General features: G+C 36.7%; 8 protein-coding genes across 11 annotated transcripts in view; 3 read left to right on the top strand and 5 right to left on the bottom strand.

The window, feature by feature from the left end:
• The first annotated feature begins 6 nt into the window (after positions 1 to 6).
• On the top strand, positions 7 to 2,180 carry LOC113118432 (fanconi-associated nuclease 1-like). Its single transcript, XM_026287590.1, has 5 exons — positions 7 to 96; positions 525 to 628; positions 737 to 931; positions 1,412 to 1,540; positions 1,705 to 2,180. Exons 1-5 carry the CDS (start codon positions 33 to 35, stop codon positions 1,840 to 1,842), a joined length of 630 nt encoding a protein of 209 aa, XP_026143375.1. The 5' UTR covers positions 7 to 32; the 3' UTR covers positions 1,843 to 2,180.
• A 1,164-nt stretch (positions 2,181 to 3,344) lies between these two features.
• On the top strand, positions 3,345 to 10,142 carry LOC113118431 (membrane-bound transcription factor site-1 protease-like). The gene is made up of 3 exons (XM_026287589.1): positions 3,345 to 3,503; positions 5,769 to 6,282; positions 9,860 to 10,142. The coding sequence occupies exons 2-3, from the start codon at positions 6,063 to 6,065 to the stop codon at positions 10,123 to 10,125; spliced, it is 486 nt and encodes a 161-aa protein (XP_026143374.1). The 5' UTR covers positions 3,345 to 3,503; positions 5,769 to 6,062; the 3' UTR covers positions 10,126 to 10,142.
• A 27,976-nt stretch (positions 10,143 to 38,118) lies between these two features.
• LOC113118430 (N-terminal EF-hand calcium-binding protein 2-like) lies at positions 38,119 to 59,395 on the top strand. Of its 3 annotated transcripts, none has more exons than XM_026287586.1 (8): positions 38,119 to 38,347; positions 38,700 to 38,824; positions 43,792 to 43,868; positions 48,409 to 48,465; positions 52,611 to 52,723; positions 54,799 to 54,876; positions 56,580 to 56,671; positions 57,885 to 59,395. In XM_026287586.1, exons 2-8 carry the CDS (start codon positions 38,800 to 38,802, stop codon positions 57,911 to 57,913), a joined length of 471 nt encoding a protein of 156 aa, XP_026143371.1. In that variant the 5' UTR covers positions 38,119 to 38,347; positions 38,700 to 38,799; the 3' UTR covers positions 57,914 to 59,395. The 3 variants fall into 3 exon arrangements, with proteins under 3 accessions (XP_026143371.1, XP_026143372.1, XP_026143370.1); XM_026287585.1 differs by having other exon boundaries at positions 38,129 to 38,347; positions 43,789 to 43,868; positions 57,885 to 59,394; XM_026287587.1 differs by lacking the exon at positions 48,409 to 48,465 and having other exon boundaries at positions 38,123 to 38,347; positions 43,789 to 43,868.
• Positions 59,396 to 60,114: 719 nt separating this feature from the next.
• slc38a8a (solute carrier family 38 member 8a) lies at positions 60,115 to 65,177 on the bottom strand. Its single transcript, XM_026288201.1, has 10 exons — positions 64,712 to 65,177; positions 64,237 to 64,435; positions 63,956 to 64,112; positions 63,181 to 63,285; positions 62,893 to 62,950; positions 62,315 to 62,429; positions 61,213 to 61,360; positions 60,930 to 61,129; positions 60,598 to 60,649; positions 60,115 to 60,492 (listed from the first exon to the last, which is right to left on the bottom strand). The coding sequence occupies exons 1-10, from the start codon at positions 65,000 to 65,002 to the stop codon at positions 60,390 to 60,392; spliced, it is 1,428 nt and encodes a 475-aa protein (XP_026143986.1). The 5' UTR covers positions 65,003 to 65,177; the 3' UTR covers positions 60,115 to 60,389.
• A 1,354-nt stretch (positions 65,178 to 66,531) lies between these two features.
• On the bottom strand, positions 66,532 to 86,069 carry mbtps1 (membrane-bound transcription factor peptidase, site 1). The gene is made up of 23 exons (XM_026287584.1): positions 85,913 to 86,069; positions 83,153 to 83,666; positions 81,930 to 82,187; positions 79,877 to 80,086; positions 79,671 to 79,781; positions 79,412 to 79,521; positions 76,365 to 76,481; positions 76,106 to 76,173; positions 75,921 to 76,023; positions 75,025 to 75,176; positions 73,945 to 74,106; positions 73,549 to 73,693; positions 73,239 to 73,427; positions 72,839 to 73,011; positions 71,609 to 71,724; positions 71,334 to 71,490; positions 70,694 to 70,818; positions 68,736 to 68,813; positions 68,473 to 68,613; positions 68,216 to 68,347; positions 67,626 to 67,752; positions 67,350 to 67,480; positions 66,532 to 67,227 (listed from the first exon to the last, which is right to left on the bottom strand). Exons 2-23 carry the CDS (start codon positions 83,370 to 83,372, stop codon positions 67,016 to 67,018), a joined length of 3,237 nt encoding a protein of 1,078 aa, XP_026143369.1. The 5' UTR covers positions 83,373 to 83,666; positions 85,913 to 86,069; the 3' UTR covers positions 66,532 to 67,015.
• A 2,347-nt stretch (positions 86,070 to 88,416) lies between these two features.
• On the bottom strand, positions 88,417 to 95,548 carry fan1 (FANCD2 and FANCI associated nuclease 1). Its single transcript, XM_026287583.1, has 14 exons — positions 95,485 to 95,548; positions 93,916 to 95,177; positions 93,177 to 93,317; positions 92,866 to 93,064; positions 91,986 to 92,219; positions 91,333 to 91,464; positions 91,140 to 91,248; positions 90,923 to 91,042; positions 90,663 to 90,827; positions 90,414 to 90,582; positions 89,721 to 89,824; positions 89,438 to 89,632; positions 89,092 to 89,220; positions 88,417 to 88,927 (listed from the first exon to the last, which is right to left on the bottom strand). The coding sequence occupies exons 2-14, from the start codon at positions 95,084 to 95,086 to the stop codon at positions 88,790 to 88,792; spliced, it is 3,006 nt and encodes a 1,001-aa protein (XP_026143368.1). The 5' UTR covers positions 95,087 to 95,177; positions 95,485 to 95,548; the 3' UTR covers positions 88,417 to 88,789.
• Positions 95,549 to 96,725: 1,177 nt separating this feature from the next.
• On the bottom strand, positions 96,726 to 112,816 carry pskh1 (protein serine kinase H1). Its single transcript, XM_026287582.1, has 3 exons — positions 112,405 to 112,816; positions 110,469 to 111,613; positions 96,726 to 99,235 (listed from the first exon to the last, which is right to left on the bottom strand). The coding sequence occupies exons 2-3, from the start codon at positions 111,417 to 111,419 to the stop codon at positions 98,918 to 98,920; spliced, it is 1,269 nt and encodes a 422-aa protein (XP_026143367.1). The 5' UTR covers positions 111,420 to 111,613; positions 112,405 to 112,816; the 3' UTR covers positions 96,726 to 98,917.
• Positions 112,817 to 121,942: 9,126 nt separating this feature from the next.
• Positions 121,943 to 128,670, bottom strand: part of LOC113118426 (neuritin-like protein) — a 25,230-nt gene continuing 18,502 nt past the window's right edge. For both annotated transcript variants that reach the window (XM_026287580.1, XM_026287581.1), the window contains exons 2-3: positions 127,765 to 127,915; positions 121,943 to 124,567 (exon numbers count right to left, since the gene is read on the bottom strand). In XM_026287580.1, the coding sequence (XP_026143365.1) occupies positions 124,288 to 124,567; positions 127,765 to 127,915 (431 nt within the window). In that variant the 3' untranslated portion in view covers positions 121,943 to 124,287. The remainder of the gene's footprint in view (positions 124,568 to 127,764; positions 127,916 to 128,670) is intronic.

The raw sequence follows: 128,670 nt of genomic DNA, 5'->3' as shown, positions 1-128,670 counted from the left end.
AGGATGAAGGCTCCACAGAGGGACGAGGGACTATGGTCATGTGTTCTGTTGAGGAACTGGCTCTGGAGCACTACAGAACGCTTGGTTTTGATCAAGGTCTGGCATCACATTGTTTGTGCATCATTATATGAATTAATAATTTTTGAGGAAATTGAGGAATCGCTCACTCATAATGAATCAAACCTCATAATGACAGAGTTTTTCCATGGAATACCAAAGAGATCATAAGAGATGTATAGATGTCTGAATCGTTCAAACTGGTTTGTGAACCAGATCAAGTGATTCATAAAAAAAAAGATTAGAACAATTCATTCACAAATCTGACATTTGAGTCATGTGCAGATTCTAAGTGAAAACTATTTAAATCTGTGCAGATTCTCAGCGAAAATCCATAAAATATATAGTCTTAAAATCATTTTCTACATTTCTTCATAACGTCTAACATTGTACCATCATACACAAGCACATTCATTCTGTTGTGCCTTTTGTGCTTTAAATGTATGTTTCTGAAATCCTCTTTTAAGGTATTCACGGAGAAGGCTCTACATTTTCTAGCCTTTTTGGACTCCTCATGTGGGACATCATCTTTATCGATGGGGTTCCTGATGTCTTCCGAAACCCCTACCAGGTACACAATAATTAAAGAATAAATACTGTGCACTTCACACATTTAGGTAATTGTCAAGGCATACCACCCCAACAGATCAGTGATCACTGACTGCATGCCCTTTCCCAGACTTGTCCTTTGGACTTGCACACTGATTGTTTCTATGGTAACCGGCGGGAAGCCATCGAGGCGCGTGCTGAGATGTTACGCGAGGCATCTGCCGAGACGCTGCAGGAGCTGCTCGCTGATGTGTGGAACGCACAGGAGGGGCGAGTGTGTGCGCTGATAAACTGGGAGCGTTTCTCCTCGCTTCAACAGGCACAGGTAACTTCTGAGACTATATACGGCAAGTCTGGTCAGGGGGTGGCCATCTTTGTAATTGCTTTCCGGCAGCTCTGGTCTGTTTGCAAAGATTACTTTACAGTAACAATTAAAGTCATTTCAAATCAGCAATCAAATCTGACAACTATGGTATCATAAATGTTGTTTCCTCAGCTCAACTTAGGCAAAAAAAATATTTTCAAGCTGGTCCAACTAAAGTGCATTTGTATTTTAGAGTAAAAAAACAATCAGTGCCTCTATTAAAAGGCAACTGGCTCCTTTCTTAGTGCTGCCACATTGCATACCTTTTCTACAAGTGGACCAGTTCCTCCTCAAAGTTTCTATAACATCATTAATTTAAAAACTCATTGATGATTTTGTTTCTCCCTAGTACAAGCAGTCTTTTTAATTGTTTAAACTGTGTATGCCAAATTATGTTCACAACCATACTGTAATTGCTTAATTTTCTTTGTCTGGTTTTAGAGTCTAGTTGCATGTCTGGGTGGCCACTTCCTGAGCGGTGTGGTCCTCAGAATGGCAAAGGACTACAGGCATTGCAGAGGAGGTCTTCCAGATCTGGTAGTCTGGAGCACATACAACAAGAAGGTCAAGGTGAGTCAGAGACGCAGCTTGCTGGTTAGGAAGGTATTCAGCTTCCGACTATGTGACTTATTTTACTGCTTTAATTAGATTATAATGTTAAGAAACATTGGAAATACTGGATCTATAAACAAGGGGCCTTTAAATTGTTGCTCATTTGAGTTGTGTTCTTCTAGTTGGTGGAAGTTAAGGGTCCTAATGACCGTCTGTCCCAGAAGCAACAGATCTGGCTGGATGAGCTGCATAAGCTTGGGGCCGATGTAGAAGTTTGTCATGTCACTGCCACTGGAGCACGAGGGGCTCGACGGGAATGAGGCTGGTGTCACACTGAGAGTGAAGACTTAAACTCACCGAACAGGCAGAGTTAGTACTGTTTGAAAGACAATGGATTGATTTAAAGATGGTATTAACACCTCACCATGGCACTAATCTGGTGATTTAAAGAAGAGCATTAATATGCCCTCTAATTGAGTTTAAAATGATTTATTCTCCCAATCGGTGTCATAAAACTGTTAAATTACCTCATGTTGTTTTTTTTATTATTTTTTGTATTCTTGTGCTCATTGTAAAGTGACTATTTTAACAGCTGATTAAAAAAACATTTCTGAAGTAAATACTTTGAAGACATTAAATAAAAACATCAATACTTAAATGTTTTTGTCTGTTTAAATAATAATAAAATGCTTATGTATTTAGGGAAAACAAAAGCACATAATCTTGCAGCTCACAAAAGGGGATTCCATTAAGTCTATTATGTCTACAATGTATATTATTGTAGATAATAAAAAACTCTTAGAAACTCTGGTTGACCACATTCCAAGACTGAAATACCTTTTCATTGCAAGACACGCATATCTATCATGTTTGACACCCATAAGAAAACTAATAAATCATGCTTTCCAGTTTAATCTTTACACCTTCTGAAGTTTGCACATCATGGTACTGTGAAGTATCTTAAATATATAAGTGCAGATAAAGGGACATTATCAAATTTCCTTAATGTCCAGAGCAGGACAGAGAATCTTAGTTACAACACTTGATCTGTTCCTTAAAGCTCATTCTCAACAAGAATGATAACTATAAAGATACCTGTAACAATAATTCTATGTCCACACTTGAATCCGGGTTAATTCTGATTGACTTAATGCTATTATCCTTCATCAGCTAAAAATAAAAAATCTGAAAGTGATTCCAATGATCTTGTGTTACCATTATATTTGTGGTGTGAATGGTTGTTTAGGCTGTCACTGAAGAAGACTTGTTAATTTCTTTCATCTGGTAATAAAATGTTACAAAACAAATGTTAAATGCAGTGTGTATTGCATTGTTATACACATTGCCTGACTGGATGACCAAGTAGTGTAACTTTAGTCTGGCCAAGCTGGGAAAACAATTATTGACTTAACAGCTGGATCTGATGAACACCAGTTTAAACCAGTGAAATCATTCTAAGGACTGGTTGAACTACTTATGGCTCGCCCAAACTGTATTCTGCTTGTCATGCAATCTGACCTGCATGACAGTGCCAGTAACAGTAAAATAAAACTGCTTTTATTAGCCTGCATATATAGCAATGAATGAGTTCTTCATCTCACGCTGACGTTTATGATTACTGATATTTTACCAGTAAACTTCTTTATTGAAAGTAAAATCACTGCTTGCACCTTTGACATGCATGCTTCTGAAGCACCGTATTACATTTATCGCAGTAACCAATCAAATGGAAGCATAAACGTATTCACGCTTTCTATTGGCTGAACGCTTATCCATCCCGAGTCGAGACGTGACGCAGCGCTTGATAATTGGCTACTGGTTGTTGTGTTTAATATCTGTTTCTCACGTTACAGTCTTACGGCTTACGCCATTAGCTTGTGCATAGTTCTAATATGTACTAAAGCCAAGATACGAAATATTTCAGACGACATATTACGGAATTTAATTAATTTCTGCACCATTGTTACACATTCCACCGAATGTAAGTATAATATGGGGTTGTTGGCTATGTGGAACTCATATGCTCGTGATTTACTCAGCTAGCTGTTAGCTTGTAGCAGGAAGGTGGCGAGACCACGTTTGCCTGTTTTAACGACAAAAACATAATCCTTGAAGTTTTTAACGTGAGGGGATTGTAAATTACGAGCTATTCCTGCAAACTGCTTTGCGCAACGTAAATTGATTGTTTTGTTGATGGTGTAGCTAGCAAGATTGCTAGAGTTATTGTCATCAGCTGTTTCGCAGTGCATTGTTAAAAGTAAGATATTAAATAATTTCAGATCTGTCAATCAGACAAAGTGTGGTGATTGGCACCCCACCAAAACAGTCTAAATCAAATCTAAATATTGACTCCTTAAACCCGTTTCTTAATCTTTACTTCTAACTTGAACACTGCATCCAGTACACAGTGTTGTCAGTGTCGATGTAAAGGCTTTGTTCCGACTGATGTTCAAAAGCTGATTTTTATAAAAGAACGTCATGAGAAGATCTTTAGTTACTATTTAGTTATGACATTGTTTCTGTATTTTGTTAAATGACTAGTGTTTTTGGCTAAGAAAACAAGGGCTTTCACAGGCATGCTGCTGATATTAATCAACCCTCTGTCTGGATTAAGTGACTACTGTTCCTTAGCGCGATTAAAAAATAATAATACAATAAAAACTTAAATTTTAAAGATCTGTAGCTAGCTTTGGATCTTTTTAAAAAGGGATGATTCACCCAAAATAAAAATAAAAAATGTCATTTACTTACCAAAAGTAGATGTTTGACAGAAAAACATCGTTGTTCTGCCTAAAACTACAGAAGTTAATAAGTCAAACAGTAATTTGTTTGATTACTTAAGCTTGTTAAACTAACATCCTAGATTGTGTTTTTCTACAAACAGAATCAAGGTAAACACTGGTTTTGTGAATATCAGATTCACATCCTTAAAGGCCACCTTTAAAGCTGTGATGAAACGAATGTAGCGACCGGAGGGTGAGATGTGGCCATTACACTCAAAAATGGAAGCAGATCTCTGTTTAAACAAATGAAACGATTGGAGTTGAAGTGGTGCATACATCATCAGATAGAATTCTGTCAGTACAAGCGGTCTCTCACAGGAGATTGCACCAGTAGAAAACTACAACAACTCAATAAATTTACAATAGACAAAAATTAAGTCTTGCCCTACGTTTTAGTTTTTCTTGTTCAAGAAGCCATTTAATTCTGATAAAGACTATCACACTTCTGTTTCATGGCAACTTTTTTTTTCTTCTCATGTTGACACAAGTTCATCTTTACAGTTATTTTACAGCCTGTGACTAGCAAGGGAAGGTCTGGTCTGTAGTAAAGAACCATTATGGTGTTCGGATTGGAGGCTAAGGTTTTACTCTAGAATATAAAACTGAGTTGCATAATCACTCAGTCCATGTGAGTTAAGCCCACTTCTTACGGGACAGGCGTTCATAGCCTGGAGTTAATGGGAAATTAAGACTCTGGATGGGGGACCATGTTTTTAAGCAAATGTTTCTCACGTTATCCTGAGGCTAACAATTTGTGTTGGGTTTTGAGCATCATTCAAAATGTCTTTAATGATGGCAGCACTTGACCTGAATGAACTCCATAAGTTTGTTTAAAACTTGATGATCATGTTCTCCAGCATAGTTTGAGATGAGCCAAAGAGCGTCTAGAGCTTCAGTGAAGATGATCTGAACGTGTGAACAAAGTCACATGGTCAGCCAGGTTTTTTTTTATGAATTCAAAAAATTCTCGTCCCACTTGATTTTCAAAATAAATAGTCCTTGTCCTTTTTGTATGTTTACACTGTTCAGAATTTTGGGATCGGTAAAGTCTTTTTAATGTTTTTGAAAGTCTATTAAGCTCACCAACATCAAATTTATTTGATTGACCTTACAGTAAAACCAATTATTATTAAAAAAAAGTTATTACCATTTAACATAACTGTTTTCTCTTTTGAATTTTCATTTTCAGTAGTCAGAAGTATTCAGTGTCACAATCTAATATGTTGATTTGCTGCACATTTCTTATTAGTATCAATGTCGAAAATATTTGTTCTGCTTAATATTTTAGCAGATCTGTGAGGAATTCATGATTCTTTGAGTAGAAATTGTAAAAGAACATGATGTCTTTACTGTTACTTTTGATCAGTTTGAATACATCCTTGCTGAGTAAAAGTGTCATTTGACTTTTTTTTTTCAGCAATTAGCTAAGTATAACTATTGTGTTGTCTCTTCTCTGTCTGCAGAAAACATAAAAAACCCCTTCGTCATTGTGAGGAAGCCCATCACCAGACGAACACCCTTCCTGATCTCCAGTAGACTGTTTTACTCTTTTTGAGAAGATGACCCCCCTCCTCCTCCTTAGGCTGTCACACTGATCACCTCCACTGGACCACAGACACACAATGGAGAGAAAACGAAGAAAGAAATGAAAACTCAAGCCATGTGTTATTCAGGCTTCTCTGCATTCTGGACTTAAATTATTTATAAACTGCAAATATACATTCACATTTGTTACCTTCGAGGACACGTATCTTTAGATGGGCAATGACCAGAAACGGTCGGCAGGGACCATGATCATACGGCTGTGCTTGCTTGTGGCCTTTTTAGGTGGTCGATTGCCTCATGTGGGCACAGAGGAAGACAGTGGGCCATTCTCAACACCCTTTCCTTCTCCTCTAAATGCTGATGCACTCTTGAACCCAAACTGCTCGCAGCTCACGCTAAAACTGGACTTTTCTACAAAAGTGGTAAAGCATGGTAAGTAATGTCATTTTTGTACGTTAATAACGTTGTCTTATTATGTTTGTAACAAAAGTAGGATTAGTTCAGCTTATAGTTAGCCAGTTTGTCTAAGGTTTGTTTTAGAGCCTAAACGATATTTATTTTGTTTTGGGGGGGGTGGGCTGATACCGATATTAGGGAGTAAAAAAAGGCAGATACCGGTATATCGGTCAACATTCTTTGTGTATATTATAGCACAATACCAGTCAAAGGTTGGACACATTCCCATTCGTGTGTCCAAACATTTAACTGGTACTACATATAGAGAATACAGTATATACATAAACAGAATATATATACATAAACACATTTTTTGCAATGATCACTAAAAAGTGACCATTTAAGTTCTTTTTTTGAGGGTAAAAGAAAAATGTATACACTGTAATTATGGAACAAAGTGACCTTTGTACTAGAACTGAACCCTTTGCGGATTTACACAAACTGAGAATGTCAAAAAGTGTTACTTTGTGCCTGGCTCTCTCCCCTACCATTGTAAATAAATGCAATCTAAATTCACGTCTGGTGGACCTTAATGGCCTTTGAATTTTAACGCGTACATTCCCTTGGAACTGGAATCATTGCAGAATCTCATGTGAAGTCCATTTCGCAGGGCACCTACGGTCGAATGAGACAATGCTTAAATGCTGCCTGAACAAGAAACCTCCTTTCTGAAGTGAAAGTGTTGACTGGTGTCACTATCTCAGGCCCACCAAATTCGGGGGATCGCGTCAGCTCGAGGAGCCCTCCCGAATGCCACCCTCAGTGCGTTGGTAGCCCTTTGGGATCATATGAGCTAAAATTCATATCTCAATATTTTACACTGTCCAGGCAATATTGATATTATATAACAAAATATAATAATTACAGGCACATTTTTTTAAACCTTATATAACTGGAAAAAGTGAGGGATTAGACATGGATCTGAAAATTAATTTTTTTATTGTGCCATTTTTTTTATTTTATTTTTTTATTATTGAAAACGTGCAACATGAGGTAGGCCTGTATGAATTAAATTAAGTAATGTATATTTGAGTTGGCTGTGGTTCCAAAACGTTTTCTGCCTGGCTCCCCTTTTGTAGGGAAAAATATATTTTGTTATATAATATCGATATTGCCTGGACAGTGTAAAATATTGAGATATGAATTTTAGCTCATATGATCCCAAAGGGCTACCAACGCACTGAATATTGTAGAAACATAATTTTCTGTAAAGTTGCTTTGTAACCATTCGTATTGTAAAAAGCGCTATACAAATAAACTAAACTTGAATTGAAGAACCCTTATCTCCCTCCCTTTCTCTCTTACGCTCACCAAGGCTACATTTATTTATAAAAAATACAGCTAACACTGTAATATAGTGAAATTGTTATTTAACCCAATATAACTCTGATTCTTCAACATTTTACCATTTAAAATGTTTGTGCTTCTTGGTACACACTGATGATGGCTTAGGCCGAAACGCGTCTGTGTAAGACATGGTATGAATAAATTTATAAAAGGATTTCTTCATTTTTACTCCTCAGGCTGCGTGGTAAGCAGGACAGTTATGCAGTGTAGTCTTTATCACCCAGCAGAGGTTTCTTTTGCTAAATAATCTGCTGACTGTACACGATCCCTCAGTTTGGGAACCACTGGAGTAGGCAATTTGTGCTCTATTAGTTGGGTCTGTTACGATGCTACAGTTGAGTAAAATCCCAGTAAAGCGCGTCTCATTCAAAAGGGGGCATCTAGACGTACAATCGATATGTGTTTGAGGGTTACTCGAGTTGAAGGTATCCCCGAATTTGGTGCAGATTTGCCACACCATTACGGAGATATGGCCGTTAAAATTTCAGTGGTTTTCCATAGGTACATATTTAAAGTGTTTCATTCAAGTCAACAGTAGCAATGGAGTGTGCTCTGCTGGATAAACGAAGTAATTGCACAATTTCAAGCATTTTATCTCCATTATATGTTCTGTAAAAAAATTTTTTATATCGGTAGCAGGCTCACAGCGGCAAACCGATATATCGGTCGTTCTCTAGTTTGTTTAAGGGTTTTGACTACCAGGAGAACACAGAATTCCTCGTTGACTTTTAAATTTAGTGATGTAATTTACTTTTTAGTGTTGATGCTAACTTTTTATTGCACTGAAAATCAGCTATCAACCCATTTATGGAGTGTAATGATTTAAAGCCGCTGTTGCCCTTCCCATTGTAATTTAGGGCAGGATAAAGCTTGAGCTCTTCAGGTCAAACAGCACAGCATTGGTGTAATGTATTCCACTGCTGCAGCTCTCTGTCCATTCGTTGGTTGGTTTGTGCCCTATCCTCTCTGTTTGCTGGCGGCTGGCCCAGACAGTCGGCAGCACATTCCTAAGACTTCATCTGAGTCTGGCGTTGTTTTCACAAGGCGCACATTTTAGTAGTTTGGGTGTGGTGTGGATGTTAGTATACAAGACCAGAACATAACGCATTATTTATAGCGGCCTGATTGTTGCTCTATGAATGCCTTTGTGCCACCATCTTATGTTTTAGGCCTAATTCATTCCCACTTCCCTCCGCTATGAATTGCGGGATTGACAAGGAGATTTTATGTGGCAATAGTTTTAATTGTTCAGTATGAAGTTTCTTGTAAATTCAGTTTTGAGCAAAGCGCATTGTCTGCTAATTTGACTGCATTTATTTAAATCTTCATTCTGGTTTTCCTTCAAGACATATTTTATGTTGAACATAATCATAGAAAATATATATATATTTTTTATAGTTTTGTTCTCTCTATAGCCACACAAAACACTTTATTGTTCCAAGAGAACCAGTTCAGTTGTCTGGGTTGTCCCCCCCCCCCCCCCCCCCCCTTTTGTTCATGGTTTGAGGATGATTGCATGCATCCTATTCATGTTGACATTTTCCTACTTGAATTAGATCCTACCAAATGATAGATAAATGTGCTTAAAAGATTGGACTTGCAGCTTTAAATGTCGACAACAATAGATGTAGGAAGTGTTTTTGATATGACTTCTTGATTGAGAATTACGGTCATTAATTTTTTTTTTTAAATATACATGGATGAATTGTTCACATGCGTTTTAGAAAATAGGTTTAGATAAATTTTCTTTTCATGGTGAATTTAATTGTCTTTTTTATTATGTGCATTTGTTTCTCTCTGCTGTCCCCAAAGTCACTAAACGATTAATGCATGTTGCATTAATCTCCCATGTGCTGTTGGCTTTTTTATAAGTTGTGTTAAGCACTCTGGAGGACGGCCATATTTCAAGGCATTCTGATAGTCTCTCTGTTCAGGTTTGTTGAGCAAAGAAAGAATGGGTGTTCCTCTATACCCACCCTGTCCTAAAGTTTCACTCAGCAGACGTTACTTCTGTTAAAGGCTCTATTGTTGTTGTTAATGCAAGATTAAATCCATTTGAATGACGTCTTGACGTCTTGTTCTGTCTCTGTTTGGGTCCAATGCCCTAGTGAATGCTAAACCTTGAAGTTGCATTCCTCAGTAAATCCAAGTGCAGTTGTGTTGTGAGATTAAGCAATTTCTTCTGGTCTTACGTTATCTTTTCTAGAGTACATTGTTGCATTTAATGGATACTTCACAGCCAAAGCACGCAGTGATTTCATCAGCAGTGCCCTGCGGGATGTGGATGCAGTGAACTGGCGCATCGTACGACGGGACAATCCTGCCAGCGATTACCCCAGTGACTTTGAGGTGGTGGAGATCCGTCAGGATGCCCACAGCAGCCTGCTCACCCTTCAGGACCACCCCTACATCAAACGAGTGACGCCCCAGCGCATGGTCCTCCGCAGCCTCAAACTGACTGACTGTGAGTAGTACTCCACTGTTATAACAGATCATGAGCATAATTGTGTTATTCTGTACTATAATTTACTGAAATGTACTAAAGCATAGTATTCTTAGTACATAAATCTCATTGAACTCTGCAGTGCTGTGCACGTGTCACACAGGTTGCTTGTGATTTATTCCTCCACTGCTCTCTTTGGGGTGACTGCAGGGAGGAAGGGGGTGAACCGAATAGGAAGTGTTTATTTACTGCATGGGGTGAAGGAAATGGCTTTCAGAAGTGTTTGAGGTGGAAATGTTCTGTCTTTGAGTTCCCCACCATTAGAATAAAAAAAATGCAAATCTGCTGTCGGTGTTAAGACTCCGGGAGAGTGATCAGTGTTTTCTAACACCGCTCCTGTATAATAATAGAATGACTTCCTCTCTATTTACATCTTCCTTTACCAGCACCCTAATTGGGGAGATTTACAGCTGATTACAGAACCGGCTTTACTGACAAGATGTGCATTAAATGAAATCATGTAGCTCTATTAAACAAGCAACACAGCTTTTGTATAATGCTTATCTGATGTTTACTGCTGTACTGCTATTCTTTTTGTAGTGTAAACTGCCATTCGAAAGTTTGGGGTCAGATTTATATTTCAAAATTGATCGTGACCAAAAAGACTTTTATATCAGTTTCAAATATATTTCTATTCATCAAAGAATCCTGAAAATGTGTTGAATAAAAACCAAATCGGTCTATCTGAATGATTTCTGAAGGATCATGTCACATGGAAGACTGGTGTAATTTGCTTGCTTACAGCAATGATCTACAACTACAGCAATAACCAACAACAGCAGCAATTCAGCAGCGTAGCAGATCTATTCCGCCAAGACCAAATACATTAACATTATCACATCCATCACCATGCTAAAATCTTCAGAGAGTTGTCATGATCAAAAAATTCAGTTTTTCCATCAGAAAGTTGTCAGATTGATTGAGTCAATGAGTCTTGTTTTCAATTCTGTTTGATTCTCCAGTTGGTTCTTTTGATTCACTAAAAAGGAGCCATATCTATTGAATATGTCCATTCTTGAATTTGACATCAATGGGTGTGGTCATTGAAGAGAACCCAATAAAGTTTCCTTATTATTATTATTAGGGCTCAAGCCCGAAGGGGCGAAGAGCCCTATTGTTCTTCTAAGGATTATTAGGGCTCAAGCCCGAAGGGGCGAAGAGCCCTATTGTTCCCCTAAGGATTATTAGGGCTCAAGCCTGGAGGGCGAGAGCCCTATTGTTTTCCTTAGGATTATTTGTTATTATTATTATTATTATTATTATTTATTATTATTATTTTTCTTCAAGGTTTCGGGGGCTTTTGGGGCCCTTAACATGCTTAAAAAGTCTTGAAAATTGGCACACACATTGGAACCTGCGGCCATTAGGGCCGGGCAGAGACTGATACACGGGCGTGGCACAGGGGCTCTACAGCGCCCCCTGGAATATGGAGGGCCATATATCATACATACTTGCACATAGACATACGAAACTCGGTACACATATAGAACTCATCAATACAAACAACTTTCGTATTGCATATCATAGGCTCCGCCCAACAGGAAGTTGGCTATTTGGGGTTTATTATTCATATTTGTCGTCAAAGTTGTGGGGGCTTTTGGGGTCCTTAACATACTCAAAAACTCTTGAAAATTTGCGCACACTTTGGAATCTGTGGCCTGAAGGAGCCTGCAGAGGCTGAGACCTGGGCGTGGCACAGGGGCTCTACGGCGCCCCCTGGATCACAGTTATAAATGTTGATGTATAGCTCACACATACTTGCACGTATTAATATGAAACTCAGTACACATATAGATCTCATCGTGCTGAACAACTTTCGTATTGCATATCATAGGCTCCGCCCAACAGGAAGTCAGCTATTTAGAGTTATGTAAAAAGCGCATGCTCTGGAATTTGAAATACTTGTCATAGGTTTTTTACTCGATTGCCGCCAAACTCGGTCAACATGATCTCAAGACATTGGGGATGAAAAATTGCCAGGGGATTTTTGATATCTCAAACGGTTTGCTCGTGGCGAGGCTTTGAAATTATGGCGAGAAATGAGAAACAGGAAGTGTCTAATACCATCCACATATATTTCCTAATTTTAATCAAACTTCATCAGATTATTCATTGTATGATGTCGATCGCATATATGTGACTATTAGGAGTCAAAGTTATAGCGCCACCAAGTGGCAGCAGGAAGTGTGTCATTTTCAAAATGCTTTGAATTCAGCATCTTATTTTTACTCGATTTGCTTCAGACTTCATCAGAATAATGTTAAAACACAGCCGATATAAATCTGTTGGGGGGATATTGATATCTAAAAATATTGTTGCCGTGGCAACATGTCAAACTGGAATACTTCTCAGGTGATTTTGAGGCATATAACATGCTTAGAATTTCATCAAACTCAGAACACATATCAGTATTAGTGACAGCTAGACACTGGCAAAATTTCATAAGAGGGCGTGGAAGAGGCACTCTATAGCGCCACCTTTTGTCAAAAGTGGGGGGGTAAGTTTTAGCTACAGACACCAAACTCAGTACAAAAATTGTTCTTATCAAGACGGACAACTTTCTAATTCACAGTCATCAGCTACGACCAACAGGAAGTCGGCTATTTTGATTTGAATGTGGATTGTTTTTTACATTTCGCTGTGAATTAATGCATACTGCTCAGAGGAGAGTAACACTATAAACACCAAACTTGGTGTACATGTTGAAAAAACATTGAGGAACTTAAATTGTGAATGGGTTTTGGATAGCTTGGATGGTTTTGTCGTGGGGATTTTTTAAAATGACAATAAAGATGGAATTATTAATTTTCCTGCATTTTTAAATTCCAAACACTTCAAAACATTTTTTCATAAAGAAAAAAAGTTATTCTGAGTAAATATGCATAGTTTCATGACTTTACAACACTGTATGGATAACAGAAAATTAAAAAACTGTCAGACATCTCATCTCACTCTGTCCATCTGTTTGAGTGTGTGTGCTTAGACTTCCATTGTCTGAGAGAAATAGCGCCCCTACAGGTGCAGTTACCGGAATTAAAAAGGGAGGAGACTGTCTTTTGGTTTCGATTTTAAATCGGTTAAAATACAAATAAATACTTGGATTTAATTCACACTGACAAGCTAAACCAACATATATGATTATTATAAGGTCAGGGCTCATTAATAATTGATGTGTGGTCAGTGATACGTGAGAAACACGAGAGATGAATCACCGCTCTGAGCAGGAGCGTGTGGAATGATGAGCTCAGAAAAAAACGAGTTTATTCTTGTTTTATAGCTATTAAAAATAAAGTATTGCAGCGATATCACACAATTCACCAATTAGAGCACACCAAGAGCTAAATTAAGATGTTTTTGAACTGTTTGTGTGAAAATGAAATATTCGCGGCTGCCTATATGAAATCACTGCCTCCGATCAGCGCGCACAGTGTCACAAGTTCAAAACAAACGAATTTATTCTTGTTTAAGAGCTTTTCAAAATAAATTATTGCCATAAATGCACACAATACATCCATTATAACACTACACGAGCTAAATGCAGGTGTTTGTGACCCGTTTAAGTGCGCAAGACTATTTGAAAGCGCGACTGGCAGAATAACATATATCTCTCGAGCTGCAGGATTCTGCCTTTCGTCGTAAGAACGAACACATCACGGACAAGATTATTTCAAAATACATAATAGCTTGGCTAATATAAACGAAAACAGCCACGTGAACATAAACTGTTGAGAAATAAATCTGAAGTGGATCTACTGGATTTTAATATTAAGTGACCGCATATACCAGCTGCTTCTGTCTTCAATTTTAATCTATATAAAAAATTAAACTCATTCATCTTGGCTGCTTTTTTAATGTGTGTACGTATTTATTTATTATTTTGCTCTAACAAGACTTAATCTATATTTAATTAAATCAATTACATTTGATTTTACATTTGATTTGTCCATTTCTGCATCTAAACGCCTAAAAACCTAAAACATGCTCTATTATACTATTGTTAGCAATTTCTTTATCGTCCAATTTATCTGGTGTACACACTTTATTTTCATAATAAACTCGTTTGTTAGATTATACACAGTTATAGTGGTCTATAATAAATATTGACAGGTTTTATTCAAGCTGTTTAGAATGATTGCCATAGGCTAATTTTTAAAAATGTAAATCCCAAAAAAAAAAAAAAAAAAAATGTAAATAAATAAAAAACATTGGAAAAGAATAACTTGTACTTTTTTATACATTTTGTATAGTTTCATAGTTTATGCATTATAGTTATAAAAACAAACAAATTTAGCCACTCACATAGAAATCTTAGGCCTTATCCTTTTCTGACAGTTTTAGGGATTTTTAAAAATCCTAAAAAAACCTTATTTGTGCTGCAAATAATAATTTCTAACTAATTTGATACTGACCTCTGACATCCTGTGACATGATATTTATTTGAATTTACATAATCTCATGGATGTAACAGTAAATCTGTTCAGCTCACAGATCAAGACTAAGCTGTAATGTAAGCAGAACTTTCACAAATGCTTTTAGGTCAATAAAATCATTACAAAACACTTACAAATCATTTAAGGGATTTGATAACACTGTAAAATAATGTCTAATTTGTTAACATTAGCAAATGCATTGATAACACTTTATAATAACTGCACTCATTAGTAAATAGTCAGTTCATGCTTCATAAAGCCTTGTCCCAATATTAATAGTCAGTAGTAAGCAGTTTATAAATACAGCTATAAATAGCTCATTTATTAAAAAGGAGAGTAAAGGGTCAGTTATCTTCCTATGAAAAATAAAAAAATAAAAATAAACAAACAACAACACTGATTGATACAGAACTCAGAAATGTTATTGTGGATTTATGATAAACTCAGCCTGTAAATGAATTCATTCTCCTCCAAGAAGACACAAGTAGTTCACACCAAACTTTTTTAACATGAAGCCATATACTGAAGATGTTAAATTGCGAATGGGTTTAGGATACCTTAAATGGTGTGGCCATAGAGATTTATTAAAGTAACATAAAAAAATACCATAGTTATTTTACTATATCTTTAAAATTTTTAATTCCAACTCTTCATAATTTTTTATATACCTAGAAGTCATCATTTGAAGGAAGCACAGTAAGTTTCATAGCTTTATCATTTTCAAGAGCCAGCATAAAATTAAAACTATCATAACATATAAATCAAGCTGGCAATTCTTAGTACCAATAATGGCCACCAGATGGAGCTATAGGATCACTTTTAAATAATTATTGTAGAAACAAGTATGATTTAAATCATTTATAGAAATCTTTCAAAGAAAAATAATATGAATTTTATGTATTTTACTGATAAAATGACCCTCACTTAATTAGAACAACATGCTGAAGTATTGTGAACTGTATATTAAGAATAATTCTTTATAGGCTTTATGGACAGATAAGTTTTGAGTGACTCTTGAAGGATCAGCACCACATCCTCTTTTACCACTGTTTAAAGAATGTATCTTACAGTACAGGTGCGGATGAATTTTGAATAGCTTGAATGGTTTTGTCGTGGTGATTTTTTGAAATAACAGTAAAAAAGTAACCAGTAAATGTCTTTTATTTTTTTAAGTGCAGCTTCTAAACACTTCAAAAAAATGTACACATAGAAGACAAGTCATTCTGAGGAAATATGCATAGTTTCATGACTATACAACACTATATGGATGATAGAAAATTAAAAAACTATCATACATCTGATGTCACTCTGTCCCTCTGTCACTGTGGGTAATGTGTGTGTGTGTGTGTGTGTGTGTGTGTGTGTGTGTGTGTGTGTGTGTGTGTTAAGTGAATTAGGTGTGAAACTATCAGGGAGCATTTAGTCTCCAGCGCCAACATTTTACAGAACTGCCACTTTCCTGGAGTCTCAGAATTACTCGGTGTCAGGTTCTGAGAGATCTAAGATTCCAAAAAATGATTTGATTAGAATACCATGAAGTATTGTGAAATACTATATATTAAGACTTTATATATAGGCTTTATGAACAGATTAGAGTGACTCATGAAGGACCAGCACCACCTCCTCTTGTCCGATGGTTTGAGGAATATATCTTCCAGAATCCGGGATTAAGATTTAGGAGCTCATTTTTATTCCACCTCCTTTCCTGAAAGTCTGTCTTGCAGAATTGACTAAAAATTAATCTTCACATTAATTCCTAATTATTTTGCAATTATTTTTGTCAGTTCTTCTTGACCTGTTTTTTTTTTTCTTCTTCTTTTCTGACCTCATGACCCAGTCAGCATTTTTGTACAATGGTCAAGTCTTAACTTATCCATTTCTGTATTGCATTTGTGTTTGATATTTCTCATGGGTATTTCATAATTTTCGACTTTGAGTTAAAACAGTTTGAGTTAAAACTCTTTTTTAGCGCATTTCATCTGTAAAAGAAAACAGCCTAATAATTCTGCACATGAATATAAGGAGTTTTTCTCTTACAGCTTTCCTGGACTATTGTATAGCACTCATAAATGATTAAATAAAAAATAATGGTAGTTATTAAGATTGATATGGTTTGGAATTGGTAAAATGTGCTTGGAAAAAAATCACAATAAAACAATGTTTTAATGTTTAAGTTTGGAATATTAACTGACATAAATTAATGCTATATAAATATTGTTCATGTTAACATAATGTTTATAAATGAAATCTTATTGTAAAGTGTTACTAAATATATATATATATATGTTTGGGGAATATATATATATATTGTTCTGTGAATGTGATTTTAAAGTCTAGATGATTCGGATTAACCCTTTAACCGCCATATCCTTTAAAACGTCACTGCCAGAGGGATATTGTGAATGCATGTGCCCGCTGGGCACAGTTTACCTGATGCCACCGAGGTGGCGATGGCATTGGTGGCTTGAGCCCGCCATCGCTGCTTGCAGCTATATTTATTATTATTATTATTCTTCTTCTCCAAAATGAATCGCATTTTTGAGGGCCTAAACATGCTCGAAAAGTCATGAAACTTTGCACACACCTCAGAACTGGCGAAAATTTACGTCTGATATGGGTTTCAGAAGTGGGTGTGGCAAAATGGCTCAACAGCGCCACCTATACACGTTCAACGGTGTGCGCCTCGAGCTACGTTTCATGTACATGTATGAAAATCGGTATACACATGTAACTCTCCAATACCTACAAAAAAGTCTCTTGGAGCAAAATCCGAAACCCAACAGGAAGTCGGTTATTACTAATATTATGAGCAAATTTTGTGTCATTTTAGTCATTTCCATGCGTTGTATTTTAACGAACTCCTCCTAGAGATTCATTCAGATCAACACCAAATTTGGTATGCCTAATCTGAAGGCCATTGCGATGTTAAATTGCGAAGCTTTTGAGTTTTCGTTAATGGGCGTGTCCGTGGTGGCCTGGCGAATTTCGATGATTCGCCATGAAAGAGGAAGTTGCTATAACTCAGACATACAATGACCAATCTGCCCCAAACTTCACATGTTTGATGAGACTCCTGACCTGAACAGATTGACATGCCCATATTCAGTTATAGTCATAGCGCCACCTATTGGCAACAGGAAGTGACATATTTTACACTGCGATGAACTACTCCTAGAAATTTTATGACATAAATGTATTTTTTGTGGTCAGTCTAATCTAAAGGCCTGTGCGATGTTAAGTTGTGAAGATCTTGAGTTTTCGTTAAAAGGCGTGTCCATGGCGCTGTCACGAAGTTCGATGTCTCGCCATGGGAATAAAAGATGTTATAACTCAGGCATAAAATGTCCGATCTTCCCCAAACTTCACATGTGTGATAAGAGTCCTGGCCTGAACACATCTGAAGGCCAAAATTCCATCAGGTGTGGCAAAATGGCTCGATAGCGCCACCTATACACTTTCAACAGAGTGCGCCTCGAGCTATGTTTCACGTACATGTACAAAAATCGGTATACACATGTAACACACCAATACCTACAAAAAAGTCTCTTGGTACGAAATCCGAATCTCAACAGGAAGTCGGTTATTTAGAATTTTCTCTGCAAAACTGGCGTTGTTTTTGCCATTTTCAGGGGTTGTACTTTAACGAACTCCTCCTAGAGATTTATTCAGATCAACACCAAACCTGGTCAGTGTAATCTTAAGCCCTTTGCGATGTTAAATTGCGAAGATCTTTAGATTTCGTTAAAGGGCGTGTCCATGGTGGCCTGACAAATTTCGATGTTTCGCCATGAAAAAGGAAGTTGCTGTAACTCAGACATACAATGTCCAATCTGCCCCAAACTTCACATGTTAGATAAAACTTCTGCCCTTAACAGATCTACATGCCCACATTCAGTTATAGTCATAGCGCCACCTATTGGCAACAGGAAGTGACATGTTTTACGCTGCGACAAACTACTCCTATTATTTTTTTGAGATTAACATATATTTTGTGGTCAGTCTAATCTAAATGCCTGTGCAATGTTAACTTTTGGAGATCTTGAGTTTTTGTTAAAGGGCGTTTCCATGGCGCCATGACAAAATTTGATGTCTTGCCACAGCAAGAGAAGTTGTTGTAACTCAAGTATAAAATGTTCAGTCTTCCCCAAACTTCACATGTTTGATAAGAGTCCTGGCCTGAACACATCTGAAGGCCAATATTCCATTATAATGATAGCGCCACCTGCTGGCAACGGTAAGATTGGCACATATATGGGATATACTTTGATATATTCCACTTATATTTAGGACATTAAATGCATATTTCTCAACGTTCACCTTTTTACTAAAGCCACACGATGGCGGTGAGCCCGGGTGCGAGGGCCCGTTCATCGCTGCTTGCAGCTTTAATTAGGGCTCAAGCCCAAAGGGCGAGAGGCCTATTGTTTTCCTTAGGATTATTTTTTATTATTATTATTATTATTATTATTATTATTATTATTATTTTTTTCCAACGTCTCGGGGGCTTTTGGGGCCCTTAACGTGCTTAAAAAGTCTTGAAAATTGGCACACAGATTGGAACCTGCGGCCATTAGGGCCGGGCAGAGACTGATACACGGGCGTGGCACAGGGGCTCTACAGCGCCCCCTGGAATATGGAGGGCCATATATCATACATTCTTGCTCGTAGACGTATGAAACTCGGTACACATATAAATCTCATCAATCCAAACAACTTTTGTACTGCATGTCATAGGCTCCGCCCAACAGGAAGTTGGCTATTTAGGGTTTAGTATTCAAATTTTTCGTCAAAGTTGTGGGGGCTTTTGGGGTCCTTAACATACTCAAAAACTCTTGAAAATTTGCGCACACTTTGGAATCTGTGGCCTTTAGGAGCCTGCAGAGGCTGGGACCCGGGCGTGGCACAGGGGCTCTACGGCGCCCCCTGGAACACAGTCAAAAATTTTGATGTATAGCTCACACATACTTGCACATATTCATATGAAACTCAGTACACATATAGATCTCATCGTGCCGAACAACTTTCGTATTGCATGTCATAGGCTCCACCCAACAGGAAGTCAGCTATTTAGAGTTATGTAAAAAGCGCATGCTCTGGAATTTGAAATACTTGTCATAGGATTTTTTCTCGATTGCCGCCAAACTCGGTCAACATGATCTCAAGACACTGGGGATGAAAAATTGCCAGGGGATTTTTGATATCTCGAAAGGTTTGCTCGTGGCGAGGCGTTGAAATTATGGCGAGAAATTAGAAACAGGAAGTGTCTAATACCATCCACATACATTTCCTGATTTTAATCAAACTTCATCAGATTATTCGTTGTATGATGTCGATCGCATATATGTGACTATTAGGAGTCAAAGTTATAGCGCCACCAACTGGCAGAAGGAAGTGTGTCATTTTCAAAATGATTTGAATTCAGCATCTTATTATTACTCGATTTGCTTCAAACTTCATCAGAATAATGTTAAAACACAGCTGATATAAATCTGCAAGGGGGATATTGATATCTAAAAAATTGTTGCCGTGGCAACATGTCAAACTGGAATACTTCTCAGGTGATTTTGAGGCAAATAACATACTTAGAATTTCACAAAACTCTGAACACACATCAGTATTTCTGATAGGAACTTAAATTTTGAATGGATTTTGGATAGCTTGAATGGTTTTGCCGTGGTGATTTTTTTAAATGACCTTACAAAGGGAATCATTATTGTATTTTTAAATTGCAGCTTCCAAACACGTCAAATAATTTTTTCATACAGATGAAAAAGTCATTCTGAGGAAATATGCATAGTTTCACGACTTTACAACACTGTATGGATAACAGAAAATTAAAAAAACTGTCAGACATCTCATCTCACTCTGTCCCTCTGTTTGAGTGTGTGTGCTTAGACTTCCATTGTCTGAGAGAAATAGCGCCCCTACAGGTTCAATTCCCGGACTTTTACTTTCACTTTTAAATCGGTTAAAAATACAAAATACTTAGATTTAATTCACACTGACAAGCTAAACCAACATATCTGATTATTACCGGTTCAGGGCTCATGGATAAATTATTTCTGGCCAGAGATACGTGAGAAATAGGAGAGATGAATCACTGCTGTGATCACGAGCGTCTGGAGTAAAGAGCTCAGAGAAAACGAATTTATTCCTGTTTTAAAGCTTTTAAAAATAAATTATTACAGCGATATCACACAATCAACCAATTAGAACACACCAAGAGCTAAATTAAGATGTTTTTGAACTGTTTGTGTGAAAATGAAATATTTGTGGCTGCCTATCTGAAATCACCGCCTCCGATCAGCGCGTACAGTGTCCAGCTCAAAACAAACGAATTTATTCTTGTTTAAGAGCTTTTTTAAATAAAATATTACCACAAATGCACACAATAAACCCATTGTAACACAACAAGAGCTAAATGCAGGTGTTTGTGACCTGTTTAAGTGTGCAAGACTATTTGAAAGCGCGACTGGCAGAATAACATATCTCTCGAGCTGCAGGATTCTGGCTTTCGTCGTACGAACGAACACATAACGGACAAGATTATTTCAAAATACATAATAGCTTGGCGACTATAAACGAAAACAGCCACGTGAACATAAACTGGATCTACTGGATTTGAATATTAAAGTGACCACATTTACCACTTGTTTCTGTCTTCAATTTTAATCTATATAAAAAAGGAAACTCATTCGACTTGGCTGCTTTTTTAATGTAGCGTATTTATTTATTTATCTTTTTATACATTTTGTATAATTTCATAGTTTGTGTATTACAATTATAAAAACAAAAATAAAATTAGCCACTCACATAGAAATAGCTTAGGCCTTAACCTTTTTCTGACAGTTTTAGGGATTTTTAAAAATCCTAAAAAAACCTTATTTGTGCTGCAAATAATAATTTCAAACTCATTTGATACTGACCTATGACATCCTGTGACATTATATTTATTTTAATTTACATAATCTCATGGATGTAACAGTAAATCTGTTCAGCTCACAGATCAATACTAAGCTGTAATGCAAGCAGAACTTTCACAAATGCTTATGAGTCATTTAAGGATTTGATAACACTGTAAAATAATGTCTAATTTGTTAACATTAGCAAATTCATTGATAACACTTTATAATAACTGCACTCATTATTAAATAGTCAGTTCATGCTTTATAAAGCCTTGTCCCAATATCAATAGTCAGTAGTAAGCAGTTTATAAATACAGCTATAAATAGCTTGTCCTTGGTTTATAAGCACATTTATTAAAAATGAGAGTAAGTTATCTTCCTATGAAAAATAAAAGATAAAAATAAACAAACAACAACACAGATTGATACAGAACTCAGAAATTTTATTGTGGATTTATGATAAAGCCTGCAAATGAATTCATACTCCTCCTCATACTACTCCATACTCCTTTTTCAACATTATGCCTATATACTGAGATGTTAAATTGTGAATGGGTTTAGGATAGCTTAAATGGTGTTGCCATAGAGATTTATTAAAGTAACATAAAAAAAATACAATAGTTATTTTACTATATCTTTACAATTTTTCATTCTAAATCTTCATAATTTTTTATATAAGTAGAAGTCCTCATTTGAAGGAAGCACAGTAAGTTTCATAGCTTTATCACTTTCAAGAGCCAGCATAAAATTAAAACTATCATAACATATAAATCAAGCTTGCAATTCTTAGTACCAATAATGGCCACCAGATGAAGCTATAGGATCACTTTTAAATAATTATTGTAGAAACAAGTATGATTTAAATCATTTATAGAAATCTTTCAAAGAAAAATAATATGAATTTTATGTATTTTACTGATAAAATGACCCTCACTTTATTAGAATAACAAGCCGAAGTATTGTGAACTGTATATTAAGAATAATTCTTCATAGGCTTTATGGACAGATACGTTTTGAGTGACTCTTGAAGGATCAGCACCACATCCTCTTTTACCACTGTTTAAAGAATGTATCTTACAGAACAGGTGCGGATGAATTTTGAATAGCTTGAATGGTTTTGTCGTGGTGATTTTTTTAAATAACAGTAAAAAAGTAACCAGTAAATGTCTTTTATTTTTTTAAGTACAGCTTCTAAACACTTCAAAAAAATGTACACATAGAATTTTTTACAGAACTGCCACTTTCCTGGAGTCTCAGAATTACAATGTGTCAGGTTCTGAGAAATCAAAGATTCCAAAAAATGATTTAATTAGAATACCATGAAGTATTGTGAAATACTATATATTAAGACTTTATATATAGGCTTTATGAACCGATTAGAGTGACTCGTGAAGGACCAGCACCACCTCCTCTTGTCTGATGGTTTGAGGAATATATCTTCCAGAATCCGGGATTAAGATTTAGGAGCTCATTTTTATTCCACCTCCTTTCCTGAAAGTCTGTCTTGCAGAACTGACTAAAAATTAATCTTCACATTAATTCCTAATTATTTTGCAATTATTTTTGTCAGTTTTTCTTGACCTGTTTTTTTTTTTTCTTCTTCTTTTCTGACCTCATGACCCAGTCAGCATTTTTGTACAATGGTCAAGTCTTAACTTATCCATTTCTGTATTGCATTTGTGTTTGATATTTCTCATGGGTATTTCATAATTTTCGACTTTGAGTTAAAACAGTTTGAGTTAAAACTCTTTTTTAGTGCATTTCATCTGTAAAAGAAAACATGCCTAATAATTCTGCACACATGAATATAAGGAGTTTTTCTCTTCCAGCTTTCCTGGACTATTGTATAGCACTCATAAATGATTAAATAAAAAATAATGGTAGTTATTAAGATTGATATGGTTTGGGATTGGTAAAATGTGCTTGGAAAAAAATCACAATAAAACAATGTTTTAATGTTTAAGTTTGGAATATTAACTGACATGAATGAATGCTATATAAATATTGTTCATGTTAACATAATGTTTATAAATGAAATCTTATCGTAAAGTGTTACTAAAGTTATATATATATATATATTGTTCTGTGAATGTGATTTTAAAGTCTAGATGATTCGGATTAACCCTTTAACCGCCATATCCTTTAAAACCTCACTGCCAGAGGGATATTGTGAATGCATGTGCCCGCTGGACACAGTTTACCTGATGCCACCGGGGTGGCGATGGCATTGGTGGCTTGAGCCCGCCATCGCTGCTTGCAGCTATATTTATTATTATTATTCTTCTTCTCCAAAATGAATCGCATTTTTGAGGGCCTAAACATGCTCGAAAAGTCATGAAACTTTGCACACACGTCAGAACTGGCGAAAATTTACGTCTGATATGGGTTTCAGAAGTGGGTGTGGCAAAATGGCTCAACAGCGCCACCTATACACGTTCAACGGTGTGCGCCTCGAGCTACGTTTCATGTACATGTATGAAAATCGGTATACACATGTAACTCTCCAATACCTACAAAAAAGTCTCTTGGAGCAAAATCCGAAACCCAACAGGAAGTCGGTTATTACTAATATTATGAGCAAATTTTGTGTCATTTTTGTCATTTCCATGCGTTGTATTTTAACGAACTCCTCCTAGAGATTCATTCAGATCAACACCAAATTTGGTATGCCTAATCTGAAGGCCTTTGCGATGTTAAATTGCGAAGCTTTTGAGTTTTCGTTAATGGGCGTGTCCTTGGCGGCCTGGCGAATTTCGATGATTCGCCATGAAACAGGAAGTTGCTATAACTCAGACATACAATGACCAATCTGCCCCAAACTTCACATGTTTGATGAGACTCCTGGCCTGAACAGATTGACATGCCCATATTCAGTTATAGTCATAGCGCCACCTATTGGCAACAGGAAGTGACATATTTTACACTGCGATGAACTACTCCTAGAAATTTTATGACATCAATGTCTTTTTTGTGGTCAGTCTAATCTAAAGGCCTGTGCGATGTTAAGTTGTGAAGATCTTGAGTTTTCGTTAAAAGGCGTGTCCATGGCGCCGTCACGAAGTTCGATGTCTCGCCATGGGAATAAAAGATGTTATAACTCAGGCATAAAATGTCCGATCTTCCCCAAACTTCACATGTGTGATAAGAGTCCTGGCCTGAACACATCTGAAGGCCAAAATTCCATAAGGTGTGGCAAAATGGCTCGATAGCGCCACCTATACACTTTCAACAGAGTGCGCCTCGAGCTATGTTTCACGTACATGTACAAAAATCGGTATACACATGTAACACACCAATACCTACAAAAAAGTCTCTTGGTACGAAATCCGAATCCCAACAGGAAGTCGGTTATTTAGAATTTTCTCTGCAATATTGGCGTTATTTTTGCCATTTTCAGGGGTTGTACTTTAACGAACTCCTCCTAGAGATTTATTCAGATCAACACCAAACCTGGTCAGTGTAATCTTAAGCCCTTTGCGATGTTAAATTGCGAAGATCTTTAAATTTCGTTAAAGGGCGTGTCCATGGCGGCCTGACAAATTTCGATGTTTCGCCATGTAAAAGGAAGTTGCTGTAACTCAGACATACAATGTCCAATCTGCCCCAAACTTCACATGTTAGATAAAACTTCTGCCCTTAACAGATCTACATGCCCGCATTCAGTTATAGTCATAGCGCCACCTATTGGCAACAGGAAGTGACATGTTTTACGCTGCGACAAACTACTCCTATAATTTTTTTGAGATTAACATATATTTTGTGGTCAGTCTAATCTAAAGTCCTGTGCAATGTTAACTTTTGGAGATCTTGAGTTTTTGTTAAAGGGCGTTTCCATGGCGCCATAACAAAATTTGATGTCTTGCCACAGCAAGAGTTGTTGTAACTCAGGCATAAAATGTTCAATCTTCCCCAAACTTCACATGTTTGATAAGAGTCCTGGCCTGAACACATCTGAAGGCCAAAATTCCATTATAATGATAGCGCCACCTGCTGGCAACGGTAAGATTGGCACATATATGGGATATACTTTGATATATTCCACTTATATTTAGGACATTAAATGCATATTTCTCAACGTTCACCTTTTTACTAAAGCCACACGATGGCGGTGAGCCCGGGTGCGAGGGCCCGTTCATCGCTGCTTGCAGCTTTAATTTAAATTGTGATTTAACTACAGAGAGCGATCAAAGAACGCTCGCTTTTTTTCCGGAGCTGTTACACATCGCGAGTATATCTGCACACTTGCCCAAACTGCCGTTACAATGAATGACGCTGTTATGCTGCACAACGGAGCTCCTACTGCATTCATGTGTTTGCTGTTAGTTGTGGTGAAAGCATTTTGTGAAATAACGTGTTGCAATAATGACGAGATCACTGCATCCACGCGATAAACAGACTCTGTCTACTCAATGCTCATCACTGCAGCCTTTCATGTGATGGGGAAAAGATAATTATATAATCAACACTTCCACGATTCGTTAATCTCGACAGCTGTAATAGTAATATATATATATACAGCCAATCACAACAGTTGTGGTTTACTCGGAGTCTCACAGCAGACACGCCCCTTCAAACAGAGCATTCAAGCCAGAGGGCTAATGTCAGGATATAAAAATGCTTTTTATTTCTAAATTTTAAATGTAAAATCATACTAACAATATAAATACACCTAAGGAAACATTAAAAAGCATTTAAAGAAAAGGAAATAATGGGACCTTTAAGACACATGAAACAAACTACAGATATATCTGTGGCCTAATTAAAGTTTTGTAACCTATGCCATTGTGATAATTCTGTGTTGTCCTCAGTTTCGTGTGTAAATAAATTTGACTTGATGTAGTAAAAAAAAAAAAAGACAAACCAAATGTTGTCTTTGTCATATTTAGGATCACTGAAATCAGAAATAATGTGAAGGCTATGGCCCTGTCCCAAATGGCACCCTAAACCCTTGCGATATTCCTCTCAGTTGATCACTTTCGTGACGTAATGTCGCTTTGACTGTTGGGCAGAAGTCTGCTGCGGTGCTCACCCAGTATGGGCTTGGCAGAAGTGCATATATAAGGCACGTAGCGACCACTAACCATGTGCTCGCGAGCACCCTTCTGAAAGCTAAAATGATGAATGGGACACTCTTAACTGGCACGCACGCAGCAGCCATTGTAAGTCCATAAGACCATAAGTGTGTTCTATTTGGGACAGAGCCTATGATGACAGAAATGGACATGAGAGTTATAGTTATCAAGGAATTTGTGTTCCTTATAGATAATGAATATTTTTAGTTGAATGCATGAATTAAACAAGTAATACAACGTTTATTCACACGCACTCTCAATAATGCATTCAAATATACGTCATCTTACAGTGCTATCTGTATCTGATTTTGAATGAGCCGACCTATAGGAAAGATAAATCAAAAGGGAGGTCTCTTTAACATCTCAAATATTTCTCCTAGACAGAAATGAGGTTACTTTAAGATCGAATGGAGATTTTTGTTTGAGTCTCCTGCTTCTCAAACTTGTCTCCTGAGACAAAAACTCTAAGAATCCCACAATGGTCTTATTTAAGGCTTTAAAAGAGATCTCAACAACATTACACACTATGCTCAGATTTTTCTTCTTAGCTAAAGACTCTGGATCTTTCACATTTGACTCTTTTAAAACTTCAGAAGAGATCACAACATAAATCACTCAATGGGCTCAGACTCTGGATCTCTCACATTGGTCTTCTCAAAAGTTTAGATTAGAGATCTCAAGAACATCACACACTGCTTAGATTTTTCTCTTTAGCTAAATAATCTAGGGGTCTCATATTTGTCTCCTTTAATGCTTTAAATTAGAAATCCAAAACTTTACAAAATGTGCACTGAAATGGACTAAATAATTTCCTGAAGAAAATGAGCCGTACAAGACAAAATTCTATACTAAACAAAGCAAAAAAAATAAAATAAAAAAAGGTATTGGTCTTACTAAACATCTTGCACTTGTAAGTCATTTCTAGTTTTTGGAAAATGTGGTGTATTCAATGCTGGACACTGAAGATAAATGTAAACATTTAAACGAGTAACCCGTGATATTCTGAAATGTTTAATGCTATTTAAATGATAGTTTTAGTATTTAGGATCCTAAAATAAAACTGAAGTCATCTTAAGACAAAGCTAATATCTCATAATCATAGCCTTGTGGGCAATGCATTGCTGTGAAGCACAACTGCACCTCAGACAACATGGGGTTAAAATCCCAGCTAAAGGTACTTTCTTGCTCCTTTTCAATCTGTCCAATTATTTCCTGTCTCTACTCCTACTGTCCTGACCATTAAAGGTGAAAAACCCCATTGCAATAAAAAAAGCAACAGCAACCTCTGAGCAATAAAACATTTTTATAATGGAGTCTAGCAAGAGATTACAGCAAGACACATGTTTCTCTTCTATTGTCATTTTTGATTCCTTTCTTTGAGAACTTTCCCATGCTTCACTTGTGTCTTTCAGCAGTTTTATTACTCCCCTACCTGCATTTTTATCCTGTTTCACTTTTAATTATGCCTTAATGGCTTTATACTGGCCATAATGGTCATTATATAAAGTGTTTCAACATTACAACCTTTTAACTCTCAGCAATATATAATAAGATAAACATATGAAAGATGTTGTATTATTTGTCTGCCAGATATTACTTGAAAACCAAGATGAATATTGTGGCTTAAAAAGCGAATTATCATGACTATTGCACTGAAATGCGTTTTAAAGCCATATCAGTTTACTTCTGATGTACAGATTTCGAAGTGCATTCTGTACATCTGAAGCACGGTCGCTAGTTATTTAGTATTAAACGAAATTCTCATTTATGTCTTATTGTGCTTAAACTGTCAAATACACACAAGGTGTCATTCAGGAAGGATTTTTATTATATATATATATATATATAATTTTATATTTTTTGTACATTCAGACATTACCATCTAAATTAAATGGGATGTCTATGTACATACATTTTGCTTTATAGTCTAAACTTGGGTATAGTAATAAATATATGAGACTGCAAAAGTGTGAAAGATAGAGCATCACGGACATTAAACTAGAAATGCTTTCAGAAACATATATCTGCAGTATACAGATGGTTTACTCAGATTTCTGGGTACTATGGTGCATTACACTGTGCTTGGAGGTAATTTAATTCGGTGCTCATTGGAATGTTGTTGCTGATGATTCAGTTTGTGTGCAGGGTTTCAGTCTCATACACTTGCTGTGTACATTTGTCATATAAAGGATAGGCTGTTTACTGGCCTGTTAGAGGATTTAAATACAGTATTGGGGACAGGATAAAAAAAATACACAAACAATGAGCAGGTTCATTCGTTCCTGCCTTGCTTATCTCCATAGTGTGAATGAATATTTATGAGGTGGAGAGTCTGGAATTCAGATTCTGCATGTTGCCATAATGTTATCCTTGAGCAGGCTGTGTGCTAATGAGCCTGGCTCAATGTCCCAAGCTGCCTTATGTTATGGAATTGCTTTTCAAATACTCCTTTCCTTTCTGGCTTGGCATAACTTGAAGTATGCTGTTGTGCAACATAAGAGTGGCTTTAAAATTCATTTATCGGCAGTCATTTTAAATCAACATCCTATGGATGAATGACAGTTTTTGCAGGAACAAAGTGGTCATAATAGAAAGAAAATGAGAGGAGAGCGGTGGGATACACCACTGAATCAGAATGTCACTGCTGAATTGAATTTTTGTAGAACAGTTGACAGGAAGCTTTTCATATTCTAATCATTGTTTTACTGAAGTATCACGGGAAATACAGTACTTGATTCACTGAACCTCCCATACAGAATTACATGTTTTAGAACCTCTGCTGAATTGGCCACATACCACGGGAAGTTTATTTGGAATTTTACTTGGAATGGCAGGAATAAGTATTTATTGTAATGTAATTCAAAGAGAAGCATAGGTTAATTTATTAAATAAGATTTTTTAAAAAATATTTTTATGAAATATTATAATAAGAAAAGAGTGCATCAGCATTTCAGAAGTGTGAAGGGTGTGACACAGAAGACTGATAAATAAATAATTAAATAAAAATCATAAATAGAATTCTAAAATATATTAAAATATGAAAGTTATTTTAAATTGTGAAGATATTTCAAAATATTAATGTTTTTACTATATTTTTGATCAAATGTTTAAAATATATATATTTTTTTTATGGTTGTGTACTATACTAGTGATAACTGTTTTTATAATCAATTCTATTTCCATTCATTTAATAAGTTTAATGAACATTAAACAAATGACTCACTAACACTTAGATTTTATATTTTTAGCTCTTAGATTTTAACCCCGACAGTTGTGCCTCTATTCACACAGTGATGCCTCTCAGGACAGCACAGGAGAATAACCCAATTTTATAATAACTGAGTCAACGAATTTAGGAAATTAAAAATCAGACACTTGGTTTCCAGCTTAGTGTGTTCTCAATTTAGTTTTTCAGTTCCATCCAAGAAGTTTCATTTAGGTGCACTGCTGATTTAAACAGTAAGCAGATTGCTGCCGCCCTTCCAATATGTTCCACTATTTCCATCTCGTACCCTTTCCTGTATCGGAGGTGTGAAGTGGTAATTTCACAGGCATGTGAAGCTCCAGGCATTTTTCTAGAACTCCCGTCTGTTATTCATTACAGTCCTGAGACTCATCTCTCCACTGCTAGTGTGTGAATCGCAGCCTGTGCCCATGCGCTCTAGCACAGCGGTGGTTCCTGCGCCTGCCCTGCGAGAGCTAAGTGCTGCCACAGCGATTGTCCTCACTTGTTCATTAAACTTCTGAGGCTCCTTCTATAAATCTCTCTGCCACTGCATTTGAAGATGAAGTGCAGTCCACAGTCCTAGTTGTTTGTCTCTTGACTGCATTTTATGACTGGAGAATCGTGAACTCTATTGCCTGAATCTTAAACCACTTACATTAAGTGTCATCGCTGGTGAAATTCACTGCCTATGTGAAAAACGATGCTCAGGAGTGGCCCTTCCTCTTCCTGTTTATTGTACTGTGAAGTAAAATTAATAAAGTTCAAGAAAATAAAACTTCCGTCAAGACTTTCTCTCTTCCATAGAACACAAATGGAGAAATAGGACCAGTTGCATAAACCACTTAGACTAGTCTTACATTTTTATTTTATTTTTTCTTTAAGACTGGTCATAACTTTTTTTCTAAGTCAGTTCTAAAAAGATTTTGATTATCTCTTGGCTATCTAGTAGTTGGTAGTTCTAACATAGCGACTGTGTTTATGTGACTGGTTTATATTTAAGATTATACTGGAGTTTTTAAGCTTCAAAAAGGTTGCAAAAAAAGTGTCCAAATGTTTGGAACAGGTTTGGACTGTTTCTTCTTCTGCTATTTCTCTCCGGATTCAGACCACATGACTTTTTTTGTTAGTTTTTTACAGGAGAAGCAATATTATGGACAGAGGTTTTAATGATGGATTTGTTTATTACAAACATGTTATTTTTCACTTGGCATTAATTGGTTGATTGGATCACTGTAGAGGATCCATTGATGAGCAAGTGATGTAATGCTAAATTTCTAAAATTTGTTGAAGAAACATGACTTTAGAAGACTTGCAAAATAAAGACATATGGACTACTTTTATGGTGCATTTAGGGTGCTTTTCGTTGTAATTGCATGGGAAAGAGGAACTAGCATCTCCAAAATCCCTCTTTTTGTGTTCTGCAGGAGAAAGAAAGTGATACAAGTTTGCAGCAACATGAGTATATTAATGATAGATAGGGTGGACCATTCTTTCACTGACAGTTACCTGCGTCATTTTATCTCATGAATTGTGTGGATTAAGAAGAGATGGCTGAATAAGACTCTGATGATGGTTTGTGTACTTTGAACACAGTATTACTTGCCTCATCACCATTATGGCTTATAGAGCTGGGCACAATTGAAACACAGCTGGAGCGCTAGATTTCCCGACTGCTGTCTCAATCAGTGTGGTTACAAAACGCTCCCACCGTGGCATAGATCAGTGGACCTGTGTTTCCTCTGTGTCCAAAGCAAAGGCTGTCACTGTTACACCGAGTCCTGTCTTTGTGATGATAATTCTCCAGCATCAAGCCGCTTGATTAAAATTGTCTGGAAAACTCAGCAAGAGGCGATTATAATTAGAAGCCCTGTGCATGTTTGCTGGTGGTGGCTGCAGCTTGAGAATAACATTGTTCTCAGATGCCTCCCACTGCCCGTGGGGTGTGAATAAAGATTTGCACTTTCAAGTTTTCAAGTCACTGGTTGTTATTCTCTGAGGTAAACTAGAATTAACTTATTTATACAAGTTCTCCTATAAGCCTGCCATGAAGCCTATCCTCTAGAGATGCCCTCAGGAATCGAAATGTCAAACCGATAAAGGTCAAGCCCACAGAGGATTTGATTGACATGTAGTAAGAATCCCAATCTAATAAGGTTTGTGAATAAAGATCTGCAATATGGTGCTTTCTCTTAAGTAAATTATTTCATATGGGTATTGGACAATGTAGATTATTGTTGTGTGATTTTGCTGTTTGTGCTTACTGCCAGGGTGGCCAAATCAACTGAATTTGCTTTGCATAGGCTTAAAAAAGAGACCATGTGTGTCTTGCATTTAAAAGGTGAAACTGACATTTTTTTCTTATAGGAATACTATGAAGAACAATCTTGAAACATACGTCCAACCTTCCAGTCAGATTGTACTGCAGAGTGGTCAAAGAAACATAAAATAGCTGACTGTGTGACTATATGTCTGTTAAAGGGATACATTCTCTGCCTTTCTCAGCTGTAGTGTCACACTTTGTCTGTTCTAAAAGGATAAAATCCCAACCCTAAGTCTGTCAAAGGACGGTGGGTTAAACTGTTCTCTCTAGGGGAGATGAAAGCGAAAATGCAGTGTGGTGACTGGAACAGATGGAAGCTTGTGATGCCCAAAGTTAGATAAACCTTCAGCATTAACACGGAAAGATGCTTGAGACACCTGCAGCAAACAGCAGAAATCAAAGTCTAAGTCTTTATCTTGTAACACTGAACAACCCATTTCCCACACACTCTCAGACAATAATGGAGGCACAGCTCAATCATCCTTCTTCTACAATAGGAAGTCTGTGTTCTCATCTCTTCATTTTCTACCAGACTGGGATTTAATCCTGGTTTTGTGAAGTCTCAGCAACTGTGATTTGGGCCTGTGAATGGATGTGTCCCAGGCTGAATCACTGCATTATGCCATGACTTCTGTTTTCAGGCGTGGTTAATGCGATTGTGATTGAATCTCTTCTCAATTCTCGGAAGCTTTGTCTAACTAGGTTGAGCCGCAGGTTTAGAGTGTAGGTGCGAGAAAACCTTTGCCTGGCGCTGTTGTGCTCTGTAATTTTTGGGAGGGTTGTTTACCCTTTCGGCTTATTCTGGAGAACTGTTTAACCCTCTTTCATTTGGCACTTGGAGAACAAGAAGCAGATGATTAGGATTTCATCTCAAAGTATTTGTGAATTAAACTGTATATATTTCATATATATATTAAATAGTTTATATTTAATATGTATTAAAAATTGTTTTGTTTTGCAAGGAATGGCAAAATAACTTGAGTAACTCCCCAATGTCTCAATATTAAAATAGGAAATAACTTTTATAACATATCTAAAATATGATTTAACCTAGCATTGAATGGTAAAGTCCAGTTTTAAAAAATAAAATAAAAAAAAGTGTGGTAGCACTCAAATGAAAACAAGAGTGATAAATCACAATTTAATAAATTGGATAATGTTATGGAGATTAACAGATGCTTGTATGTTGTAAAATTATCTGGCACAGTATCTGTGTATCTTTATCAGCCAGCCTTGTCAACAAACACAAGGGTGTGACTTTTTTTTTATTTTTTGTAAGTATGTTAGTATAACTGTAAGCTTTTATCTATTTTAAGACAAAAACACACTAGAGATTCTCTGTTCAGACATGAGCCAATTAATCGTATCCTAGCAACAGCAGTCAATATGTTTCTTAGCAACAACATTTTGTTATATGCAAAATTGCGTTTAAAGAGGCTGGGACAAATCAGTCAAATTACTTGTCCCACTATAATATGCCATTTTATTCTGGGTTCCTTTGCCGACGGCTGTTAAAATGACCAGCACTGGTTATTAAGCTTGCTATGAGGGTTTCTTTATACCCATTTATTTTTTTTTTATGAAATATTGCGTAAGTGGCAGTTCTATCCACTTGTTTATATTTGCCACGCTTATTATATTTAATGCTTGGTCCACAAAGCACAAAAAAAGGTTAGGTGTCAGCGCATTCATTTTATTATTATTCTTTTTTTTTGACCAAAGATGCCATATATTCTCTGTGAAAAATCTCTATTTATTAGATTATTCCTCACAAGCATCTTCTCAGACCTGATGGTATTTTCATCCTGTATGTGTCATTGTTTATTTTGTGGAAAACTGTCTTTGTGCATCTCATGTAATGATCTTCTCGACTATTTAGGTCTCAGCTTGAGCACAGGTGTCTCGGGATGCTTTTGTCCAGTATGTCACTCATTGTTATTCAGTAATTCTCCTTATCAGTCACACTTTCAGAAGTGCCTAGAGCATATTTTACAGAAGGGTGACCATTTATACATGTGTGGTTGGGTATATGTGTCGTTGGAACCATAATAGAGAAGAATGAATATTTCATGAAACCATATCCTTATGCACTCATGCAGTCTGGGCACCAAATCATTAGATTCGCTCCAAGCAAGGTTTTGACCTGAGAATTCAAACATGTCTATACCTCATTAAAGGCCTGTCACAGTTACATAGTTTTGATTTGTTTAGATGTCTTCAGGTTTTTTTGTTTTACGGCTTGATTTAATTTGTAAAGTCATCATTGCTGTTATTTGGCCGCATTCTGCAGAATTGGAAAGTTATTTGTTTTGCCAGTTATGTTGAGAAGTCCTGTTTATTTTGGCATGGACAGTAAACCCTGTCTCCATTCTTGCTCATGTGTGTTAAGGCCCTCATTGGCACTAAAGCACAGTGCAGAGCTGCTTACCAGGCATACTGTTAGCATAAATCATTCAGAGTCTTCCCAGCCGCCATCGACACCACCTGGAGACTTCTTGTTCCGGGAGGTGGGAATGACAAAAAAATCTTTATTTGTCAGTACAGTTTTTATGCAACTTTTTAATGCAATATCACACAAAATAAGATTAGGAAACAGTGTTAAAGGGTATCAAGGTTATTAGGTAACTTTAATTAAACTGAATCTAAAATAAACGATTAAAAAATGTTTGTTACTTGGAAAAAAAAGTTTAAAACATTACTTATTTGAATTAAGTTTAACGATGTAAACTGCCTATAACTATATAGATACTGCATAGACACTTCACATCATTTTTAGTATTTAAAATGACAAAAACACGAAAAAAGATTTAAACTAAAATTAAAATGGAAAATATAAAATAAAAACGGATTTAAAATATAAAAAACTGTAATATATCAATAATACTAAATTAATTTAATATTTATTATTTATTATAATTAGGGCTATATAAATATTATAATTTTTATTTATATTTTAATATATTATAATTTTCATGTTATTTTTGATGTTATTGTTGATAAGCAGTATATAGCTATATTAAATACTACTTTAAAAAAATCAAAACACAAAAAAATTAATTGAAGTGTAGGCTACAGTATGAAAAATGTATAGTAATTTAGAGATTTGTGTAAGATTACATTTAACAGTAATACATTTTTAGTGATTTTAAAGATTAATTTTAAGGGAGTATTAGATGAATATATAATAAATAATCTGTTATAGAGTTGATACCGATAATAGTCTATCGTAAATCCCTAACCTGACAATTCTGTCACCATTTACTTGCTCTTTACTTGTCATTTCAAACCTGTATGTTTCCAATAAAGATAACTTTAACATAGTTGTTGTTGTAGTTGCTTCTTTCTTTTACTTAGAAACCAAACAAATGTATAATCATAGTTAAATAACTGTGTCACATTTGGCGTTTACACTATTTATCCACTGTGATCTCAGTAAACCTTAAAGGGACAATAAGTAACTTTTTAGGTATTTTATTATCTAAAATCAATATTTTTATTCATAAATATGCCCTCAATGGTGTACAAATACCTATGCCAATGTTTAAACTAATCCTCGTAAATGAAGAATTTATTATCTTTATATACATGGGACGGGTAGGTCGACGGAGGCTTCCATGTAGTTCCGCCATCTTGCAAAACTATAATAGCAGAGAGGGACAAAAAGTACTAAGCCAACGCGTTTCCACAACGCGTTTTCGGTCAGAGCCAGAAACGCAGGTGCAGAGCAGTGAGAGGCGCTTGAAACTGCACCGGCAAGTTTAAAAGTCTGGATTGCATTCTTATTATGGACCATACATATGTTTCTATCACAGGAGAAGAAAACATCGTCGCCAAAACAGTCAAAAATAGAACGTAAAAGGAAACGTGACCGTAGATTACAGAAAACAAGAGTTAATGTCGGGGAAGCTTTTTCTAGGTGGAAAGAGCTAATGCTGGATAAAGATTTCAAAAGAGACGCTGAAGTGGCCAGTTTTCTTCTCGACAGGTAAGTCAGTGTTACAGTCTATATTATAATATTTTTTTTATATCTAACAATGCATATAATTCAGAAAATATAACGAATAAATTAGACATAACTACTAATTACAATATTTCATGTTTTCCACAGTCAGTAATTCATACTGTAACATTCGTTTGTTAGTTGTCATGTTGCAGTTTGTTTGAAATAACACACCTGTTCACCTGAAGGAAAACTCGACGAAGTGCTATTAGAAGACATCCTGTCAAAGCTTTTTGGTACATATCGCCTACCGTAGATGCAACGCGCATTTGAAAAAGCGAGGCGCTGGAGAGCAAAATTAGTTTGAATGCAAAATACAATTTCACCACTAGATGGGAGTAATTCCTACTCAGTGTCCCTTTAACATGAAACACGAATGACTCATCAGGAAAGAATTAACATTTAAAGCAATTTTGATGTTATTAGATCGTTTTAAGTCTTAACAAGCTACACAAATCTTGTTTCTCTTCTTTTGAATGACTCTGAATCATATATGCTCTGAAGGATTTTAAGAACATTAAAGAACAAAGAGCCAGCCAGTTCATTTCCATATTGACCAGTACCATCTACCAAGAACAGCGCAAATGATCGCCTTAAGACATGCTTTATTGGGGGGCGTCAAAAAAATGTTGAGTGCAAATGTTAGTAAATTGCATTGCGTGATGCATTTTAATATTCTCCTCTCATAAATTTTGAGTTTGAAAAGAAAGAAAGAAAACTGTCCAGGCCTTTTCAGCGCTAATTCTTCACGGCGCGTCTTTAGTAAGTCCTGTACTATTTTAACACCAAATATGATATTTTAAGAACTATATTTTGTTCATTTAATGATGGTCGTGTGGTCCAAAACAACAAACCTTCCTCTGTGGAGCAGAAAAGAGCAGAAGTTGAACAGATTTGGAACAACATGAGGTTGAGTAAATTCTGAAATATAATTTCTGGGTTAGCTATCCATTTAAGGCCTATCAAACCTGCAAGCTTTTCATTTCCAGTGCTTAAATTTAACTACTAGGCTACACAACTCCACACTTCACCCCTCTCATTCACTCACTTAATTTGTTTTCTTGGAATGACAGAGCACTGCTGGAATGACTGCCAGTTCTTCCAGTCTCTTTTATTACTCCTTCTGTTGTGATCTTTTACACATAGTCATCCTGTCTGCATGGCAATGCGGCATAATTTATAAGATACCTTACAGAGGCCAGGACTGCAGTCCAATTTTACTCCCTTGCCAATGCTGCCTTTCCATTTGGATATTCAATTGTGATCAGTAGTGAAGGCCAGAGTTGGTAAAAATGCTGACCATGACGAACTTCCTGCAAATCAGTGCATAATATCAGTGCCAATGGACAATGACTGAGCAAGCGAAAGATTAGCGGTTTACTCCTTTTTTTTTTTTACAATGCCCAGGATTTGAGTCTTGGCTGCTACTCAAAAGAGTTGCTTTATTGTGGATTTTTTTGCCATTCTGACAATATCTAGATAGGATGGCAATTGGGAATATAATAGAAAATCACAAAAAAAAAAAAAAATCAGACATTTATGGTTGAGAGATTGTAAACCTCTAAACTGAGACTCCACTGTGGCTGCTGGGAGAGTTTGACAGATTCTATGTGTTTATATGTACAATAATTATGCTTAAAGTTCAGCACTAAAGCGGCTTCAGGGCCATAGTCTTTAACACCTTCACAGTGTATTTCTTTCAATACAACACCCTTGTGTGACATTATGCCTCTACGGTGTAAAACCTACCTTGAGTGTTTCAGGAAGTGGTCAAAATGTCACCAGATCAATGGGAGTTGGCTCCTCTAATGTCCAATACCATTACCAGCTTTCAGAACTTAACTCGCCTTGAGCTTTTGGCTACACGAACTGCATCTTGTTTTTCTTGTTTCATTGAGCTCATTCCAGACATGTTCATCCCCCGGCTCCCTCAGGAGATTTGCACCTCTGGATGTTGTACTTAAAGCTGGGGCAAAGTTCACTTGAGTTTCTCAAACAGAACTTCATCAAATATACATGCTTAAGATCCTCAGAAAAGTGCTGATGTGCTCTTATCTGCCTTATCTCCTTCAATCTCCTCTTCTTTTCTCGCTCACTACAGGTATATGAACGTGGAACTAATGTTGAGCAGTTTGTGACCCGCTTCCTGTTGAAGGAATCAGCCAATCAGATCCAGTCTCTGCTAAACTCTGTAGAGAGTGCTGTGGATGCCATTGATGAGCAGCATTCATCAGTGGGGTGAGTAATAGAGCTTGTCCCATTCATCAACATATATGTCCATTAGGATGTGAATGTATTTATAAGTTAAGTAGATTTTCAATTTAGCAAATGCTTTATGATTACATTACGGTAATTGCAGGATTCAAATGGCTTGTGGACAATAATAATAAGATAGCAGGTTTGGGATCTCACCTGGTTATGGGATTAAAAATGGATGAAAATGTTGCTGCCATCATACATTTAAAAATGATTTGTTTAAGTTACATAAAAAAAGACTATTTATAATGAAATTAAATACTGTTTAGTTGATTTGAGTTAAACATTTTAATCATCTGTATTCCTTGTCCTTGTTCTCCCTGTTATGACCTAGATCCTACCCCAGTAAGACCAGCCCACGCGTCCCAGATAGGCGCTATGAGGTCCCGGTGCCAGATTATCCTCCCAACAACAGAGTCAGTTCAAAGGACAGCATGAGGAACATCAACACAGGTGCAGGTGAGAGGATCACACTAGTATTAAAAAAAAACTGTCATAATTTATTTAAAATACATTTATTTAAAACTAAGTATACTTCAAATCCATTAACATGTTTAGTGACATATCACTTAAGATTTGCTGATATAAAATTATAATTCAACTTTATTTGGAGTGTTTCTTTATTTAATAACTGTCTTAATCAATACTGTTCCTCAAAAGCCAGATGTATCATATTTTAACATTACTTTTCTCAAAAATATGTATTGAAAATTAAGTAAATCTAAGTTGCTTCAGTCTAGTAAGTGTTCACTTTGAAATATAACCTTATATAACCTTAATATAACAATATAAAGGTTTTTCTTACATTTACGTTAGAAATCCAGCACCGGTTTCTAATCAACAACACATCACAATCTAATGGCTGACTTTTACATACTGAATACACTTATGTCTCCAAGCATCAGCATAAATTCAGCACACATTTGTGTATGGGAACAGAACCAGCTGATGATGAGACTTTTTGAACAAGGTTGTGATGAAACGGTTGGTTACCTCATACGCCTGAGAGATATTTTCCAAGAAACCCCTAATTTGTTTTCAATGTTCAAACGAACAGCATTTATTTGGAATAGAAATCTTTAGTAACTTCTCTTTACTGTCACTTTTGATCCTTCTTGCTGAATAAAAGTGCTAATTTCTTTTAAAAAAACAAAGCATGATACTGAACCCAAACTTTTAAACAGTAGCGCACCTAAATATTGGGCAAAATAATATTTGTATATATATTATCCTGTTCACATGTTACACAAAGTATGTCCATCAATACTTTTTCAAATTAAATATTGTTATTATTTATTTATTTGATAATATCTTTCATCATGTCCACCATCTTTGTTGTACTGTTTTTGGAACGAGCATGTCACATTCTGGGATTGCCTTCTTTTCTTTGCTATATCATGTGAATTTGGCTAAAAAAAAAAGTATCTTAAGAGACAGCAAAATTAAACTGCTTACCCTAGTAAAATTTAAAATACATTTATTTCATACTAAGTATAGTTCAAATCTATTGACATATTTACTGACATAATGCTCGAGACTTACTGATATGAAAATTATAATTAAACTTTACTGGGAGTAATACAGTACTTGTGCACAATACACATTTCTTAATATTTAGCCTAAAATGTGTTCGTCACTAATGATGAGGATTGTATGATCTTTGATTAATATTTGTCTTTACTTGCAATAGTTCCACTTTAGTGCAATCAAATATCCTTAGGTACCGTATATCTGGTCTTCTGCACAATAAAAGTGCACCAAGGACAAAATTAGTCAAATTTTGCAGACTTTAACTATACCAGTTTAGTATACCAAAAGTCCATTTGCAGGGTATTTTTATTAAGTAAATAAATATTTAAATGTATTTGTAGTATTTGCTAGTAGGGTACATTTTGTAACTTACCTACAATACCTTACAATGCCTAAAAATACTGCCAGAGTATCAATTAGTGATTCTCAAATGAATGGAGACATGGTGGAAATCTCCACTGAGACTACAAGTGTGGATGGCTGTTCCTCAGTCAGGGTCTGTGAGAGGAAAAGACTGACTTTAGTAATATTACCTCCATTAGAACAATTGGCACATAGATTAGAGGCGCCACACTTTCAATACAATTTTCCTGCAGTGTTTTAGAGCAGGTTTACTTGAGGACTTATTTAATGGTCTATTTGGTGCATTGCTTTATTGCTTCTATTCATCATGGGGTTTGTTTTTCCAAACCTTAAATAAATCAATTTGGTAAGGATCTCTTTTGTGGTGCACAATTGCTGGTCAACTGTATCATGACACAAAACATCCGCATTTACAATTCTGTGTGCCATCTAATAGCCAAAGGCAAAGTTAAAGTCTGTCAAAGATGTGGTTTCACAGGCTTTCCCATGGGCTTTCTGTATCAACAAACTCCACATTTCCATTACTGATGAGATTTGGGCATAAGCTCCAGTGAGTTGGTTATGAAACCGCTCTGAAGAGACACTAAAACAACACAACGCCATTCATGTGCTAAGTCAGCACATACCACACGCTCTGGACAGTCTAGTATGCATGATGCAACTGAAGAAATGTGTGAGTTTTTAATGAGGAGAGGGTGGGAAAAAGGTCTTCCTCAAAGCATTCCCAAGTTTTAGTTTGAAAAAGGAGTCAGAGCACGCCTGGAGATATGATAGCAAATTAATTCTAGTGTTTTTCTTTTTTCTGTGTCACAGAGAAAGGCAATATACGATTCTTCTTGAAATGCCCATCTCAGTTTCCTCTTCCTCTCAATGCTAATAGAATAGTCATGCAGTCAATTTCTCCAAATCAGCCAAGCAATACAGACATTTCTGTTGCTGTGGATTTATCATTCGAACCGATCCAGAGCTTATTTGGAGTCTGATCTTAGTGTGTCTGCATTTCAGTAGGTGTGTTAAATGCCATTTGACAAAAAACTGTAAAGGAAAGCTTATATTGACGTGCAAACTCCTTATTGATGGTAATTAATATAGATCTCAGTTTTCCTCTCATTCACTTTTATTGTAAAGTCGGCCTGTCCAATATGCCAATATTGTTCAAGTGCTGAATCAAAGAGGTCTGTTTTATGGGTGACGTTCAAACACTGGCACTAGTTTTAAATTTCCCCTTGACACTGATAAAGCTGACTCGGCTCACAATAAAAGCGCCATTCTCGCTGTCAGCTCCGGCAGGGAGAGGCGTGATTGGAGCGTTCTGTCCAAGCTGTAGTTTATGAGCATGAGGATGAGAATATTGATCAATACTTCTGTGAGACTTGCTTTGCGCATGGCACTTTTTCTCCCATCAGTCAATCACAGGCTTTTCTCAAATTGCTTTCCTTCTCTTAGTCTGCTCTTCACCTTATTTCTGCTCATATGTTGCACAAACACAGGTTTTATTCCTACAATTCCATGATTATTTGTGGTGATGCTTTCTAATACTAGATTACCAATATTGGATATTTACATTTCCCCTAATTTAGATTACATTTGTAATGCTGTAGTGCCTGAATTCACTTGTAGCATTTAGAATGGTTAATTTTCTTTTTTATGTATAATTTTTAATTAATTTAGACAAAATAGTTTAATAAAATGTAATTATCTTGTCTTTTATTCGTTAGCGACCATAACATTATCAGTAGATAAAATAATTATTAATAATGAAAACATACCAATAATTATCACTTAACTGATGATATCATGTAAGACAGTTTGTAGGATAAAACAGAAACAATGTTATTTTGGAAAATCTAGGAATATTGTCAATAGGATAAAAAATTAACTAATAGATATTGCCATACTACCCCTGCTGATCGATTACAATAAGGATTGCAAACAATCAATCAAATGTTCTTTATTTAAATATGCAAATGACACATTAGCTAAATAAATATGCATCAATTTGCATACATTTTCAGAACAGAAATCTGAACACTGGATTTAGCTGGAAAAATTGCCAATGTCAACTGCTAGAAAAAAAAAGTTTTATTTAGTTCATATTTAGAACATTGATAGAAATGTGTAAGTGGAGATTTCTGACTCCTTCAAATATATTTATTGTAATTGAAATAGATAAAGTGTGATAAAAACAACACTTAAACGTGTATTTTGAATATTTTCTTTCCACTTGTTTGAAACAGCACCAGATCTCACCATTGACCAGTGAATAAAAAAAACTGTCGTGCCTGTAGTGTATCACCTTAAGTTTGCCTTTTTTGCTTAGCTTGCTGAGATTTTTCTTCAGAGAGTCATTGTTTCATAATGTTTCCAACTAAGCAAGACTTTTTCCAGTTTTTCCATAGATACCATATTGGCATGTCATTCATTTGACAGGACTAAATCTGGAAGGAGCAGGTGGTCAGGGAAAGGTTTGGGTTCGGCCCAGCTTGGTCCTGACTGGAGTCTGAAATGTTCTTTCCAAGTCAGTATGTCGTGGCTAAAGTGCCCAAGCAAATTAACATGACAGTCTCATAAACCAGAAGACCATGTGGCAAGACTCCCAGATTATCTTCATTCATTCCAGACTTCTACTGTATGAGTGAAGAAATGTCTGTTGCTCTACTGCTGCTCATATGAAGAATAATAGAGACATGTCATTTGAACATTGTAATCCTGTATGGTTCTGTATGGTTCTGGCCTTACAACATTGCAAATTTAGCATTCTCTTTGCTGATTTTATGTACATGTTTTATTTGATGTATTTTTCACAGAAAGCTGTGCTACAGTATGCCCTAATATTACTCATTTTTAGAAAACCTCAAGCTGGTCTCAGTTCAGTGTTGATATACTGATTTAGTGACCATTTTGCTATGCCTTTAAAAGGTTTCAGACCCTGTTCACTTGGTCCCACTATTGCTATGGTAACAATTAATGTGTTCCAAAGTGTCTCCTCTCCCCGTTATGCTGGTCTCATCAACACAAGGGAGGTGCTAGAGTCTAATTGGTTTGGCACCTCAAGTGGGGCTGATTTCAAAGGCAGGAAAACCTTTTCCCTTATTAATAGATCTGTCATTGCATAAAAGAAAGAAAGGAAGGGTGGAAATCATGTTAATCACTCTCCATTTTTGTTTTTCTGTGAAAAACAATACTGTACTTAACATTCCCAGTGGCTGTACCATGGCATCAGATGGTAATACTACGGCACAATTCAAGAAAAACATGATAGTGACTTTCAGTACCTTTTTTTTATATGTGACATCTTCCTTAACAAACACCTTTCGATGTGTAAAAACTCAAAACAGTCTGCAAAGAAGTGTAAACGTCCATTATAATCTTTGTAATAACTTGAGCTCAGTAATAATGTCTGAACGTTTGATTCGCTCTGTCGCATTGCTATGACAGCCACTCTGAGATGAGGTTTCAGGTGCCTGGAAGAGTAAAACATTGCTGAAACTATCTGCAAATGATGCATTGTGCATCTCTGTCTCTGTCAGGAGCTGTGGAAGTGAGAAAAGAAGGACTTGAGGCACAGATCAACCGACTGGCTGAGCTGATTGGACGTTTGGAGAATAAGGTAAGAGGTTCGTCTTATAATACTGAGAGGTCAAGTGCTTCCTGCTGGAAAGCGTCTAATAATAGCAAGAGGTCTAAATCCACTGACCTGTGCAGATGCAATCCAGTGTATTAAGACATTGACAATAAAAACATAAATGGAAAGATATAGCTTAGTTTTTGGTTTTATGGCAAATGATAACATAATAATGCATAGATTTAAAAGGCTTTTTGTATTCGTTTGAAATAAAAATGAAATATCACATAAGTAACAAAAAATAGTATATGTTTCAAAGGGTGGTAGGTGTTGACTGTGAGGGCTGTTATACTGGTCTGTAAATTGGCCTTGCTTGTTACTGCATTGTTGTAGTTATTTTTTTTAAATGCATAAAGATGATAAGACTTTGATGCAACTTGATTTGATCAAATAGTATGTCATTATAAGCAAATATTATTGGATGTATGATGGCCATCTCATATGTGACCCTGGACAAAAAAACAAGTCATTAGGGTCTGTTTTTTCATCTGAAATTTGAATAAATAAGCTTTCCATTTATGTATGGTTTGTAGGATAGGACAATATTTGGCTGAGATAAAAATGTGAAAATCAGGAATCTGAGGGTCCAAAATATTGTATTAAATAAATGCAGCCTTGTTGAGTATAAGAGACTTCTTTTAGAAACATAAAAAAAACCAACCCCAAACTTTTGAATGGCAGTGTAAGGGTAACCTGTAAATATCAAATGGGACTTGACGGGACGTGGAATTTTGTTGGTCTAAAAACACAAACCCAGAGAGGGAACTTTTATTTCCTCGTTTTATAAGTCCAATGGATGATTAGCAAGTAAAGGCTGTGACACACCAAAATGACAACAAAGAACTAGCATTGACAAAAGCTGACTGTGGTGTCGCCTCATGCTGTGTGCGTCTGGGCTAAAGTTGCACTTGAACACACCATGACGAACATAGACACCTACATTTCATGGCTGCGTTAGAGGAAATGAGTCTATGTTCATCATTTATAAAGAGAAATTGTAATATATATATAATGGCCAATGTTCGCTGGCCGTCAGCTTTGTGTGTCATGGCCTTAAGACTTTGTTGTGCAGCTTTTCTGTACCTCCTGTACCTAAAATACAGCTCTGTAATTTCTGTTACTACTGCACTTACAGTACATCCACTTGTGCACACACATGCACACTCTGATAATTACACACATTCATATGTAAAGCCCTGAGAGGAGATTTAGATTGCATTTAGCAAAGCCTGTAATCTTTTCCTCCTATAGTTATTACTTTCATTGCTTGGGAGAGCAGTGAAGAAGGGTATGATACAGTGAAACAAAGAAAGCAATTAAACAGACCTGTCAACCACAGTACTGCTCTAGTAGATGACTGTTTTTACCATTATATTATTTTCACTCAACATCCATGTAACTTTTTCTTGGTTAACCATTATTTCACCATCTCTCTCTACTCCGCTTAATCATTTTATTATGTGTCTGATAGACATAGAGCACAGTGGACTAATATAGTGCCCAGTTAATACTGGAGGTTTTGGCAGACAGGTTCTTATTTCTGGAGCTAAAATTAGCCAAACCAACATGGCTGGTTTATTCCTCTCTCAGTGGAAGGTAGGTTCTGACACATCCTGGTGAATTGGAGGATATCTGGGGTTGAGCAGCAGAAACTCCTGTGGTACTGGATGATATTTAGATTCTGGATCCAGACAAATTAACAAGGATGTGAGCATATACAATCAATTTTATAAAGCAGGAAGAGAAATATCATGAAGAGTGTCATTTTAATGAATTAATTTATTTAATTAACTATTATATCCTGATATGCACTTCTGTTCAAAAGATAGGGGTCAGAATTATTTTATTTTTTTATTTTTTTTTAAGAAATGAAAATGTTTATTCAACAGGGAGGCTATAAATTGAGCTGAGATGACAGTAGAAAAAAAGTTATCTTAATAACATTCTGTTCATCAAATACATTTTAAAAACTGTAATCACAGTTTACACAAAATTATTAAGCAGCAAAACTGTTGTCAACATTGATAATAATAAGAAATGTTTCTTGAGCATCAAATCAGCATATTAGAATGATTTCTGAAGGGTCATGACAATAGCAGTAAAGACTTGAGTAATGACTGCTGAAAATTCAGCGTTGCATCACAGGAATAAATAAAATTGAAAAAATGTAAATAGAAAACTCTTATTTTAAATTGTAATAATATATCACATTATTACAGTTTTTCTTACTGTATTTTTAGTCAATTAAATACAGCCTTGGTGAGCATAAAAGACTTCTTTTAAAAAATCTATATTTTATATAGATACTTATAAAATATCTATATATTTTACTGTCTTTCATCTGATGGACTACGATGCTTTACACAGTAGTATTATTAGCTCATTCTGATTTTTTATATTGTTTGAATAGAAATAATTGATTGTAGTTTATCCAATGCTACACCTACTTTGACCTAATAGTACTACAAAAATATGTGTGTTTATGTGTGTGTGTGTGTGTGTGTGTCTATATATATATATATATATATATATATATATATATATATATATATATATATATATATATATATATATTGTTTTGTTGTTATCATTTTTTAGGCATGATAATATCATAGTATCATAAGGTAAAACAACGCAATATTTTGAAATGTTATTCTTTTCTAACCACCCCAGCAATCAATGCAACCTTTTGCAATTGCAATCATTATAGTTTGGCTTGCCTTCAAAGTTCTCAAATCAGTGAAATTTTTTTCCAGTTGTCTTGTCGAACCCTTAGTTCTTCTGCACAGTCCCTGTGAGATCTGCCATTGTTGATCAGTACAACCAGACCTTTAACACATGCTCCTCTAAACATCCATCTTCAGAGCCTTGAGTTTAACTGAAATGTCAAACATAGCACTGTACATCTGTCTTGTCCTGTCCCCCATTCTCACTATGGCTTTAGCAGACAGGACAGCCTGATTTTGGTGACCCGCTTTGACTTACAGCTGGATCCAGTCATCAGAACGCTCTTGTTGTCTGCATAATGTGTAGGAAACGCATAATTTCCTTTTCCATCCAGTTGTGGCACCCTGATAGCCTCCGATCACTGTGGAGACTAACACTCAAGCCCTTCCTGCAGTATTCATACTCAACAGTGCTGCGGTTGTCATTCTTGCTATTATTTTTGATGGATAACACGCCATCACTTTTCTCAGTGAGAGAGACAGCTGCACGAATTTGTGGCATCATTACCGGCCATTATGTTCTCTGTCATTCCCTGATGGGAAATAATATTCCACACTAACCCTGTTCACTTATGAATGGACTGACAGAAGATACCAGCACATCCTTTTTATGAAGCACATAATGATTCATACATTTTGATGGTGTTAACTTTTCAGAGTCAGGGCTGCTGTAAGTTCCTCATGAATTCATAAAGTCCCTATTTTTGGTATATAGTGAGAATATTTGAAATATATACAGTTCTTGTTTTGAGCATTTTTTATTATGTGCATACATCATTACATCCGAGTGACAGTGCTTCTAGCCTCTACATGGAAGAAGGGAAATAATACTTGCAGGCTTTCTTTCACTGCTCAGATTCTTCATACTAGTAAACATGCCTGCAAAGAGCAACATTTCTACCGTATTTTTCAGACTATAAGTCGCCTCAGTCCAAAAATATGTCATGATGAGGAAAAAAAAACATATATAAGTCACTCTGGACTATAAGTCGCATTTATTTAGAACCAAGCACCGATAGAAAACATTACCATCTACAGCCACGAGAGGGCGATCTATGTTTTCAGTGTAGGCTACAGGAGCACTGAGCAGCATAGAGCGCCCTCTGGCGGCTGTACACGGTAATGTTTTCTATTGGTTAATTTCTCTTGGTTCATTTCTCTCAGTTCATGTCAAATTAATTTTGATAAATAAGTCGCACCTGACTATAAGTCGCAGGAACAGCCAAACTATGAAAAAAAGTGTGACTTATAGTCCGGAAAATACGGTAGTTTGAAAAGAATCGAAAGTCAAGAATAAACTAGTATGTCCTTAAAGGATTAGTTCACCTAAATTGACAATTCTGTCATGAATTACTCAACATTATGTTGTTCCAATCCTGTGAGACCTTCGTTCATCTTTGGAACACAAATTAAGGTATTTTTTTTTTTATTAAACCCGAAATGATTTAGATGACAGAAAGCTCTCGGATTTCATCAAAAATATCTTAATCTGTGTTTCAAAGATGAAGATGGTCTTATTAGTTTGGAACAACATGAGGGTAAGTAATTAATGACAGAATGCCTGTGTTGTTACTTTTTGTCAGATATTTATGAAAACATTTGAAAAATATTCATACATAAACTACATAAACTTTTTAGTAAAATTGTTTCTTATTGTAAAGTCAGGGAGATGTGTTTAAGTGATTCATCTCTCATGAGCTCACCTGATTGATTGTTCACGAACAGACAGCAGCAGTGAAGGGCAGCTGAGGGGGACAGTGAATTCACTAGTGGCTTTTCTGTTCTGGTTTTTGTTGCAGACAGTATGGTTTGACCTACATCAACGACTAACAGACACTGATGGCACAACTAGCGCAGTAAGTACTAAAGCACGTCTTGTATACCAAAGAGCATGATGAAAAATGCATAAAATCCTCAAAGAAAATGCATGACCAATTTCACCTTTTCCCTCTATGTTAAAACACAAAAGTAGCGCTAATGCTAAAAAGCAGTGAATAAACCCATGGCAAATCAAGCTTGACTCCTTGCGGGTCTCTTCAGACCTCTTCATGCTGTTCTACACACCTGCAGCAAATCTGATACCTGTTCCTCAGGATTCAACCACATTTCTTTCTCAATATAAAAGCACCAGCTTTGCGTTTCATGGCAGCATGCTCTGGGAATCATTTGTGCTTCAAAAAGATTAGCGGCAGTATCACACTACTCCTCACCTGGCCACAAATCAGTCCAACTCTGTGGATCAGTGATACACACGGCAGCGCATGCACAGAAATATCAAACTATTTTGTTCAGTTAAACTGTGGGAGAGCTGGGATTTCATCTCTTGTAGAACTTTGTGATTTAAAAGTTTTTGATCTAATAAAGAAATGATTGCCCTGCTTAAAAATAGAAAAATGCAACTGAGTTCAGTGTGTAACAGAGATCTTAGTTCAAATTGACTCCCATCTTATTGACATCGGAGGGATCAGGGGGAATTGAATCATTCCTTTTTATCCATTAATCCTTGTCAATTTCAGGACAAAATGGGGATTGAGCAGGTTCCACCTGACAGCTTCAGCGTGTGCCTCTGTGTTTGTTGGTTAACACAAGCTTTATTTTGGGACCCGGAAGATATTTGCTCCATTTGCGTGTAGTAAATTGCATGCATTTTGACATTTAGATGACAAGAGAACATTTTAAAGAAATGAACCTAATTTTGATAACAAGAAACATTTTGGTATGAACAGTAATGCTGAGCATTTAAAAGAAAAGGGAGCAGGTACAGGTAGCGTTGTAGATCTGTATTACAGCAGTAGTGTATTTCTTCATATATTTGAATATGTATGAATGCATTTATTAGCATATGATTATCGCTACTTGGGTTTTTGGTTTTCCTCCTGTAAATATTTAATAATAATCATCTTCACACAGGTTGTACATTTCACACATATATAAACAAAATGTTCAGGCATCACATCTGCAATGTGTTGCCGCCTCCAAATATAAGAAAACCGTGGCTTTTTGAAATCTATAACACAGTGGAGATGCTGCAAGAAGGGAGAGATTTTATCTTCTCTTCAAGACAGTTTTATAGAGCGTGGACTAATGACTGATCAGTCCAACAGCTCAATGCATCTGTTAGCTCAGCACTTTATTCTTTACACGCTGTGTGCACTGACTCTTACACCACCTGCAGTGCTTGTCTTGATTGGCCAGGAGGAATATAAATCAGCTGTCTACTGATAAAACCACTAAAGATAGACAGTAAGAGAAAGGGAAAGCTGTCTGAAGGAGTTATACAACTACATATCTGAAAGCCATCTTTGCTCATTTAGAAGAAATTATCATGGGTTGGACGCAGAGGGGGAGAGCGAGCGGCTCTGATTTATGCCTCTCAGACTTTAACAAAGCAGCTCATTTTCAGAGTTCAAAAGGGGAGAAATTAAAACACGATTTAGTCAGTGTTGCCAGTAAAAAGGAAAATAGGGATAGAAAGATGCCAATCAGAAATAAATGGGATGGTATTCCCCAGTTTCCACGGTAACGGTGAAATTTCTCAAAGAATTTTATTTTTTATGGACTTGTATTGTACCGGAGACACTCTCTTCACTTGCATTGTAGGAAATTGTGCAGATAAAATACTCCCTCCTCTCTTAGTGTTTCTGTGTGTGTGTCTGATGCATAATGCAGAAGTTGAGCAGTTCAACTCCACATGGGGGTCTTTAGGGTTCATTAGTTTAGGTTCCCTTCTGAGCTAAAGAGAAACTGAAACACACACATACATACACATCATACACGAAGCACATTCACCACATCAGGGATGGCTAATTCCACATAAGCCCAAATGAGAGACATTGCAGTACAACCAAGAAATATTGCTAAAGGAAATGATAACCGGCTCCAATCAGAGCGAGAGATTTAAGGATTCTAATATTACAATATCCCACTGAGCCCAAAGCCTCTTAACAGTTACACTATGGGTTACATTTGCTTCATCTACAGAGCTTTGTTTTATCACTTTATTCCACAGCGCTGAGTCTGTGAAGCACCCTTGCTGTTCAAACAAACACTGAAGACTAATGAAAGACATTAGTGCAATCAGTCGCATTGCAGCTTGTTCGGATCAGCCACATGTCGAAATGCAAAGAAAATTGGATTCAGAATCCTTGTGCATTCCTCTAATTATTCGTACGTACCCATCAGATCAGGCCTCCAGTGGAGGAGAATGGGAAAACACAATGATACTTATTGAGTTTTGTGTAGGTTGGGTAATGTAGTGTTTCTAATTGCATTCTGGCTACTGTTGGGTGGCATAGTGCTCTTGATTAAGTTTAGGGTTTATTACGAGGCTTCTGCTCTTTTATTGCCCTCCCCTTTGGGGAACAGGACGGGTGTCAAATCAAAGGGGCTAATGGTTTTCGCTTGGGTTTTATCTTTCTCACCTGCTGGGGAAGAGCAAATGCTCTATTAAAGATGTGACGCCTTAGTTGTAGCATAGACTACATAAAAAATACACCCCAAAACATACCCTTTCTTCACTATTTAATGGCTGTAAATTATGATTTGTGTTGCGGTGAGGTTGTTTGGTTGTAATATGGCATATGAAAGTTATAGGCAAACCCAGACAGAATCTAAAGACTTTTTCTTTAGGGGAAATCTAAATAATTCTGCCGAGTTCACCAAGTGCAGTGGCCCTGCTTATAGGATAATATACACAACTGTTCAAAAGTTTGGGGAAGCTCACCAAGGCTGCATTTATTTTTAAAATTATAAATTATAAAAACGGTAATATTGTGAGATATAATTACAATTTAAAACTAAACTTTCCTTATTTTACTGTTTTAACATGCTGATTTGGTGCTCAAACAAAATGTATTATTATTATCAATGTTTATGTATCAGAAGTTATTTCTGCATAAACCGTCATCATTTTTCAGGATTTTCTTGATGAATATAAAGTTCAAAAGAATAGCATTTATTTTAAATTGAAATCTTCTGTAACAAATGTTTTTACAGTCACTTTTGATGAATTCACTGTATTCACTTGTTAAATAAAAGTATTTCTTTCTTTCCTTCTGATACCCAAAAGTTTGAACTGTGGTGTATCATAAACACTTCAAAGGATATTACTTGATTTTATGATTTTTCATTTCAGCATATAAATCCAGATGTTAATCAGTGCGTTGGGCTCCTCAGGGTGCTCTGCAGTCTTCCAAGCAATTATTACATTTAAACCTATAATTTCTTAGTCTGTTGCAGGGTAATATCAGTTATTTAATCAATTCTTTCAGACTTGAAAAAACTGGTTCAAGATGACAGCACCAATTTTGAAAGAAGTGGGAGGCCTGAGTGACATGTTACACGAGAGGTGCAATTATATGAAATAGACAAGTCATTTCCGTTAAGTTCTAGATCCTTCTGGAAATGTTATGATGTTTTCTTTTCTTTTCTGTTTGTTGCAAAGGCCAGTTTTAAAGCCAGTACTGTCCTTTATGTGGTGGCCAGCCACACTCCCACAATTCTACATCATTTAGATTACACTGGGAATTAATTAGTTACTTAGGCGACAATCCAAAAGAGTTGCTGCATTGATTTTACAGTCTGGTATATATCACATTTATTTCTCATTCTCCTACAGGAATAACCATATGTAGATCTTGCATAACCCTTCAGCTGCAGTATGACCATGGCTCTTATTTAATGAGGCATTTTTCCTTGCTTTTGTTAAACAGGGTTAGACCTACGTGTTCATAACTTATGATTTTTAAACCCTTGCACTGTGATTTCATTCTCTAAATATGTCTGGAGTTATTTATTTAGCCTAAAGAGAATATTAAGTGAATACTAACATCAAGACAAATGTTAATAATATTCAGTGTCCATAAACTTTGCATGCATTTTAACCACAAGACATTGCCATTATTATCCCCACAGACTCACAGTTTTCATTATATATCCAGACTATTGGAAACCAATCTGCTGCTTTGTCTCCGTCTCTTTCAATCTCTTTCCCTTTCTCCAGTCTCTCTACCTGATCCGCAAGGAGATGAAAGTTTCCCAGAAGCAGCTGGGAGACTTCTGCGAGGCCCTGAAACAATACCTGAAGAATGTGTCTGCTCAGAGAGACTGTTTCCAGTGAGTTGAGTTCATGTGTTTGTCTTAAGCTTGACCTTCTAGTGAGTATTTTTTTGAATTCCCTCCTTATGTCTCAATGCATCATATTAAATCCAACCATGCATGTCAGTATGATGGTACAAATGTATTGTTTTGTTTTTTGTGATGTTAGACTGTGTATATTAGGCAAGGCAAATTTTATTTACAGCGCACAAGTTTAACACAAGCGTAGTTGATCCAAAGTGCTTTACAATCAAAAATAAATCAGAATTCAAAAGAAAGAAAAAATATTTCATGTATGTCAAAGTGTCTGCTGCAGGGTAGCAAAAACTATACAGCTATGCGTTTCTTAGAGAATGAACCATGTCTCAACACTGTGTATTTATCCCTGATGTGTTGAAATACGACACTGTATCGTTTAGCCTCCTGTAGATAAAGATGGCAGGCGAGCAGAGGGGAGTGTTGTTCTACTTCATGAATTAATGATGAAACTGGATAAACAATTGCTGTTTTTTCTGCAGAGTTATTACAGTGTTTACAAAGCCCTAAAAGATCCCAATGTGTGTCCTGATTTTTTTATTTTTTTTTAATCAGAAGGTTATCCAGTTGTGTTCCCTGGTTAAACCTAGATAGTTTACCACATTTATTTTATTTTATTCTTAACAAATGAACACTTCAATTTTTCAGCAAGTATGCAACAAACTGATCAAAAATGCCAGTAAATGCTTAGGCCTACACATTGAATCCTGAGAATTCAGGGGAAAAAGGTTTCTGTTTCTACAAAAAAGCATTAAGTAGCACAAATGTTTTCAACAATGATTAACAGAAATTTTAACTGAGAACAACCTTTTTCAAAAACATTTGAAAAAGGTTACAAAAACTGACCCCAAACTTTTAAACAGTAGTTACTTCATTTTGAATTTTTTGGTCAGGCCACGACAGAGCATTTTTCAGCCGCACATGATAAAATATTAATGTAAGAGCAGTAAGTAAAATAGGTCCTTTGTAATGTTTCTCAAGGAAGCTCCCCGAGTCTTTTCTCTGAGAGAGGGCTTTGTGTGTGCAGCATTTTGTACTGCCGCCATGATTCACATCAGACTAGTGAATAATTGATCAGTGAGAACATCTGCAAGCTTCTGCAAAGACCCAACTGATGTTGAACTGTCATCTCTGTAGCCTCCCTTTTATCTGCCTGCTTTCTTTCAACTTTGCACCTCTCTATTACTCTCTCTTCATGTTCTGTTTGTGAAAAATTTAAAGGTTCCTTTTTTTGAGGACCCAGTTGAAGGCAGTTGAACAGTGACTGAAATTCTGTTTAGTTTTTTTTACAACCGCTCATTTCATTTAAATAAACTCTTACAACTCAATAACACCAAGCCAAACCAAAACTGAACACATTTATTGTCTTAACACACGTTCTGTGAAAGATTCATCGGACCAAGGTAATGCCATACAGGATAATGTTAATTAAAGTCACATAGCTCACATTTAGTCTGCATTCTGGCATGTAACACCCACCTTTCACCATCCAAATCGTTCTTGTCCTGTATTTGTTCTTATTTTTTCTTGTTTCTATCTTATATGCATCAAATTACAGATGTAAAATGGATGGCAAAAACAATTAACATTGACTTGAAGCAGCTACAGCTGCTGGAGACATGACCTGGCAGCTTCTCTAACACGTAGGCGACCTAAGATTAAGTAAAGCTTGAATCATTTCCCCATCCAGAAAGCACTAAAAACGCTACTAGCTGCAGTTTTGCTGCCTCTAATGAAAGTTTGAGGTGCGCGTGGGGATTGTCTGAACTGGCTGATGTTTAGACTTCTGTTGATTTATTGAGCTAATGCTAATCATTGCTACAACTGCAGCCCTTTAGGCAATAAAAAAGCAGAGCAGGAATTGTGAGGAGGTACTGCCATCAAGTGGAGGGTCATACAGTACATTGGATAATTATTGTTCTGTTTACATTTTCTATATGATTTTTAAATAGATTTGTTTCTATTTTCTGTCAGCCTGCTAAATCTTTTTTCATGGAAATTTTAAAGCAGTGTACGGTTGTTTTTTCACTTTTGTTCTTCTGTTCGTCTCTGTCCAGTGTGACAGCTGTGCGGCTGCCTGACGGCCTTTCCTTTGTGGTGTATGAGTTCTGGGACGGAGAGGAGGAATGGAAGAGGTACAGTAAAACACCTTTCCTCCTGTGTTGTGGCTAGAAGGGATACAGCTACAGCTAGTCTTGCCAAATCTTGTTTACTAATTGTCTTCTTCACTGTCCGTTTCAATTTTTCCATCTGGCCATCTGGCAAGAGTTTAAGAGATTTTGGTACACAGGACTTTGCCACAATTTAGGCTGATTAGTTTGCTACTGGTCTTCTTTTATGTCCATTTTATTTAATGCTTCCTGTCCATCCGGTGAGATTTTGTCACTTCCGTCCATAGTTCAACCATGACTCAGGGTTTATTTCTCTAAATTGTACTCATCTTGATTGCTATTATCACTTGAATTATCTTGAGACAAAACACGAAAACAAACTTTCACTTTGAAGTTTGGTTAATTTTTGTTCAAGCACAAAATGCGTTTCATATATAGTTCAATTATAATAATAATATGTTTTATTTATATAGCGCCTTTCCAGAGCTCAAGGACATTTTACAATAAACAAACAACAATAAAGGCAATTAACAAAGAGAGCAGACAGAACAACAGTAGGCAATTGTGAGTGAAAAAAAATTTTTTTTAAAACCAACTAAGAACTATAACATTCAGAAAATAGGTGTGTTTTGAGCATGGATTTGAATTCAGAGATAGTGTTAACAGAACGGAATGATTGGGGGGGAGAGTTCCACATTTTGGGTGCAACAACACTGAATGATCTGGTCCCCATTGAAGCAAGGCGATGCCGAGGGCCAACGAGAAAGCTGGAATCAGCGGAACATAAAGAGCGATTAGGGGTGAAGGGGAGAAGCAGGTTACAGAGGTAGGGGGGAGCAAGGCCGTGCAGAGACTTAAAAGTGAGAAGGAGAATTTTGAATTTAATACGGTAAGCCACAGGAAGCAAGTGAAGTTCATGCAGAATTGGGGAAATATGTGCAGAACACTTGGTGTGGGTGAGTAGTCTAGCAGCAGAGTTTTGAATATATTGTAATTTGGAAATGGAGCTAGCTGGTAGGCCAATGAGAAGTGCATTTCAGTAATCAAGACATGAGGTGACAAATGCATGGATGACAGCATTTCAGCATCTGAGTTACTGATAAAGGGACAGAGCTGAGCGATACGACGTAGATGAAAGAATGCTAATTTAGTGATGGAATTAATGAGAGAGTGGAAAGATAAAGAGGAATCAAAAATTACACCAAGATTTTTAACAGTACTAGATGGTTTGATAAGAGAGCCAGCGATCTCACAGGTGAAGTTGGTAGGAATTTTATTAGTGAGTGATGAAGGTCCAGTGAAAATAATCTCAGTTTTGTCCATGTTAAGTTTTAGAAAATTTGAATGAAGCCAATCTTTTATTTCATGTACACAAGCAGAGATTTTGTCAGTTGTGAAAGATAAAGTTGATGTACAGGTAGTATATAATTGAATGTCGTCAGCGTAAAAATGATAATTGAAACCATGACAGCGGAGGATCTGACCAAGAAGGGATTATATAGATTATAAATAATAATGACCCAAGAACGGATCCCTGAGGGACACCTTGCTTCAGGGGGACAGTGGGTGAGCGAAAATTCTGAAGTCAAATGTAGAACAGTCAATTCAGTTGGTATAACAGTTTCAATACATTAACAATATATTATTGCTGCGACTGTGCATCTGAAGAACTTAGAGGGTTTGTTTTTTTTTCGTTCCTTTTCTAACCTTCTCTGCTTCTCTCTCAGGCACCTTCAGACTGCAGCTTGCAAGGCTTTCCAGCATGTGAAAGTGGATACTCTGTGCCAGCCCGAGGCTGTGTCCGCTGTCGCTGTGCCTGGTGCGTTCCACTGCTACCAGGCGTAGGGCTTGGGCATTGGTCCCAAACCAGCCTTTGATGCTACTTTTCTGTGTCTTGTCTAGTCTGCGTGGTGATGTCCTTACGTTTCACAGCCATTATATATTCCTACCTGCCCTACAGCATTACTCTCATTTTCAGCATGCCTTTCCTCTGACATTTTCTGCATTGATACCTTTTGAAGTTCAAACTCTCTCAAGCTTATTTCAGCTATATGTAAGGAGACAGCTTGTGCAAAACATACAATGTAATTATCCTGCATAGTTGTAAATAGGAGTGGCCTATAACACCATCTCTCTCTTATGCACATTTTAGAGAGGCCTTTTATTGTGACCAGCCTAAGGCACACTGCACACTCATGCTGTCAAATCTGCAACTTGATATACCACACCTGTAAAGTGGATGGATTATCTCGGCAAAGGAAAAGTGCTCACTAACTCAGATTTAGACAGATTTGTGAACAGTATTTGAGAGAAATAGGCCTTTTGTGTACATTTAAAAAGTCTTAGATCTTTTGAGTTCAGCTCATGAAAAATGGAGGCAAAAAAAAAATTATATATATATATATATATGTGTGTGTGTGTGTGTGTGTGTGTGTGTGTGTGTGTGTGTGTGTGTGTGTGTATAACATAGTAGTGGGCTGTATAGTACCAAAAAATTTAACAGAATATATGTTTTTGTTTAATGTTATTTATAATTATATATTTAATTTATACAATTTTATTTAATGTATAACATTACAACTGTTCAAAATACCTCATATTGAAGATTATCTTATTTTAATAATAAAAGTAATGAATATTGCAATAAATCTCAATAGCTCAGTTGCAATAATCTATATTAATAATTACTTGAATTTGTATGGATTTCATCTGTTCAGCCTTGCCTATTACAATACGAAGAAAACGTCTGATAGACCTATTTTTTCCCGTAAAAAGACCTGCTTTGATTCTCCATCACACATTCTGATATTCCATTGCATAATGCAAACACTTCATCTTAATCACTCTTGTGATGTGAAGTGATATCAACAGCCTTGTGGTGTCGTTTTGCACAACCACAACAGAACGTTGTTGTGTCTAATGTCAGTTGACATATTTGTATAAACAAAGACAGAAAGTTGAGGCATTAAACATCTGTTGTAAACTCTTGTTTCTCTTTAATAATGACACTGGCTCTGTCTATCTCTTTCTAGCCGCCTGGTGCAGCTTGAACAGGGACTGAGAAGCGAGCCGGTCCGCGGGTGGAACATTCCCCCTTATGGCTGAAAACCTTCTCTTCTTCTCCTCTTCCTCCCTCTCTATCCCTCTGTCACCGTCCCTGCTATCTTAACTACCCCCTTTCTCTCTGCGCTCTCCCCACTATTATCCCCTCCTCTTTTGTAATTACTTGTTTACACAGTATCCATTTGATATTGAGCCAAATGTAGTGCTGGCATCAGACGCCAGACACAGTATCGTTTCCCTCTTCACCCTCCATTGCAACATACAGAAACAACATTAAAACTCCCCAGAGCATTTGGGAACCTCACCTAGTTGATTCACATTTGAAATATCAACTTACGGTACATAAATAGTCTCTTCTAAGTAAATGAGGCTGATTAATATTTCATCCCCATTCAAACACGCATCCGCTGCTTTGCAAACAGTTCCCTGTGGTACAACTTCTGAGAAGACAAAAACTGTGCAGCAAAGTATTTCTACAGCCGTCCATGGACAATAGCATTTCTGTAATGGTCATTTGATACTAGCTATAGGTTGGTGTTATAAGTCCTTTGAACCGTATCTTCATGACACATTTGTGTAACACACTGAGTCACGTAAAGAGACATGAGCATGACGTATTCTGCCAGTCAAAGGGCCTACATTTACAACACACCAAATAAACATCTAGTCCAAAAGCACAATGTACCTGAAGTATAGATGAAATGCTTATGTAAATGAGATTTGCTGATAGAGAGGAGAGAATATCCTGAGTTATAACAGAATTATATTGAATAATTTATGTTGATAATTTCTGAAAGATAACATATGGATCTAGGAAGAGTGCGTAGCGTTAGAGAGTGACATTCAATTATTATTCAATCCATTTTATTGCTTCTCTGCAATTGACCATTTTGGCATCAAATCATGTCAGTTCTCAGCACAAGCAAAAAAGATTTTTCAAAGTAGGTCAGACATTCACATCTCACATTTGCTGATCAGTAACTCAAAGGCTGTTGTATTTGTGGTTGGCTCAATGTGTAAACTACTCAAAACCAACACGGCCCAAACTCAAGCATTCCTTTCCGTTTGCTTTCCCACCAATCCTGCCTTCTTTTTGGTTTGTTTATCCCTCACAGTGAGTGCATGTTACAAATGAATGTCCAGTAAATGATTTGCCGTAGAATTTAGCTATGCTACTTTAAATGGATTTTGTGCATTTCTTATTTTCTTTTATATAACTCCAGGAACGGAACAAAACATCTATGTATGAAATGAATAAACCTTACTATATGAGCAGTCACTTTTAATGGCATTGTTTGATGAAATACTACTTCTTATACCCATGTATGTTTCCGTATACTGGCTTTCTCTCTTAAAAGTGAGTGTAGAGATTTATTGCAGGGATGCAAAGTATTCTATTCGTCTGAAATTTGTTAAAATTCTAGATTATGTAGTGCTGCTATTCAATAAAGTTCTGAAAAAGGATCGGTCATTGCATTTATTTTTTTTCAGTCATTGGCTGTCAAAATGGATTTAGATGATTTACCTTGTCACATTCAATTATTCAAAGACTATTCATACAAAAATGTATTTATTATTTAACAAATTCACTTAGGTGTGCAAAAGCGTTTCCAATGAATTAAAAAAAGAAAAGAAAAAAAAAGGTCTAAATATTAAGGCATAGTTCACCCAAAAATGAAAATCACTCACCCTGACGTCGGTCCAAACTCGTAAGACCTTTGTCTATCTTCAGAATACAAATTATATATTTTTTGATGAAATCCGAGAGCTTTCTGAACCTCCATAGACAGCAATGCAACTACTATGTTCAAGGCCCAGAAAAGTAGTAAGGATATAATTAAAATAGCCCATGTGACATCAGTGGTTCAATCTTAATGTTATAAAGCTACAAGGATACTTTTGTGGTGCATGGTACTCTTGTGAACGTGGACTGAAGACTGAAACAGAAGAGAAGAAATGGTTGAACAAGGTTATTTTTGCTTTCTTTGCTCACAAAATGTATTCTCATAGCTTTATAACAATATGGTTGAACAACTGATGTCACATGGACTATTTTAATTATGTCCTTACTATGTTTTTAGGCCTTGAATGTGTCAGTTGTGTTGCTGTTTGGGTCAGAAAGCTCTTGGATCGTATTACAAAAAACAAAATGTATATGTGTTCTGAAGATGAACGAAGGTATTACGGGTTTGAAATGACGTGAGGGTGAGTAAATTACAGAATTTTAATTTTTGAGTTGAACTATCCCTTTAACTTTAAAAAAGCTCACATCTATCCAAACATGAAATTGGTCATTAAAATTGCAGAACATTACATGACAATATTTCAACGTTCAGATTTACATTGCTTGTTCGTCTGAGGTATTTCACACAAAGCTGGTTGCACATTTGTACAACAGTCTCCATTTTTAAGGAATTATTCCATACATGCAATGTCTAAAATTATTCCAAACCATACAAATAAAAGTCATGGTGTTAAATTTCACTCAGGAGTTGCATGATCGCAATAGAAGTGCTCTGGCCAAAAATATAGGTACCACAGAAAAGTGTGAACATTCCCCACGTGACCAGAAGATATCTGGTGGAAAATGCACAAAAACAAAAGGTTATTGTACATGTAATAGAAAAAGCATTAAACATACAGGATACTTGAACTACAATATTTCTACCCCACTTTACTCACCTCATTGTAAGAGAAACTGACTCTGACTGCACCACAAATATTAGGCAAAGTCCTTCAATAAAAAGAATTAAAGATTATATAATATACACGTAATGCTACAAAGAAAAGCAGTAAAAGATTCACATTATATTAAAATTCAGAGCTGAAACCATTATTCTTTTTTTAAATGGTCATAAAGAGAACTAGTTTTTTTTATAAATCAGAATGCAAATATAAAAATACACAATCCCCTTTACAAATGTCAGTATTCATTTTTCAGTTAATAAATTCATTTCAACACACATCATGTGGCCTTGTAAAATATATCAACAGAAGACACAATGCACAATTACCTGGAAATATAAAGATGAAGAAAGCACCGACTCCTCCGACAACGCCGATCACTTTGCTAATGTCTGGAACAAACACTGCGATGAGAAGAGTGATGGTGACCCAGGCTGTGGTCAAGGCAACACGCGTCCGGCTCTCATAGGTCCCTGTCACTGCTGTGTGTTTGTGTCGTCGCCGCAGCAGCGGATCCTGAATCACAGATCTACAGATGTGTCAATAAATCTATATACTGTATGTGCAAGAAACTATTCTCCTAATAGCCATAAGACACAGTTTGCTGCATACCTTCCGAGCAGGACAATGATGGGGTAGATGGTGATGATTGAGATTCCAAACAGCAGCCTGGCAATGATCATGGCCACATCACCCCCACTGTACGACATCAGAATATCAGGAGTTACGTTCTTCCCAAACATCAGATACCCAAAGACTCCTACGGAATAGTCCTTGTTAACAAATCAGCTGTTCAATATGCAGCAGTACACAAAGAAGTTACACTTTATTTTGTCCACTTTAGACATTCCACTAACGAGAAGTAACTTAGTTCAGCTACATGTCAACCGACTCTCATTAGAGTATTAGTAAACCGTTAGGGTTAGTAGAATAAGTTGACATGTCCTTGTAGTTACTTACAGCCAGGAGAATGTGTGTTGGGGAGCATCAAAAAAAACTATTACTCCAAGGACTGCTATTTGACATGTATTTACATATAGTTAGTAAAATATTTAAAATGAACTATCAAAATAGAGTGTTACCAACAAATATATGTCTAATCAACCATTACACTCTCCTTAGTAAAAAAAAAAAAGGTGATCTAGTATAAGCTAAGAGGACTAATGTCAATATATATAAAACCCAAGTTTCAATTAAACCCTAAACCTTCAAATCTTTGCACAGCAGCCAGTGCAATGTGAACTAATTTTGTCTTCATTAAATTCACTTAAATGCTCTTGGGTTCAGTTACTTTAAAGAGGATTCAAATATGTGCATAAGAACTATTGTTCTGAGGTTTGCTGTTGGGAAGACTTCATGCCTTTGAAAGTCTATAATGCTCACCTGCAGTTATTTGATCAAAACTTTAGTAAAAACCGCAATGTTGAGAAATATTATAATTTAAGATAACTTTTCTTTCGTTACTTTAGTTTGTGATGGAAAAGCTGATTTTCAGCAGACAGTCTGTTCTGTCACGATAAATATAAAGTTCAAAAGCATTAATTTTAAATAGAATTGTTTTTGTCTTTATTCTCACTTTTAATAAATGCATCCTTACAAAAATAAACGTTAACGTACAAAAAAAAAAAAAAAAATATATATATATATATATATATATACACACATGAAGCATGATTCCATATACAGTTTCAGTAAATACATTGTAATTACTGACCAGTGAGTGAGTAGATGATGAGGCAGATGAACATGGACACCACAGAGATGAAGACCCAGTGGGACAACTTCCTGTTTTCCATACTACTGAAGACAGCAACGCAGGCCTCGTGGCACTGAAACAGACACAGTATGAGCACAAGCACAGCTGTGTTCAAAAATCTGATCTCCAGCGCACTTTGCCTACACCAAAAAAAGATTTTCTTGTAATAACTTTCTGCACTAGCCCATTTCTCACCGATTCCCTTGGTGCACAGCTCTTTTCATATCTCCATTTCCTCCTCCTCTTCATTCCCGCCTCATAATCAATCAGCCTCGGGCAGCGGACACAGAGTAATTCAGCGCTCTTCTGCCATGCCCGTGGACTTTTAGGACATTTTTTACAATCCCCAGGCGTTAACAAATTAAACCCACCTCAAAGATGCCCATATTTCACGCTTTGCATTTGAATTAAATATTAAAGCGAAAGCAAAAACAATTCGGCTTCCCATCATTTGTGGACCAGAGTGATGATATTCAATGAAAGAATTTCCTCAAATGCGAAATGCCAGTTTGTTGAATAAAAGCATAAAAACTTACCTGAAAGCCAAAACAAATAGTCGGGATGACGCTGAACATCGAAGCCCATGAGCTTACTCTAAATAATAAAAAAATATTATAATAGTTAAGCAGGCACCTTCAAAGATAAAAGTTCTGTGATTTTTTTTGTTTTCAGTTAAATGAGCCCATTACATTCTCAACAACAGTCGTTCAGCATGACAGTAAGGTTTGTTTAGGCACAGCAAGAGGAAAAGACGGTTCTGAAGATGCTGAGAACCTTAATACAATTTGCAACAAAATCTGAAAGCTCTGTCACTCCACACTCACCCACTGCTGTAAAGAGGAGACAGATTGATCTCATGGATGGGCCTCATGTAGTATTTCACAATGATGGCTACAGTGAGATACACGGCAGCAAAAGTTCCTAGAACACTGAGCAAAAATAAATATAAAGACTATTGATGATGAGAAAATAAATGCTGCGGACATTAAACAAATGATCTTGATGATGTGTGGGGAAGAAAGCTTTGCTTATTAGTCAGAGGAGAGTCATTTTAAAGCTATTCAAAATGCTGTGCACTGCCACAGCAATCGAGCATAAAAGTCCTAATGAAAAACAGAAGCAATAACAGCGCTTCATAAAATTCATGAGAGCACAATCACAGTCTTTTTACTTTCTTACTCTCTCCACCTAAACAGGCGTCCCACAGTTTTGAACAATCAAATCCAAAAACCATTCCAAGTCTCAAAAGAGCACACATTTCACTAAAAAGCACCAATTTAAAATCATACACTCACAAATGGGACATCACTGTGACTTGAGCACTTGAAAACACAACAACCTCCATAAAACAAACCTGCTTTGACATCTTAACTGAACCAGGGTTAGTTATGTATTATTTATAATTACAACTATTAATATTTTAAATATATATATATATATATATATATATATACACACACACACACACACACACACACATAAAAGCTTTATTTTAATGAGCAAAAATGCCTAAAAGTTTTAGTTAACAATAATAACACTGTTCCGAATAATATAGTCAAGAAAATAAGCAAACAAAACTGTCAGAATACAGTTCCTCACCTGGTATACTTCTGTATGCTGATCTCCTTCGAGACGGAGAGAGGGAAAATGAAGAAGAGACACAGAAGAAACAGAGCAAACCTCTGGTCTGTGTACCAGTAGTAGGGCATCTCTGATTCTGGCAATCCTGTGATTAACTCATATATCGAGACACACACTGGGAGAAATAAATGGAGATGACTCAATGTGAGGTTTATCTTAGATGATTACTTACAAAAACAATATATGAGCAATTAGTAATAATAAAAAAAAAGTCTGATTAAAGGCTTTACATTGCTTACATTTCTGAAGCTGGTCGGCAACTATGACCAGAAAAGCAACAGATATGAAGAAGAGGTTGAAGACATAGCATATCTCACAGAGGTGTCCTATGGCAGGACCGCACACATCTCTGACCACAGCCTGATATGTGTTTTGTCCACTGACTGAAGATGAATAGCCCAAGATGACAAGTCCACTGACCAGGAACACAAGAGAAATCTGTGTAGGACAGAAATGTATCATAGGCTATAATATCATGAACAGAATTCAAATAAGTGGAAATATGTTATTCAGACATTATAGAGTTAGCAATATGCATCTACTGAACAAAAAGTTATCTCAAATGATCATTGGATTGTATTTAATAGAAAGATAATTATTTTAGTGTAGCCTACACAAGATCGATTTGGTAGAAGCCACAGTGAAGAAACAAGGTTAAAAGAGCCATAAAATATTTTAACAATCAGTTTTTCATTGTAGTAAAGAGTTACTTGCCATTTCTACAATGACAGCAGAGTGAATTCCTCCAGCTTTCTCAAACGCCCAGGGAAAGATGAGAAGCCCAGCACCCAGCGCAGACTTCAGCAAGATGAAAACCGCTCCTAACGAGCCCAACTTGGGTACGCCTGTGTCCAGACCAGGGTTTGTTAAAAAGTTAATGCTCTCTTTAGCCAGCTCCTCCATGTTCGTCCCTGTTTGGATCTTTCTCTGAGGAAGCTCAAACTTTAGCTCAGGTGAATGGGGGGTGGGAGCTTGATGTTTCAGGCCAATCAAACGCTCCTCCATGACTTTGAGAAACAAACCCAGTTTGATTCGTCAATTTAGTCAAAAGCATTTGGGTTCGAACAATAAGACAATTTACAATGGCACTACATTAATGTTGATCAGATTAAATTTACTCCACTGATAATGCTGTTCAAAACCCTAACAGTGGTCTTTATGTAGGTAGGTTAAGAACCAACGATTCAAAATAAAATATACTAAACAAGACCAGCTATGACCAGACTGGAAGACCATCTTAAATTGGTTTTAGCCATTTAAGGGAACGGTTAATAAAAATATTTAAGCATTATTAAATTCACTAACAAATTCCCAATTATTTTGAAATATCCAACAATTTCTCCCTTAGAAGTTACATCAAATAGTACATCAAAAGACAAATGATGACAGAAAGTATTGTGTAAAGATGAAAAATGTGTTCCAGGGGTGGGGATTTGGCACTAGTGCTAGAGGCTCACTGACACTCCTCTGGATCCTAAGTCTTGGCAGAAAAAAAAAAAAAAATCACAAGCAAGGCTGGGAACTTTCTAGATATGAGGCACAAGTGGAACATGTGACCTCCTTTATGATGCGATTTGGGAAATCCACTTAAGCACAGATAACTGGTCAGGGTTAGTTCCCATGTTCTTCATGTCATTAACTTCTATCACGTTTCGTCACCTGAAAGAGACTGGTGACATTTCACAGGCCATTCTTCCCATTAAAAATGGATCAGGACCGAGATTTAGAGAGACTTCCAAGCCTCTATCACTTCTAATGGAATTAGTCGATTTCACACTGGCCTGAAGCAAAAGCTCAGGAAACTACAAGACTGCTCAGCAGACAGTGTTGATCCGATTTAGAATGAGAAGGAAGAGGCGTGTTTCTTTTGCCCATCTACACCAGCATTCAATTACTGGGAGGCTATGATTGTGTGGGATAGCCTGAAGAATGCTTTTATCTCGGGAGATTCAATTGATTATATTTCTTGCCCTTTCAGCAGTAACAAAGATTGCATAATAAATGTTTACAGACAGATCCTGTGATGAGGACAAATCTGAATTTTCAGCAGCCAATTTTCAGTGTCACTTGCTGCATTAAAGTATTTCTTTCTTTTTATCTTATTTACCCCATACATTTTTAATGGGAGTGTATCATGGTTTCCACAAAAATATAAGGCAACACAGTCCGAATGTGACTGCTTCATCCATATAATGGACATGTATCTTATGCAAACAAAGGACAAATTAGTTCATCCATCATCGAAAGCAGCAAAAGTAAACCAAAGCATTCCATATACAGGTCCTTCTAAAAAATTAGCATATTGTGATAAAAGTTCATTATTTTCCATAATGTAAATATAAAAATTTAACTTTCATATATTTTAGATTCATTGCACACCAACTGAAAAATTTAAGGTCTTTTATTGTTTTAATACTTCTGGTGGTTTACCGCAATCATCCCTTGGATAAACAAGATAAAAACTGTTCCCATTTTTTCCCCAATTGTAATGTTATATGAAGACTGTCATCTAATATTTATCATAAAGACAGAGGCAGGTTTTTCTTGCTTTATATCGGATAAGATATATTTAAAACATTGATAATTCCACACCAACAACAGTGAAATCATGATGGCTATTTACAAAGGACGTACGCACAACTGCTTTATAAAAACACAGTCTGACTGAATACAAAAACGAGGACATGTGGAAACAAGTCCAATATGTTGATCAAGGAAAACTGAAATGGCTGGTTTCTGATGTCCAATTCGACATACAAAGCAAGGGTCAAGAGTCAATTTTTCATCAATAAATTAAAAAAGGAAACATTCCTCCATTTGGTCACAAAATTGAAAGGCAAGTATTGAATAAAGACAAGATGTGACCGGGAACACTGATGTCCAAACAAGGCCCTGGCTGGTTCATCTCAAGAATGTAGACACAGCCCTTAAAATCTCATTATCAAGGGTTTACGGCATCACACACACCGCAGGGAAGACTGTTCTGCATTACTTTGTCCAGATGTGGTATGTGGCTGATCATACGGTGGGGGTTTTGCCTGAGTGAGGGGTTTGTTGTTGCTGTTGTTGAAGGTAAAGCGGCCGTTTCACTCTGGGTTTCCTGCGCTTGGGCTTGCTCTTGGCCTTGGTCAATTGCACCACAAAGAAGGAAAGGACAACCATGGCACCAAGAAAGGCAAACATTGGGATGGTTTGGCCCACCTCTTGATTATAGCGGCCGGGCATTATTCCTGAGGAAAAACAGAAACATGAATTATGATTAAATGTGATCCTTTGTATGAAATCTAAGGTAATTTGTGGATGACAATTGGTTGATAACTTCCTAAACACACAGCCAAAGTTCCTTCCTCACCTCCAGGGATGTCCCAGGCTTCACTTTCTCCAGGAGACAGGGGTCGAACCTGAGGCCGATACAGCCTCACACTAGGCAAAACAACCTTGTCCATGTCCACTGACAGTAGCTTCTGGTGCTTCCACAAATTGCTGAGAAGAGATAAAATGTAAAAAAAATAAAATAAAAAAAAAAACATGTCAGATGTTGGTATTACAAGACAATGCATTCAAATTTAAATTAGATTACACTGAGAGTGAAGTAGTTGAGATTGGCAGCTGTCTCATGTGTACTGACCTAGGAGCAGTCTCGTTAAGCGGCTGGGGTTTAGCCCAAGACAGATGAGGACATGCTGGTAGAGGACGAGGCTTAGGGTCACCCAGATGAGCCTCCAGCACTTTGGAGTAACGGTAGAGGTGATTACCTACAAAAAATAAATCACCACCACAGTAATATTAATTTATTACATTTATATAGCGCTTTATTAGGCAATATATATATATATATATATATATTTTTTTTTATAATAATCTAATTCATAAAAATGAACTAAATTCATTAAAATAAAATGAATTCATTAAAATGAATTTAAAAATAATGAATTAAATTAAAAATAAAAACAAATTACAAAAAATATTGATTTAAAAATAATGAATAAATAAAAATTCACTGATAATTAAAAATGAATTTAAAAATGAATTAAAAACAATATAAAATGAATAAGGATTTTTTTTTAAATAATGAATTAACTGAAAATAATGCATTAAAATACAAATAAAATGACTAAAAAAATACATTACAAAAAATACATTACATTAAAAACAAATAAATTCGCTTGAAAAAATTATGAATAAAAATGAAACAAAAAATTATGAAATAAATATTACCTTCCAATCTCTGTGGTAATGGCTTGTCTGTGCCTGTTGGGGGCACTACTCTGTTTTTAGAGTGGGTCAGGCTGGGTGGAGTCATGCTATAGGAAGTGTACTGCAACAGAGCATCCAGAAGCCAAAAACAGTCTAAAATGGAGAAAACAGAACCCAAACTCATTGAATTTAATTGATTAAACACATACAAAAATTTATATTTAGTGGGGCTAGTCTTTCTGAACTCTCTCAGACTTGTTTGCACAAATGTCCATTACCTTTCTGTCTATGACTGTCATCAATGCAGTTGGAGTCTCCGTAGAGTGCTATACGGCCTCCCCCCTCAGAGGGTGTTTGGTACAGTCCAAGCACAGGCACATTTTCCACCACTGCTGTCTCTTGTTTCAAGACCTCCAGACCTAGAAATTGGAGGATGTCAGATAACAATAACAAGAGAATTAAGAAAACGAGGGAGCTTTTAGCTGGTCTCCATGGATAGAGCAGTGATGAGACGTGTACAATCACAGCATGTGCCTCGTACCTTGATCCTTTAAGGTCTGAGCAATGACAATCCCATCCTCAGGAAAACGAGCAATGCTGCACCCTGAAGCATAATACACTAAAAGCAAAAAGACATGATATATTATTATAAATCTTTTTTTCAATAATATTTTAGGCAAGCTTGTCTCCATTAAAATAGTCTACTCCAGTGGTTTCCAACCTTTTCCAACTCGCGGACCACACAACCAAACACATATGTTTGCCCACCCCACTGCAAAAAAATTAACTGACCCCGCTATTGTTGGGATAATAAATTAGTACTCAGAAGCTAGATGGTTAACAGTATTTTGAAAGAACTAGTGCTGTGCGATATGGACACAAAAAAAAAATGATTTCTTTGATCAATTTTGCTATTTCGATTTTAATCACAATTTTGACACACACACAGATATGCTTTACAGTCATAAATGCATTCAGGATGAATTTGAAACATATTTCCAAAAGAAAACCAATTAGAGCTTTATCAAAAAGTTGTAACGTCTCTAGAACAGACATAAGTCAAAATAATCATTATCGTAAAAGTGTAACAAAATTTCTAGACTTATGGCAAAAACGAAATAAATAAATCTCGTGTTCAGGGACTTTTTTTCTTTTTTTGCCATGCATTGTTCTTAGAGCTCATTAATTGTAGTGGTGCCTCAGGTGTTGAAATAGATTTGTTATACATTATACTGTACAAGTTCACACGTAGGCCTACTCCGTTTGCAGTGTGTATACAGCATGTGTATGCGGTGCAGAAGCAGCAGCGAGAGCGCGTTATTGTAACGCAAAAACAAATTAAAATAATGTACAGCGCAAATCTCTCTTTTTGCACGCAGATTTCCTTTGCTCTGTCACAAAACCAGATGTGCTTGCTCAGATACATGCGTGCAATGTGAACGCTCTGATCCGTTAACATGGGCTTTGAAAAAGCCGCATCGCAGACAGTGTGTGTAAGCATATGCCCAGTCTGTTTTCGCGCTAGGCGCGTTGCATTCTGATTGGATCTGAAATTTACAGCGGGAGGTTGGGGCTGCGGAAAATCGTACTATAAAGCGATTTAGAAATCGCTCACACTCAAATCGTGATTTTATGACTATTTCTATTAATCACACAGCCCTAGAATGAACTGGCAATGAACAGAAAATAACTCTGACTGGCACCGCTCAGCAAAACGGGAAAAACCAGATCCAGACAGAGCTCGGCATCAGGTAGACAGTCAGCGGAGCAAGCAGTCAGGAGGGAATACAACAGCCATTTATGTTGACCTTGTTGACAGCCATTTATGCATGTTTGAATTTGTTGTTCTGTAGCATATGCAGCAAAAATATAAATTGGTGGTTTATTCTTAAACCAATCAGCGAGCTCGAATAGTGGACGCATAGTTACAGTTTAATATATATTTTTTGTTATTTAATTATATATATGAAATTATGTTATGACTTAGACATTTTTACATGAATAAACAATATTATTATTTCTTTTAAAAGTAATTGGGGGCCCACCTGCAATACCCACAGGTTGTAAACCACTGGTCTACTCGATTCTGAAACTTTAACAGGAAGCTATGTTTACTGCGGACCGATCTTGTTACACAGCATCTGAAAGGTTTTTTTGATCATTCTGAAATGCCAAAGTAAGTCTGTATAATTGTCTTACACCACTGCAATTCCTAAACAGCAGGCATCCACCTCCGAAAGCAATGACAGCATTTATTGTGTTTCGTTTTTATCATATATGAAAGTGATTTTATTTAGTGGCTTCTCCAACTTATTACTCCTCCAATTTATCAGGAAGTGACTAATCGATTTTGTTCTCTTCGACTTGTTGGATTGAAACAGTGCTTTATTCGTAATGTTTTATGCAATGTTCCAGTTTTGTGCATGAATTAAATTTGCATCTTTGGATGGAAACATAGCTATTAATATAGCCATGTTATAGTGAGAAAATTAGGCTTACTGTCATGATCTGCCATTGTGAAGTCTCCCTCATACAGACCATCACTGAAGGCCATACCCCACACTGAGATCAGGTCATTCAAGGCTGGCACGTTAGCTCCCCCTGTGTCCGGCATCCACCATTGCCTGTAAATATGTAACGGACCTTTAAAAATTGGCCTTTTTTTTTATAAACAAAACTTGTTTACCCTGAATTGGACACTTTACCAAGAGCCCCTCATAAAAAAGTATTTGTCAGAGACAATAATAGAGCCCGTACAATTTAAATCCTGACACAAATGATTGTCTATTGAAATGCTAACTTTCTGTGCAAATGTTTTTTGTTTTTAACCTTAAATCTCGTATTTCAGTTGCTCTCAGACTGTTTGGACACACAATATATCTAAACCTAAAGAATTTCTAAAAGGTCTCATGATTAAGGTTATAAGAAAGTTAAAAAATATTAAATGCATAACCATTATTAATATTATAAATGTAATATGGTTTTATACATTTCTTTCTATAAATGTAAAAAATAAAAAAAGAGCATTTTTACTCGTGGACCCCACTGAACAATTATCAATAGATACATGGAGTAAGGTCTTCTGTTAAATGTAGAGATAGTGACAAAAGATTACAGTGACCCTTAATGTTCTCAGTACCTGGTGTTCTCATCATAGAACTTCACTTTTCTCATGACTGATGTGTTGTACCAGTCACTGAAGACGATAAGAGACAGGCCGTTATCTATGTCTCTCCTCAACTTGGTGATTTCTTCAGGAAAATACTCTTCTTCACTGTCTACCATCAGCAAGGTCCCTATAAACACACAGAAACAGATCACAGTTGATTTCCATCATGGCTTACACCACAAAACTAATTAATCTTCAAGACAGAATCCTTTATACAGAAAACAGTCCAAGAGATCAAAGCCTACCATACTGACTGGCATCAAAGCATGTGATTGGTGCACCCAAGACTTCGACAAAGTAGCCCATGCTGCGAAGGTGCTGATACATGTCTCTAAAATTAGTGTGAATATGATCACCATTCCTTAAAAAAAAACAAGAGAAAAACAACATCATATACACACTTCTAAGAGAAAAACTGCAGTAGACCCTCACTGCAGAAAACAAGATCCAGGGGGCGTGGTTGGATCCACATCTAGTGGGTTGAGATGGGTAGGTTTAGGGGTGGAGATGGGTAGGTTTAGGGGTGGAGATGGGTAGGTTTAAGGATCAGGGGGTGGAGATGGGCAGGTTTAAGGGTGGAGATGGGTGGGTTTAGGGGTCAGGGGGTGGAGATGGGCAGGTTTAAGGGTGGAGATGGGTGGGTTTAAGGATCAGGGGGTGGAGATGGGCAGGTTTAAGGGTGGAGATGGGTGGGTTTAGGGGTCAGGGGGTGGAGATGGGTAGGTTTAAGGGTGGAGATGGGTGTGTTTAAGGATCAGGGGTGGAGATGGGTGGGTTTAGGGATCAGGGGTGGAGAAGGATAGGTTAAGGGGTGGGTTTAGAGGATTAGGGGGTGGAGATAGGTAGGTTTAGGGAATCAGGGGGTGGAGACAGCTAGGTTAAGGGTGGAGATGGGTGGGTTTAGGGCAGGGGTGGGGAACGTTGATCCTGGAGGGCCTGTGTCCCTGCAGAGTTTAGCTCCAACCCTAATTAAACACACCTGAACAAGCTAATCAAGGTCTTCAGGATACAGGTAGGTTTTTCTTTTACAGGGTTGGAGCTAAACTCTGCAGGGACACAGGCCCTCCAGGATCAACGTTCCCCACACCTGGTTTAGGGGATCGGGGGTTAGGGGATCAGGGGGTGGAGATGGGTAGGTTTAGGGGTAGAGATGGGTGGGTTTAGGGGATGGGGTAGAGGCGGGTATGTTTAGGGGTGGGTTTAGGGATCAGGGGGTGGAGACGGGTAGGTTAAGGGGTGGGTTTAGAGGATTAGGGGGTGGAGATAGGTAGGTTTATGTATAAGTTGGGAGGAGTTGGATCTGGATCCATACATGCCCCCTTGGATTTTGTGTTCTGCAATCTCAAAAATTTGGGTAAAAAAAAGAAATTCTAGAAACAAGATATTAAATGCTGCCTTCTACAGATTCTTTTTTACAGTGCAATTTATTTTCTAACAACTGATTGAATGAATTATTTTGTGTGGTCGAGGCTCACCAGTCAAGCGGATCGTTCTTCATGCGCAGGTTGTCTCGAGGGAAGTAGCCAGGCGGGTAGCGTAGGTTGTGGTACTGATCCCAGAGAATCCTCTTACTACGTGGAGGAGTTGGGACAATCTTTACCTTCACTGGTAACTTCACTGTAGAGGTCATCTCACCACCTATTGCTGACTGGTTACAAACAAACACACAAAAAACAGACCACAGCAGGTCATGATCTCAAATTACACTAAAGCCAAAATGAAAGCAGTTTAGACATATTCTAAGAAGTCTGAAAGCCTTCTAAGAAACTTTTAGAAGTGTACCAATAAAGTGTGGTCATTAATCAATAAAAATAAATTATGACTTAAGCAGATTATAACCTTACTAGAGATATCAGGGACAGTACTGTTACTCACATCATTCTCTGCTGGTGAGGCCACTGTAACCATGACATGACCCTGAGCAATGCCTTCCCACGATGCAGCTTTCTTGGCCACAGATATGGAAACAGCCAGGTATCCGGACCAGGGCCAGAGTACAGGAGAGTAAGACACCGCCACGTCCACATAATCCCCATTCTGAGGAAGGTAGGGCTGCCAGATGGGCTGCGGATTTAAAACATAACTGAGATGCTTCAAATGGACCACGGATAGTTGAAAATACATTCTAATGTTTGAAATAAGAGATTAAACTGAATTGCAAAGAGTCTATTTTTTTATTGCCTACCTTGTCCACAATCCTTCCAGTCACACCCATGCCATTAAGAATGGTCACGTTGACAATCGTCGGCATGCCACCATAGTAAATAGGCTGAGAGCAGTAGGGCCACATGTACGGGCACTCGGTCAGATCTATGTAGCTCGGACTCAGGCTAAAGAATTAAAAACACCATTAGAAATTAATAAGAGGATGATGGCCCTCACTGAGAGCCAGTGCAATATAATGAACCGGGTCAAATCTACTCTATAATCAGGCTGGGACATAATTAAATCTAGCTAGCTACATTTTAAATGGACTTTTATAAATCAGCATAAATTAATAAGATATTGAAATCACCCAGACGCGAGCAGAATGCTAGTCAAAGAGCAGAACACTATATTTGTGTCTATGCAAGAGACATGCCTGGCTTGTGGCTTGTAGCTGTTAAGGACCTGGTAGGCTCTGAGTAAATCGAGTTTTCCATGGCCCTGCTCAAACATGTTGACGCCTGGTAGCCTGCGTGCTGAAGCGATCAGGGCCTGCTTCATACTGGCCGGGTTCACCAACTCTCTGTTCAACACAGTGCTTGAAAGACAAAAGACAATAAAGATGGTTCAGTTAAATGGATGAGAGTTTATGGGCTATCATTTCAGTGCAACCGCAGGTTAAGGACCAGAAAACAGACTTGAAAGAAACACAGGCACATTGTGAGGCCATAAAGCAAAGAGGCAGATGGGGTCAAGTATCTATGAGAGACTAATACAAACGAGAGCAATATATATGAAAGAGATAGAAAGGAGGGGAACTGAAGGAGGTGAAATGAAAACCTTATAAAGTGGAAACCCCGACAAATTATGTAAGCCCATCACAGTCTGAGAGTACATCAAATATATAGCAAAAGCTAAGACAGTAAAAGAGAAACTATGCCATTGAATTTCCTGTGGAAAATAAGATTGATTCTGTCAATTCATATGTTTTTTGTTTTTCTTTTCTTTCAGGATCAATTTCATTTATTTTTCTCTCACAAGGACAAAGGAAAAAAATAAGGCACTTACCCAGAAAACCATTGGTTTCGGGGACCAATTTATTTAGTTCTACTTTATATCAGTTGTGTGTAAGTGGTGTTTATAGCAATAAATGTACAAAGTACAGTTGTGCCCACTATAAATCACTATCAGCAAACACGGACCTAATAATGAAACTCTGATCTGAATCACTGATAACCTGCCACACCTGACAAAGTGCACTCTCTTTTAAGTATACAGGTCCTCAGACCAGAAGCACCTAATTTAGGTGTTACACTGTTACAGTTAGATTTAGTTCTAATAAATGCTGCTCTTTTGGACTTATGAATCTTTTTTTCCATATTATCTTAATATTTTTGTGAAAAGTGCTACTTTTTTCCCATAAGCACTCAATTAGAATGATTTCTGTAAGATCCTAAGAGTGGAGTAAAGGTTTTGAATGTTTGTGCAAAGCGCTATTTTTGTTCATCTGTCTCACCTGGCCAGTAGCGTGACAGCCCCGGCCACTACAGGTGATGCAACACTGGTGCCAGAGAGAGAACGACAGCCCTCCTTCAATCCTGAGCCACGCACACCAGAGCCGTATGTCACAATGTCAGGCTTCACCCTGCCATAGCCACCTGGCAGCTCCTGATCCAGACAGCACAGAAAGCAAAACAATGAAAACTGAGCTGACAAGACAGATGACAGATATTGTGATGAGTGGGAAAGAGAGCAACACGTTACATTCAATGCCTCAGAGGAGACCAAGTGAAAATTCAGCATGCATAAATAGCCAGCACTATAAAATGGCTAATGGGATGTTGGTAAGTTTGCTAATAAATTAATTCACAACTCAGATTCAAACATTTATTTGCATCACTGACAAAAAAAATGAATTCCAAAAACAATATATTTCAATAAATATATATATATATTTAGTGTATCTAAATAAAAAGGGTAAGATATTCATCTTTGTTAATTTAGTGAAAAACAGTCTGAAAACATGACTTGAATATTTTATCAAGAATTCCTTTTTTTTTTTAATTCATTTTATATATATAAAATTACCTATTTCTTTACCTGGGGAATATATTTTTTTTCCAAGGACATTCATTTATATGCAACTTTTATTGTAAATCTACAAAGCTGTAATTCTTTGAACCACTTCAAAGGTGCAATAGAGGGTTTTTACTGAGTCTTTTGAAGTGCATGTGCATATCTTCAATTTATTCTCCTTCCTAAAGCAGGGGAGGCCACGATTTGTGTAGCAGGAGGTGTCTGTCTGCCCTTTTTAGGTCAGATCAAAATGCACAGACATGTTCTAACTGGCCTCTTCAGGAATCAGCACAGGAAAAACGCAGTAATGTGAGGTCACCAAAAGACAGAACGCACCCATGTTGTCATGCCTCGGGATGAGAATCTGGCAATGTTGTCCTCAAAATCAATCCCTCCAACACCAATAACATCCATCTGATCTGCTGGATTGTTCAGGGTTCTGGAAGACAAAAATAAAATCTATCAATATCAATAGATATGTTGGGAATATTGGCCAACTGGCTTTTATTGGCTTTTCTTACCCATAGAGTGGGCCATCATTGCCGATAGCGGATACCATAATCACCTTGTTGGCTGTGAGCTCCCAAACCTTGTTAAACACAGTTAAGCTTTTATTAGAGCAATACATTTCAGAGAGCATAAACTCTGATGTACAGGACAAAATACACAGCACCTTTATTAAAATGTGCTCGTCTGTTGCTTAAGAGGTTTCTTATTTGTAGCTTGCTTTGGACAATAGCACCTGCTGAGTAAATAAATGTCGGTTTAATTTGTCCATACCTTATCAACAAATGGATGGTCCATAAAGTCTGGTCCCCCTATACTGAGATTTAAGACGTCTATCTTCTTCAGGATAGCATAGTTAAAGGCATCCAAGAACCAAGAGGTGTAGGACACCTAAAAAGAAACAAAAGAAAAACACATGTAAAAATGTATAATATAAAAAAAATTATAACTGAGGCCAGTAATAGAACTGGGCAATATACAGGTGCTTCTCAACGAATTAGAATGTCATGATAAAGTTCCTTTTTTTTCAGTAATTCAACTCAAATTGTGAAACACTGGTATTAAATAAATTCAATGCACACAGACTGAAGTAACAAGTCTTTTGTTCTTTTAATTGTGATGATTTGGCTCACATTTAACAAAAATCCACCAATTCACTGTCTCAACTAATTAGAATATGGTGACATGCCAATCAATTAATCAACTCAAAACACCTACAAAGTTTCCTGAGCCTTCAAAATGGTCTCTCAATTTGATTTGGTTCACTAGGCTACACAATCATGGGGAAGACTGCTGATCTGACAGTTGTCCAAAAGACAAACATTGACAACCTTCACAAGGAGCCACAAACATTCATTGCCATAGAAGCTGGCTGTTCACAGAGTGCTGTATCCAAGCAATTTAACAAAGTTGAGTAAAAGGAAAAAAAGATGCACAACCAACTGAGAGAAGTGCAGCCTTATGAGGATTGTCAAGCGAAATTGATTCAAGAATTTGAATGAATGGACTGAGGCTGGAGTCAAGGCATCAAGAGCCACTACACACACGTCCGCAGCACCATACGTCAACGATCACAGCAGTAGCACTCACAACAGACCCGGATGAGAAGACAATGCTAAATAAAGTCGTAATTTTTGTTATTTTTGGACCCAAAATGTATTTTCAATGCTTCAACAAATTCTAATTGACCCTCTGATGTCACATGGACTACTTTGATGATGTTTTTATTACCTTCCTGGACATGGACAGTATACCGTACATATACGTTTTCAATGGAGGGACAGAAAGCTCTCGGACTAAATCTAAAATATCTTAAACTGTGTTCCGAAGATGAACGGAGGTCTTATGGGTTTGGAACGACATGAGGGTGAGTCATTAAAGAAATTTTTATTTTTAGCTGAACTACCTCTTTAAGCTACTCCTGAGGCATCTTACCTACGCCAAGGATAAGAACTGGACTGTTGCCTAGTTGTTTAAAGTCCTCTTTTCAAATGAGAGCAAGTTTTGTATTTAATTTGGAAGCTCATAGCCCAAGATGTTTAAAAGTCCAGTGTTTCTACACTCTAATGCCGCGTTTCCACCACGGGAACTTTACCCAGGAACTAGGGACTTTGGGCTGGTACTCTGTGCGTTTCCACCACAGGAACCAGGAACTAAATAAAGTTCCGGGTAAAACAATGCCCCTCAGGAAGTCCCTGCTGGTGAGGTAATACTTTTTCAAAGTTCCGGAACTTTCTGGGGCAGGACTTGGGTGCTAAACATGCTGAATGGTTGAGTTCACGCATTTATTCAGATCATTTTTTAAATGTTAATGATATTGTGTCATGAAATGTAATTTTAAGAAGTATTTCAAACGAGAATGTTGTTGTTTAAAACTCAAATCTGCCGTTTATTTAGAAAGACAGCGCCTATTTAAAAAACTTTCACTGATTTAGGAGACCCTACAGCTCCACGTGATCAGCAGGAGCTCAGTGCTCATGTATCCGCTTAGAGCACTCTCAACTTGGCTTGTCCTTCTGACATTTGCCGCTGGCTCTATGGTCTGTATTAAATTTATCTATATGTTAAAATGAAAATAAAGAGGCAATTGATAAAATATTTAGCTTCATTGTTATGGCTGTATATATATACACATTTCCCTGAACTCAGTAAATTTCTGTGGCTATTATTACGTTGAAATGGAAAAACGAAAGGAGGCAGTGGTATTTGATATCCCATTTAATTTTATTGTACATATACAGTGAGGAAAATTGCAGTAGCCAAGGCGAGCTGACTGAAGTTATCAAGTACACTACTGTTTGCAGAATTACTGGATTTGTGTCGTCGCGGACGTCACACTCCTGAGTCGAATGCGCAAAGTCCGAACTACAGAGGATGCAAGTCTGAAATGTGTGTACTTTATATTGAGACCTACGTCACCAGACTATTTTATAACTTTATTTTATTTTATAATCTTTCCGGTACTTTAGACCGCGGTGGAAACACAGAAAGCAACAGGTCTGTGGGGGACAACAGTTCCTGGGGAAAAAAAGTTCCTGGTACAATTGTTCCGGAAAATGAACATACTTTCCAGAAGGCCTTTTTTTTTTTTTATTGGTCTTATGAAGTATTGTAATTTGTTTAGATAATGGTTTGGTGGGTTTTTGATAAATGTGAGCATAAAGCATCACAATGAAAAGAACCAAAGACTTAAAGTTCTTCAGGCGGTGTACATTTAATTGATTTAATACACGGGCTGAATTACTGAAATAAATGAACTTTTTACGACATTCTTTTCATTCACAAAACTTTATTTTATTGTTTTAAAATGTGATTGAAATGTATTCCTGTAGTGACATAATAGAATTTTCAGGAGCCATTAGTCTTAAAGGACAGTTTACCCAAAAATGAAAACGTATCATTTATAGAAACTTTATAGAAACGTATACATTTATAGAAACAGTTCCCGGTCATCACTGACTTCCACAGTATGAACAAAAATACTATAGAAGTTAATGGGGACCAGAAACTTTTTGCTTAAGACACATTCTTCAAATAATATTTTGTGTTCAGCAAAAAAAGAAAAAGAAAGAAATTGATACATGTTTGAAACAACTTTAGGGTGAGTAGGCTAAATGACAATTTAAATTTGGGTTAATTATCCTCGAGAATCATTTCTTATTATCAATGTCCTTTTTTAAATTAATAGAAAGACCCAAAAGATTAGCATTCATTTGAAAGAGAAAAATTTAGTAAGATTAACCATTTATTTATTGTCATTTTAATGTGTAAACACATTTTGGTAGTTGTACATGATCGTGGATTTGAATGTTGTGTGCTACCTGGTTATTAGTAAAAACCCTGAAGATATGAAGCTCAGAATCAGGAGCGAATCCCTGGCACTCTCTCATGCTGGCAATAACCCCAGCTACAAAGGTACCATGACCCAACCCTGAAGAAAGAATGTGACAGACAAAGATTGAAAAAAAAATAATTAATGCTTGTAATATGAACAATTCATCTAGGCTGATTAAATCAACTCCACTCAGAGTGCAATAATGATTGATTAAACCCATTTCATGAAATTGTTTTATGTCTCACCATCATCCAGTGTTTTCTCATTGGTCCAGTTGGTTCTTTCTTTAACATTCTTAAAGTGAGGGTGCTTCTCACTCAGCCCAGTGTCAAATACTGCTACCTTCACCCCAGAGCCTGCAAACGAACACAGTAACATGCTTCATCGTAATCCCAATCTCCAAAAGTAGTAGAAAAAAAATTCATACAACAGCCATTTCTTTAGCACATACCAGTGTATCCCATCTGCCAGAGCACATCTGCTTGCAGTATCTGGGCGACATGTCTGGGGATGGCCCGCAGGAGACGGCGACTGGAGTGTCTTCCTGTAGCATGCCAGAATCCAGAGCCCAGAGAAAGACTGGTTCTCCTGAGTGGCCTTGATGACTGCCACTTCTGCACCCAGCGAGTGTCATTGCATGGTGATGCCCCATCAGTGCCCGCTAAAGAGCAAAAGGAATGAGAATTAGATTTCACCCAATTCGATTTTTTTTTTTTGTGTGCCAAGGATATACGTTTATAAACAGTATAAAAAGAACAGCTACTGACTGACACACTTCTGGCACCCGCATTAATATACCATAAGACTAGCTAGTTAACACGGCAACAAATTTAAATCAGCCGAATTCAACACAACACTAAGCCCAAGCGTGACAATACAGTAAAACCAGTAAAAAAAACAATTATCCATTTATCTAACTCCAACCTAATCACACAGTATCAACCTCTAAACCTTCATTACCATTTTTATTGGCTCTTTGAATAACATCTGGTGAGACCAGAGATGGGTAGCCATGTGCTTTCATTAATATTTACACTTTTCAAACAGAGCAGATTCAAAATAACAGTGATAAAACCTTTATACAGACACTTTTACATAGAAGAGTTGAGGTAGATAGTAAAAAACCCACTCGTAAAGTGCGGGTGCAAGATTTGGAAGGAAATCGTAGGCTTTAAGCAAGCCAAACACTTCGACTAACTCTGACATGTCAGTCTTCCTTTCTGGCTGATAATGCTCATTAATTCCCCCTAAAGCTATACAGATGTGACTAGCGCATATACTGTAATTATGTTACTTTTCAATCCCCCACTTGTGCTCCTGTGGCACTGACCCTGACATCATTTAAATGATAATTACTTGCATATATGCTCTCAAACTGTGACCAGGGGTTATTCTTAGAGGCACTTTGGTTTCAGTAATAAGAACAAAAATACATCATTAGCTGCTATTAGTTGAGTCTATTTCTCCAAGCTGTGCTATGTATAGACTATGGTTGAAGAGGGAGATACGCTAGCGTGTGTGGGAGCCAGACTGATAAGCAGCTCCTTGAGACTTATTCTAGAGTGGTGCTGTCTGCAAAAATACATTTCAGCTATACTGTGAGAAAGTGAATTGCTTGTGATGGGAGACAAACTGAGCACCACATAATAATAGTTCTGAAATGTTAATGGGTTCTCCTCAATGAGCGCAACCACTGATATCCGATTCAAGAATGGACTTAACAAATATGGCTCTTTTAAATGAAAAAAAAAAAAAAAAACTGGAAATCAGACAGCACTAAACAAGATTCATTGACTCAATCAATCAAACAACTTTCTGATGGAAAATATTAATTTTTTTAGCCATTACTCCGGTCTTCAATGATTCTTCAGAAATAATTCTGATTATTTCTTGGTGCTCAAGTAAGGGCTTTTTTTAATTCAACAAATTTGAATGGTACTTTACACTACAAAATAGAAAAAAATTGTCTCAAACGTTTTTTGGGTTGACACTACAAAATCTTGCAGTATACACTGGAAAAGCATTACACAGAAGCCGTGCAGCCTGTTTAGGATGCTGGTAAAGGAAGACATGAATAGAGGAAGTCATTCTATTATTATACCAATCACTCTCCCAGAGACTCAACACTGAGAGCAGATTTGCATATAGGTGCAATTTCTTTTTTTTATTCTAATGGTAGGGAACTCACACAGAACATTCTTTCACCTCAAACACTTCTGAAAGCCATTTCCTTCACCCCATGCAGTAAATAAACACTTTCTATTTGGTTCACCCCCTGCTGATGACTTTCCTCCCTGCAGTCACCCAAAGAGAGGCGGGGAGGAACAAATTGCATGTAACCTGTGTGACCTGTGCACAGCAGGGTTTGATTTATAAATATAACGCTATGTACTAAAGAACAGTATGTTTTAATACATTACAGTAAGGCAAAGTACAATATTATAACAGTATTATATTCATGATCTTAATGCTCATAAGTGTTATGAGTGTAAAGCACTACTTACAGTCAGTCAGTTTGAGGCTGCGGAGGACCATGCGCTGGGGTGTCACTCGTTTGATGTAGGGGTGGTCCTGCAGGGTGAGCAGGCTGCTGCGGGTATCCTGCCGGATCTCCACCACCTCAAAGTCACTGGGGTAATCGCTGGCAGGATTGTCTCGCCGTATGATGCGCCAGTTCACCGCATCCACATCTCGCAGGGCGCTGCTGATGAAATCACTGCGTGCTTTGGCTGTGAAGTATCCATTAAATGCAACAATGTACTCTAGAAAAGACAAAGAGAGAGAACAAAAGATATGTCAAAATCTCACAGGACTACTGAACTTGTATTTACTGAGGAATGCAACTTCAGCAAGGCTTAGTATTAATTTAGGCTCAAGACAACGGAACTGGTTTTGTGCAGTACATTTATGGCTATAGAGCATAGGACTATAAAAAAAAATTAAGATGAACCACTTAATTTATATCTCCTGAAGGGAACCAGAAATGCAGTCAGATTAGCAGACAATGTGCTTTGCTCAAAATTGAATTTACATGAAACTTAATGCCTTACAAATAAAACTATTGCTATATAAAATCTCCTTGGAACAATTCATAGCTTAGGGCGAGGGAAGTGGGAATGAATTAAACATTAGAAGATGGCACAAAGGCCACTTTCATAGAGCAGCAATCAGGCCACTATAAATAAGGTGTAACATTCTGGTCTTGTATACCCACATCCACACCACACCCAATCTAGTAAAATGTGCCCCCTGTAAAAACAACGCTGGACTCTGATTAAGTCTTAGGAATGTATTGCAAACAGTCTGGCCCACCTGCCAGTAAACACACACAAACACAGAGCAGAGGGCACAATCCAGCCAATGAATGGACGGAGCTGCAGCACAGTGGAATACATTACACCATTGCTGTTTGTCCTGAAACACTCACGTTTCGTCCTGCCCTAAATTACAACAGGAAGGGCAGCAGCTGCTTTAAATCCTCAATAAACTAGCTGAATTTCAGTGCAATAAAATGTCATTATCAACACAAAGTAAATTACAGCACTAAATGACATACTAAAACGCAATGTCTGAACATGTTGTAGTCAACGAGGAATTCAATGTTCTCCTGCCGGTCAAAACACTTAAACCTTGAACAACTGGCTAAGTATAAGCCAAATTAATACTAATTTTGTTACAAACACAAGACGACAACATTCTTAATTTACAACACATTGACATTGCTTACCATGCTTGACCACTTTGGTAGAAAAATCCAGTTTCAGTGTGAGCTGCGAGCAGTTTGAGCTTAAGAGTGCATCAGCATTTAGAGGAGAAGGAAAGGGTGTTGAAAACGGTCCATTGTCTTCCTCTGTGCCCACCACAGGCAATCGACCCCCTAAAAAGGCCACAAGCAAGCACAGTCGTACAATCATGGTCCCTGCAGTCCGTTTCTGGTCATTGCCCATTTAAAGACACATGTGTCCTCAAACCTAACAAACGTGAAAGGGCATTTGCAGTTTTGGAATGGTTTAAGTCCAGAATGCAGAGAAGCCTGAATAACACATGGCTCAAGTTTTCATTTCTTTCGTTGTTCTCTCTCATCTCTCTGTGTTTGTGGTCCAGTGGAGTTGATCAGTGTGGCAGCCTGAGGAGGAGGAGGGGGGCCATATTCACAGAGAGTAAAACCGTCTACTGGAGATCAGGAGGGGTGTTCATCTGGTGACGGGATTCCACACAGTGAGCAAAGGGTTTTATGCTTTCTGCAGTCAGAGAAAAGACAACAATAGTTATGATTAGCTAGCTGCTGGAAAAACAGTCAACTGATACTTTTACTTAGCAAGGAAGTATTACATCTCAACAGTAACAGAAAATACATTAATCTTGTTCTTAAAACTTACTACTCAGCGAATCACGAATGTCTCACAGTTTCAGAATAAATGTCTTGATAATAAATTAAAACCGTGCAGCAAATCAACATATTAGATTGATTTCTGGGTAATTATGTGACACTGGTGACTGGAGCCATGAAACCACATTCTAAAAAATATTAAAAGAGAAAACAGTTACTTTAAATTGACGGTCATTCAAATAATACAATGTTGGTGAGCATAATAGATTTTCAAATATGAAAATAACAGATTTTTGAACAACAGTGTAGACATTCAAAAGGACAAGGACTATTTATTGGGCTAAATATTTGATGCTGATTGTGGGACTTTTTGTAAAGATGTTTATATCTTCCACTGAAGCTCAAGATGCTTTTTGGCTCATCTCAAACTATGCTGGAGAACATGATCATCAGGTTTTACACAATCTTGTGGAGTTCATGCAGGTCAAGCACTGCCATTATTAAATACATCTAGAATGGTGCTTAAAATTCATCACAAAATGTCAGCCTCATAATATCAAGAGGCACATTTTTATGAAAACATGGTCCCCCACCCACAGGCACACATCCAGAGGCTTAATTCACCACTAACTCTGGGCTGTGAATGCCTGTCCCGCAAGAGGTGGGCTTAACTCAGATGGGCTGAGCTGTTATGCAACTCAGTTTTACATCCCTAAGACCTAAGCCCCGAATATGCACATCATATGGTTCTTTACTACGGACAATGCCATCCTTGCTAGTCACAGATACACGCAGAATGGGTGCAAGGCTGTAAAATTATTTTAAAAACAACAAGACAAGAAAAAAAAAATGCTTTCAAAGTTGCCTTGAAACAGAAGTGGTGTTGTTCCTTTCTTGTATATCATGGTGAATTTCTAACAAGAGGGGTAAAAAAGGAGTACAAGACTTCCTTTTGTCTATTGTAAATTAACTGAATGGTTGTCGTTTGATATCGGTGCAGTATCGTGTGTGTGACAGGCTGTCCCGACAGATTTCCCTCTTATGATGCATGTGAGACTTTTCCATTCATTTAGTTCATTTAAACACTGTTCCTGCAACTTCAAGTTTATTCGTCTGTTTTCGAGTGTAACGGGCACATCTCAAACTCTATGACAAATTTACACTGAAATGTGTAAATGGTTCATACAAAGAAAAAAAAAACGGTTCTCACTGCATCCATTTCATTGCAAGTTTAAAGATGGCCAAAATAAAGAGAATGTGAACAAAATGTGTTTACTTTGATTCTTTTTGTGGATAAACTCAGTCTAGGATGTTAGTGTAGCAGGCTTAAGTAGTAATTCACCCTAAAAACAAATACCCAGTTTGAATTGTTTTCTTATGTAGAATGAAGCTGTTATTCTTTGTGACATGTCCTTTTTGTGAGTAAATGACAATTTTCATTTTGGGTGAATCATCCACTCAGGAAAAAAAAAATCTAAAGCCACTAGACTCTACTTTTTTTTTTTTTTTCGAGCAAAAGAACAGCAGTCACTCATTCCAAACAGTGGGTTAATTATTTTCAGCAAAAGTAGTAGGGGAAAAAGGGCTTTCTTAGCCAAAAGCATTAGTCTTTTAACAACATACAGAAACAATATCATTACTAAATAGTAACGTTATCTCAAGTGATAAACTTCTTCTGACTTCTTTTATTAAAAATGATAATAATAACAAATCTGCATTTTGAACAGTCCCTGGGACAAAACCAGAAGGACTGACAGTATTTGTATTGGATGCAATGTTCAAGTTGGAAGTGGACTTTGAGGTCAGTGTTTAGTTGGACTGTTTCGGTGCTGTAAGCTGAAATTATTCAATGTCTTACTTTTAGTAATACATTGCACACAAGCTAATGACAATAACACTAACGTTAGCAGCCTTGCTAGCTAAAACCACCAACCAAACAATCAATTTACGCTGCACAAAACAGTTTGCCAGAATACCTAGCTATTTACGACCCCCTTCATCTAAAAAAAGAGCTTCAAATGTTTGTTTTTTTTATTTTCCGCTTGAACAGACAAACATGTGGTCTCGCTACCTTCCTGCTACAAGCTAATAGCTAGTTGAGCAAAGCACGACTCTAAATGTTTCAACGCATAACCAACAACCTAATATTATACTTACAATGAGCAGAATGTACAGCGATGGTGCTTGAAATGTTTAATTCCCGAAATATGTCGTCTAAAATATATTGTATCTTGGCTTTATTACAAATTAGAACTATGCACAAGCTAATGGCGTAAACTGTAAGACTGTAACGTGAGAAACTGGTATTAAACAAAACAAGCAGTAGCCAATTATCAAGAGCTGCGTCACGTGTCGACGAAGGAGGGATTAGCGTTCAGCCAATAGAAAACGTTTATAACTTTATGCTTCTATTCGATTGGTTATTGAGATAATATAATAACGTGCTTTAGAAGCAAGCATGTTAAAGGTGGATGCAGTGATTTGCCCTCACTAAAAAACAAAAAAAACAAAAAAAAAACAAAACACTTAATTCATTTTCTGGAGTTAGCCCGATAAGTAGCCTAATAAAAGCGGTTTTATTTTTCATGGAGCGGTTCAGATTGCATGACAAGCTGAATACAGTTTAGTAGTAACGTTAATTTGCTGCCAGTAGTTTCATGATGATTTCACTGGTCTAATCTGGTGTTCATCAGGTCCAGTTGTTAGGTTCCTCGTTTTCCTAGCCTGAAGTTACACTACTTTATGTGGTCATCCAGTCTGGCTTTGCTAGCAGTGGAACAATAGTCTATATATGAAGTTGTACATTTGTTGTCAAGAAGTCCCACTAATATGTTCAAAATCTTACTCATTACCATCCATTTATTATTTATACACACACTCAAGTTTCACACAGTCATCAAAGGTAGCAGCTGAAGCAATGTACATCCAGCTACATTTTTACACATATACATAAATACTTTTTCCATTTTATAGATCAGTTTTGAATGTTTCCAAATTATATCTGCAATTCCTTTGGAATGTATAAGTAAACAATAAACACCACATTTGACAAGAATATCGGTATTGTAACATTTAATGAGCAGATTAAATAAATTAATAATACAAATTATTTAAAAAAATATTTTTTAATTTTCAGTAACTGCCTAAAGACCCATTCGCTACAAAGATAATAACTATAACAGTCACAACGCAAAGGGAAATCATTGGAATCACTTTCAGAATGTTATACACATTAATTACTGTTATCAGTATCTATTGTTAATTCTTGATAACTTGATAACTCTGGAATCTAAGATTCTCTGGCCTGCAGTGGACATTAAGAAAATTTGATAGTGTCCTTGTATTTATGTTTCATGTACTTTACAGCAGCATGATGTGCAAACTTCAGAATGTATAACAATTAAACTGAAAAGCATGATTTATTAGTTTTGTTCTGGGTGTCAAACATGAAAGATAGGTGTGACATGCAATGAAAAGGCATTTCAGTCTTGGAAAGTGGTTATGCTGAGTTTTTATTTTAAGAAAATAACAGATTTTCCATGAATATTTAAGCATTTGTATCATTATTTAAACAGACAAAAACTTTTACATTGTGATGTGTTTAATATATTTAAATTACTTAGTCCAGAAAAGATACAATTTAAATAAAAAAAATCTGTCATTAAAATATATTGCCACTTCACAAATAGCACAGGAATAAATTCAGTCAATGCCATGAATTAATTTAATCATTTTATGATTCTGATTGAGAGAATAAATACTTTTGAACTCCCTTACAGTGCATAATAATTTGATAGCAACCTTTCCATAGAAAGCCACATTTCTAGCATTTGTAAAACTGCATTTTTCCATCTTAAAAATATATCTAAATTACGATCTATGCTCTCAATGTCAAATGCAGAAACGTTAATTCATGCATTCATGATCTCAAGGTTAGATTATTGTAATGCTTTATTGGGTGGTTGTTGTGCATGCCTAATAAACAAACTCCATCTGGTTCAAAATGCAGCAGCTAGAGTTCTTACTAGAACCAGGAAGTATGACCATATTAGCTCTGTCCTGTCAACACTGCACTGGCTCCCTCATCATATCAATTTTAATATGATGCTTATTACTTACAAAGAAAAAGCCCCGAATGGTTTAGCACCTCAGTATTTGAACAAGCTCTTCTTAAATTATAGTCCTCCACATCCACTGCATTCTCAAAACTGGCAATTTGATAATACCTAGAATAATAAAATCAACTGCAGGTGGAAGATCCTTTTCCTATTTAGCGCCTAAACTCTGGAATAACCTACCTAACATTGTTTGTGAAGCAGACACTCTTGTAGTTTAAATCTAGATTAAAGACCCATCTCTTTAACCTGGCCAGACAAGGTGGTGGATCAGCACCTAGAGGACCTCTACAGCCCTGAAAGACAGTGGAGACCAGGACAACTAGATGAGCACCAGATCCCCTGTAAAGAGCTAGTCTCAGATGGCCACCGGGACAAGATCACAGGAAATAGATGATTCTTCTGCACAATCTGACTTTGCTACAGCCTGGAATTGAACTGCTGGTTTGGTCTGGCCAGAGGAGAACTGGTCCCCCAACTGAGACTGGTTTCTCCCAAGGTTTTTTCTCCATTCTGGATGGAGTTCCTTGCCGCTGTCGCCTCTGGCTTGCTCAGTTGGGGACACTTCATTCACAGTGATATCGTTGACTTGTTTGCACAGATACTATTTAAACTGAACTGAGCTGGATGATGACATCACTGAATTCAATGATGAATTGCCTTTAACTGAAAAATAAGTGTTTACTATTGTCGTTTTGTATTACTGACACACTATTTTCCTAATTAATGCTGTTCAGTTGCTTTGACAATCTGTACTGTTAAAAGCGCTATATAAAGGTGACTTGACTTGACTAGGACCAAGCAGAGGTTTTAATACCATCATTAAATCCATCCTGTGTTTTTCAAACATTTCTTACTCTGCGTGCTTGATGAGACATGCAAGCATGCATGAATCTTCACTCTCAGTGTGACAGCAGCCTCACTCCCGTCGAGCCCCTCGTGCTCCAATGGCAGTGACATGACAAACTTCTACATCAGCCCCAAGCTTTTGCAGCTCATCCAACCAGATCTGTTGCTTCTGGGACAGACGGTCATTAGGACCCTTCACTTCCACCAGCTAGAAGAAAACAACTCAAATGAGCAACGGTTTAAAGGCCCCTACTTTATAGATCTAAAATTTCCATTGTTTCTTAACATTATAATCTTATTAAAGCAGTAAAATAAGTCACATAGTCAGCAGCTGAATAAAATCCCAAACATCAAGCTACATCTCTGACTCACCTTGTACTTCTTGTTGGATGTGCTCCAGACTACTAGATCTGGAAGTCCTCCTCTACAATGCCTGTAGTCTTTTGCCATTCTGAGGACCACACCGCTCAGGAAGTGGCCACCCAGACATGCCACTAGACTCTAGAACCAGACAAAGAAAGCAAAGCAATTACACTGTGCTTGTGTATGGTTGTGGATATAATCTGGCATACACAGTATAGTCAATTATATATTTCTAATAATACAAATACTATTAGTAATAATGAAATATGAAAATGTTAAATTCTATAATACGCCAAAAGAGCTGCCGGAAAGATATTACCAAGATGGCTGCCATATATATAGTCTCCGTGATTACCTGTGCCTGCTGAAGAGAGGAGAAGCGCTCCCAGTTTATCAGCACACAAACTCTCCCCTCCTGTGTGTCCCAGACATCAGCGAGCAGCTCCTGGAGCGTCTCGGCAGACGCCTCGCGCAACATCTCAGCACGCGCCTCGATGCTTTCCCGCCGGTTACCGTAGAAACAATCAGTGTGCAAATCCAGAGGACAAGTCTGGGAAAGGGCATGCAGTCAGTGATCACTGATCTGTTGGGGTGGTATGCCCCAAGCGCACAGCATTTATTTCTTAATTATTGTGTACCTGGTAGGGGTTTCGGAAGACATCAGGAACCCCATCGATAAAGATGATGTCCCACATGAGGAGTCCAAAAAGGGTGGAAAATGTAGAGCCTTCTCCATGAATACCTTAAAACAGGATTTCAGAAACATAAAATGAAAGCATAAAAGGCACAGCAGGATGGATGTGCTTGCGTGTGATGCTATGAAGAAGTTTAGTATATGATTTTGAAACTATTTATTTGTAAGGAACACAAAATAGTGAATCTTGAATGATGTACTGGTTGTTTATTTCCTTGCAATCACAATGAATGAGGACTGGAGCTTTCAAGCTTTTCAGGAATTTAAATGCATCATAAAAGTGATCTACAGGATTCATCTGCTATATAAGTTTTTTGAAGTCATAAAATAGCTTTAGAAAAGAGAAACAGCTAAAAAAAAAATGACTTGAGTAGCAATGTCAAAATAAGCATTTGGTTGTTTCGGATCTTTTCAATTAATCACTTCTGGTTCACAAATTCAGACATCTGTACATCTCTTATGAGAGCTACAGTAGACTGATAGGAAACATGTCAGGCTTTCATCTTAAAAATGAGATTTTTTTTGTGTTCCACGAAGAAAAAAATTAAATAATTTGCCATTATGAGGTTTCATTAATTGAGTGACCAATTCCTCAATTTCCTTCATATAATGGTGCACAAACAAAGTGATGCCAGACCTTGATCAAAACCAAGTGTTCTGTAGTGCTCCAGAGCCAGTTCCTCAACAGAACACATGACCATAGTCCCTCGTCCCTCTGTGGAGCCTTCATCCTCATTGGCCGCTCTGAGGAACACTGATTTCCCCATACCACCCTCATGAGGAAAGAGCTGGCCTCGAATTGTCACCTGTTAAAACACTCCTGTTAAAAAAGATGCATAGAATAACACAGTATTACAATGTTCCCCACTTTGAACTGAGCACTCACATGAGTGACATCCTGTACGTGCACAGTGGGCAGATCTCGGAGCAGCAGACGGTACTTCTTCAAGCTAGCCGATTCCTTCATTCGGGAAGCTCGCTGGTGAAGTGACAATTTGTGGCCTGTTCGGACCAGAGGGTCATTCAGTCCATCCCGGATAGCACAAATGGCCTTGATACAACAGGTGTCAAAACTATCAATCTTTTGGAAGAATGCTTGTGTATCCCACACAAAAGTAACGTTTAATCAACTTAATCAATCAGTACCTGCTCATGTTTTTTAAGATGTTGCTGGAGATTGAGAGCAAGTCTGTCCCACCAGCCCCCCCTACTGTCCACACAATACACTGACTGGGACAGAAGAATCCTGAGCTCCTCCACAGCGTCCTACATTGCAGAAATGAAAAGATAAGTAATTGAACAAACTCAATGTTTAGGATAAAGTGTTTAAGATAGCATCATTAATTCCAAGTTTTTCACCCACCTCATAGCGGCGAAGTCTTTGTAAGATCTCGACTCCTCGAGACAGTATCCGAGTGTAGGTCCAGCCCACGGTGAAACACCGCAGAAAAACAGGCAGTTGTTCTTGATGACTGCACGTATATTAAGACTCAATCCATCTTACAACAGCTAACAAATTAAAAGAAAGAAACTCAAATTAAATTTCCTTTTCAAACCTCAGGTCACAGGAGTCTTTCATCTCCTGCCAGGTGGCTTTTGCTGTGACATAGAGGACATGGGCGTCCTCCCAGCTGCCTGTCTGCATTGCAGCAATCACTTCCTGCAGCGCACGCATCGCTGTTTCGTACCTGTACAGAAGAATATGCACAGAATCTAACATCTTAGAATAATTAAAGAGATAATAATGTACCTAGACCATAATAACAAATATTGACAATTTCAAATGTATGTTTTCTGAGCAAATCTCACAAAACCTGTCAAGAACATATACAGAATCAAAATAAAGAAATAAAAAGTAGACACTTTAAAATCTTGTTATAATGTTTATGTAAAATTATGTTTAATTGAGTATTATTCAAATATTTACATATCATGGTAGTATTAGTTCTATTTCTAGAATTGTCATGGTTTAGCTTTTAAGTACTGTACATGAAACTAATATCACAATGCCAACAATCATAATAGTCTTAAAACAGACAAACACGATCATCTTTTATAAAATATTATTTATTTTTCTTTTGTTCAATTTTTGAAGTGAAATGTGATCTGAATGTTAATTTATTTTATTTTTTAAAGATGTTTTTGTTTATCTATACACCATTTTTCACTTGAGCAATGTATGAGTATAAAAAAGATATATAAAACTGACCTGATGAGGTCATCCCTGTCTTCAAACAGCCTGGTTGAGCGATTTACTGTGTATTCTGGGAAAGCTAGGCGGCCAGAATTGACAAGCAGAATGGTGTAGAGCTGCCCCTGACCTCCAGCGGCCATCTCCTCCTCCTCCAAAGTGTCTGTGAGGGAGAACAGGAGCAGGACGCGGGAGAACACGGCACGTGACCTGCGGCACAGACGCACACAGGAACCTGCAGCCAGCTTGGCCCTGAAAAAGACAAGCTGGTGTGTAGAATTCACTTACATTACTCATAACAGGACTTTTTTATATATATCTCTTGTGGCTGCATTTATTCGATCAAAAAAACAGTAATGTTGTCAAATAAATCTTAAAATGTAAAATAACTTTTCACTTTAAATATATGTTTAAAAATGTAATTTATTCCCATGGTGGACAAGTTGAATTTTCAGCAGCGATTACTCCAATCTTCAGGGTTACATAATCCTTCAGAAATCATTCTAATAGTCTGTTTTAGTGTACCTGAAACATTTCTTATTATTATCAATATTGAAAACAGATTTCTTTGAAAATTGTGATCACTTTTTCAGCATTATTAGATGATCTTTATTTTTTTAAGGAAAAAAAGTACATTTGAAATATAAATATTTTATAATCGTAAATCTTTACTGTCACTTTTGATCAATTTGCATTCATGCTGGATAAAAGTATCAACATTTTATTGACTTTATTGACTATCAATGGTACTGTAACTGTATATGTCAGTGTCACCTAGATCAATTTTACATCTGTGATGTTTAAAGCTCCTGTTGTTTCTCTAGAACAAAGTGCAAACCTCTGGCCAACGTCACTCTCCTGGTGTATATATGTACTGATCATATACTGTACATCTCACCTCTTGAGAATGACTGCAGCCGTGTTGTTTTGACCGACAAAGAAGGATCGCTGTTTCCCCAGCTGGAGGAGCCCTTCCACCAACTGCTGTTTCTGAGTCCCATTCCCTCCACGGCCAAGGTGAAAGGTTTTGGCCAGGTTTCTGAGCTCCGGTGCAGGCAGCAGATCCAAAACCTCTTGGATGTCGTGAAGCTCGGATTCTGTCACAGGGAAGAAGACATGAGCTGTAGGTAAATATATGTGGCTTGATACTGAACTACAGCTACAGTTTCTAAACTGCTGACATTTTGGTTGATAAACCTCATGACTAACCTGTTTGTAAGAAGCCACATGCAACCAGCTCTCGAATGACAGGTCTGAGGTCTGAGCTGATCTCGGTGTATTCCAACTTACTGACCTGAAGCCATTTCAGCTTCCTTTGAAACAGACGGACATAAAGCATCTGACCAGGTACTACAGGAAAGAGAGAGACAGGTCTGCATTAGGACAAACATACACTACTGTTCAAAAGTAGGGCAAAGCTGAATTTTAAGCCGCTATTACACACCACATAACCTTCTGAAATTATTCTAATATACTGAATATACTGAGAAACGAACCTTCACCCTCATGTCGTTCCAAACCTGTGTACGTTTTTTCTTATGTTGAAAATAAAAGAAGCTATTTTGAAGAATACCGGTAAACAAAGAGTTGATGGTCCCCATTGACTTCCATAGTATTTCTTTCTCTACTATGGAAGTCAATGGGCCCAGCAACTGTTTGATTCTTCAATATATATATATCTATATATTTTTTTTGTGTGTGTGTGTGTGTGTGTGTGTGTGTTTAACATAAGAAAGAAACTAATAAAGGTTTGGAACCACATGAGGGTGAGTAAATGATGACAGAATTTCCATTTTTGGGTGAACTATTCTTTAACATTTTCATGAAAACCATGCTACACTTTTTTCAGGATTTTTTCCCTTTTTTTTTTAATAGACATCCTTTGTAACATTATAAATAATTAGACTAGAACTGAAACATCAAAGTGACTTTAAAGTAGTTCCTCTACCTGAGAGCTTCTGAAAAGTGTGAATGATTGAGAAGTCTTCCTCATTGAAGAGCATCCTATCATCCTCATTCTCCAACACCGCCTCGAGGACAGTCCGAAAGTTCTGCAGGTAATACGGCAGTCTGGTGTGCGGATGCTCTGATCTCTCGCTGACTTTCTCTACGCCAAGTGCTTCGGATACATTGGCTGGTGGGGCATCGGGCTTCCTCTCAGTGTCCTTGCTTTTGATTTGACTCTCTGATAATGGAACAACATCAGACGAGGCCTCCGTTGGATCTGACTTGACATTCGTTTCATGTCTGTTTTCAGTTTTACTTTGAAAATATCTACTTTTCTTCTGTACAGCAGAGGTTACTGTAGTGTAGTCCTTTTTAGACAAATCGTCTGATTTACGCTTTAGGGCCCTGGATGAGGATGACGATTTCACTGACTGAATGTCAGCGCTGCTGCTTGATTCTGCCACAGATTTCTCCATGTTTTTCACTTGAGGTTGGTTTGAAGCCGCTGGCTCTGTAGGGAATGTATTATCTGTATCCATGCCACTGGCTTTAGATTCAAAAATTAAACTCCTCGTGCAATTTTCCTTCTGTGAACTGCTCAGTTCTGCATCATGGGTCTCTTCTTTTCCAGAGGCACGAGTATCATCCATCTCAGATTCACCTGAAAGTCTAAGTGCTCTTCTAGACAGTTTAGAGGACAAACTTCCAAGACCAACCGTTTTAAAGGGTTTACCTTGTAAATTTGTTTCAGGTGAATCACGCCTCATCACACAGTTCTTTTTAAAATACGGACTTGTATCAGCATCTTTTTCTCCTGGGATTTTCTCTATTCCATCATTTCGAGATGTACCATTAAAGGGTGTTTTGGTTATTTTCTCCTGCGGGTCGTCTCTGACAGTCAGTGCATCTTCATGATCCTCTCCAAGAAACTTCTGACATTGAGAGTCTATATGTTCATTAATCTTGTAACGAGGCACAAGTCTGCCACACAGAGGACATGCCAGTTTACACGGTGGTGTATTCCTGAAAAATGAAGTTATGGAAGCAACCCCACCTCCATTGCTTGTTCTCTCTTTGATTGCACTGACTTTCTGGCTCTTTTTCTTTGTCACTGAGAGTCTTCTGGAACTGCCTCTATTTGACGAGCTGCCTTTGCCCGTCTGAGACTCCATAACTGTTTATATAAACCAGCTAGACAACGTCGAATGAAGCATCATACTGAAGCAGTTAGATGTGAAGCAGGCTGCATATTTGTTTCTGAACCTGAGGGGAAGTACATTAAAAAAAAAATCGGTAGGAGATGGTGGAATTCAACATACATTGCCTTAATTAAGTAAAGAAATGGTGTTTCATTTTATCTTATCTTATCTAGTCACAACTGATTTGCTTTGTCCGAGATTTAGATTCTGCAAGACTGACAAATAAGTCATTAGACATGCATGCCACCAACAAATTAAAATAAAAAACTAGCATAATATGAGACAAAACAAAACTGTCAAATACAGATTAGACTATACATAAAAATAATTACTATACAATTATAAATAAAGCTTCTGCTAATTTAACAGACCTTTCTGGCTCTGAGATTAAACGTGAAGCCTGTCACAGGAATACATGACGTCAGGAATGTTTTGCTTATTTCAAAATAAAAGTCAGCTCCAGTCAAGTATTTCCCTGCTGAAAATAACAATAGACACCGTCACAAAATTGGTAATGGTTTTACTAGATATAGTGGGACTTAATTTAATGGAAACTGTAATGGACCCTGTGGGTCTCTACTGGTAATTGGTCACCTTCTGTTGGTGGCTTGTTAAAACCAATTAATCCTAATGGAAAATTTCCTAAAACACTCTACAGAAAAGCATTTTTAATGGTTTAATGGTTAAAAGTTGATGGGTTGTTTAGGCTTGTAATGGTGTTTGTAGTGGTAACCATTAGAATTTTCTGTGATGTTCTATTGTTTTATCTTTTCATCACAAAGTTGACTTTTCGTTGTATTTTCTCCAGTAAAGAAGGCTGTTTATGTTTTAAAAACATTGGCTTCCAAATATACTGTCTTATATCTGAGGATAGACTAGTTTAGCTTAAAGTTTTTTTTTTTTCAAGTAATATTGGGTTACTTCACCTAAAAATAAGAATTCTGTCATTATTTAGTATTTCATAACTTACTTCTCTGGAACATAGAAAAAAGCTTTTTAAATAAATGTTTCTTTTTTTCCCCCCTCAACATAATGGAAATTGGTTCCCAACTTCCCAACATTCTTCAAAGTATATTTCTTGTGTTCTGCAGAAGGAAGTCATACTGATTTGTAATGACATGAGTGTGAGCAAATGATCCAACAATTTTTGGATTGGCTATTCTTTTTACCAGACCTTATTTTAATCATAAATCAGAAACTAGTTGGCCTCCAAATTGACGTCATGACTATTAAACTCACCACTGAATCACTATTTCGTGTCAAATCCCACACAGCAGTAGAACCGTTTACACAATGTGAAAACATCTTGTTTTATAAAGATAACAGTGACTAACATGACTAAATTGTGTCCCATCCATAGGAAAATGTATCATAGTTTATAAGCATTGGAAATCATATTGTTTATGTTCAAATAGTATAGCAATCTTCAATTAGGATAGATTTTCCTAGAGTTGAACAAATAGGTACAGACATATTCATGAAAGTAAGACCATGTCGCGACATTTGTTATTATATGAAATATTAATGATTTCACTATTTGGAAAGAATTCTATAATTGTTCTTTATTCAAATTAATAAGAAGGAATGAAACACTTACTTTCAAGAGACAGTGTTGGCTTGAATTCAACAAATGGACAACAGTTGCAGTTTTATTTCAACTGCAGCTACAAACAAACACTCCTTACATTAATGTTGTTGATACACTAAATAAAAAATATATTTTTGCACTTTTAAGAACATTTTCTTTTCTCAATTTGGCATGCTAGAGGATCAGATTAATTTTAACAAGCACATATAAAATAGCTTTTTTTCTTGAGAGAAAAATATTTGGGGTATAAAGGCATATACAAACAGTGGTCTTCCCAAAGTCTTTTTTTTATTTCTAATAAAATATTTTAGCCGATTCTACTGAATTAAAATGAACATGTATGACAGCCTTAATACTCACATGTGAACCCTCAAAAATGGTTGAGTTTAACCAATAAATGTAACCAAAAAGTCACACAAGCTTAAAAGTGAGAGAATGTGTAAGAAACCAAAAACAAGAATATTTCTGTACTCAAATACTGTTTCCAATGTGATCGTACTATTACTTGTAAAACAAATCCAAGGCAGTTGCTGTGAAACGGGACACAACTCAAATACACAAATTCCTTTTCACCTTAATTATTTGATCAAATATTTTATATATATAAAAAAAACAAAGAACAGATTTAAGAAGATGTTTTGAGAAGTCCTCATGTCATCACAGTTTTAACAGTAATTATTTTCATGGGGAATCATATTTCAGATCTCACCAAATGTTCCTTGTTAATACAGGCACACAGGAATTTCTTTGGCACATCTCTACTAGTTTCTGTCAGAGGGGGGTGAGAGTGAAAGGGCTGCCAAAAGGCCTTCATGGTGGTTCAGTGCCTTGCTCAAGGCACAACAGCTGGTGACAGAGAAAGTAACCGATTCTGATTCAGGGCTTCCCGATACTGGCTGCCCATGCTGAGAGAGCAATCAATATCAGTTAGTATGATTAATTACTACAACACATGTACAGACAGATCCAAGAGAAGAAGTCAAGAATCACGGTAGGTTCGTTCACTGACCAAATCTAAAGACTTAAAGCCAAGTCTTGGACTATTTTTCTGTGTATTTTTCCAACCGGGTTTTTTTACAGCTGATATTAACATTAGGGTCCATGTTAGTAGGGTTGCAGAAAAGGCTAGAAGAAGGGACAATTGTTTCCCATTCAGGATAAACAGATATTGGGCAACGTGGCGCTCTTTGATACAAAAAAATGAAAAAAATCTGATTTCAGTCAATTTTTTATCACCTTCATACGAAAGCCTGTTTCTGGCATAGAATGACATTTTAATATAAAGATATAAGTTCAAAAAAGTCTGAATTTGCAACTTTTTATCTCACAATTTAGATGTTATAAAACAAGCGCAAATTGGGAGATATAGTTAGAATTGTGAGATAAAGAGTTGCAGTTATCTTTTTTTTTTATTATTCCTTAAGTCATTTCTAAACCTGTATGACTTCTTCATTTCTACATAATATGAAAGAAAGTTATGAAAATCTTTTTTGGCCATACAAATAAAGTCTATACAGTTGTTTTGGACCCCACTGACTGGACTCTTTGGAAAAAAAAAAAAAAAGTTCTTCCAAATATATTTTCTGCTCCTTTCAGGAGTAAACGAAGACAGAATTTTTTTTAGATTTGTGTGAACTAACCTCTTTGAGGCTCATAACTAACCAGCCGCAATATTAAGAGATTACAATGTGTGTATCATTACAAATGTGATATATACGTGGTTACTTCAAAAAGCAATTACCAACTATTCTTACCTTTCCATCATTTTCAAAGTGATATTAAGGCACAATAAACTATCACAAGGTCATGTGATTTGTTGCTAATAATGAATAAACAGCATATTTCCCCCATCAGAAGAGCAATCTCCCGGGTGGGTAACATAATTCACAGCAAAAATCAGGAAGGTGTATTCTTAGTCCTTCCTGGAACTTTTGTAAAATTCTGTTCAACAGATACAATCAGGTAAAAGGCTGAAGGGGATAAATTTCAAAGACAACATACACATGAAAATACATCAACAATAAATAAATAAAACACTCACATATAAGGTAATGAACGAGAGAGAAACAGCAGAAAAATAGAAAATGAATGAAGTTTAGAAGGAGGTTTTCTGCTAATTGGCTCTGTGGTGATGGAGCAGGAAGCTGACGTCTAAATTGAGGCACAATGTTGTTCTGCTCTTTCTGATGTTTGTCGCATAGTCATGGTTCTCGCTTTCAACCGTTACACTGCTGCTGGTAACGGCGATTGAGTTCTCGCAGCTCCTTCTCGCGAACGCGTCGCGCCTTGCTGGACTTCGTGGAGCGGCTGGAGCGAGTGGACTGTGCTGATTTGGTGCTGTGGCAGCGTGATGACGCTCTCTTCAGGAGGTTCTGGGAAATGGACCGCTGCAGGTTCTTCATGGAGGAGGAAGCAGCCATGCTGACAATCCAAGGGTGTTTAAGTGCCTGGCCCGCAGTCAAACGCTCACTGGGATCCACCGTGAGGACACGGTCAACGAAGTCCTTAGCAAGGTTGGAAACACTTGGCCATGGCTGTCAGAAAACAGAAGAGAACAGAATATAGCTTAAAAATATTCAGACATTCGCAAAAGATTCTAAGACTTTTATAAAGTTTTTTATACAGTGTAGAGGAAAAATAATGAAATAAATTGATTACAAATTTTAAATGTTGCAGCACTTATGTATACTGTACATGACAACATGTAATAACCCAGCTAATAAAATATATATAAACTATCATTCAAATGTTTGGGACTGGTAAGATTTTCTAATGTTTTAAATGAAAGAAACTCATCAAGGTTGACCTTTAAAGCGTACTATAAATGCATTTATTTGATCAGAAATATAGTAAAAACAGTAATACTGTGAAATATTATTGATGGCTAAGCTAAATCATTATTAGCCATTGCCTCAGTAATTAGTGTTCTAATACACCAATCTGGTGCTTAATAAATATTTTCTTCTTACATTAACAATTAATATAAAAAATGTTCAGGACTCTCTGATCAATAGAAAGTTCAAGAGACACTGCTCTTTTGAATTTTCTATTCATCAATCAATCCTGAAAAAGTCAGGATTCATAGTTTGTAACATATTAAAACTGAAACAATAACAATTTAATCATAATATATGTTATAAATTGAACGATTATATCATATAATATAATAGTTGCTGATTTCTGTATTTAAAGATGAATATTTTGGATAACCATTTCATTAAAGGGATAGTTCACCCAAAAATGAAAACTCTGAGGAACCACTGATGTCACATGGACTATTTTAATATTGTCCTACGTTTCTGGGCCTTGGAACATTTCAGTTACATTGTTGTCTAAGCTCTCAGATTTCTCAAAAATTTAATTTAAGTTAACTAACGTTATGATGTGTAACCAGCTTTCATTTTATGTTGTCCTGGAAATACATAGATTTCAATAAGTATTAAAGAAACAAAGGCCAGTCGATTATAGCAATAGCCAATATTGCGGACTAGAGTCCTGCAACGGGTCGTGTACCCGCAGATACCCGCATAAAATTGGCTGAAACGGATTTTGACATTCCTAAAATTCACGGGCGGGGATGTGGGTGGATAATTATCTCCTTGCGGGTGGGTAGTAGCGTGGATGAAAAATATGTGCAATATTTGTATGTATAAATTACCATTACACATATGCATCAACCATATGACATTTGACCCATCACGTCACCACCACTGCGACAGTGCGACAGCGCTGCGAGAGAGAGAGACTTTTCCACAGATAGATTAGTAATTCAAGAATGGAGAAACCAATTTAAACCTGGGAGTGTGGACGATATTCTTTGCTGCACAATACCTTAAAGCTGCGGTAGGGAACTTTTGACGCTCTAGCGGTTAATAAACAGAAATGCTTGCGTCTTGCAGAAGAACATCGTAGCCGGAACTACTTCTCTCTGTTTATGTCTATGAAGAATCACAAAGGTACTGGGTTACTCCACCGCGGTATCCCAGAAGCAATCTAAAATATTCAGAATATAAACACTTATTATAGGTGCACCCTAGTGATTCAGGACAAGCCAAAAACACGGTTTGGAAAATGGATTCATGGTGTACTCGCTTATTATATAAATTTTTCTACATTTTAAACAAACAAAGTTACGGACCGCAGCTCTGATTGTCATGATTCTGCCCTCGTGTCCTTGATTTTTCCTAGTCTTGAGGCAGGATCATGACAGACCCGTGTTTTGTGTACAAGCGCATGGCCTTGTCTTTGGGCCATGTGCTTGTGTTGTCTCGTTCCCTTGCCCCGCCCCCCTTGTTAACCTAGTCGTGTCTTGATTGTCCCATCTGTGCCACCTGTCGTGTCTTGATTGTTTCCCCTATTTAGGTCTCCAAGTGTGCTCTGTCTTGCGTCGGTTCATTGTGATTTGTGTACCTCATATGTGTTCATCATTCGTGATTGTACCTTGTCCTTGAAACTCCTCGAAGTCTTTTGTCCTGCAGTGAGTGTTTGTTAGTAGTTAGTGTTCAGTCTTTGTTTACCTTGTTTATTGTGTTTTGTAGAATTATTTAGTGTTTACCCTAGCCCTTGTTTTCCCCCTCGTGGGTTTTTGTTTTCCCTTTTTGTATAATAAATCCTGTGTTTTGTGATTCCCTGTCTGCACTTGAGTTCCTCCCTTGCAAACCCTGACACTGATTGGTTATTTTTTACCGGGAGCGATGGAGTTTCTGCAAATGGCAATAGGACCACTGGGAAGAGATTATATGTCTCATATTCTACTGTCAGGACATAATGACAGGTTTAATAAATATGTAAAAAATATTTTTTTACAAAAGTTCCCTACAGCACCTTTAAGGAAAAGTAAACTAATAGTTTGTGAGCGACAGGCACAGGTTGTATTTTTTGTTGTTCTTTTTTTTTTATTATTAATAGGTCTATTTGCGTATAGTTATCAGGTTCCATAGCCTATTTAGGTGTCGATGGTAGGCTACTTGAATGGCGCAAAACAAAACACACTTTCGTTCATTAGCACATTAATGACACTGTTGTGATGTTGAGAGAGGTGCGAGATAAAAAAATAAAGCACTTTAATTGGAATGATTTTAGCATGTGTGATTTATCATGGGCGCGGATCGGATAACGGGCCAAATATTAACGGGTCTGGGCGGGTGCGGATTACATTTTTATATTATCACGGTCGACGAGTTGGATCTGGTGCTGAATTTTGCGGGTACAGGCGGGCGCGGGTCTCCAAAAATGGACCCATGCAAGACTCTGTTGCAAACACTGTGAAGCATAATCCCAGTTCAGTATAAGAGAAAGCAAGCACACTCCCTGGACTGCATCACCTGTGCCAGGACTGGCTAGATCAATACATAAAGGTTTCTGCCATGCGAAATGTACAAACTAGTTACTTTAAGTTCATTTTTCTCTCTTCCGGCTAGCCGTGCATGTCCTGGTATGTTATGACAACTGGGCAAACACTAGCGGCTCTATAACAATAGAGAAAACAAAACATGGTTTGGTTTTTGTTGGTTAGCATGACTCCTCCAGGGCTTTTCCCTGTAAAGCCCACATTCGTCTTGTCTGTGACTCACATCAGCAGAGAGGCCCTGACGCACACACTCTGCCAGGAACTCTGCGGCCTTACATCACACGCTCATGCAGGGGGTTACTGCAGGATAAGACATGATGACAGGACTGCACTGGGTATTGTCCAGCTAACAAAAACACACACTCCACAAAATACAAGCACATGCAATCACACAAAAACATGCATACAAAACATGATAAATAGAGGCACGCGAATAAACACGTTCAGAATTCCAAGGTCAAAGACAAAAGGGTTGGCAAACGTTTAAAGTGTTTGAAAAGCACTTTGTGATGAATAGAAACAGAGCACATTAACAGACAGACAGACAGAAGGAGGCCGGACTATCATAGTCTGATGTGTTTTGCCTTTGAGATGGCGTCTTTGTGGGGAATATTTCTATTTAGGAATGCAGTTCTGAATGGACTGGGGGAAAGCCTCAATGACCTCAAGTCGCTTTATAGACAGATATTTTCAGTGGGACACTGTTGTTGTTCTTCTAGAGAGGATTTGCTTGGGCAAAAGTTTGTATAAAGCAGGACGAATCAGTATTTTTTTTTTTTTTACTAGAAATATTTGCCAATGGCTAAATTTGTCAAAAGCATACAGATGACCTTAAAGCTAATAGGTATGGAGTACATGGCAAAAAGCTTTTCTCACCAGACCGCAGACACTTAATATATGCCATGCAGCGCCAAGGGTATGACTGTAGTTCCCAGGCAATGCGTGGTTAGTTGGTTGGTTGGCATTTTAAAACCATGCCAGTTCAGTAAGATGCCAATTTTAATAGTGAGTAAAAGTTTAAATATTATAAAAGAGCATTTTAAAAACCTATATAATGTTTTTAAAGTTTGTTTTTAAGCTTAATTTTCTTTTGCAGAGCAATATCATTTCCTAAGAGACCCGGAACAATTTAATAAAATATGTTGAAGAGATGCTGGACATAGCGGAGGATCTTTATTTGATGTGAAAATGAATTACTGAAAATGAAGATGTGACCTTTACACACAGTAGGGTTATTTTTATTTCCTGTATCATTTAATGTGTTTATTTATTTTCATGATTTTAAAATAGTTTGCAAAACAATAAAAATAGTCCAATTAAAACTGATGTCAGCTTTATATTCCACGAGTGGGATCAAACAGTCTATGATGCAGTTTTAGCATATGGCAGTAAATCATTATTCTTTATTTTCTCTCCTTAAGAAATCAGTAATATTATGTTTTAAGGCACACAAAAAGACCTTAAAGGGGTAGTTGATTGCGATTTCACTTTTTTAACGTTAGTGTGTGATGTTGCTGATTGAGCATAAAATATCTTCAAAGTTACAAAGCTGAAAGTTCAATGCAAACTGAGATGTTGTCTTTTAAAATTCTGGCAGTTTAATGCCTAAAAAAAAGCTGGTAGGGACTACAACAAGTTACTTCCTGGGTTTGTGATGTAACAAACCCAGATAAACCTGGGAAAAGTCAGCAAAGGGGATGAGACCATGCTGCGCTGCTTTAGAGAAGAGGAAGAGAAAACTATAGGTGCATGTAAAAATCTGTTAATATTTGAATCGCCATTCTGTCTTCTAATGATTCTAATGGATTCACAAGTTCCAAAATCAATGTTTTAAAGCAGCGGTTCTTAATACTGTTCCTCACGACCCCCTGCCTCTCTCTTTCTCATTCAGCTCAGCTCCAACAATCAACTGTTCCAATTATACACTTATTTTCACATAGCTATGAGAAGCATTAAACATGGACGCACATGCACCCTGCATCAGGATAAAACCGTATAATAAAAGCTTACATAAGCAGTAGCATTTACAAATAACAACGTATCTAAAAGTTTGAGACAACAACAACCAAAAAAACATAGGCCTACTATTAAAAGCCATGCTTGCACAGGTTCTGCACGATCCTCTTCAATAATATGTTCTGCTTCTCAATCGGGCTCAAACTGATATGCTATAATAAAGACGCCGCTGTTTACGATACTTTCGGAGTACATGTGAGGAGCTGGATGCTTAGACATGCACTAGAGATGGTTTAACACACTGGGTTAGCTAACCAATCAGAGCCCATTGCCTATGTCTGAGGGAGGGGCTTCATAAAAGCAGGACATGATCACCGCATATCTCAGAGAAGGGACAGAACAGTGTGGAATAAGGAATTATGTGAAAAATAAAATGAAGCATTAACCATGTTAGACTGCACCCCATAAACACAATCAAGCCCATAAATTAATTGGGGGCGTGATCAAATGCCTCCTGAAGCGAATCGATATGTTTTTGTAAGAAAAATATCCATATTCAAAATGTAATAATCACTTTAATTTAGCTTGTGCCAACAGTTGTAGACTGTTGTGATGATGTATGGGGTCGGCATTGCCAAAGTTTGTTAAAGGAAGCAAAGTTTCCTTACTTTAGCAAAGAAAAGTCTCCAGTCAGGGAATTTTTTTTTTTTAAGAAGCTTCACATTGGAAACCTCGACAAGACACATGCCTGTTTCACACATAATCCTTCTGCCGTGCATATGCTAATACTCATTGTGCTTTCACAAAGGACGCATTTGCAGTCCGCTACTCAGTACGTAAACGATCGCTGGACTGCTGCAGACGCACCGCTCCTGGAACGCACTGACGGACCGCAACCACGTGAACACTGGAATCCGTTAACATGGGTGCGTAAAACAAACGAAACGCATACGCACTGCAGACGGAATATGTGTGTAACAGGCGTAAGGTTGTTTGTAGAGCTGAAACAACGAATCGATTTAATCGATTAAAATCGATTATTAAAATAGTTGTCAACTAATTTAGTAATCGATTCGTCGCTAAATAAATTTTATTTGCCATAAGAGGCTCATTTCGTGCATATTTCAAATCTGCGGTGACCAAAGTGTGGCAGTAATGAGCCACCAGAGGTTTTACTCAGCCAGTACAGCAGATGAAGTAGCGAATAGCCAATAGCTGGCCTCGTTTTATGTCACGTGCTTCCCGAACAGCGTCTCTGCAGCATTCAGCGGGATGTGGGAGTACTTTACTTTGAGCCTTCAAAAAAGAAGAGTAACCTGTAAACTCTGCACTACTGAACTGTTTAAGGGGCCGTTCACATATCGTGTCTTTTGCGTGCTCAAGTTCGTTATTTCCTATGTAGGCGCGCAGTATGAACTCCCATAATGGAAGCGACGAGGTCGCGACACGCACGCGGTGCGATGCGCCCGTTTTTCCAGGCGCGTCCACACCGCATCCATTTATTCTTTGCTGAAATTTCCGGTTCTTCATGGAGAGGGCACGTCATGGAGAGAGCACGTCATGGTTGCTTAGCAAAGGCAGACGCCTCAGGGGCGCTTCTGCCCGAGCGCTTTGGAAAGAAAGAGAAAGCGGCGCGACTAGCGTTTTCCACGCGTTTTTAGGTGCGATATGTGAACGGCCCCTAAGAATTTTATTTGTGCAGATTCTCCAGTACAAGGTTGTTTGCAAATGTTTAGTCATAAAAGCTGATAACATTGCTTTTTAACAGTTAACATTTAAAGCTTTACAAACATGTTATGTGATCAGTTTGTCTTTTACCAGTTCATAATTCAGACTTGCAGCCTAATTATGACTGAATGAGAGAGGTAAATGTTTGAGTATATTTAAAATGCACTTCTTTTCTAAGTATTCACTGCTCTTTTTCACACAGCAGGTTTTTTGTGTGTGTCCCAATTTTTTTTTTCTGGACAACCTTCTGATGGATTTTACTTTAAATTGTGAGTTCCATTCAGGTTTCATGCCATTGGCACTTTTTTTCGAAGGATTGTTTACAATTTCACAGCATAAGCTATAAAGCTTTTCCCCAGTATATAATAAAATACAATGCACTGCAATTTTATTCTGTTTTATCCTTATACTTTGTGAAAATATGTTCTCAAAGATTCCTTAAGCTTTGTTTGGGATGTTAAACTACTTTAGGAGCTCTAAGGACTGCCATGGTGAAAACAATATTTGAAATCTCCTTGTGAATTTTGCTAGAGTATGGGTCAGTGTTTTGATTGCAGAAGAGTTCGACAAAGGATTACTAACATAATAAAACAACTCCAGGTATATTTTTGATGAGGATATGACCATGCAAAATGGTTAAAATCTCTTAAAAATCTATGCTGAATGATAAAGACCCTTTATTAATAATTTACTTGGGAAAAAAATGGAAAAAACTAAAATATAAGTACATAAACCGATTAATCGATTAATCGTAAAAATAATCGACAGATTAATCGATTATCAAAATAATCGTTAGTTGCAGCCCTAGTTGTTTGCACCTTGTGCAATGTGGAATTAGTTTACAACTTTCTCAAGCCCTTGAAAAAGCACATTGTGATGCATTTTGGAAACAGGAGATGAGCCCCTGGTCTAATGCACCACCTGGCTTGAGTTCTAAAATTCTTACTTTTAGTCATTATTTTATTTGGGTAGCACACATATTCTGAATGCCTTTTTAATCTAGGTTAATCAAAAAAAATTATCTATGCCCACCACTAGTAGAAATCCTCCGACATTCTTTTTTACAAATCCTATTTTTTTGTTTTGATCTCTTCCCTGCGCTTCCACGTTTGTCACTTCTGAGCGAAGCATGCGCAAAGTCAACCTCATACATCATCCGCCCAGAACTGCTTCCGTGTACAACAGTTAGCACAAGCTACATTAAAGGTGCTGTAGGGAACTTTTGTAAAAAAATATTCATTATGTCCTGACAGTAGAATATGAGACAGATAATCTGTGAAAAAAATCAAGCTCCTCTGGCTCCTCCCAGTGGTCCTATTGCCATTTGCAGAAACTCCATCGCTCCCGGTAAAAAATAACCAATCAGAGCTGCGGTCCGTAACTTTGTGTTCAAAATGTAGAAAAATTTATATAATAAGCGAGTACACCATGAATCCATTTTCCAAACCGTGTTTTTGGCTTGTCCTGAATCACTAGGGTGCACCTATAATAAGTGTTTATATTCGGACTATCTTAGCTTGCTTCGGGGATACCGCGGCGGAGTAACCCAGTACCTTTGTGATTCTTCATAGACATAAACAGAGAGAAGTAGTTCCGGCTACGATGTTCTTCTGCAAGACGCAAGCAGTTCTGTTTATTAACTGCTAGAGCGTCAAAAGTTCCCTACCGCAGCTTTAAAGTGATTATTATGTTTGAAATGTTTTTTTTTTCTTACAAAAATGCATCGATTTGCTACTGAAGGACTTTGTTTACACCCTGGAGCTGTGTGAGACACTTTTTTATTAAGGATGAGTGCTTTTTATTTAACTTCTTTTGGACTGATTCACTGCACTGAGTGTCATTAAACAGCTTGAAAGATCAAAGTCCATTTTTAATATAAATCCGACTGGATTCGTCTGAAAGAAGAAAGTCATATACACCTAGGACGCCTTAAGGGTGAGTAATTCATGGGCTAATTTTCATTTTTGGGTGAACTAACCCCAAGGAGTCACCAACGGAGAAAGAACATATACTAAATTAAACTATTACTACAGATAACTACAGTTTATGTCTGACTTGTGTTTTTTTTTTTTTTTTTTTTACATGCCATCTGACCATTAACCAAAATCTGAATTTGAAAGTGTCATTAAATTAAGATACATTACCTTCAGATCTCAAATCTCAGGGTGTACTTCGAGCAAACATTTTAGGTCAAAGGGGTTCGCCTAATAAAATGTTTGGGAATCAGTCGATCTGAGTTTATAGGAGTGTAAACATGAATTACTTCATAAGTGACATGAATTTTATTATTAAGTTAACTAAAATAAATAAATAAAAATCAAATTACCAGAAAACTTTAAACATTTTTCATTGTGGTACAAAGTACACTATTCATCAACAATTTTTCCAACTTCTAAAATGTACATTTTGGTTACTGAAGCTCTCTATGTAAAAACAAAAATATTGAGAATGTCTGTGCTCAATAAAACTGCAAGAATATGTTTCCTAGTAAACATTCCACCCCCAATTCCCCCCCGGCTGCCACTCAGCGGACAAACAGGTAGTGCCGCCCCAAACTCAAACCATTTGTTGAATCAATGTTGCTATGTCAGGCCGCTCAAACAAACAGTGCAATGGTGAAAGTGCCACAGACCACAGCGCTTACACTTTTCGGGGAAATCAACCTACGAATGCTTACTTATACTTGTCTCTGCACAAATATAAGCAAGCTGGCATAGAAGAAAGTATTTTACACACATCAGCTTTGGATAGGAGAAAAAAGTCTAACATCAAGTAATTTTAAAACATTTAAAAGTGAATACTGCACATTAACATCAACATGACATACAAAGCATATATATTTCATAAGAGCTTGTTTGTCTGCAAAAGCAGTCAGCTAAAATGAATCATGACGCATAGTGCAATGCAAATGAGCCCAACAACATGGCATACAAATACCACTGGGTTTAATAAAACCAAGTAACATCAGAATATGCTTTATAGCACTTCTATACCTAATCGAAAACATCTGCATTTTCAATCTCCCAGCAACCCTTGTTTTGTACATACATGATCCACATTGCTCATAAAAATCTCATATATATATAGCTCTTAAATACATAACTGCAACTAGTGCAAGAACAGACGCTATTAGGTTATAACTTTAAAGTAAGGTCCCATTAGTTAATGCATTACCTATCTTCAACAAACAATTCATTCTAAATGTTACTTAATAAAAACATAACTGTTCATTGTTAGTTCATGTTAGCTCATGTCCATTAAATAATATTAACAGATAGGCCACAACTTTTGATTTTGAAATCAACCATTTCTCACTTTAACTAGTTGTTTATTAGCATGCCTATTATTAACATATTGGCTGTTTATTAGTGCCTATTTTCTGCATGGTCATATCTACAGTACATCCATAATCCTGCCATATACCTAAACTTAACTTAACTACCTTACTAACTATTAATAAGCAGCAAAATAGCAGTTTATTGAGACAAAGGTCAAAGTTATTGGTTTGTTAATGGCAAGAATTGGACCTTAAAATAAAGTGTGTGTAAATGTTAAAATTTCAATCAATTAATGCTATATTGGTTATTTTTCATGTTGATACATTTAGTTTACATAATGTTAACAAACAGAAACTTATTGCAAAGCAGCGGTTCTCAATTCCAGTCCTGATGACCACCACTCTACACAGAATATTTGTACACATGTGCAATGCGTTATCATTATTAGTTTTTACATATATCATGAATAAGATTTTATCTCTGTGAATAATCTCTTTGGGTTTTGACATGTTGAGTTTGGCTAATACTTCATCTGTAACTTTAACTCTGTAAAAAGCTGTTTTTAAAGCTTTATCTGTATGAGACCTGAAGACTTTTAGTTGTGTCGTGTGAGACACAAGCACATTAAACTTGAAATAATACATATTATATGATTTAATAAGATCTGTAAATCAAATCTATAAGTCCATGATTATCTATTTGACGCTAGCCATTTTTAACTTCAGATTACCAACATTATTAAAGATTCTGCATGCATATTTTCATGTACACTTATAGCATATAGACTATGTACAATATAAGCATATTATTCTGAGATCACAATGAATAATAATAATATTAACCCTCGACTTTGTGTTTGTTTTGGTCACTTTTACCCTGAAAGGATTTTGTTTTCCTGAAAATGGTAATACAATGCATTGGACTAAATCCTACTTTGTTCACAAGGTACTGTATAACAACTTCTCCCCCCAAAATGTTTAATGTTTTTAATACTTTTTTAGGATTTTTCTCTTTTTGTTTCATGTGTGGTGTTTGCAGTACTCTTAAAAAATTAATTTCTCAATATGCTATACTATAATCAAATAATAGATCATTTTAGAATCATTTTATCAACTTGTTTTCTTTTAAATACCACAGGTTTTGTATTTCTTTTTGGAACTCATGGTTGGTTGTAGTTCTCATTGATCTGAGCATTTCAGTTTTTTTGTGAACACTGCCAAAATTAACCACAAATTGTTTTCAAACATATTTTATTTCCACTTAAAAATGGAGGTGCATTAGCTCAGATCAGTGAAGCCTACAACCAAACAGTTCCTAAACCGATACTAATTCAAAGAAAACAAGTTGATATAAAGAGAGATTTACAAGCAATTTGTAATTTTTTGACCAGGAACACCAAACTGGGTTAACCATTTTGAGCACAGCACACAGATAAAGCGGTCACACTGTTCTTACCTCCCCGGAGAAGCTGTATTTTCCTTTGAGGATCTGTCGGTACAGGCGCATGCGATTGTCATCCTCAAAAGGCATGGTTCCACTGAGCAGTATGTAGGAGATGACTCCCAGTGCCCACATGTCTACTGCATTAGTGTAGGGCTTTCGGACGAGTATCTCTGGAGCGATATACTCAGGTGTCCCACAGGTAGTCTTCATCAGGCATTCGTCGCCTTTCTTCCGTGTGCTGGCCAAGCCAAAGTCTGTGATCATAATCTTGGAATCAGCACCAGGATGGTAGTAAAGCAAGTTTTCAGGCTTTAGGTCCCTGTGCGTGATGCCCAACGTATGGAGGTACTTCACCCCATCGAGAACCATCTGCAGCACCCGCGTGGCATCCCTTTCTGTGAAAGACCCGCGGGCAATGATGCGGTCGAAAAGTTCCCCGCCGGTGGCCAACTCCATCACCATGTAGACCCGCTCCGCCGTCTCGAACACCTCCATCAGTTGGATGATGTTGGTGTGGCGCACCCTTCTCAGCACGCAAAGTTCAGATTCACATACTTCTCTGCCCTCACGGTAGCGAGTCTCGATCATCTTGATGGCGTATGGCTGCCGTGTGCTTCTGTGTTCCACTCGTACCACCCGACTGAAACTGCCCCGGCCTATCAAAGCTTTGATATCATACTTAGCAGTCACTCGTGGGTCAAATTTGGCCCTGTATTTGGCTACTTTTTTCCGATGTGGGTCAGCAGGCTCAGGCTGGCTGTTAGCTGGAGGAGGGGACTGGCTCACCTTCGCAGTAGCCTGGCTTTGACCCTGAGGGGATGACGAGCCTGTTTTCTCCCCGCCACTGTCACTTTTGATGAAGTTTTTATAGACATCAGTCTGATGCGGCTCTACCTTTTTGACTAGGTCAAGTTGGACATCAGCGGGTGGCTCTGGGAGGACTTTGCTCGTCCTGCACCCCATCACATCAAAATCCTTCCTTCCTGGTGCCAGCAGCACATCCTCAGCTCCCAGGCAGCATCCAATCAGTGCACGGTGCAGTGCCACACCGGCAAACACCACGAGGGGACACGTCCAGGCCCAAAGTCAGTTACCCCTCTGAACAACAGCCCAGAATTTACTTAAATCCAGTCAGTGGGAGATTTGCCAGAGTAAATCTGAAAAAATTAAATAAAATTTAAGCATTAATTTCTTAATACCTAAATTCAGTACGAAACCTGCTTAGTATAGACTATTACACATATAATGCATGCGTCATAAAGTGACCACAAAGTCAACCAAAAAATACAAAACAAAGGCATTTTTTACTGACCCACAAATTGTTCTAGTGTGAGCTACTTTCTTTTCATGAAGAAGAAAAAAAATCTGTTTTGTAGAATGTTGGTAATCAATATATTATATATATAGAAGAAAAGTGAAGCTGGTAAGTAAATTAACAACTATGGCACCACTAATCACATTAGTAGTAGTATCATAACATATCAATTGAGGACTTTATATTATTAAACACTTAAACTATAGACTGATCTACTACAACTGGACTTTAACACAAACCAAAAAAAATAAATAAAATAAAACCCACGGGCCCCCCACAAAGACTTAAACTGAGACACTTGTTCAGTTATTCATCGCTCAAAACGAACTTCAGAGAGTCTTCTTCAACTCCGTTATCCGCTGCAGGCCTTAACGGAGCCACTCGTGTTACAAAGTCGTTTACAAATCGTCAAAATGCTTGAGAGTGAACGATATTGCGGACATAACGTTACCCCCCAACATGACAAAAAAAAAACTCCCCGTCCAGCACAAATCAATTGTTTTCTCGAGGCCTGGGTCAAAAAACACGAACTTAATTGCTTAGGTTTCCTTTATTTTGTAGTTTTAAGGACAACGGTATCCATTTAAAACCAAAAGCGTTAACTTTTAAACTCCAAATAGAGTTGAAAGTTACCTTTCAGAGGGATTTTCTTACAGGCGATGGTGGGAGGAAGAAGGCGAGATTCCCAGCGCCAGCCTCTTCACTCCAGTTTCTGCTCTTCTCTCCATTTTACCGCATTTCTAAAACTTTAATCCGGCTAGAAAGATAGTATCTCAATGGTAAGTGCTAACATAAACATACTGAGTCCAGAACTAATGGTTGTAAACTTGTTTGTATCACTACAGAGACGAAGCAATACGAGAAGAAAAGTATGAAATTGAGACCGCCCGCTTGGAAACCGTGTTCTCGGAGTGGGACCACCTTTTTTCCTGTGTAGACCTTTCTCTCTTTTTTTCTCCCCCCTTCTCCGTTTTTTTTTTTCTTTTGGGAAAGGAGAGACCGCTTGCTTCGACCCTTCGATCCCTGCAAGAATATTGTATAATCAGAATCATAAATATGGCCGAGAAACATATGGATAATGTCGATCTGTGCGTCTTTGAGATAAACGACAATGTATGCAGATGTATCCTGTATTGTACAAACAACAATTTAATTTCAATATAGGGCAAGGACTCTGTGTGCTTATTGTTTGAACTTTTTTTTGTGATAAGTGCGGGTTTGAATCAAAGTAGTATCACATAGCGGTAATAAATCCTACTTTTGAGTACTTTCTGCATTAAAATGTATTCTTTGGCTAAACGTTGTGAAATATGTTTCGTAATGGTAAAATGTTTGTAAATGTGCATAATCTGCATTATTTACTTTTAGACACCTTTTATTTATTATATATTTACTTCAAATGTATTTATTTATTTATTTATTTATTTTCATTTATTTATTTTTATAGATTTTATGCATCCGAGTTGAATAATTGCTTTTTTTTGTCTACAGTTGGTTAAAACCAGCATATTTACAAAGTGTAGTTATTCTGACAAATAAACGGTAGGCTATCTCTTCTATTTTGTAAATATGTAATGTTAAAATTAACTACCAATTTGCTTCATTTATTAATTAGTTAAGGTGCCATTTTAAACAAATTATTAGCGACTGTTCGAATTTTATACAAAAACCCAGAATTAATTAACCTCACTTTCCAAATATTTCTCTGTTTTAGTAGTACTGCTCTGATAGAGGGACTTTTATATTGTACAAATCAGTTTCGCTCAACATTTTGCATGCATCGTAGTTTGCTTCATAAGTCAAATATGTGAAGATTGCTACAATTCTATCACACTTTTCACTGATCAAAAGTACGTCGAAATTTCCCAAAGTTAAAAAGGGAAAACTTGGACATAATGGCCTATATACTCCTCTATACAAATTTGGTTAATAAATTTAAACCAGCATTTCAATAGATTAAATGCATTGATTAATACTTTTTATATTGTTTTTTGTCTTGAAGATAATGTAATAATGTAACGGGCGCGAAATAAGAATAACAGCAGGAGGCCCAACTGTCTATATGAGCTCTTAATTTCGTATACTTTTTTAATACTATTGTATAATAGATACTGTTTTAGGTAAAACCAGTACGTACTGAAGGTTTACGCAACAGTCACACAACACGAATCCCACATTTCTTGATGCATCCACTAGATGGCGCTGTTCTTTAGTTAATGCTATGCTCCAAAGAACATTACTGCATTTTTGCTGTTGATATTGGTAATTTAATAGAGGAAACTACTTAAAGACTTCTTTAAGTAAAAAGCCGTTAAACTTTCTGGTCACTCAGTGGGCTTGTACACACCATAGAAATAAACATTTGGTGTAATAGTTGTGATGATTCAAAATATCATGAGTCATATATTTAGATATGAAACGTACCACTGAGACTAACTCATATCTATCATATCTCTGTGATATGACCCAAAGCTGAACTCTTGTTTTTTGACTCTGTGATATTACCGCTCCAAAAAAGCAATCACTTCAGAATTGCTCCAATAGGGCCAGATGATGATATAATGCGTTGTAACTTCTAATGCTCAAGAGGAAATGCCAGTGGATTTGTGTCCCTGCAGTGGTAAACGGCTGGATGAGAGCCATCCATTACATCCAAAAGGGCACCAACTATCCAAATAAAAGAATCAGACAAGCACAGTGAGAAAGTGTTGACATGCTGTGTGATGGTAGATGGGACAAAAAAAGAACAATCAAGTATGAGAGAAAAATGATAAATGTACGAAGTTTGCAGATCTGTGACTGCAAAGCTGATCATGAGATTGCTTGGATTACAACAGCTAAAGTGGTTGTTTATCGAATCTTTTTTCTCTGATTGCCACGTAACACAAAGGATACTTTGAAAAGACTCAAGTGGAACATTATAAAAGACTACACCTTTTTACACAATATCAAACAATACTTCTGAAAGCAAGGATGTGATTTGTCAGATCCCTGCAGCAGGTAAAAGGGGAACACAACAACATGATATTCAAAAAGTGAACATTGAGTGACTTATACATTTCAGAAGCATGGAAATTATTTCCAAGCATAAAAGCAAAATGAAGAATATTTTTCCAAGCATCTCACTGCAGTTGTCTTGAGGTAATCGGTTGAATGAATGATTCAGTCATTCATTTCTAAAGACGAAGGCTGCATCTGAAATCACATATGTATAGGCTAAAACAGTACGTGAACAGAGGTATGTCACAATTCACATTATTAATAAAAGGAACCAGGGTGGCCTACTATTTCTGTTGAGATTCGGTAGCCACACAGCCCACGTGATTTCTGTCACAGCTTGCTAACAGCTGTGTTCAAAATCACATAACTTCTGCAGTCAGACATGTTTTAGTTTTATGACCAGTGTTGGGGAAAGTTACTTTTAAAAGTAATGCATTACAATATTGCGTTACTCCCTAAAAAAAACAACTAATTACATTACTTTGTTACTTTTTTTTATGGAAAATAATGCGTTACGTTACATTTTCATTACTTTCACGTTACTTTTTAAATATGAGCAGGGCTTGATTTTTTTTTTTATATATATAAGAAGTTCTATTTATAGCAGATATAGAAGCCCTTTCACACCAAAAAGTGTAATGAATAAACCTCAGGCTGAAGGAAAAGTAAATTCACGTCTGTACTGTAGAACATAGGAGAAGAAGGTTCAACACCCTTCAGCAAAATAAATAAATAAATAAAAACAATGAAGCACATTTATTAGTTTATCTAAAGTAATTTTTGCTTACTATAGTTGACCTGCATCATCAACGTAACTTGCATCGCTTTACTTGTAATAACAATGTGACCTGCAGAAAGAGTCTCTAAAAAAAGCTCCACCGATGCCTGCTTTTGGGACAGCACTTTAGGCCAATCAGATTTGGAGACTGTTAATATGTTGTAGGCTAGTTCACAGATAGCATTATAAGTGACAAAATAATGGGTTACCTACTATAAAACATCAAACCCATATTTCACGTGATATCTCCTGCAATGTGGAAATAAATGAAGGATAAAGGCTTTGTTGCACTGCTTCCAAGTAAACACTGACTGATTTCTTCAATGTTAAATTGACTTTGTCACATTATAATCTATGTTTGTTTGTTATTTTCATAACAATATGCAAAGCAAATCAACAATATCAGCATGATTGATTGCTTGGCCTTCAAGGCTGTCTTTCTCCACCCCTCTCTCACTCTTAATTCATTCTCATTCTCTCAGTTTCACTCTCTCTCCTCGTCTCACACCCCACTCACTATCTGCCCAAAAAGGTCAATATCATCCGTTAAATCCAAATATGCTGACTGCTGTGCATTATTTATCAGTATGAAGATAGAAACAGCTCTATTAAAAGCAGCACTGACTCTTCCTCTCTCTCAATTATTCTCATGATAATCAGTCTTACCCTGTGGGGCTGTCAGGGCCAGAGCGTCGGGACGGGCAATATGGGCACTAAATTTGGCAGTCATCTGAGTGCAAAGTCCAGTTTGAGTTTGTCTGGGCACAATGAGCATCCCTTGGATCTATGACAGCGGACATCCTTGATTCTTTAATTCCCTTTGCTCACTATGCATGGAGATTAAATTGAACATGTCCACATATTAGGAGGATTGCGACTGAACATATCAACCAGATCCACAATTTAACTTTACATTACAACCCCTTTGAAATCTTAAACTTTAGCACAGAGGAGCTGTGCAGCAATTTTGTTACATAATCTGTTGTTAGAAAGACATGCGATTCTAGACTAATTTTTTTGCAGACGTGCTATTCTTGGTTCACACTCATATTTCTCAACTTCTAAGGTGGCCCTGGTGGCTCCCCAGACAAGAAAGTCAAACAGAAAGTTGGTGGAGCTTTCAGAAGAAAATATTCTTTGGGAAGGAAACCTCATGCTCTGGTTTTGCTTTCAGGAACTAATGGGATACAGCGAAGAAGTCAAAGTGATTCAATAACTGCAAAGTAAAATCTAATTTCGGGATTTCATGTTCAATGACCTCTGAGTTTAGAGAACATTCGGTATAGTCAGAGTTACCCAGATGTGGGCAGTTGACGAGCTTGAAGAGTGAAACTACGGTTTGTTCCTGCATAAAATATTATGTCAAGGCCTTGACTGATAAATCTGAACATGACAGGATTCTTGCAGTCTTCACAATGTTTAAATTCAGACATTTAATTTACAGTATAATTTACATAGGTATTTTAAATGAGTTTTCTTTATTAATTGCAATGTCTGTCTTCATTATCCAGTCTCAGAATGCCACAGATCCGAGTCAGTTTTTATTACAAGTGCAGAGAATCTTATCTGAGACATTCTTCTCATACTAACCACACACTATTTCCTGGCTTATTAAAGGTGAATGGATGCCTCAAAGGACAGGCCATTAAACATGAGGAATATGTCCTCTGCATTTACTATAACCATTCAAAAGCTACCATCCAACATTCTGGGTCTATTTTTAGAATACAATTATTTTCAGCGGAGCTTCTAATTTCTGCGGATTAATGAGGAGAGCGGGGCTAGTTGTCACATGGGGAAATGACGATGGCTTTATCTTAGTATCTATACGGTTTTGTGTCAAAAGGCCAGTCACATAAACATGTTTTCTCTGTTTGATGTATTTGTTTATTTATTTATTTTCTGTTTACAATATTTGACTATATTATTTAATATTACATCTTAATGTAAAAAACATTACTATTTGTTGTCATATTTGAATTGGATCAAATTGAATTTAAATCTAAACATTTATATAATTAATTAATCTACATGAAGGTAAAAAGTAGGTTAATACTAGTGGGATTAAATGTGTCTACAAAACAAGAAAGTTGTAAATTAATGTCAATGATAACTACCATGTGTAAAATTTGTAGGAATCACATTTCAGTGTGTGGCGATCGTCTCAATGTTTTCCCCCTCACCAATATCCGTTTAACCCACCCCTCCTGTAGTGCCAATAGATTATTCATTACTCTTTTCCTGAGTGCAAAGCAACTGCAAGCCCACCTCTGCCTCCTGTGATTTCCACAGGGACTCTTTCAGGAACCATTCTTATCTCAGCAGGGAATTAAAATATGGCAGCGCTGAAAAATGAATCACAGCTTTGTAAGAGCACAAACACACACACACACACACACACACACACACACACACACACACACACACACACAAAGTGGGTAACCCCTCTCCTCCTGAAATGAGAGCTCTGCTGTATAATCTGTTAAAGTGTTGCATTTTATGAGATCCATAAAAGCAAAACCTATACATTTGATATGATACTGATATGCACTATATACTGTATGTATTGGAACTGTAATAATGAGTATTTCTTTTTATTTCTTTTTTTTTTAATCTAAGATACCCGGAAAAAATTACAACCAAAACATTCAGCACTTTTAAGAATTGTATGTGCTATGTACATAATTATATGGAATAATACTTGTTAATACTGAAACTAAAATAAAAAGTAATATATCAGCAGTATGCATGTACATGGGCTCTTTTGGTACTTACACAACACAAAGTTACAACACAACATTATTTGGGAATTCTTTAGTAATAAATATTTTAAAATGTATAATTATTAAAACATTGTATATTCAATCAGGTGGACAGAAATACAAACTAAAAGAAGTAGACTTTCATCTGGCCAGGAAAATGTGCCCATAGGGAGATACAGAGCCATATGTGTAAGCAAGTATTGATTTTAGGATATAGTGGCACCCTGCAAGTCGATGACTGTAAAGAGAAACCAACTCATAAAATAATCCTTTAATGAAGATGTACAGATGGTGGAAAGACACATGAATGTAGGTCTGATAATGACACTGAAAATAGAAAAGAAAGAAAGAAAAAAAGAAAGTTGCAACAGTTTGCATTGTAATATATCTATTTAGATATTTACATACAGTACGATTAGAAGTAATTCTAAGATTTGCAAAAAATTCATAGATAAAAATAAACAAATAGAAAGAAGAAAGACACAAAAGGTTGCATATTAATATACCTATTTAGATCTATATCTTATAATTACAAGTAATTCTAAGATTTGCAAAAAGAAAAAAGAAAGATGCAACAGTTTGCATTGTAGTTACAATTTTAGTTATTTTTAAATCAAGCAAATTTAATTTAATTCAATTTAATTAATTACTTCTATATTATAAAAGCAATTTCTTTTTGTTATTTTATAGTTTAAGAATTATTTGTACAATGTAATAAATACATCTATTAGATGCCAGTTTAAATGTGCTTTTGCAGAATATTTAATGAGCAAATTTTCAAATATTAGCATTTTGTGCTGCTATAGCTATAATAAAATCTGGCTTTATGTATTTTTTTTTTAACTCCGGTTTCAATCTTATATCTATCCATTCACCCGCTTTCCATATAAATTCCCTCTTTATCTCTTTATACTATTTCCTTTTCCATCAGTCCCCTCGCCCATGTTGTCTCACATTTCATTGTATCTACCTCAACACATCAGATTGACCCTTGATACATTTCTGATGAATCTATCACAGAGAGAGAGAAAGAGGGATGAACAAAAATGAAGGAAAGTGAAAGAGAGAGAGAGAGAAGCATACATTTTCTCTCTCTAGCAATCTTTGTGAAGAGAAAGAGAATTCCAGAAAGTAAACTAGATTCGGCCCCTTGGGCAAAGTTTTAATAAGGCAGCATGTGCTAGTTTTGCTTGGAGCTGAAATGGGCAATATCAGGATTTCCTGAGTGATAAATTACCTTTTGTCTTCCTGAATTTAATGAGTGAACATGGAGAAGGATTTTAAGGGCTATTATCTATCATGGCACATTTGTTGCTGGCTGAGTGAAAAGCTGCTGAATGCTGATGTAACAATATATTGAGTGAGACTGAAAGAATTCATGATTTTACACATCACTTTAAACATAGATGTGATGTGTGCCTCTTTGTATTCACTAGACAACTGGAGACCCCGCAATTGAAAAGAACCATCCATCATACTGTGACAACAGAGTCCATGCTACATTTTTGACATTATATTCTAGTTACTTTGTCTATTTTTTTTCCCCATCAAATGAAAATAGTTCCAAACATAATAAGAGAAGCAGGCTTACCATTGTTCTTCTCCGTACCTGGGCAACACACAACAGTTCCTGTGTGAATCTGTGTTTTTGAATGAAATGTGAACGATTCAGTGATTTGTCCCTGATTTAATGAAGTGTTTTGTGTTCCTGAATAAACCAGAGTTTTTGGACAAAGAGTGTTTGAACAAATCTGGTGAGAACATTCAGTTACTGTTTTAAGTGAATCAACTGAGTATATGATTCAGTGACTCATTGCTGAATGAATTAATTGTTTTGAGTGTTTCAGTTAAATGATTCTCTGAATCACTCCAAAAGAAAGCCACATATTTCATTCCTAAATGAAATAGGGTTTTTAAACAAATTGTTTAAATGCATAATTCAATCACTCACTTGTTTCAATATATAATGAATGATTAATGGAATCACTCCATAAAACCCAGTAACCACACTTGTGGCCTGCTGGCTTCTTACATGAAATATTTCCTGTATTGGCAATTCGGGATATACTTAGCTTCAAATAGTGAAAATTCTGCTCCAAGCTTTGGCAATTGTTACACTTGGGAGAGCATTTGTTTGTTTTTGAATAAAACAATGTTTTTGAATGAATCGGTTGAGTAAATGATTCGGATGGTTCATTCATAAAGACAGCAGCTTGCAATGATGCAATCTTCAGAAACAGGTACTAGAAAATCTAATTTGGTATAAATTGACAATATCAGCTATTAAAGAAAAAAAAAAAAAAAGAAACATAGATAAGGATGGAATTGGAAAAATGTGTGCTTCTATTCCCTACACTTTTCTTCAGAGGATTCATAAAATATCACCTGGCTTCATACCTGGCCCTCCCTAAAGTGGTAATGTGTCAGATCAGAACAGTTGCCAAGAGCTGTGGAGAGAGGAAGAAGAGGAGGTGAAGTAAAGGGGCAGGATGTGATCAAACAGCTCATTCTTCCCCGATCAATCAGGAAAAGTCTGATTAATGCAAGCAGTGTTAGTTTGGCATGAGTCTTAGGTGTGTATGTGTGTGTTAGTGTCTGTGAGCTTTGTGTGACTGTGCAACATCTGCACAGAGGGCAAGTAACCCAGCAGATCTCTCGCCTAAATCAAGCACAAACTGTTAAGCACCATGAGTTGATTAATGATCTGGACATCAACACTGAGATTTGAATGCTGTTGTTTCCAGTGACAAGATTTTCCTGAATTACATCAGATATAGATGAATGCATTAAAATGTGATTGCATCCTGTTTTTTTAATCAGATTGAGTTGAGGTTCTTTCTTTCTTTCTTTTTTTTTTTTTAAATCAAACTTAAAAGGATTGTTTACTCAAACATATCCTAAAAACTCACATCATCATTAACTCACCATCATGTCTTTCCCAACCTGTGTGCTGTTTTGTTGCTAGCTCTATGAGCTCGAAATCTACCATCTTAAAGTTACAGCGCACTCAAAAATGAAAATTCTGAAAATGTACTCTCATGTCATTTCAAAGTTAATAACAATTTGCTAATGTTACCTAATGTCTAATGTTACGAAATTCATAATTATGTTATTTCTGTTTGTTTTCCAGAATCCAAATGTAAAAAAAAAAAAAAAGTAATCTTCTAAAAACATGTTAGTAACATTGGTAACAAAGTACTATAATTTGGTTATGCAAGTAGTTAAGTAATAACATTAAAAATATATGAGATGAATGTCCAACTAAAATGTTTTAGAAAAATGTTCCATGAATGATGCGTCAGTAATGCTTCTATGCCAACTTTTTGAGAGGATTATTATTGGTAACTTTTAGATAACTTTAAAAAAAACGTTCTATTAATGTTACCGGAATAATTCTTGTTTATAACTTTAAGAAAACTTTGCAAGATCATTCCCTGTCTGCTGGGAAAACAGTTTTGGTATCACTTTGTTGACAAAAAATAGAAGGAAAAGGTTTAACAGAAGGAAAAAAATGCACAGATTTGGAACGACACAAGTTTCATTTTTGGATGGACTATCCTTTTAAGATGGAGACCTTTAAAACATCATATCAATTAGAGAGATTTTTTTAGTTTTTCTTATGAATCACAGTGCCACAGAATTTTGCCTTATGTTAAGTATGCTGACACAGACGACAGAGTAATAAAAGGGAAGAAGAAAAATAATAAGCAATTGCAATTAAAAAGCCCACGTAAACATAACACATTATGAGCAATAAAACCATGGCGCATCCCCATAACTCTTTAAACTGTTAGTGGATTACCATATATCATCAGAGTACACAAACATCGATAAGTAGGCCTATTCTAGCTGCCCTACTACAACACGAGCCAAAGTTGTACTGAGTTGTGCCAATAAAATCAACTGCACATTTCTTCATGTTTTCTGTACATACAGAATTCATGATTTCAAGAGAAATGTTACATAGTAATGCCCACAAAAATGCTTGTTCTCATACCACCGCTGAGTGTTTATGTGTAAGTTATGAGCAGGATTCAGCTGTGTTGCGAGGTAACCTCCATCTGCTAAGTGAAGCTGTGTCTGTGTTTACAGAGGCACCTGTGACACATGAAATATTCATATCTGGAAGAGGAATAACAAAATGCCATCCAGAAAGTGAGAACAAGAGATTTACACACTGTCTGCTAGCTGTAAAAAACAGCTACATTTTTATATGTATATATAACAGGGCATAGATTTAAAAAAATAAATAAAACGGGGAAATCCCACACTGTAAAAAAAAAATCCTGTAAAAAAAAACGGATTATGTACTGGCAGAAAATTACCAGGACAGTTACTTTCAACTAGTTGACCAGCACCTTTTATTTATGTAACAGCAATAGTTTTATTTATATAATGTATAGAATATATAGGTATGTATAGCAAATAATTGTGCAGACAGACAGAGAACAAGAAGCATTTAAATTATTCTTTTAGACACCTTGAACAAATTTTAGAAGACCTTTTTTTTTTTTGTAGAGATCAGGGCACAGCTTCAAATGAGTGTGCGATCAGCAATATATAATATCAAAAGAAAACAATTGTTTTACATGCGATTCATAAAATGCATCTGTCAAACAAATTATAACTGTCTCCATATATTATTCAATATTATTAATAAGGGAGGTATTAATGAGCTCTATGTAGCAAGGAGTGATGTACACTTCAATTTGTACATATTAGCCCTTACTATATTATTTCATTAGATTGTACTTCATTATTAACTGGTTATGACAATAGTGGAATTGGATCTGGAATCAAAGAAAAGCATGTGTTGATAGCCAGTCTACCACACAAAAGCGAAATTTGAGACATAAGCGGCAACCCACCCCTGTTTTTTTTCTGACTAAATAAATGGCTTTTGCCCTCCTTAATAAGTTCACTGCATTGGCAAACATGGTTGATTGCCAATTAAGCCTAAAAATTAAACATAAAACACACTGACTGAGGAATCCGCTGAGCGGAGCAGTTTACACACAAAGTCATGTATGAATACATTGATGTTAATGCGTTCACCTCCACTGATTTGCCTCATCTGTTCATTATGCACTAAATGATATACATAAAGCTTTTCTTTACAGCTTATCGGTCATATTTACATTACTGCACCATCATGATTTTTTTGAAGCGAATCCATCTTGTGTCATTACAAATACACATATTTGAAAAAATAAAAAAAGAGTAGCTATGAGGAATGTATAATGTAAGACTATACAATATGTACACAGTACTCCAACCAAAATCAAATGAACAGCAGTTCCATACTGCTACAGACTTACAAAAACACCTTAAAGCGTAATGCTGTGCTGTTCGTTAAACTGAATCAATAAACCCGTCATTAATAAACTAGGTTTTTAAACCATCACCCAGAGGCGTTCAGACTACACACAACAACGTCTGACAAGCCTGTAGGTGAGCCACGTTACTTAGATTTACTTTTATTTGGTGTAATCCTTCAGCTTAATCCTCTCAGGGTCCTACAAAAGAAGATTACACCACAGAGTGAAATAATAACATTTTTTAGGGCTCTTTAAATTGCTTTGATACTCATAGCTCGCCGATGTGACAATGTATTGCAGTAGACCTTCATTTCATCTCCTCTTAGATGAAGGGGTTCGAACGTTTGGAAATGTCTTTATTTCGTCCTCATCAGGCCTGGAGACCGTGAAGCGCATTTTGGTCCTTCTATGATTGAGATGTGTGCTTAAAATGTAGTTTGCTATCTGAAGATGATTTTAGATAAACATAAATAATAAAAGCAAGCATTGGGACCTGAAAACACGTGTTAGTTGCATGACATTCTTTTTGTTCTAAAAAGCTGGATTCGAAGCATAAAATGAATCTTATTCTACTACATGAAAATGTCAGGACCAAACCAGTCAGTATTGTTGTCTATGTGCTGAATATTTGTACGCTGAGGTGAGTCTTGAGATGCGATTATATCCATGGAAACAGTAGTAGCACAGACAAACAGAAGGTCAGAAAGGTCAGGCTTGTATGACTAGCGCATCCCTTTAACGACTCCTGATTGGTCTCATCGGGGCTTTGGGAATCCGAGGCAGCTGCTGATTGGCTACGACTGGAGCACATCTCATACAGGTTTCCAGAAAACTGCATCTTTTTGGACTCTTGTCTCAGAGACTCCCACACCACAGCAGCCTCCTCAGGGCAGCCGGCCATGGCCACATTTGCACAGTCATGAAAATCATCCCAGGATCTGCAACAGACACAAGCTTAAGGTTTAATGGACTGAATATTAAATACCTAATCTATAAAGCATTGATCAAAATAAATCTGAAACATCCCTCATGTAGTCATAGTTTAAAAGGTAGCACTACAGTATCGGGCTTTTTATGGTATGAACTTACTTATTGTCAGGCTCTGAATTCAAGATTTGGATATTATATTTAGACTCTTATATGTTCTAACAAGTATTAAGCATTATATTTGTTTCAGATTTTGAAAACTTCGCAGCCAAAAATTTTTTTTTGTTTGATCTACACTTTGAAATTACCATCATGTGGTCATAAATATTAAAGCATGTTTATTTTTAGGAAGAAAGGATTTTAGGGATTGTTGAAGCTTTAGTGATTTTTGATGCATAAATAAAGATGAACAGGTAAAACACTGCAGCGAAAATATTTTTATGAGAGCAAAAAGCTTGATGCAAGGATACAGAGATATAAATGAATCTTAAAAAGAACATATTTTTATGCCATTTTTTTATGTTTCTTTGACAATAGCATTCTGTAATTAAAATTGATATTGGTTTAATGATTTTAGCACTTTATTCATTTATTAAATATTTTATGTACCCTAAAAATTAAATGAAAAATGTATTTAATCACAATAAAAAATATTTTCACACTTTCTTTATAAAAAAAATTACAGCTTTTTTTTTAAATAAATAAAAATATTCTGTGGAGATGTTCCTTTGTTTTCTTCACACATCTCATCTCATATTTCTTCTTGCTCTTCCTTGACACTGTTGTTTCCTTGGCAACCAAGAGCACTAATTTTTGATAAAACTTCCTGGCAAAATTATTGATCGTGTTGGAAAAAGCACAATAACTGATGGACAGTAAATCATTATCACCTAAATAAATGTTAAAATAGTTCATAATTATTTTACTCTTCATTAAATGATCATAGTTTTTTAAATGTAACTTTTTTTTATATTAGTAACACAATGTATTTGCACATTTTAACACTTTAAGTCTGAGTAAAACAATTTACACACACACACACACACACACACAAAAAGGCATTCAAAAAGTAGCAGAAACAAATGATGAAGGTGAAAAGCAAAAGTTCCCAAGAGTTTCAGAAGTTTTATTATGACCTTCATATAACAAAAAGAAAGAAAGAAAGAAATAATAATATTTTTGATAAAATTCAACCCCAGGGACATAAGAGTTCCCACTGAAGAAACACTCTTTTAAGTAAAACCCCAGTTCTTAAATAGACTGAAGCACAGCAAGACTGTTACCTATTAAACAGGGATGTATTGTGTGCAGTTCACAGTGGAAGTCTGTCCTTCAACGCCACAAATGTCCTTCAATTCTTTTCTTAAACGCTCCTCTCAGATCTCTCAGTCTTGGCCTAAGCCTGACACTTTGCAATCTGCTGGGAGAATGGCGCAGTTCCAAAAGATCCCCTGACAGATGATCAGATAGATTTCTATAGAACCCTCACGTGATGGTATAAGCGTGCAAGATCCTGCATACCTGTGTTTATGCATGTGTGCACGTGAACAGTGAGCTCAGTGGTGGTTTTAATTAGGACCTGGAGGAATAACGCTTAAATAGCTGTGTTAAAGCAAGCACCGTCTTCATCGCCTTGAATGTTAAACACAGGACCTTATAAGGCTATTGCGTGGATAATGATTCATTCAGTAAGTGGCGTAAACGGGCGATGTGTAACGGATTGAGCTTGACTGGAGGATATACAGGAGGCTGTTCTTTAACAACATCATGCTGCTACACAATGAATTCTTAAAGAGTTCCTGCAGCTACAGGGTGTGACATAATATAAAGTCAAATCAGAGATCTGTGATCTATGAAGGGGCAGATGGGAAATAGAGTGAGATCTAGTCTTTAATTAGAATATCCAGCACTTGGGAGGAACGGAAAGATGTGTGAGCTGAGGAAGAAATGGAGAAGAGAGTAGAAGGGAGCAACAGAAAATGAGATGAAAGGCAATGTAGGGCGATAGAGAATGAATGAGGTGTCATAGCAGTGAACTGTGATACTCTATATCACATTCTCCCTCTGACAACACAATGAATGGCGTACAGCAAATAATCCTGTGGTGTGAGCGGGGCATTTCATGGGGCTGTGCAGAGCAGTAAATGTGTTGATGGGTCATGCCTGTTATGCAGGACCTTTTGACCTCTGTGACATTTCAAAATGTGAATATGCTGATGTTTTATTTGGACAAGTATTAGTATGAAAAAAAGTATGCCAGACTTTCAGAAATATGCTCTGGTGAAGCTTTAACTAATGTTAAAATCTTAACCACTATTTACATAATGGGAAGAAAAACCTAGGATGGATGGAAATAATAAAAAGCTCAAATTCACCAGTGAGAGCTAGTTATAATTTATAATGATTAATTTTGCCAAACAGGATGGAATGCCCTGTGTGGTCAACTCCTTTATTCGCTATTGTGATATTTTGAAAAAGGAAATTAGGGTAGCACTTTATTTGGTTGCACTTTATTTTACAGTACGTGTACTAACATGTACTTATAGTATATTTACAGTGTATTTATCTAAGTTCTGGTAATACAGGGTAACTACATGGGATAGGGTTAGGTTTAGGGGTAGGTTCAGGGTTAGTACCTAGTTATTACATAGTTATTGTAATTACTATAATAAGTACATAGTATGTACATGAGGAACAGGACTGTAAAATAAAGTGCTACCCTTGTATTACCAGAACTTTCTTAGATAAATACACTGTAAGTACACTATAAGTACATGTTAGTACATGTACTGTAAAATAAAGTGCAAACGAAATTAGGATTAAAAAAGTTTGGTGTTGGTAAAACCTTTTTTAATGTTTTTGAAATAAGCTTTTTTGGACTGCATTTATTTGATTAAGAATACAGTAAATCAGCAATACTGTAAAATCTGATTACAGATTCAAGTAATTGTTTTCTATTTGAATATGTTTTTTATGTAATTTTAAAATATAAAACTTACTCTTGCGATGGCAAAGCTGAATTTTCAGCATGCATTATTTTGTAGCAATGTAAAAGTACTGTGACTTTTGATCAACTGAATGCATCCTTGCTGAATAAAATTTAAAAACATTTATTTAATAAAAAAATATATTCATTTAGAACGGTAGTGTATATGTACAGTATAGACAGTGATGCATGTGTTTGTGTTGTTCCAGGTTTTTTCCTTACTTGCAAATAGAGTCGATCTCCTGCGTATCCTCGTCTTTTTGGGAGCTGACAGACAGACTGTCTCCTAGGGCAAGCAGACACTGGGCAAACCCTTTATAGATGGAGCCGCACTTCTTTGTGGCTGCAGCAGAGCATGGGCTGGGAACAAGCACTAGAACAAATATAGAGTAAAAAATAAAAATGAAAATTCTCTCATCATTTATCCACCCTCATGTGATGTCGTTCCAAACCTGTATGATTTTTTTCTTCTGTTGAATGCCAAAGAAGATAATTCTGAAGAATTTTGCCAAACAATTGAGAGTAGTTACTTACTTCAGTAGTACTTTTATTCTGGACTATGGTAATAGGAACCATCAACTGTTTTGTTACATTCTTCAAAATATCTTCTTTTGTGCTTTACATGAGGTTGAACAAATTATGAATTTTAATTACTGGGTGAACTATCCCTTTAAACAAGCATTTTTCTCATTTCAGATTGCCAAGCTTTCAAGCCTCTCATGTTTTTTTTCTTTCTTTCAAGAGCTCAAATACAAATTAGATTTGTTCTAAAAAAAAAAAAAAAAAAAAAAAAAAACACACTCATTGCCCAAAACATAGACAAGGTCATAAACAGACCAGCAGGATGACACTGAAAACACTCACAGCAGTACACAAAAGCCTTCAGTGCCACCACTGCTGGATTTGTGGGGTTCTTGGTTATTTATAAATTGTTTATAAAGAGTATAGTTCTATGATTCATTGTTAGAACAGAACACAGGGTAATAATAATCTCTAACCTTGAGGATATGGGAGAAAAAAATTCAATAGAAATGCTCTGAGCTTTCATGTGTTAGGAGCTCCAGACGCTTGCTTGTCCACACTGTTTTGAAGCTACCAAAGTTTTCTACTCTCCAGCTAACAGGGAAT

The sequence above is a fragment of the Carassius auratus genome, chromosome 18, assembly GCF_003368295.1.
Source record: "Carassius auratus strain Wakin chromosome 18, ASM336829v1, whole genome shotgun sequence".
Classification (NCBI taxonomy): Eukaryota; Metazoa; Chordata; class Actinopteri; order Cypriniformes; family Cyprinidae; genus Carassius; species Carassius auratus.
Note: the sequence above shows the minus strand (reverse complement) of the source record. Positions and strands in the feature narration are given on the sequence as shown.

Bases quoted from the DNA above. Each gene is read 5' to 3' on its own strand.
- pskh1 (XM_026287582.1), bottom strand. From the start codon at position 111,419: ATGGGGTGCAGGACGAGCAAAGTCCTCCCAGAGCCACCCGCTGATGTC. The intron at 99,236-110,468 runs GTAAGAACAGTG...GTTTTCTGACAG, and splicing joins AATACAGCTTCTCCGGGGAG to CCATGGCCAAGTGTTTCCAA.
- LOC113118432 (XM_026287590.1), top strand. From the start codon at position 33: ATGGTCATGTGTTCTGTTGAGGAACTGGCTCTGGAGCACTACAGAACG. The intron at 97-524 runs GTCTGGCATCAC...TCCTCTTTTAAG, and splicing joins AACGCTTGGTTTTGATCAAG to GTATTCACGGAGAAGGCTCT. The intron at 932-1,411 runs GTAACTTCTGAG...GTCTGGTTTTAG, and splicing joins CCTCGCTTCAACAGGCACAG to AGTCTAGTTGCATGTCTGGG.
- LOC113118430 (XM_026287585.1), top strand. From the start codon at position 38,800: ATGAGGAACATCAACACAGGTGCAG. The intron at 38,825-43,788 runs GTGAGAGGATCA...TGTCTCTGTCAG, and splicing joins GAACATCAACACAGGTGCAG to GAGCTGTGGAAGTGAGAAAA. The intron at 56,672-57,884 runs GTGCGTTCCACT...ATCTCTTTCTAG, and splicing joins GTCCGCTGTCGCTGTGCCTG to CCGCCTGGTGCAGCTTGAAC.
- mbtps1 (XM_026287584.1), bottom strand. From the start codon at position 83,372: ATGGGCAATGACCAGAAACGGACTGCAGGGACCATGATTGTACGACTG. The intron at 73,012-73,238 runs GTGAGTAACAGT...GTTTGTAACCAG, and splicing joins CCTCACCAGCAGAGAATGAT to TCAGCAATAGGTGGTGAGAT. The intron at 67,481-67,625 runs GTCAGTACACAT...ATCTCTTCTCAG, and splicing joins CTTAACGAGACTGCTCCTAG to CAATTTGTGGAAGCACCAGA.
- slc38a8a (XM_026288201.1), bottom strand. From the start codon at position 65,002: ATGGAGGAGCGTTTGATTGGCCTGAAACATCAAGCTCCCACCCCCCAT. The intron at 64,113-64,236 runs GTAAGCAATGTA...TATTTCTCCCAG, and splicing joins TGCCGACCAGCTTCAGAAAT to TGTGTGTCTCGATATATGAG. The intron at 60,493-60,597 runs GTGAGTAAAGTG...ATTTTCCACCAG, and splicing joins TCAGTTTCTCTTACAATGAG to ATATCTTCTGGTCACGTGGG.
- fan1 (XM_026287583.1), bottom strand. From the start codon at position 95,086: ATGGAGTCTCAGACGGGCAAAGGCAGCTCGTCAAATAGAGGCAGTTCC. The intron at 93,065-93,176 runs GTTAGTCATGAG...TCCCTGTGACAG, and splicing joins ATGTGGCTTCTTACAAACAG to AATCCGAGCTTCACGACATC. The intron at 91,465-91,985 runs GTCAGTTTTATA...TCTTCTGTACAG, and splicing joins GACAGGGATGACCTCATCAG to GTACGAAACAGCGATGCGTG.
- LOC113118431 (XM_026287589.1), top strand. From the start codon at position 6,063: ATGGGCAATGACCAGAAACGGTCGGCAGGGACCATGATCATACGGCTG. The intron at 6,283-9,859 runs GTAAGTAATGTC...TATCTTTTCTAG, and splicing joins TACAAAAGTGGTAAAGCATG to AGTACATTGTTGCATTTAAT.